Source organism: Pelophylax lessonae (assembly GCF_965119305.1).
Source record: "Pelophylax lessonae genome assembly, chromosome: 8".
Classification (NCBI taxonomy): Eukaryota; Metazoa; Chordata; class Amphibia; order Anura; family Ranidae; genus Pelophylax; species Pelophylax lessonae.
Window position 1 is genome coordinate 24306609 of NC_138775.1, and position 141000 is coordinate 24447608.

General features: G+C 45.3%; 1 protein-coding gene across 1 annotated transcript; it reads left to right on the plus strand.

Annotated features, from left to right (window-relative positions):
- The first annotated feature begins 74757 nt into the window (after positions 1–74757).
- Positions 74758–115377, plus strand: DALRD3 (DALR anticodon binding domain containing 3). Its single transcript, XM_082265891.1, has 13 exons — positions 74758–75036; positions 78341–78648; positions 81550–81839; positions 86790–86848; positions 88639–88755; positions 95931–96001; positions 98677–98735; positions 100048–100130; positions 103687–103810; positions 103965–104023; positions 105329–105442; positions 109650–109718; positions 115209–115377. The coding sequence occupies exons 1-13, from the start codon at positions 74839–74841 to the stop codon at positions 115326–115328; spliced, it is 1671 nt and encodes a 556-aa protein (XP_082122017.1). The 5' UTR covers positions 74758–74838; the 3' UTR covers positions 115329–115377.
- Positions 115378–141000: the final 25623 nt, after the last annotated feature.

Consider the following 141000-nt stretch of genomic DNA (forward strand, 5'->3'; position numbering starts at 1 on the left):
CTTTTTTTTTATATTTAATAGAGTTTAAAAAGTGCGGAAACTTTTTGAAGAACCCTCCTAGAAGGATATTGCCTCTGTGCATTGATAGCCATTAATAATTTTTTTTTATTCGAATTTTTAAGAGCGCCCAACTGTTGTTCCTTTTTTGTGCTTGCAACCAACATCCATTCACAGAAGGATTAGGGAAGCAGACGTGGGGGAATTCTAGCAAAGGGGCAGTTCACACTCTATGCACTAATTTGCTGCCTGATTATTGGCTAGCAGTGCAATAAATATGGCCATTGCTAGGAAAAAAATTGGTCGGGGGGGGGGGGGGTGTTTATAATGGAGGATGGCTGAGGGCAAGGAGTATTCAAAATGAATTTAGGAGATTTTGGTGGGGGAGTCCTTTAACATTAAAGGCTGCAGAAGCCCAAACGCCCCCCCCCAAAAAAAAAAAAAAAATTATATATATATATATATATATATATATATATATATATATATATATATAAATAAAAATCGAGAAGGTTGCAGAGCGATACCGATCGCTGCGGCTGTGGAATACTGCATGCAGGTGGAAGTCGGGACAGGAAGCAAGTCCTTCTAGCTGAAACAAAGGACAGGCAGGGACAATGCGGCACTGGTGCGACAGGTGAACAGATGCTCCTTATCTTCCAAGTGTGCAATGCTGGAATACAAGGGGCCAGCTGCTGTGTTAACAATTAACCCTTCCATGACACTATACACTTTTTCATGTGCTATTTTTGTGATTGCTTGTATAATGTTACTGCCAAAAACATGGGAACTCTTTGTTCTTAGATGGCTTAATAGTCGCACAGTTTGGAGGTTTCCTGGTTCACACCTATGCAATTTGCTTTCTGGAGTGCTTTTTTGTGGTGCGTTTTGCGTTTTTGCACACGTTTTGGAAACGTTTTTTACTCTTTTTTTTTAATGTGTTTTGCATTTTTATGCTTTTTTTTTTTTTTTTTGCCAATTTGTTGTTGGGCTAATTAAAAAAAATATTTGACTATCATTTGGCTTTAGCAGGTTGGGCAACAGCAGTTGCTTTAAAAAATAAAAAATATAAAGTTATAATAAAAAAAGTTACATTTTAAAGTTATAAATTTAGTTTTACACTTTGTTTTAGTTCACTTATTCACATCTTTTCCATTTTGAAAAGAAAGACAGTGACACTGTCTCGCTGGCTCCACGGCTACAGCAGAGGAGGACACTCATGTGAGAACTGGGGGCAGAGAAGGACAGTGCTGTGGGGGCTGAAGTGGAGGCAGAAAAGGACAGTGCTGTAGGGGCTAAAGGCAGGGGGCAGAGAAGGACAGTGCTCAGTGCTGTGGGGGCTAAAGGCAGGGGGCAGAGAAGAACAGTGCTGTGGGGGGCTGAAGTGGAGGCAGAGAAGGACAGTGCTGTGGGGGGCTAAAGGCAGGGGGCAGAGAAGGACAGTGCTGTAGGGGCTGAAGTGGGGGCAGAAAAAGACAGTGCTGTGGAGGCAGAGAAGGACAGTGCTGTGGGGGGCTAAAGGCAGGGGGCAGAGAAGGACAGTGTAGTGGGGGGGCTAAAGGCAGGGGGCAGAGAAGGACAGTGCTGTGGGGGCTGAAGTGGGGGCTGAAGTGGGGACAGAGAAGGACAATGCTGTGGGGGGCTAAAGGCAGGGGGCAGAGAAGGACAGTGCTGTGGGGGCTGAAGTGGGGGTAGAAAAGGACAGTGCTGTGGGGGCTGAAGGCAGGGGGCAGAGAAGGACAGTGCTGTGGGGGGCTAAAGGCAGGGGGCAGAGAAGGACAGTGCTGTGGGTGTAGAAAAGGACAGTGCTGTGGGGGCAGAAGTGGGGGCAGAAAAGGACAGTGCTCTGGGGGCTGAAGGGACAGAGTAGGACAGTGCTGTGGGGGCTGAAGGGGGCAGAGAAGGACAGTGCTGTGGGGGGCTAAAGGGAGCAGAGAAGGACAGTGCTGTGGGGGCTGAAGGGGCAGAGACGGACAGTGCTGTGGGGGCTGAAGGGGGCAGAGAAGGACAGTGCTGTGGAGGGCTAAAGGGAGCAGAGAAGAACAGTGCTGTGGGGGGCTAAAGAGGGCAGAGAAGGACAGTGCTGTGGGGGTTGAAGGCAGGGGGCAGAGAAGGACAGTGCTGTGTGGGCTGAAGGGGGCAGAGAAGGACAGTGCTGTAGAGGGTGTATGAAGGTGGGCAGAGGAGGACTCTGCTGTGGAAGAGTGATGTAAAGGGTGGCAGAGGTGGACACTGATGTGGAGGGTGAAGGGGGCAGATTAGGACACTACTGTTGGGGGGGGGGGAATGGGGGTGTCTGCAGCCTCTGACCACCTCCTGTACCATGTCCGCAGTCTCTGACCACCTCCGGTATCATGTCCGCAGCCTCTTACCACCTCCTGTATGATGTCCGCAGCATCTGACCACCTCCCGTATCATGTCCGCAGCCTCTAACCACCCTCAGGTAAATGACAGCACCGCCAGGCCAGTCTAAGGGGGGGGGGGGGGGGCGTCACTGATGAAAGGGCTGGGTGAACACAATAATGAAAGGGGGGACTGATATAAAGGTTTCCCCCTTATAGCAGGGAATCCCCCCCCCCCCCCACCTTAGTCTAATTAATCTGCGGAAGGTGGTCTTTGGTCACCAGTGTCCCCCCTCCCCACCACATCAGAGTTCCTGATATTCCTCTCTACATCAGAACATCAGAGTCTGCAGGATTCTCCCCTTACAGTGCAAGGGGGAACTCTGCGGACCCTGATGTAAAAGGGAACTCTGATGTAAAGGGAAATGCTGCGGACCCTGATGTAAGTGGGAACTCTTGATGTAAAGGGGAATGCAGTGGACTCTGATATAAGGTGGTTTCTGGTCACCAGAACACCCCCTTACATCAGAGTTCCCCCTTAAATCAAGATCTGCAGCATTCCTCTTTATATTAGAGTTAGGGCCCTTTCACACTGGCTTTCCGTATGTCCGCAAATCATCCTATTTTTTTGTGGATGATTTGCGGACATAATGTAAGTCTATGGCATTGCGGATGTCAGCGGAATACCATCCGCTGACATCCGATTTCCTTCCTTTCAGTTCTGTTCCGTTTTTTTCGAACGGAACAGAACCCTATTTTTCCTCCGTTCAAAAAACGGAAAGGAAGGGAAATCGGATGTCAGCGGTGTCATCCGCTGACATCCGCAATCCCCATAGACTTACATTAGGTCCGCATATCATCCGCAAACGGATGGGATTATATGCGGACCTACGGAGCGGATGACAGAAATGTCATCCGCTCCGTGAAAAAAAAAAGGACCGCAGCGGAGCTCTCACACGGAAAGCCCATGTGAAAGAGCCCTTACACTGTAAGGGGGAATCCTGCACACTCTGATATATAGGGGAACTCTGTGCTGGCTGGGTTATATTAATCTGACCATCATGTAAATGGAGAAATATGGTTTTTGACTTTTGTTTAACTTAAACACATTGCTAATAGCACTATCTACATGTTTATAGTTTAAGTATTGATATTTGCACGGTTTAGCACTGAAAACCGCCATTTTATGTACATTTTTGCAGTGCCAGTAAAAAATTGTAAATTTTGGCGTTCTACAAGTAAATTTCACAGATATAACCGGCGCTTTGAGGGCAACCATAATGCTGATGCGGCCCGCAATGAAATTGAGTTTGACACCCCTGCTTTAAGACTAAGGCTGGCCATAGATGGATCATTGAAAACAAACGGATTTCTTCAATTATGCAATCGAGGTAGATAGAGCAGATATATTCATCACCAGGGCTGCTGTTAGAACTCATGGGGCCCCATGCAGCCTTCCTAATTGGCCTCCACCCCCCCCCCCTGAGGTGCAGCAGAACAGCAGCACTGACTTTATCCACCTACACCCCAAAAAAAAAAGAAAAAAAAAAGTCCCTCCTCTGCTCCCAACTCCTGGGCCCCTCTATTGACGTGATGGGGCCCAGGGGAAATGTAATCTATGGCCTGGTAAGCAAAAAGGAGTGTGGGGGTGGTCTAGTAAAATCAATGTATTCATTAAGGCAGAAATGAACAAGCTGTCCCAGCCCCCCCCCCCCCCCCGTTTACCTGATGAGGCCTGGGCCCAGTACAACAGGACCAGTTATACTGCCTTATTAGCGGCCCTGATCATCGCTGAGACATTCTATTCTGACAGCAGGGAGTACACTGATCAGTGGCTGAAACCCACTGGCCAGTGCCATCTTAAGAGCATTAAAGGGCCCCGGGCAATGCAGTGCACTGGGGCCCCGCCTACACAATCACCCACGAGAATAAAAATGCAAATTATCGATAAGGCGATATTTATTGGTACAGCAGTGCCAGGCTAATAACAGCTTCCAAGTTCGGGGGCTGGGGCCGGTGAACACACACATGGATGGGAGTCAGACTTGACTGTCCTGTGTGTGCCTGTTCCCGTGGAGGCGGAAAGGCATTCCTGCAGTTGTGGGCTCCCCCTCCACCGCCTCAGTGGCCTGACAGCAGCGCAGGGCCGACAGGCGCTTGCCACCTGCTAAGTTAGACGGCGGGATGCACATGGGAATCGAGACTAATGCTTGGCTGGGGCTGGGTCACTGGGCAGGAGAGGCCCCCCCGGACAAGTGGGGCCCCTGGACAACTGTCCAGCTTGCCCATTCGGTAAGATGGACCTGCCGCTGGCCGCAGGCAGCAATCAAGAAAAATTTCCCAATAAGCCACTTAGACGGAAATTGATTATTATGTTGATCTCTGTCAAGTGGCCACACGTGGATCGAAAATTTGGTTGGTCCCAAATTTTAATCCATCCATGGCAGTGATTGTCAACTTATGAGCCAAAGTGCGGCCCCTGACACCAACCAAGGGCCGCAAAATATATGTGGTGCTGGAGAGGATTATCAGAGACTGCAGATCTAATAGAGGAAAGGAGGGTCAGAGAGTGAGGACAGGATACATTGTTGGCTGGGGAGATGCTGCAGAAGACAATAAGAAACTGGGAACGTTACATGAGGCTAGTAGAGATCAATTCTAGAATCTTATCAATGTTCCCACTATAGACTGCTGAGGTCCGAGGGCCGCACACTAGGGTTGCCCCCTCATCCCTTTAATCCAGGACGCACATTAATTACACAGGTTCTGGGGGTGACATAATGCACATAAGCGGGGGCGGGGCTGTGCGGCGCAGCCTCCTCTTGTCAGTCGACTCAGTGTGTACTAAGCTGCCGGGCTGGTACAGTGCGAGCAGGGCCAGCCAGTGGCTCCTCGCTCCAAGGGATTCCCTTGCTTTGGGGCCCCCCCTTCTCTGGCACCCTCAGACGGCCCCCTTGGCTGCCTTATGCTTGGCGCCGGCCCTGCACATAAGGCACCAAGGGAGTTTAATTACCACCTTAATCAGCCACAGAACCTGTTTAATTAATGTGTGTCCTGGTTTAAGCACAGGTTCACATATATGCGATGCGGGAACCCTGCAAATCCACTGCGGGTTCCCGCATCGCATTCAAATTGCAGGCCGTTCACACTGCCATATGCAAATCGCTGGGGGTGTCAATACAAAGGTAACAACACCCCCAGATCAGATCGCATATCGCAGTGCGAACTGTCAGTTCGGACATGAATCGGATCGCATAGTTGTGAACACCCATGGTGCGGACCCAAAAAAGGGTCCTGTGCATGTTGTGTCCAAATGCGATGCAAATTCAGCCATACAATCTGTATACAATCTGTACGGCTGAATTCGCATCGCTCAGACATCGCATGTGATTTGCAGAGTAGTTTGCTCCGAATCACATGCGATGTCTGTCATCGCACTAATGTGAATCGGGACTTAATGATTAAAACAGAGTTACACTCAAAAGTGGAACTTCCTTTAATCTGTCTCCTCCCCCCCTCTGGTCCCACTGAGATATGTGAACTAATCTTTATTGCGATTCAGCATTGTGTTACTTTAACGGACAATTGCGCGATCGTGCGACGCTGTACCCAAATAAAATTGATGTCCCTTTTTTTCCATAAATAGAGCTTTCTTTTGGTGATATTTGATCACCTCTGCGATTTTAACAAAAAAAGAGCGACAATTCTGAAAAAAAAAAAAAAAAACAATATTTTTCACTTTCTGCTATAAAACATTCCCCAAAAAAAAAAAAATATGTAAAAATCATTTTTTTTCATCCTTTTAGGCCAATCTGTATTCTGCCACATATTTTTGGTTAAAAAAAAATGTAAAAATCAAGATTTTTTAACATTTTAGGCAACTTTGTTTTCTGCTACATATTTTTGGTAAAAAAAAATCGCAATAAGCGTACTGCTCTGCAAATCACATGCAATGTCTGTGTGATGCGAATTCCGCCATACAGATTGTATACAGATTATATGGCTGAATTTGCATCGCCTTCGGACCAAAGTCGCACAGGACACTTTTTTGGGTCCGCGTCAGAATCAGATCGCATGTCGATATGCGAACTAATCTGGGGGGGAGGGGGTGTCGTTAACTTTGTATTGACACCCCCAGCCATTCTCATATGGCAGTGTGAACTGCCTGCGATTTGAATGCGAGTGGATTCGCAGGGTTCCCTTATCGCATATGTGTGTGAACCAAAACTTACAATAATCCCGCGGCGCACATCGGACGGTTAAACATCAGGAATGAAACAACCAACCCCCCTTTTTTTTTCCCAAACACCAGGCTGCTGTGGGAATGTGATCAGGTGTTTTCTTTGTTACCCCCCATTAAGCCGGACTAATTGAAGGGATCTGGTTTTCTTTGTGTTGGGAAGTTGGTGTAAGGTGAAACTCGGGCACACTTTGTGATCAATGGATGGGGCCAGGTGTTCCTTCCTAGAATGTCCCCGGCGCAGAATCCCTTTTTGGCTCGATGAGAAAACTCGTTACTATCATGGCTGGCAGAGCCATGTGCGCTGATGAGGAAGTGTGCCAGCTATCGCAGGGTGGGGCAGGCAAGACAATGGACCATGGTGTGTAGAAAACCAGCTCCACCGTTGGGCTTCAATTAAAGGGCCCCTGAGTCAAATTTTTAGGATCGTTCATGTAAAGGATTTTTTTATTTTCACATTCATATTCTTTCAGGATCTGATCATTTTTTAACCACTTAAGCCCCAGAAGATTTTACCCCCTTCCTGACCAGGGGGTATTTTGTGATTCGGCACTGCGTGACTTTAACGGACAATTGCTTGGACGTGCGACGCCATACCTAAACGAATTTGACGTCCTTTTTTTCCCACAAACAGAGCTTTCTTTTGGTGGTATTTGATCATCTGTGCGATTTTTTGATCATGCGCTATAAACAAAAAAAGAGGTCAATTTTGCAAAAATAACAATATTTTTCACATTTTTTTATATGAAATTCCCCCCAAAAAAAATGTAAAAATCAAAATTTTTTAACATTTTCGGCCAATTTGTTTTATGCTACATATGTTTGGTAAAAAAAATCGCAAAAAGCGTATTTTGATTGGTTTGCGCAAAAGTTATCGCGTTTACTAACAAAGGGAAAGATTTTTGTCATTTTTGTTGGGTTTTTTTAACGCGTAATGGCGGAGATCTGCAATTTTTTTTGCGGTACTGCGACATTGCGGCGGGCAGATTGGACCCTTGACTGACATTTTTGACACTTTTGGGGTTACCAGTGACATTTCTACAGTAATCAGTGCTATACATATGCACTGTTACTGTAAAAATACACTGGTAGTGAAGGGGTTAACTTTATTTGAGAGGGAGGGGCTGTGTGTGCCCCTAGGGGCGTGATTCTAACTGTGATTGGCTGTGGCTTGAGCTGTAGGAACAATGATCAACGGTCCTACATAGTAGAACCGTATGATTAGTGTTCCTACACAGGGGAGAATGACAGGCGGCTTGTTTACACTAGCCGCCTGACTTTCTCCCTCTGCAGCGACGATCGCCGAGTGACCGGCGGACATTGGGTCCGCCGGTCACACGCGCGGGGGGGTCCGTGACCGCGCGGGAGTGGGAGCGCGCCTCCGGCGGCGCGCGCTCGCTCCCCAGAGCCTCACAGGCTAGTGACGTTTATATAAGTCACTTTGCCTGTGAGGTGCTGACCGCTGCAGTATATCTACTTGCGGCGGTCGGCAAGTGGTTAACAGGTCCCTTCATATCTTTCAAGTTCTTTGCAGAGCAACACGGTATTCAGAGAGTTAAGCCTTGCACACACGGATTATCGGACAAATTTTCTTTAGGCCCCTTTCACACGGGCGATCCGATCCGATCCGCCTGTCAGTTCTTCAGGCGGACCTGATCGGATCCTCCATGCATCCCTTTGGGGCAGCGGGTGTCAGTGGAGACATCTCCGCTGACACCTGCTGCTATCCGATCCGATCCTGTATATAATCCGGACGGATGGTAACCCTATTTTTCATCCGTCTGGAGGATCGGATGGGATCAGATAAGAAAGGACAGACGGCCCGTTTTCCTCCGATCACCCCATATAGGACAGCGGGGATCAGACAGCTCCGTCTCTGCACACAGAGCGCAGACGGAGCTATCATTCGCCTGCTCAGTAGGGATCGGCGGATCGATTCCCTGCTGAGCAGAACGGACTCCGTCGGGCACACCGCCCGTGTGAAAGGGGCCTTCGTTTTTTTGTTGCATGCTAGTCTCATATGGAAAGTGAAGAGGTTACTTTCATACGAAAATTCCCGTACGACAGAATTCTACTTCAGAAGTGATGTCATGTGTTGAATTGTTTTGTAAGTGTTCTTTCGTTTCTGAGCATGCCCAGTCTGGCTCTTATGATTTTTTTTCAGACGAACACTGTACTAATTAAACGAAAATCGGACTTTGTGTTGACGCCACGTACGATAAAAATTTTATAGCCCGCACATCCAGTTTTTGTCGTAATCGGCTGTGGAAAGCACTATATTAACGATCTGAAAAATGGGCAGATCGTTCATCAGACGAAATTTTACTTCCGATTTTCTTACCATGTGTACGGGCCTTTAGCGTGCATTTGGGTTCACCAGTTCTTGACCGGAAGGATTTGCCCCCTTAATGACCAGGACATTTTTTGTGATTCGGCACTGCGTTACTTTAACGGACAATTGAGCGGTCGTGCGACGCTGTACCCATTTTTTCCCCACAAACAGAGCTTTCTTTTGGTGGTATTTGATCACCTGTGCGATTTTTTATTTTTTGTGCTAAAAAACAAAAAAAGAGCGACTGTTTTGAAAATAAAACAATATTTTTCACTTTCTGCTATATAACATTCTCAAGAAAAAACATTTTAAAATCAAATTTTTTAACATTTTAGGCCAATTTGTTTTCTGCTACATATTTTTGGTAAAAAAAAAATCGCAATAAGCGTATTTTGATTGGTTTGCGCAAAAGTTATCGCATCTACTAGCTACGGGAAAGATTTATGTCATTTTTATTGTTTTTTTTTTTTGCTAGTAATGGCGGCGATCTGCGATTTTTAGCGGGACTGCGACATTGCGGAGGACAGATTGGACCCCTAACTGACATTTTTGACACTTTTGGGGGGACCAGTGACATTACTACAGTAATCAGTGCTAAAAATATGCATGTTACTGTAATAATGACACTGGCAGGGAAGGGGTTAATACTGGGGGTGATCAAGGGGTTAAATGTGAGCCTAGGGGAGTGATTCTAACTGTATGGGGGCGGGGCTTATGGAATGACCATAGAGACCTGTGATCCTATATAGAAGGATCACAGGAGCTTTGTGATCATTCCAGAGAGAAGAACGGTCAACTGTGTTTACTGATTCCACGTGCTGTCGGGGGCCCCCTAAAGGGGGGCTGGAGGTCCCCCCCTATCAGTGACCCTGTATATATACATACCTCCCAACTTTTTGAAATGGGAATGAGGGACACCTATTAGTAAAAGCATGTAGGCATAGGACACACCCCTGCCATGCCCCCTTAAAGGAGAATTATACAAAAAAATGGTAAATCCACAAGTGTTTTTTTTACCACTACTATTCCTTTATATTCCTTTTTGACATTTTCAAAAGCAGCAATTTAAAAATTGGATGAAAGGTTTGGCACTGGGAAACTGACCACACCATACCCCCCCCCCCCCTCGGACCACACCAGCCCGTACACCCATCGCCAAATCACTCACCCCTCACCCTGGACATGTGGACAGGCAGCAGCGGCGGCTTCCCCCTCAGTCTTCTGCGTCTCCTTCCTCCTCCTCCTCCTTGGCCAATGGCATGGCTTCTCCTTTCGGCCAATCGGGAAACAGGTCTCAGGACCCGCTTCCTGATTGGCCAGGAGGAGGATCCATGTGACAATAGCGAATATTAATTTGCTATTGTCACACAACTGGGTGGGCTCAGGGCGCAGTGCTCTGCGCCCCGAGCTCACCATTTTTTGAAGCTTATTAGAGCCTAAAAAACCCCATTGCAATCCATGCGTCCGGCACCCTGCATGTAGATTAGGGGCATGGATGGGGGGGGGGCGGCGCCCCTGCTCCCCCAATGCACCAGCCACCACTGGATCAGACCAAAATAAGGGACAAATGAGGAGGAAAGATGGACAGAGGGACTTTGTGCCAAATCAAGGACAGTCCCTCGAAATCCGGGACAGTTGGGAGCTATGTGTATACATACGCACAGTATACATGCAAACATTTCGCCTTGCATTTCTATTTTAAACTGAATGGGTTGTTTTACAAGATGAGGGTTCACATATATAATACTCCCCCCCCCCCCCCTCTCCATCCAAAAGTAAGTTCGGTCTTTAAAATGAAAGTGTGGAATGACACCAAAACTTTTACTGGGTGTCATATTGCAAGATAGAGATGAGTGAAAACTAGACAAAAGCTGTTTGTATTTTTGGCAGCCACATATGACGGAAAGTCTGACAATGTGATCAAAGTGCTAAAAAAGGAAGATCCGCTAATAATAAGATTGCCATTTACTCTTCTATAAAAAATGCTGATTACTCCAGAGTACTGAATCCAGACAAATCAGCCTGTTGGGAAGGCAGGTAGCATCTTGAGAAGGTGATGGCAGTGTTTACCCTTTCGCTGCTAGAGATGTTTTTGCATTATTTTGCACACCTATTTAAAAAATCATTTTAGCCCTGAAGATTACACAAAAACCTCCCCAAAATGTTATATTTTCTGTAAACAGACATCCTACAGAAGGGGTCTTCAAACTATGGCCCTCCAGTTGTTCAGAAACTACAATTCCCATCATGCCTAGTCATGTCTGTGAATGTCAGAGTTTTACAATTCCTCATGGGATGAGTAGTTCCGCAACAGCTGGAGGGCCGCAGTTTGAGGATCCCTAGAGAATAAACTTAATGGTAGTTCCAATTTTTATGTCACACGATATTACCACAAAAGCAAAAAACACACTAGAGTAAATTTTAAGGCAAACAAAAGCAATAAATTACCCAAATGTTTGGTAAAATATAAAAGACGAGGTTGCATTGAGTAAATAGATACCCAACATGCCAAGCCTTAAATTTGTGTGGGCAATCGCGACTGCCGCCCCCGCAGATCACCTTCCCCTCTCTGGCGAATGGGAGCGCGTCCCCATGATCGCTCCCACGAAGCGACGTACGGGTACATAGTTTCGCGGGAACCTGCTGACCTACCGCCATATATCTGCGGCAAATTGTCAGCAAGTGGTTAAAGTGCACTCAAAACTTCCTGTCCAGCACTGGAGACCAACTAGAGAGCTTTGTTAGGACTTTCTGTACTGTATTTATCCAGAGATAAGCAATGTCCCAGGTACTGTGGAGGAAGATGTAGGATTGGGTGGGTTGGTAGAGAAGATGGGCTGGAGAGAAAACGCAAATGCCCATTAGTCACCTAACATGTCGTCCTGCGTTAGACCTAGCGATCCTGTAAATGATGGCAATTCACCAGCTACAGGATCACTGTCGGGGTTTCTCCAGAGATAAGCAATGTGCCAGGTACTGTGGAGGAAGATGTAGGATTGGGTGGGTGGGTAGAGAAGACGGGCTGGAGAGAAAACGCAAATGCCCATTAGTCACCTAACATGTCGTCCTGCGTTAGACCTAGTGATCCTGTAAATGATGGCAATTCACCAGCTACAGGATCACTGTGGGGGTTTCTCCAGAGATAAGCAATGTGCCAGGTACTGTGGAGGAAGATGTAGGATTGGGTGGGTGGGTAGAGAAGACGGGCTGGAGAGAAAACGCAAATGCCCATTAGTCACCTAACATGTCGTCCTGCGTTAGACCTAGTGATCCTGTAAATGATGGCAATTCACCAGCTACAGGATCACCGTGGGGGTTTCTCCAGAGATAAGCAATGTCCCAGGTATTGTGGGGGAAGATGTAGGATTGGGTGGGTGGGTGAGTAGAGAAGATGGGCTGGAGAGAAAACACAAATGCCCATTAGTCACCTAACGTCGTCCTGCGTTAGACCTAGTGATCCTGTAAATGATGGCAATTCACCAGCTACAGGATCACCGTGGGGGTTTCTCCAGAGATAAGCAATGTCTCAGGTATTGGGGGTAGATGGAGGGTTAGGATGGGTGGAAAGAGGAGATGTAGAGGAGATGAGATTAAGAGAAAAGAAAAATAAGTGTCCACTAGTCACCATGATATGAAACGTTTTACTATAGGACAGGTGGCAAAATGATACACCAAGCCTTTTCTGATCCTCACATTTCGTCCTGAGTTAGATCCAGCAATCCTTTAAATGATGGCAAGTTACGAACTACAGGATCAAAAAACAGAAAACTCGACTGATCCCACAGCGTTGATTGCTTGGCAAAACGTGCCCACCAAGATTTAATATGAGAAGAAATACAGAGCGGGTGTAAAGTTTGTATCTCATAGGGCTTTCTGTACTGTGTTCCTCCGTATGATAAGCAATGTCCCAGGTACTGGAGTTAGATGGAGGGTTGGGAGTTTGTATCTCATAGGGCTTTCTGTACTGTGTGCCTTCGTAGATAAGCAATGTCCCAGGTATTGGAGTTAGATGGAGGGTTGGGAGTTTGTATCTCATAGGGCTTTCTGTACTGTGTTCCTCCGTAGATAAGCAATGTCCCAGGTATTGGAGTTAGATGAAGGGTTGGGAGTTTGTATCTCATTGGGCTTTCTGTACTGTGTTCCTCCATATGATAAGCAATGTCCCAGGTACTGGAGTTAGATGGAGGGTTGGGAGTTTGTATCTCATAGGGCTTTCTGTACTGTGTGCCTTCGTAGATAAGCAATGCCCCAGGTACTGGAGTTAGATGGAGGGTTGGGAGTTTGTATCTCATAGGGCTTTCTGTACTGTGTTCCTCCGTAGATAAGCAATGTCCCAGGTATTGGAGTTAGATCGAGGGTTTGGATTTTGTATCTCATAGGGCTTTCTGTACTGTGTTCCGTCGTAGATAAGCAATGTCCCAGGTATTGGAGTTAGATCGAGGGTTGGGATTTTGTATCTCATAGGGCTTTCTGTACTGTGTTCCTCCGTAGATAAGCAATGTCCCAGGTATTGGAGTTAGATGGAGGGTTGGGAGTTTGTATCTCATAGGACTTTCTGTACTGTGTTCCTCCGTAGATAAGCAATATCCCAGGTATTGGAGTTAGATGGAGGGTTGGGAGTTTGTATCTCATAGGGCTTTCTGTACTGCATTTCTCGGTAGATAAGCAATGCCCCAGGTACTGGGGTTAGATGGAAGGTTGGGATGGGTGGGTATAGGAGATGGGATTGAGAGAAAAGAAAAGAAAATGCTTACTAGTCACCATGATATACAACTTTTTACTTTAGACAAGGTGTCTAAATTATACTCCAGGGCTTTTTGAATCCTAAACTCTTGTCCTGATTTAGATCCAACAATCCTGTAAATGACGGCAGTTCACCAGCTACAGGATCACTAAACAAAAGACTTGCCTGCTACCATGGCATTGCTTCCCTTTGGCGAATCTTGCCCGCCAAGATTTAATATAAGATGGAATACAGAGACCAACTAGAAGACGTAAGGTTTGTATCTCAGAGGGCTTTCTGTACTGTATTTTTCCAGAGATAAGCAATGTCCCAGGACTGTGGGGGAAGATGTAGGGTTGTGTGGGTGGGTAGAGGAGATGGGCTGGAGAGAAAATGTAAATGCCCATTAGTCATCTAACATCTCATCCTGCGTTAGACCTAGCGATCCTGTAAATTATGGCAATTCACCAGCTACAGGATCACTGTGGGGGTTTCTCCAGAGATAGGCAATGTCTCAAGTATTGGGGGTAGATGGAGGGTTAGGATGGGTGGAAAGAGGAGATGTTCATAAGGCTGTCTGTACTGCGTTTCTCCATAGATAAGCAATGTCCCAGGTACTGGGGTTAGATGGAGGGTTGGGATTGGTGGGTATAGGGGATGGGATTGAGAGAAAAGAAAAGGAAATGCTCGCTAGTCACCATGAAAACTTGCCTGCTCCCACAGCTTTGCTTCCTCATTGGTGAATCTTGCCCGCCATGATTTACTTAAGAAGGAATACAAAGGCCAACTAGCAGGCGTAAGGTCTGAATCTCATGAGTCTTTCTGTGCTGCCTTTCCCTAGGGATAAGCAATGCCCCATGAACTGGAGGTAGATAGAGGGTTGGGGTTCGTAGGAGGGATGAGATGGAGAGAAAAAGTAAAGGGAATGCCCAGTAGTCACCATGATATAAAACTTTTTACAATAAAGTGGTTGTACCTCAGACATGAAATATGAACAAAGCATAGCCCTCTATATTGTGTACGTGATTGATTTTGGAGCACTAATGGCGCTTTTCCACTGCATGGAACCGAACGGTTCGGCACGCTTTTTTTGTGCTTTTCCACTGCTGGTACCGCATGGTATAGTGTAGGAACGGTTCGGTACGTTACGGTACGGCGGCACTTTTCCACTGCATGGAACCGAACAGGACGGTACGGCTCTGAAAAAACACTACCTACTCGATTGTGGTTCCAACAGGTACCAAACTGGTACCATATCCCACAATCCTTTGCATGCAGTCACTACTAGCCACTGATTGGTCAGAGAATCCCACCCACCCCGTTGTTATCCCACCCACTTAACTTTAGTACTACTTTAGTGGAAAAGCAAACCATACCGTACCGTACCGTACCGAACCGTTCCAACACCGTACCATGCAGTACCAGCAGTGGAAAAGCAAACCGGGCCAAGCAGGGCCGAGTAGAGCCGAGCCGGTACTTGCAGTGGAAAAGTGCCATAAGTGTCATTTCTGTCTGCTACTTTGTTCCTCTGCTATCAGCATGAGTCACTTCTGACAAGCTTTCTGAACAACAAGAGATAAAAGGTGATGGGGAGGGAGCTCCAGAACACAGCCTGTAATTGACAGCCTCAGCTCTGTGTGCTATGTGCAGGGGGGTGTCCCTTCCTTCCAATCAGCAATCAGAGCTCTCCTCGCTGAGCTCTTCAGAGTGTAGCCTTAGCTCCCCACCCCCTGCTTTCTGAAAGCTCAGACAAGCTGTACTTTACATTGATGCAGAGAAGTGATGGCAGCAGATAAACCGGTACAACTTATGTAGGAGGATTTGTTTCATCTCTGTGTATCACCTAAGGCCAGTCACTTTGCTGGGTATATGTAAGGGAATACAACTACTTTAAGTCAGGCGCCAAAGTTGTAGACCAGGGCTTTTTGGAATCCTAACATCTCATCCTGAGTTAGACCTGGCAATCCTGTTGGTGATGGCAGTTTACCAAATAAAGGATCACAAAACAGAAAACTCGCCTGCTCCTGCAGAGTCGATTCCTCATTGGTGAATCTTGCCTGTCGAGATTTAATATAGGAAGGAATACAGGGTATTCATCAAACTAAAGGAAACAAGATCTTTATATTCCTTTTTTGCAGATGTGACGGTGACATTGTGTTATGCTTTTGAAGGTATGGTGTCAATGAAATCCCCCTCCCAGTAGACGTTATGGGGTTAATTTTATGTCGCTGGTTGAACACTCGAGTAGCTCTTGGTTAAACTTTCATCTCAAGAATTCTAAAAGGAATTTGAAAAGGTGAAGAGGTTTCGGAGAGGCATTGATCCTAAGTGTTTGTGCTGGGTCATTGTGTGTCGCCTGCTTGTTCAATGGGGGAAGGAAATGTCAGTGGCTGAGCTCCAAAACTGGGCCTGGATAATAAATATGGCTGGTTCAGCGACATCAGACTAAAGCTGGATACACACTATCCAACTTTTGATGGTAGATTTCCTTCAGATTTACCTTTTCTATGCAGTGCAAGGGCCTGCCAGATTGCATACAAATTGAAAGTGTTTAGGTTTGACCTCATATTATCTGGTTTTGGTAAGTCTAAAGGAAAAAGTCTTCAGAAAATCTTATAGTGTGTATGGCCCATTACTGTCATTGGGGGAAGATTTCCTCTCACTTCTCGGATATTCTGATCTTCCCCAATCTATCCAAAACATCAGGGGCCCATTTATACTATTGTGCTGCAATAACATGCAGTAGTACATGTGTTGCTGTATTGGGGTGCAATTTATTTTGAAAGGCATGCACGGTTGCTCAACCTGTGGCCTTCCAACTGTTGCGGAACTACATGTCCCATGAGGCATTGCAAGGCTGACAGTTAACAGGCATGACTTCCAAAGGCAGAGGCATGATGGGACTTGTAGTTCTGCAACAGCTGGAGGGCCACAAGTTGAGCACCAATGCAAGGTAATGCACATACAGAATTCACATGAGGAAAACAATGGGAAAATGGGACTATGCGACATCCAATGATGTAAAAAGAAAACAACAAAAACAAAATAGCAAAAAATATAATATAAAATTACATAAACTTTATTTGTGGCCATTGAACCAAGTCAAGTGAGTGAAATTATAACAATTACCAAAGTACGGTTGTAGCGTGCCAAAACCGCCATACGGGCAGGCCTGTAAAAAAAGAGGGCCCACCAAGATGGAATTTAGTAAAAAAGGGGAGTGGTGGGTGGGGTAACCTGCGATGTCAGCCCAGCGAGGAGGGCTGCCTGACCTCAAATAGGCCGGCTCCTCCCCTCCCACAACTGCAGGCTCCTCCTGCCCAATAATACAAATGGCCTAAATCGCGCAAACAGAATCGCGGGATGCATGATGCACAAAAAAAGCTCTTGTACCTTTTTTGGGCATCATCCGTCCCACGGTTCTGTTTGCGCAATGTTACCGTGATTAGGCAGGCGGAAATCGCGGCAACATCGCACAGCGTTTGGGGTGCTATTGCAATTCACAGGCATCGTACAGGTGTCCCGCGATTTGCAATGATTCCGGATTGCGGGCAGAATCGCAGTGATTCTGCCTGTGATCCTCTACGCCCACATGTAAACATATCCTAAAGGGGGCATGGCGGGGGAGTGTCCTATGCCTACATACTTTTGCTTATAGGTGTCCCTCCTTTCCATCTCAAAAAGTTGGGAGGCATGCATTAGCAGACCATTCATTTTAGGGCTCTTTCACACGGGCGGCCCGATCAGATCCGCCTGTCAGTTTTTTAGGCGGATCTGATCGGATCCTCCATGCAGCTCTATGGGGCAGCGGGTGTCAGCGGAGGTCACCTCCGCTGACACCCGCTGCCATCCGCATCCGATCCTGTGCTGAAATCTGGACGGATGGAAACCCTATTTTTCCATCCGTTCAGTAATCGGAGCGGAGCGGATCTGATGAGAGCGGACAAGCATTCCGCTCTCCTCCGATCCCCCATAGAGGGCAGCGGGTGCTGAGACACCTCCCTCTCCGCACTGCAAGCGGAGACGGAGCTGTCATCCGTCCGGCTCAGCGGGGATCGCGGATCGATCCCCGCTGAGCAACACGGATCCGCCTGCGGAGGCGGACCGTGTGAAAGAAGCCTTAGTGGGCTGTCTTAATGTTATGCATGTTGGCCTGCAAAAAACATGTACAACAAGTGTAGATGGGGGCGTAAAGCCCAACAGAACCCTCTTTGAGAAAGTTTTGCATCACTTCTATTCAAAAGAAGAACTCGGAATCCACTGTCTTACCTTTGGTTTTTCATTGTAACCTCACGGCACCTCCAGAAAGAGCCTGTCTGACACCGTACCCACCAACTGAAGATCAGGGGTCCAGCAAACTGAGCTGACACACCACCTGGGTGAAAAACAAATCTTGATGGAGAAAACTATGCTCCAGGCTCCCTCCAGTGCTGCCTACATGACTAAAAGCCTTGGTCTTTAGTCATATGATCTCTGCTGATGAGGAGAATCAACCAGTTTAAACTCGGATTCTCCCCTTCGTGGGAGATCAAATGACCCAATTCCTGGACGTCTAGATGTTGGATCAGCACTGCATGAAACCTTAGGCTAGGTTCACATCTTGGCGTTGCTATTACAGGCGTTTTTATGGGCATTTTTGCAGGCGTTTTACAGGCGTTTTTACAGGCCTTTTTTGTGCAGGCGTTTTTAGATTGAATAGAGACCAATGGAAAACGCCTGTAATCTGCCCAAAAAGAAGCTCATGTACTTTTTTGAGCGTTGGCCGTTTTGCTCATGGCGTCAAAACGCTCAGATGTGAACAGGGGCCATTGAAATGAATAGGATTTGTCTTGTTGGGCGTTTTGAGAGCTGATCCTAGAGCAGAAAAACGCCCCCAAAACGCCTACATGTGAACGGAGCCTACATGTGAACGTAGCCTTAAAGTAGAACTATAAGCTATAGGTCTTTTTTTTTATATATATATATAGTGGATAGTGTAAGGGAGGGTTATAGCCTCTGTCAGATATTTTGTCGTCATCTGTGTCCTATTGGGGAGATTTACATTTATTTCCTGTCCCATAGCCAAACAGGAAGTGAGAGAACTAGTGTCCCCATTGGAAGATTTCCTCTCTATTACTTTTCTGGATCAACCCAAAATTTGGGATTTTCTTTTACTTTTAATGATAACGGTACACAGGACAAATAGAGGGGGCAAATCTCTAAACGGGCGCAGAGACAGCAATAAAAACCTGGCAGGGGGTTCCTAATCCCTCTTCACTCTATCCAAAACTAAAAAAAAAATGTTTTGCCTTTAGTTATACTTTAAGCATAATTTTCACCAGAAATAGAAAGTATTTCTGCCCTGCTGTCATCTGCCCGGCCTGATCCTGATAACACACATTTACCAGCATGAGGTCAGACAGCTGTCAAACCTCACATGTCATCCCTCACCTGCAACCCTTCTGAGTCAGAAACATAAAGTAAAGTCTTTTTTAGTTAATACAATGCCAAGATTCCCATCCCATCTGTTTTTTTTTTTTATTCTTTCATCTGTCTGAGTGAAGTTTATTTGCAATGGTAATTGGGGAAATTATCTGTTCCGTGTTTTATAGGATTAATGCACAGACATAAGTAAACCCCTGGGGCTGCCTCTTTCTACATGGCTTGCAGACCCCAGGCAATCCAACGCCCACACCTATAAATCCACACCTATACACCCACACCTATACATATACATTTATGCATCCACACCTTTACATCCACATGTATGGATCCACACCTATACATCCACATGTATGGATCGATGCCTATACATCTACATGTATGGATCCACACCTATACATCTACATGTATGGATCCACACCTATACATCTACATGTATGGATCCACACCTATACATCTACATGTATGGATACACACCTATACATCTACATGTATAGATCCACACCTATACATCCACATGTATAGATCCACACCTATATATCCACACCTATACATCCACATGTATAGATCCACACCTATATATCCACACCTATACATCTACATGTATGGATCCACACCTATACATCTACATGTATGGATCCACACTTATACATCCACATGTATGGATCCACACCTATACATCTACATGTATGGATCCACACTTATACATCCACATGTATGGATCCACACCTATACATCTACATGTATAGATCCACACCTATATATCCACATTTATAGATCCACACCTATATATCCACATGTATAGATCCACACCTACACATCTACATGTATAGATCCACACCTATACATCCACATGTATGGATCCACACCTATACATCCACATGTATGGATCCACACCTATACATCCACATGTATGGATCCACAGCTATACATCCACATGTATGGATCCACACCTATATATCCACATGTATGGATCCACAGCTATACATCCACATGTATGGATCCACACCTATACATCCACATGTAAAGATCCACACCTAAACATCCACATGTAAAGATTCACACCTATACATCCACATGTATAGATCCACACCTATACATGTATAGATCCACACCTATACATCCACATGTATGGATCCACACCTATACATCCACGTGTTTGGATCCACACCTATACATGTATAGATCCACACCTATACATCCACATGTATAGATTCACACCTATACATCCACACCTATACATTCACATGTATGAATCCACACCAATACATCTATATGAATATATCTACACCTATACATTCACATGTATGGATCTACACCTATACATCCACATGTATGAATCCACACCTATACATTGACATGTATAGGTCCACACCTAAAGATTCACCCCTATACACCCACATGTATAGATCCACACCTTTCTGGGAGTAAATCCAGGCCTAAACATTTGCACCTATACATCCACAATAAAAGATCCCCACCTACACATCCACACTTAAAGAGGAAGTAAACCCTCCTCGGGAAGTTGTACCTATAGGTAAGCCTATGATAAGGCTTACCTATAGGTACTGTAAATATCTCCTAAACATGTACCGTTTAGGAGATATTTACCTTCGATGCATCCAGTGACGTCACCGGCGCATGCGCTATGAAGGAACGGCCGCTCGTGCCGTTCCTTCAGAGCCCCGTGCCGTGACTGTCGGCTCCCGTGCGCGTGCGCGGGAGTGACGTCACCGCGGCTCCGGCCAATCAGATGGCCGGATGCCGCGATCCCGGAAGACGGGCGACTAGACATGTCGCCCGTCATAGAGGTGAGCGGACGGCACGGCGGGGGCTCGTTCTAAGGTAAGTATTTCATAATGAGCTAGTATGCGATGCATACTAGCTCATTATGTATTTCTCTTTCAGGTTGTAGAAAAAAAAAAAATTTTTTTACCGAGTTTACAACCTCTTTAAGGAATCCACACCTATACATTCACTTTTAAAGATCCACACCTATAGATCCCCACCTAAAGAACCACAGCTATGAATACACACCTGGGCGCCACATCTATAGCTCCAAAGTTAAAGATCTACACCTTTACATCCACACTTAAAGTGGTTCTGAAGGCTCAAGTTTTTTTTTTTACCTTAACACATTCTATGCATTAAGGTAAAAAAACCTTCAGGGTGTAGCGTCCCCCATATTCCCCCTTTAACTTTACTGAGCCCCATCTCGATCCAGCGATGTGGATGAGTGCAGCAGCTCTCCCGGGTCTCATCTTTTCATTGGCTCACACAGCAGCAGGAGCCATTGGCTCCTACTGCTGTTAATCACAGCCAGTGATCCAATGAGGAGAGAGCAGGAGTGGGGTTGAGCAGAACTCTGTTTGTGAATAGAGACACAGAGCACAGCTCGGTAGTGAGCCTGCTCCAATGCCCCCCCAGTAGCAAGAGGCTTGCTATTGGGAGCACTCGGCAGGGGAGAGAAGCCCGGAGTGCCAGCAAGGGCTGCTCTGTGCAAAACTATTGTGCAGAGTATTATGACATGTTTGTTATTTAAAATATATGTATGTATGTATATATATATATATATATATATATTTTTTTTTTTTTTAATATATATATATATATATATATATTCCTGCTGCATCATTCCTCTGCTATCAGCATGAGTCACATCTAACAATTTTTTTTAACACCAAAAGGGAAAAATGGTGACAGGGGAGGGCACAGACTTTGATTGATAGCCTCAGCCTGGTTCATGTGAGCTGTGTGAAGGGGGAAATTTAATTTCCCTCCAATCAGCTCTCAGAGCTCTCCTCACTGAGTGTAACTTCAGCTCTCCACCCCCTACTTTTCAGAGCTGAGAGATCCTGTGTACATTATGCACTTTGAATGGATGTAGGGGAAAGACGTCTGAAGATAAAAAGGTACAACTTACGTAGGAGTATTTGTTTAATTTCTGTGTATCACCTGAGGCCAGTCACTTCACTGGGTATATGTAAGGGTTTACAACCACTTTTAAGATCCACATCTATAGATCCAAAAGTATACATCCACATTTGTAGATCCACACCTAAAGATCTATACCTTTAGATCTACACCCATAGATCTACACCTATATATCCACACCTACAGATCTACACCTATACATCAACACTTATACATCAACACCTATAGATCCATCTCAGATTAAAGATTAAATCCCAACAATGAACTTCTCTTAATTGCTACCTTTTGGTCTGTCAAGTATAATATAAACCATATACTAAGATTTGCTATCAGAATACATTGCCCCTGGGGAATGGGGTTGGGGGGGGGGGGGGGGGGGGCTGAGAGGTGTTGCTATTTCTCTATCCACATTTTTGTTGGATAATCCTGCTGGCTGAATGAGAAAAAAAGAAATATAACAGTATATGGCCAGCTTGATCCAATGTAAGTATATATATATATATATATATATATATATATATATATATATGCCATACCTGGCCAGAGCAAGAAGTGGGATGGCTCTTTACCTGTCTTGGCAAAAATGTTAACATAGCTTTAAAGCCCAACTATAAGGACCTAACAAAGTGTGCCTGCACTGCAAGGGTTAATTGCTTGTTTTAGTCTGGGGAAGTGTCTTCCAAACTGTGGCCCAAGGGTAGGAGGCAGCCCTTTGTTTGCTTTTATCCGTCCCTTGGGGCAATATTTTTATTCACTGATGCCAACAGTGGGCCATAATCCCCCTCATTGACACTAATGAAGGGTCAGAATTCCTCCCAATGACACCAACGATGAGGTGCTGTTCCTTCCAATGACGCCAACAATGGGGCCCAATGACACCAACAATGGAGCACAATTACTCCCAATGACGCCAATGATGGAGCACAGTTCCTCCCAATGACGCCAATGATGGAGCACAATTCCTCCCAATGACACCAATGATGGGGCACTATTCCTCCCAAAGACACCCAACAATGGGGCCCAATGACATCAACGATGAAGCCCAATTCCTCCCAATGACACCAATGATAGGGTACTATTCCTCCCAATGACACCAATAATAAGGCTCAATGACATCAATAATGGAGCACAATTCCTCCCAATGGAGGACACTAAAGATGGGGCACTACTCTTTCCACTGACACCAAAGATGGGGCATTGTTTATTCCCACTGACTTTGGACCTTTTCTACTCCCAATGGCCACAGTCTGGCCCCCTTGGAGTTTGGAGATCCTTTGTCTAGGGGAACAATAAAAGAAGATATACTTACTCGGCCCCCCTCGGAAATCTGCAACAAAGTTTGTTAAAATCCTTGCAATGTACAGAGATCACCCAGAGGGGAATGTTTTTTCTCAACAAAAGAGGAGTTACGTTTTAATGCATAGAATTAATTAAGGCAAAAAAATAAAAAATAAACCTTGAGCCTTTAGAACCACATGAAGCTCTGCAAGAGAACGAACATGATTGGGTGGTGGGTAGGTCTCGTTCACATGGGCGCTGAGGCCTGTATGCCAAAACAGGACATTTTTTTGCGGCGTGTCTAAAATGCAGGCGTTGTGTGCAGGCAGCCCACTTCACCCCATTAGGATGCAGCAGCTGCATGGAATGCATGGAGGTGATTGGGACTAATGGCATAGCTGGGATAATGAGATGAAGAGGAATTGGGCACACTGGTTGCACAATGCCGGCACAGGCAAGCAGGTGGATTCTGAAATTAAAGCAGCAGACTGTAAACATTTTTTGGAATTCCCCCTTCACAGCATTTGTGGTTTCGCACAGACTGTTCTGTGCAATGCCACCGTCTTCCTAGTAAACCGCCATACACAGTGTACCAAAGCAGGGTCTAAGAATCTGTTTTTTTTTTCTCTGTTTGTTTTTTGGTTTTGTTTTGTATTTTAGCAATGATCGGGCCATTTTTTGGTATTCAGCATTGCGCTATTTTACCTGGTAATTGCAATGCTGTACCCAAACAACATTTTTTGCAGTTTTTTACACACACATAGAGCTGTCTTTTGTTGGTATTTAATCATCACTGGGTTTTTTATTTGTTATTATATTTTTTTTAAAAATAATAAAAAAAATATAAAAATTATATTATATTTTTTATAAAAGATCGAAAATGTAAAAAATATATTTTCTCATTTCTGTTATAAAACATATCCAATAAAATCTAATTTCTTCATAGATTTAGGCCAAAATGAAATCTGCTACATGTCTTTGGTTAAAAAAAAAAATCCTAGAAATGTATATTAATTGGTTTGTGTGTCTACAAATGATGGTAACTATACTGGAATTTACACAGCTATAGACTCTATACTGTAACGGCGATATTCAGTGACTTATAGTGGGATTCTACAAGACTCTGGTCCGGCCACATCTGGAGTATTCCGTCCAGTTCTGGGCACCGGTCCTCAGGAAGGATGTGCTGGAACTGGAGAGAGTCCAGAGAAGGGCAACAAAAATAATTAGGGGAATGGAGGACATCAGCTATGAGGAAAGACTACAAGCACTGAACTTATTCTCTCTGGAGAAGAGAAGATTGAGGGGGGATATGATATCAATGTACAAATACTGTACTGGTGACCCTAGCATAAGGAACAAACTGTTCAGACTAAGGGAATACAATAAGACGCGTGGCCACTCACTAAAACTAGAGGAAAAACGTTTTAACCTTAAAATACGTAAGGGGTTCTTTACTGTCAGAGCAGTAAGGATGTGGAATTCTCTTCCACAAGCAGTCATATCAGCAGGGAGCATCGATAGTTTCAAAAAACTATTAGATGGGCACCTTAAAGACCACAACATACAGTGGTATACAATGTACGGTTAACAGCAAACACACACACACATCATAGGTTGAACTGGATGGACTGATGTCTTTTTTCAACCTCACTAACTATGTAACTGTGATAGGGTGGCGGGCAATGTGGCGCTACCAGACACTATCTGGGAGGGTCACTAACTGACGCTGACATCGCTAGTGAAACGAATACAGTGACCAATGATAATACTGTACACTGACACTGAACTAATGACACTGGCTGGGAAGGTGTTAACATCTAGGAGCAATCATCAAGGGGCTAACTGTGTGCCTAACAATGTGTAATGTGTGCTGCTTTTACTTTACTATCTGCCTGTTTTTTCTCCCTCCTTTTCAGGGAGAAGAAACAGCCAGATCGCTGTTCCTATGCACACCGACTTCTGTGTGTTTTTAAACACAGAACTGTGTGTGTGATTGGCTGAAATCTGCTGTCAAACTTGTGCTGTGTCCAAGCACGAGTCAGGCAGGGGGTACGAGAAAGCAGTGACATAGCATGAGGGGGAGGGGGGGGGCAGCTGGTGTGGCCGTCCCCGGCACAACATTGAGAGGGGCGCTGGATGGCAGAGAGCATGCTCATGCTGGATTGAGAGAGTAGGCTGACCACAAGAGAACTGCAGGGCGTTGTGTATTGCAGCCAGCAGCAGCCGCCTGTGCGCTCTCTCCAATAGCGGGGAAGGCAAGGGCGGCTCTAATGTCACTGCAGGGCTCTGTACAGAGAGAGTGTATCTCTCACAGCCCAGAGCCAGCACTGGCAGTCCACCCCCTGCCCTCTTATGGGTGGTAGAGGAGCGAGAGATCTGGTTCTGCTCTTCCGCCTGCCCTCTCCTCCTGTGTCTGCCCCAGCAGGGAAGTTTGAAGCCCAGCAGCCAGAAGAGGAAAGGTGCAGCCTGCCGATCCATCCATCCACTGTGAGTGAAGTTTCCCCCCCCTCCCTTCCTTCTCTCTCCTGCCTCCCAGTGAGTACTCTGATGTCAGAGGCGCTCTGTTGTAAGGGGAGCTCTGCAGACTTTCTTTCTTTCTTTTTCTCTTTCTTTTTTTCTTTCTTTCTTTCTTTATTTTTCTTTCTCTTTCTTTCTTTCTTTCTCTTTCTTTCTTTCTTTTTCTTCCTTTCTTTTTCTTTCTTTCTCTTTCTTTCTTTTTCTTTCTTTTTTTTCTTTCTTTCTTTCTTTTTCTTTCTTTTTTTTTCTTTCTTTTTTTTCTCTTTCTTTCTTTCTTTTTCTTTCTTTCTTTCTTTCTTTCTTTCTTTCTCTTTCTTTCTTTTTTTTTCTTTCTTTCTTTCTTTCTTTCTTTCTTTCTTTCTTTCTTTCTTTCTTTCTTTCTTTCTCTTTCTTTCTTTCTTTCTTTCTTTCTCTTTCTTTCTTTCTTTTTTCTTTCTTTCTTTCTTTCTTTCTTTCTTTCTTTCTTTCTTTTTCTTTCTTTCTTTTTTCTTTCTTTTTTTTTCTTTCTTTTTTTTCTTTCTTTCTTTTCTTTCTTTTCTTTCTTTCTTTCTTTCTTTCTTTCTTTCTTTCTTTCTTTCTTTCTTTCTTTCTTTCTTTCTTTCTTTCTTTCTTTCTTTCTTTCTTTCTTTTTCTTTCTTTCTTTTTTCTTTCTTTTTCTTTCTTTCTTTCTTTCTTTCTTTCTTTCTTTCTTTCTTTCTTTCTTTCTTTCTTTCTTTCTTTCTTTCTTTCTTTCTCGCTCTCTCTCCCTCTCAACTGGCGGCTCTGCTGTGACAGATTATTAAGGGCTCCAGTCCTCTCCATTCACAGTTCACAGGTTAGGAGGCACAAATTACTTAAAAATCAAAGAAGGGTAGCGTACAATATACTCACAAACGTAGCATATGAATTTATTTTCTCTACTGCTGGATAGCGTGATGGCGTCCTCAAAACCTGATGTGGCTTACGCGTTTCGAGGGAGGACCCTCTTCCTCAGAGTCAGTGGCGATTTTGGCTCTGAGGAAGAGGGTCCTCTCTCGAAAAGCGTAAGCCACATCAGGTTTTGAGGACGCCATCACGCTATCCAGCAGTAGAGAAGTGTCCTGGAAGCGAGCGGTGCCCATTTCCTATATGCTTGTTCATATGCTAAGTTTGTGAGTATATTGTACGCTACCCTTCTTTGATTTTAATAAACTTTTAGGTGGTAATGCACAAGGTCGGTGCACCCTTCTTTTGTTGTTTTCTTGTAGTGCCTTTTGGATACCCTTGGTCCTGAGGGGGGCAGCAAGACCACTTCATTTGTGTCATAAAACCGCCTAGAAGATTCTCCTTCCCGCATACCACTCAAGTGCAGGAGAGATATTGTTGTTTTTTGGCACAAATGACTTGCCTTGCCCTGGGCGCTGACAACCCATGAGCATGAGTGCCCCGAACCCGGACAAAAGTCCAGACCTACAGGGACGTAATTATGCCTATACCTGCCACCCGGCTCACACTATATTTAGTGTGAGCGGTCGGCGGCGGGTGGTTAAGCGACTCATAGCAAAATATGAAATCAGCCTATGAACGTTTTGTATCTTAGTGATGTCACAGCTGTGCTAAATTCAAAATTTTCAGTTCCTAAAACCTTCATCCAAAATATTTTGGCAAAATTTCACCTTTTTGATGAAATGAATTTGAGTGAATGGAAAAGGTGAAATTTTAGTGATTTTTATTTTAAAGGATCCATTGGGCTTTAAATGGCTCTTAATGATTATGGAATCTCCATTCAACTATCTAAATACCTCGCAGGGGTGTCCAAACTACAGCCCTCCAGCTGTTGCGGAACTACACTTCCCATGAGGCATTGTAATTCTCTGACATTCACAGACATAACTATGCATGATGGGAATTGTTGTTCCTTAACAGCTGGAGGGCCATAGTTTGGACACCCCCTGTTATAACGCATTTCACTCCATTTATTTCCAAGTACAGTTGGGAGATATACAGAGGGCGCCGCTGCTGTGTCCTGAAAATGCTAGTGGCTTGGCTGTGTTTGGCTTCAATGATGGTAAGGGGGCAGCATAAGACATTTGCAGAAACATCAAACCTATCTTTATACTTGTTCTGGGCCAGTTACTTGGCATTGAAGCTTCATCCTTGTTGCTATGGGCAACGCAGGCAGTTATAACATCTGATATGGATGAAAAAAGTCTATTTTTTACAGATGTAGCTACTCACCCACCTGTGGTGTCAGCAGCCAATGAGTTCATGAGCTGACAAGAAGCATGATGATAGGAGGAGAGAGCAGAGTGGCATAGATGAGCCCAACACTGTGCTGCTTCTCTTTTCACTGTCCAGTCACAGACACAGATGGGTTCAGGGTGTCTAGGGCTTAAAGAAAGTGGGTTGAATGTTGCTGTCTATCAGACTGGTGTCAGATAAAAGTACTCTAAACCTTTGTACTGAAGGTGAATATTGGAGTAAAAGCGGTTTTGGTATTTTGTCTCTAACTGGGTTATTCATTTTTATCTTGTTATTTTTGGCCGAAATTCTGCTTTAGCCATAACTTTAAAAGTGGATGGGTTCCTAATTAGAGCCATTAAAGTGAACCTGTCCCCAGTTAACCATTAAGGGAGCCGTGTTGTGGCTACCGATCTCCGCCATCATTAGGAGCTATAATATGACTATGGTAGGAACTCTGTGTCCAACTTCAGAAATAACAATCATTCCTGGTTTTCTAAAGCCTTTTTTTAAATATTTGAAACACCTTTCAGAATGACGGCCTTCACTTTATGAGGACAAAAAAAAGAAACTGTTACCTAGAGCAGCCTTTCACAAACTTTTTACCCCATGTGAATCTCTAAAACAATTTTCAGGTTTTGGGGAACCATTACTAAAACTAGCTCAACGGAGGACAATGGGACAAAAATGCTCCTTAAAACAGTGGCCTTTGGAAGAATGCATCCTTTACAGACAGCTAAAAAGATCATTGGTGTTATGCCATTGCTTTTGCCAAGTGGCATTGGCCCAGGAACTATGCAAGCATCTTCAAATGGGAGCTCAATCAACTACAGCTCAAGGAACCCCTAGCAACCTCTGGAGGGCTCAAGGAACAGGGCACTATTCCTCCCACTGACACCAATGATGGGGCACTATTCCTCCCACTGACACCAAAGATGGGGCACTATTCCTCCCACTGATACCAATGATGGGGAACTATTGCTTCCTCTGGCACCAAAGACGGGGCACTATTCCTCCCATTGACACCAATGATAGGGCACTATTCCTTCCACTGACACCAATGATGTGGCACTATTCCTTCCATTGACACCAATGACGGGGCACTATTCCTGCCCACTGACACCAATGATGGGGAACTATTGCTTCCTCTGACACCAAAGATGGGGCACTATTCCTCCAATTGACACCAATGATAGGGCACTATTCCTTCCATTGACACCAATGATGGGGCACTATTCCTTCCATTGACACCAATGATGGGGCACTATTTTCCTACTAACACCAGAGATGGGGCATTATCCCTCCCACTGCCACCAATGAAAAAACACTATTCCTTCCACTGACATTAATGATGGGGCACTATTCCTTCCACTGACATTAATGATGGGGCACTATTCCTCCCACTGACACCAGAGATGGGGCATTATTCCTCCCACTGCCACCAATGAAAAGACATGATTCCTTCCACTGACATTAATGATGGGGCACTATTTCTCCCACTGACACCAAAGATGGGGCACTATACCTCCCACTAATACCAATGATGGGGAACTATTGCTTCCTCTGACACCAAAGATGGGGCAGTATTCCTCCCACTGACACCAATGATAGGGCACTATTCCTTCCACTGACATCAATAAAGGGGCACTATTCCTTCCATTGACACCAATGATGGGGCACTATTCTTCCTACTAACACCAATGATGGGGCACTATTCCTCCTACTGACACCAATGATGGGGCACTATTCCTCCCACTGACACCAATGACGGGGCACTATTCTTCCCACTGACACCAATGATGGAGCACTGTTCATCCCACCGACACCAACAATGAGGGACAATATCTCCCACTGACACAAATGATGGAGCAATATTCCTCCCACTGAGACCAATAACAAAGGGCAATTCCTCCCATTGATACCATCAATCAGACACAATTCTACCAATGACACCAAAGATTGGGGCTCTATTCCTTCCACTGACACAAATTTTCTAATCCCACTGGTCACAGTCCAGCCCGCCTAAAGTCTGAGAGGCAATAAACTTGCCCTTTGTTTTGAAAGTTTGGAGACCCCTGATCTAGATTGTGGGCAACAGCTGTGGGTCACCTAAAGGGCCAGATTGAGTAGTAGGCAGAGGAGGCAGGCGCTTTGGGTGCTTCAACAAGGTGCAAAAGGGCAGGAACTGCACCCTTTGGAGCCAAAGTAGTTTACAGCTCATGGGGAAGGACTCTTTGTCTTTTTTTCATCTTGGGAATTAAGGGTCTAAATCCCACCTCTGGTGGCCTGTATCTGATCTGGCAAACTGTAGGCCACTGGCTGCTTGGGACTTACAAGTTCCGTCCCACTCAGCTGTTGCTGAGATAGTTCCTAAGACGTCGGAAGGCCTTAATGATGGTCATCCCCGTAAAATGATAATAGTCCAGAAAAGTAGAGACCTGCACTTTTCTCCCGTATATAATTTCACTCAGCAGGTGAGGAACAAAGAACAGAAATCTGGCCAGAGGATTTCACCTTCCTCAGCAGAATGTTGGGTGGTGTCTGGTTACCCCTCTTTATGCCAGCTTTGTTCTACATTTTCAAATCACTTCACTGAACCCATTGCAGGCTCTCAGAAGCTGGGATCCCGGGCCTCTAACATTAACCCCTTCTATCCTATCTAGCACATAAAGAACTTAGGCCGTCTTGAGCTTTACCTCAGCTAAAAAAAATTACAACCATCCCCATGATTCTAGCATAGGGGGAAAAAAAAGCTATTTAGTCTCAGATCCCTTAACCACTTGCCGACTGCTCACATTGAGCGTACTGCGGCAAAGTGGCTTGTTATCGTCCAGCGACGTAGACCTACGTTGCTGGACTCCTCCCCTTGTGGGCGGCGCGCGCGCGCCGCCGGAGGCTCGCTACCACTGTATTCAGACACAGCGGGAGTCGGGCCATGGGAGGAGAGGCTGTGATCACCGCCGCTCTTCCCCGATCGTCGGGGATCGAGTGAGGAAATCCACCCCCTTGTGTCTCCTATGTGACAGACAGTCACAGATTACAGGATTCAGCATAGCTGAACCTGCGATCTGTCCCTGTGTCACACAGTCCCCTCCCCCCACACACACGTTAGTAAGCACCAGGCATACATTAACCCCTTGATCACCAATAAAAGTTAACCCCTTCCCTGCCAGTGTCATTATTACAGTAACAGTGCATATTTATAGCACTGATTACTGTAGTACTGTCACTGGTACCCCCAAAAGGGTCAAAAATGTCAGTTAGGGGTCCTATCTGTCCGCCACAATGTCGCAGTCCCGCAAAAAAAAAAAACGCAGATCGCCGCCATTACTAGTTAAAAAAAAAACAATAAAAATAACATAAATTTCCCTTAGTTAGTAGCTGCTATAACTTTTGCGCAAACCAATCAAAATACGCTTATTGCGATTTTTTTTTTTTTACCAAAAATATGTAGCAGAAAACAAATTGGCCTAAAATGTTAAAAAATTTTGATTTTTACATTTTTTTTGGGGGAATTTCATATAAAAAAATTTGAAAAATATTGTTATTTTTTCAAAATTGTCGCTCTTTTTTTTGTTTATAGCGCAAAAAGTAAAAATCGCACAGGTGGTCAAATACCACCAAAAGAAAGCTCTATTTGTGGGGGAAAAATGACATCAATTTAATTTGGGTACAGTGTTGCACGACCGCCCAATTGTCCGTTAAGGTAACGCAGTGCCGAAACGCAAAATATGGCCTGGTCAGAAATGGGGTAAAATTTTCCAGTCTTAAAGCGGTTAAAAATATGCTCATTGAGAATTTTTTTGTCAAAGACATGTAGCTAAATACATTTTGGCCTAAATATATGACAAAAATTGAATATATTGGATATTTTTTAACTGTCAAATTAGAAAAATATTGTTGTTTTTTCAAAATTGTCGATTTTTTTATTAATAACGCAAAAAATGAAAAGTACAGAGGTGATCAAATACCACCAAAAGAAAGCTCTGTTTGTGGGAAAAAAAGGACGTAAATTTCGTTTGGGTACGGCGTTGCATGACCGCGCAATTGTCAGTTAAAATCGCACAGTGCCAAGTTGCAAAAAGTGGCCTGGACGTAAAGCAGGAAAATCCTCCGGTAGTAAAGTGGTTAAGAAGACACGTGGCCACTCAATGAAGTTAAATGAGAAGTGGTTTAACCTTAAGCTACGTAAGGGGTTCTTTACTGTTAGAATGGTAAGGATGTGAAACTCGCTTTCACAATTGGTAGTATCAGTGGAGATTGTAAATAATTAAAAAAAAAAACTCTTAGATGGGCATCTTAGCAAATGCAATATACAGGGATATGGGAAATAAATACATACACACTCATACTAGTGATCGACCAATATTCTTTTTTATTGCCGATACCGATATTTTGAACATCGCATATCGGTATCGGCTGATATTGACCGATATTTTCGTACATTTAAATTTTTTTTTTTTTTCTTGACAGGTACTCTTGTGGAGGGATCTGGGGGTCTAAAAGATCCCAAACCCCTCCTCTGCACTTAAAAGCATTAAAAACGCCAAGTTTGGCTGTTTTGAATGCTGTCATTTTCTTGAATTTGGCGCAGAGTACTGAGTACAGTACAGAGTAGTTTTTGCATGGAATTCGGCTTTAATCAGGTGTTCAGCGGCCGTGCAGGCTGGTTGCCCAGGTCTCCCGTTGGGAGGGGAGACCCGGACAAGCCGCGGAAGGCGGCGGCAGGGGGGGGACGTCCCCTCCCTCTCCTTGTAATGACAGCTGATCGGCTTCTCAGCAGCATCGTTTCATTACAAGACAGCCGACTGTCGGCTATGGACGCCGGTACCGGGGTGATGCCTCTAGCTGCAGGCATCACTCCGGTACAAGCACTTTCCCAAAATATATCTATTTACTAATGCTGGCAGCATGAGGATTAAAAATAATCAATGTTGAGTGGGAGAGTGAAGTTCTGCTTTAAGGTAAAAAAATGTTTAGGCATCTTTTTTGGCCCCTCATCCCCTTACTTCTAATTACCTGAGCCCTCATTAGATCCAGCACTGTGCACGTCTGCAGCTCTTCTCTCCCCTCACTTCCATTGGGAGCATTGATTTTGACCCCTCACCCCCCTACCTATACTTACCTGAGCCCTCATTTGATCCAGCACTGTGCACATCTGCAGCTCTTCTCTCCCCTCACTTCCATTGAGAACATCGATTTTGGCCCCTCACCCCCCTACTTATACTTACCTGAGCCCTCATTCAATCCAGCACTGTGCCCCTCTGCCTTACGTCTCTCCCCTCACTTCCATTGGAAACCATTGGCTCCCAGTGCTGTCAATCAAAGCCAGTGAAGAGGGAGCGGGGTGGAGGTACAAGTACCCCCATGGGAAGAGGCTTTCCGTGGGAGGCACTAAACAGAAAGGAGGAGCCAGGAGTGCCAGTGGGGGACCCGAGAAGAGGAGGTTCAGTGTCGTTCTGTGCAATTCCATTGCAAAGTGCAGGTAAGTATAGCAATGTTTGTTATTTAAAAAAAAAATTGCTTTTCAATCACTTTTACTGCAGCAGAGGAAAAATCATGTCTTCTGCCCTGCTAGGCAGGGAGGTCCTGTGTGGTAGAGCTGTGTAGGTCTCAGAACTGGATGGACAAAAATCGTATCTGTGTATTTAGATGTTTTCCCAGAGTTTGCTTTAAATATTTTTTACAGCAGATTACTCATATTTGATTTTATTGTATTTTTTTTCCTTTGTCTTCTTATTTAACATTTGTCGATGGTGTTTTGCAGGTCGCCCCATCTGCCTTTCTCTAACACGGTGAAGAAACGCTGGGGATCGGACAACGGAATCCCAAAAGCAGCTGTTAATTTACCACTTCAGCTGCTCTTGGGTCCCGTTTACTGATCGTTAGCAAGTTCAGCTCTTGATTTTGCACAAAATTCCTTCTGCAACCTTCCATACAAATCCTGCAATGTTGGAAAACTGTACAAAACTCCCAAACCTCCCCTGGATTCTGCCAGTTAATAATCTACTCTGTTTGGGGCACCGGAGGGCTCTTATCATTTGTTTGAGGAAGAAGAGAGCAGAAAGAAGAAGTTCTGGTCCTGGAAGGCAGAGTGGGAAGCGGGGAGAATTCCTGATATGGTACAAGGTACAGGAACAGCTTTAACAGAAACCGTAAGATACCACAGGAAAATATCCACCTACACGTGCAGGTGACTTCACAGTTACTGTGCATGCACTCCAAGCAAGCAGTGAGCACATAGAGCTCTTTATCAAAACCTGGACTTTGCCTAGTCCGGGGGGGTGGGGGGGTGGAGGCAACCATGGCACTCCAGCTGTTGAGGAACTACAAGTCATTGAAAGACTCTGGACAGTCAGAAGAATGACTCCTATTGGCATAGGCACAATGGGATTTGTATTGAGAGTCTCCAACTTGGAGCATATATAGCAGTGGATAACTTAAGGGCAGGTTTGCCTGGAGGAAGCCCACTCTTAAAACTCCAGATTTGGTGTGAAGGCATATTTGATGCCTTCAGCTGCCATTGTGCTCTTGTTGGGCATCCAATGTGTCCCTGTGCCTTTAAGGAGGAGTGGGCTCCCTCCAGGCAAACCTGTCCTTTATTTATCCTACTGCTATATGTGCTCCAACTTGGAGACTCTCAAAACTATAGAGTTAGGACCACAGTATACAGAGGAACCTTAACTTGGGCACTGGGTATTCCACATATATTTGCATATGCATGACACTGGGTATTACACATATATTTGCATATGCATGACACTGGGTATTACACATATATTTGCATGCAAGTTAGGATTGTAGAAGACAGAGGAACCATGACGTGGGCAATGGGGCCCCATACAGAAAAAGCTTGCCCTTAATTTATCCTACGGCTATATGTGCTCCAACTTGGAGACTCTCAAAACTATAGAGTTAGGACCACAGTATACAGAGGAACCTTGATGTGGGCACTGGGTATTTCACATATATTTGCATATGCATGCAAGTTAGGACGATAGAAGACAGAGGAACCATGATGTTGGCAATGAGGCTCCTTTCAGAAAAGCCTACCCTTAATTTATCCTACGGCTATATGTGCTCCAACTTGGAGACTCTCAAAACTGTAGAGTTGGTACCACAGTATACAGAGGAACCCTGACGTGGGCACTGGGAATTCCACATATATTTGCATATGCATGCAAGTTAGGACGGTAGAAGACAGAGGAACCATGACTTTGGCAATGGGGCTCCCTCCAGAAAAGCCTACCCTTAATTTATCCTACTGCTATATGTGCTCCAACTTGGAGACTCTCAAGACTATACAGTTAAGACCACAGTATACAGAGGAACCTTGATGTGGGCACTGGGTATTCCAGATATATTTGCATATGCATGCAAGTTAGGAATGTAGAAGACAGAGGAACCATGGTGTGGGCAATGGGGCTCCCTCCAGAAAAAAAAAACCTGCCTTTAATTTATCCTACTGCTATATGTGCTTCAATTGGAGACTCTCAAAACTATAGAGTTAGGACCACAGTATACAGAGGAACCTTAACTTGGGCACTGGGTATTACACATATATTTGCATATGCATGCAAGTTAGGATGGTAGAAGACAGAGGAACCATGACGTGGGCAATGGGGCGCCTTCCAGAAAAGCATACCCTTAATTTATCCTACTGCTATATGTGCTCCAACTTGGAGACTCTCAAAACTGTAGAGTTGGTACCACGGTATACAGAGGAACCCTGACATGGGCACTGGGTATTCCACATATATTTGCATATGCATGGCACTGGGTATTCCTCATATATTTGCATATGCATACAAGTTAGGACGGTAGAAGACATATTTGCATATGCATACAAGTTAGGACGGTAGAAGACAGAGGAACCATGATGTGGGCAATGAGGCTCCCTCCAGAAAAACCTGCCCTTAAATTATTCTACTGCATATATTTGCATATGCATACAAGTTAGGACGGTAGAAGACAGAGGAACCCTGATGTGGGCAATGAGGCTCCCTCCAGGAAAACCTGCCCTTAAATTATCCTACTGCTATATGTGCTCCAACTTGGAGACTCTCAAAACTATAGAGTTGGTACAATGGTATACAGAGGAACCCTGACATGGGCACTGGGTATTCCACATATATTTGCAAATGCATGGCACTGGGTATTCCACATAGATTTGCATATGCATGCAAGCTAGGACGGTAAAAGACAGAGGAACCATGACGTGGGCAATGGGGCTCCCTCCAAAAAAACCTACCCTTAATTTATCCTACTGCTATATGTGTTCCAACTTGGAGACTCTCACAAACTTTAGAGTTAGGACCATAGGTGTGCGCAGCCTATTGCATTAGGGTGTGCACCCCAAAGTTTAAATACACATGCATGTGTTTGCCTACATGTATATGGCCCCGGTACATTACTCTCCCTGCTGGCAAAGTGAAATAGAAGTGTGTGGCACTTCTCTTATGGCAGAGCAGGTCCGAGGGAGATCTTTCCCATCTCCTCACTGGCAAACAGAGCGATAATGCTAATGTGCACTAGGTGATTAGGGTGTGCCCAGGCACACCCGGCACACCCTGTGCGCACGCCTATGGTTAGGACCACAGTACACAGAGGAACCTTGACGTGGGCACTTGATCTTTTACATATTTTTACAAATGTGTGCAAGTTAGGACCACGGTATACCGAGGAACCTTGAAATGAGCACTGGGGCTTCCACATATACTTGCAAATGCATGCAAGTTTCAACGGTAGAATACAGAGGAACCATGACATGGGCACTGGGACTTACACATACTTTTGCAAATGTGTGCAAGTTAGGACCACACTATACAGAGGAACCTTGACATGGGCACTGGGGGTTTGAACGTTTGCAAATGTGTGTAACGAAACCCTCTGTCTTCATCGTGAATTGCTAGACAGGGTCAATTTGGTTTGTTTGCAGGCTAGCTGGTGAGTGTGCTGGGAAATATTTGTTTGTTTGTGATGATGGGAATTGTAGTTGCTCCACAGTTGGGGTGCCATGGTTGCCTATTCCTGTCCTAATCCATAGAGAGGTCCCAAGTGGAGTCCAGTCCTTCTAGTATAGGCAGACCAGCACAAAAATGTTCTGAAGTCAATTACCACAGTCTATGTCTCTTGCCAAAACTTTATTTTTACTTATTGGTTAGGGTATGGTTAAGTCCTATGTTAGGCTTTGTTGGCGCCTGGAATATGGCGGCGATCAACTCTGTTGAGATAAAAATGTCAACAGTACCAAGTACGAACAGGCAGGTTGGCCCGTGCAATGCCCTTGCACTTCTCACAGACTGCTGATGCCCTTCTGCAACTGAGCTCCTCTCCGCCACAGCAACCCACCTCTGCACTGACTATTAATGTAACAAGGCAATTGTCCACCATATTGATGCACCACCTGCTACAGACTGCTGCATTGTGAATAATGTGCTATACTTTACATTCTTCAGATGGCTCTCTCCATGTATTGCACTACATATGACCAAAAGTTTGTGGACCTGATCATCACACCTACTTCATGGTCTAAAGCAGTGGTCCTCAACTCCGGTCCTCAGGGCCCACTAACAGGCCAGATTTTAAGTATTACCTTGGGGAGATGCAGACTAGAGTACTGCAATCACTGAGCAGCAAATTATATCACCTGGGATGGATTTCAGTTATCTTGCAAACCTGGCCTGTTAGTGGGCCCTGAGGACCAGGGTTGAGGACCACTGGTCTAAAGTATGTGAACCCCAAAATCAGTAAGTTCTGGTGTTCCCAATGAAGGGTGATGATAATGGTACACCATAGAAAACATTTTAGACAATGACGAGCTTCCAACCTTAACAGTTTGGAGAAGGCTCTTTTCCGTTTTAGCATGACCCCCCCCCGCAAAGAAATCTCTACAAAGACATGATTTGATGAATCTGGTGTGAGGGAACTTGAGTGGCCCTAATCTCGACCCTACTAGACACCTTTTGGGATGAATTAAAATGCCGAGTACAGGCCAGGTCTTCTCATCTGACAACAGTACCCAACCTCACATAAAATCTTTTGGTTAAATGGGCACAATTCTCACAGACACACTACAAAATCTTGTGGAAAGTCTTCCTAGAAGAGGGAATGCTGATATAGCTACAAAAGGGGAGTGAGGGGGATTCTAGATTGATGGCCATGGTTCTAGAATGAAAATTTCAACAAGATATTACAGGTGTGAAGGTCAGTTTTCCACAAACTTTATGAATATATTCAAATATTTATAATTCTAGATTTTTTTTTCAACTAGGCCTCATGCACATGGGTAAAAAAAATGCTGCTTTTAGAAGCATTTCCCTCCTTTTTTTTTTTTTTTTTGCCTCTGAATGCAGCTCTATTTCAGCCAATAGGGGGGTTTATTTATATCAGAGCAGGCAGAATCTGGAGCAGATATGCATGGCAAACAGTCAGCTTCTATCTTCAGCTTGTTTAGTTAAGGCTGAACACTGGGCAAAAAAGTTTAGCAAAAAAACATTTAGCTTCTATCTTTTAGAACATTTCTTTGTTCACATCGGGCGGATTTGACATGTCAAATAGCATGCCAAATCGGAGCCTATTGCCGGCAATGGCACCGTCTGAATTGGTGCAATGCCGACTTTGATGGTGCCACATCGATTCCCAAAAGTAGTTTCTGCACTACTTTTGGTGACTTCGGTGGCAATTTCAAAAGACATCTGTGCATTAACCCGCACAGATGTCTCTGAAATCGCTCCCGAAGTAGGACTGAAATGCCGGTTTGAAATCGTGTGAGTTCAGCTGAACTCGCATGATTTCAAACCCGCATTCAATGTGAACCTAAGCTAATTTTCAAAGCTTAAAGCCCAACTCTGGGCAAAAAAAATAAAGTTTTCCCATGCTGTGACCTCACTGCACAGGTCAACTGCCCCTTTTTGTCTAGGGGATTGGAGAATGGAGATACACTTATCTAATCCCCTGATCCTTCCTGCACAAGACCCCTGTGGCTAGCAATCTTGTGCGGTTGACCATTCCTGATGTCATCACGTCCATAGACCTGCTCTGGAGATAAGGACGTCAGGAACAGTCCACCGCTGGATCATGGGGGGGGGGGGGGCGCCGTTTGAAGGTGGAGCAGAGGATTGGGTAAGTATAAGCTTTCTCTAGTCCTCTAGACCAGTGATCCTCAACTCCGGTCCTCGGGGCCCACTAACAGGCCAGATTTTAAGTATTACCTTGGGGAGAAGCAGACTAGAATACTGCAATCACTGAGCAGCAAATAACATCACCTGTGATTAATTTAGTTATCTTGCAAACCTGGCCTGTTAGTGGGCCCCGAGGACTAGAGTTGAGGACCATTGCTCTAGACCAGTGTTTCTCAAACTTATTTCAGTCAAGGCACCCTTTAAAACTATAGACGATCTCAAGGCACCCTCCAAAATTATGGACAGTTTTGAGGCACCCCATTCTAAAATGAAAAAACTATTCTGATCGTTATACATAATGCAGCAACATCATTACACGTAGGACACCCAACGTTTGAGGTGATTTCGTCTTCCAAAGCAAATACACTTTTGCAAACTGGTACTGACTAATATTCCAATTTTTTCCTTCTCCCTCAGTTTTCTCCATCACTTGGCTTTGGTGATGCCAAAGCTGATGGAGACAGGCAAGGGAGGGCCAAACAAGGATGATATGCAGGCAACTGACACCCTTATCAACTGATGATGTCATTAGTCGTTGGGAAGTTGGCAGTTAGAAGGTTATAATGGTGTACTGGAATAGAGCCGGCACACGAAAAGTCTTCTTCCAAGTAAAATACTTTATTCCAACATGGATAGTGGTGACAACATGACAAATGCTGACGCGTTTCTCATAGCATGCTGGAATAAAGTATTTTACTTGGAAGAAGACTTTTTGTGTGCCGGCTTTATTCACATAACATTTGGTTTGGACATTCAGCCTGAGCACCGACACTTAGCTCTTTATCTTCCCACAGTGCGGTGGAGCTAGGGTGAGTTACTGTTTATAATGGTGTACAATGAAAACCCATGGCTTTGTGTAACTAAAAGGCAGGTTTCATCCACCCACTGGCTTGTATACAATTTTGGGACAATTTTTAGGCCTTTTGCCAAGGCACCCCTGAAGAAACCTCAAGGCACCGTGGTTGAAAAAGGCTGCTCTAGACAAAAAAATGAGCAGTTGACCCGTGCAGTGCGGGCACAGCCCCACTGCATGGTAAAACTTTTTTTTATGCCCGAGTTGGGCTCTATGCTTTGAAAATGAAAAATAGAAGCTAAATGGGTGCCATGAACAAAAGTTCCAGATTCTGTCTGCCCTAGTTCTGATATCCCCCCCCAAAAAAAAAAGGTGTCCATGCACATTCTGGTGTTCATATTTTAACCGCTTGCCGACCGCCGCACGACTATTTACTGCGGCGGTCAGCCCCTCACAGGCTAAGAGACGTAGTACTAGCCTGTAAGGGTCTAGGGAGCGAGCATGCGCCGCCGGAGGCGCGCTCCCGCTCCCACGCGGTCACGGATCCCCCCGTGCGTGTGACCGGCGGACCCGATGTCCGTCGGTCACTCGCAATCGTTCGTTAGAGCAGGAGGAAGGCAGGCGGCTAATGTAAACAAGCCGCCTGTCATTCTCCCCTGTGTAGGAATAGTGATCATACGGTTCTACTATGTAGGACCGTTGATCACTGTTCCTACACCTCAAGCCACAGCCAATCACAGTTAGAATCACGCCCCTAGGGACACACATAACCCCTCCCTCTCAAAAAAAGTTAACCCCTTCACTGCCAGTGTCATTTTACAGTAACAGTGCATATGTATAGCACTGATTACTGTAGTAATGTCACTGGTAACCCCAAAAGTGTCAAAAATGTCAGTCAAGGGTCCGATCTGTCCGCCGCAATGTCGCATGTACCGCAAAAAAAATCGCAGATCGCCGCCATTACGCGTTAAAAAAAAACAACAAAAATGACAAAAATCTTTCCCTTTGTTAGTAAACACGATAACTTTTGCGCAAGCCAATCAAAATACGCTTTTTGCGATTTTTTTTTTTACCAAACATATGTAGCATAAAACAAATTGGCCGAAAATGTTAAAAAATTTTGATTTTTACTTTTTTTGGGGGGAATTTCATATAAAAAAATGTGAAAAATATTGTTATTTTTGCAAAATTGACGCTCTTTTTTTGTTTATAGCGCATGATCAAAAAATCGCACAGGTGATCAAATACCACCAAAAGAAAGCTCTGTTTGTGGGAAAAAAAGGACGTCAAATTCGTTTAGGTACAGCGTCGCACGACCGCGCAATTGTCCGTTAAAGTCACGCAGTGCCGAATAGCAAAATAGGCCCTGGTCAGGAAGGGGGTAAAATTTTTCGGGGCTTAAGTGGTTAAAGCAGTGTTCAGGAGAAATAGCTCAAATCTACACACCAAAGAGTAATTTTGTACACTGCATTATTATGAAAAATCCAGCGTAGGTAGAAGTATTTTTACTATACTCGTATGCATGAACCCTTATAGTAAGTCATGCTGTTCAACAATTCAACAAATGGGCTAGTATAACAAGTCAATGCAAAGATAAAATCTCTTTAGCTTTCTCTGTTCCAAAACCCTCCTCACAAAATTAGTTTGTACAAATATATTCTATGGCCACTGATTGAGACAACTCAGCCTGTTTATATTTTCAGGAAATGAAAGGAGAACTACTTCCAGTTTGTAACATCAGTTATTTTTTTTCAAAGTGCGCGGTGGTTTATCGAGTGGTCAGAGGCCTGCAGGCTTGTAACCCCCCCCCCCCCCCCCAATCTGTTAAAAGCAATGTTCCCCACGCCTAGTAACCACACGGTGCTATCATGCCTAACTTCTTCCTGTATCCCCCATCGGCTACCAATGTGCCCATGCGCTCTAACAGTTCCATTGATACATGCCAGCTCTGGGTTTTTGCTTTTCCTTTCAACGGCAGTTGTGGTTTTTTTAGACAGGAAATCAGTGGCTATCTTTAGAATTATCTTACACCAGAGCTGAAGGAAGACAAAATTATAGAAGACGTTTAATACATTTTCTTCTTTTAAAAATGTACATTCCTTTAATTTAGGAAAACTTTTTTCTTTTGCTCTAAAGGCCTCAGGTACTTGTCTTAGATGACACCCAGGCCTCACTTATTTATTGATCACCAGTGCAAAGCAAAAAGGGTGGGACTGAATTGAACACAATTTAAAAAAATATTTTAACCAAAAATAAGTTTTTGTAAAGCAACATGTTTAGTTAAAAAATTAAAATATAATTGCTACATTTTGGGGAAAAGCCTTTTAGGCTTTACCATCTCACAGCAGTGGTCTCCAAACTGCAGCCCAGGGGCCCTTTGCTTGCTTTTATTCAACCCCTTGGGCAATATTCCTCCCACTGATACCAGTGATGGGAAACTATTGCTCTGACTGATACCAATGATGGGGCACCATTCCTCCCACTGACACCAATGATGGGGCACCATTCCTCCCACTGACACTAATGAGGGGGCACCATTCCTCCCACTGACACCAATGATGGGGCACCATTCCTCCCACTGACACCAATGATGGGGCACCATTCCTCCCACTGACACCAATGATGGGGCATCATTCCCCCCCACTGACACCAATGATGGGGCATCATTCCCCCCCACTGACACCAACAATGGGGTACTGTTCCTCCCACTGATACCAATCATTGAGTATCATTACTCCCACTGACATTCCTTCCACTGATACCAATGATTGGGTCCCACTGACACCAAGAATAATGCACTATACCCCTACTGATAACAACAATAGGGCAATATTCCTCCCACTGATACCAATGATGGAAAATTATTGCTCTGACTGATACCAATGATGGGGCACCATTCCTCCCACTGACACCAATGATGGGGCATCATCCCCCCCGCTGACACCAACAATGGGGTACTGTTCCTCCCACTGATACCAATGATTGAGTATCATTACTCCCACTGACACCAAGAATAATGCCACTAACACCAACATGGGGCGCTATCCCCCACACTGGTACCAACATTGGAGCACAATTCTTCCATTGACATCCACATGGGGGCACTAATCCTCCCACTGATACCAATAATGGGGTACCATTACTCCCACTGACACCAACAATGGTGCGCTATTTTCCCACTGATACCAACAATTGGGCACTATTCCTCCCACTGACACCAACATGGGGGCGCTATTCCCCACACTGGTACCAACAATGGTGCACAACTCCTCCCAGTGATACCAACAATGGGGCACTATTCCCCCACTGATACCAACAATAGGGCACTATTCCACCCACTGACACCAACATGGGGGTGCTATTCCCCACACAGGTACCAACGATGGGGCACAATTCCTCCCAGTGATACCAACAATGGGGCACTATTCCCCCACTGATACCAACAATAAGGCACTATTCCTTACACTGACGCCAACATGGGGGCGCTATTCCCCACACTGGTACCAACAATGGGGCATAATTCCTCCCATTGATACCAACATTGGGGCAGTATTTTTCCAACTTAAACCGATGATGGGGCATTGTTTATTCTCATTGATGCAGGGGCATTTTCTACTCCCACTGTCCACACCCCAGCCCCTCCTAAAGACTGAAGGACAGTAAACTGGCCCTTTGTTTAGAAAATGTGGAAACCCCTGCTTTAGAGAATAGACCTCTATTTAAACTGTACAGCTTTAATGTAGAAGGTGAAGTGCAGTATCCAGGTATCACAGTTAGGGATGAGTGAAGTGATTTCGGCAAATCTGATTACCAATTTTTCCATCAGCAAAATTTTGCAAAGCAGAATGTCTTAATTTCTCTTATTAATACAATTTTTTAACAGAGTGTGTTTTTTTTTTGGGGGGGGGGGGGTGTAGTTACGGAAGTTTATTTAATTTAAGAGATTATTTATAATTTTTTTTTTTTTCACCCAAGATCCACATATCTTTTCTAATTAGATTCAATTAGTTTAATTGAAATAAATAGATGTTTTGTGTTTCTTTTTTGTGTATAAAATTATTATTTGTGTGCTGTAACTTCAAATGATATATTATAATTTTTTACTATCTGGTTTTGCATTTTTGTCAAAAAAACTAACTAAAAACAAACAAACATTGGGCCAATGGGGGGGGGGGGGTTGTTTTTTGGCACATGAACTGGTCCATGATAGTTTGAAGGTGCTTCTGTAAAGCACCTTGCACCCTTAAAATAAAACACACAAAATCACCTTATCTCTAAAGTTTGCCATAATTTTTCATCTTCCATTGGCTCCAACATGGCCACATTTTCCTGAAATCTTCTCATTATCAACACAATTTTTAGGTGAATTAAAGCAGTTTGTTTTTTTGGCGCAGAAACATGTCCATGATAGTTGGAAGCAGCTTCTGTAACCTCCGAGAGTCATGTAAAGTTCACTACACCCTTAAAAAAGTTTAATTGAATTCCTAAAATTTTCAACAAAATTTTAGATGAATTAAAAATGTCAATTTTGCAGATCTGTAATCAGGATCCATTGTTGACTGTCCTAAATTTTGTCAACTAAAATTTGATTTGTTTCCATGATTTTCTTCTCTTTAAACTTATTCTGCTATTTTGTTGAAGTAAATCTAGTGCAGACTTTTGTGCACCCTGGGTCCCGAGTATCTTTTAAATGTTTTCCCCTGGCAGGTTGTGCAGGGACCTAGTCTTAAACTTCTATACACTGGTGGCAGAAAGCATTCTCACCGGGCAAGGAATCACAGTTCTCAGTACCCTCTCATTGCATGAGGTATGGTGGCCAAGATCTAGTTTTGTGCACTGAGACATTGGGATACGGCTACAATTGTCATCTTTTCTGGGAAAGAAAAATGCCATTGTACAATGGTAATTTCAATGAACACCTGTAGCTAGCTGTTGCCAAGAGGGCTCATGGAGAATAGAGCATTGAGAGGATGCTTTTCCTGGAGCCACAGCTATAACATGAAAGCTCATATGGCAATATTTTATAACTGAAGCTGGACCTGAAGATATTTTTGCATGGATAGATCATGCCTGCAAGTCTCCTTGTCCTCTTTGACCTACCCATACTTACTTCCCATTCCCAGAGTGGTTAAAACTACTGTGTGCACCCCTTGTGATGGCACCTGACTCTGGTGATTGGCTGGTTAGGTACTAGGGATCGACCGATTATCGGCAACACCGATATATCGGGGGCCGATATGAACTTTCCCCGATATATCGGAATCGGCCCCTGAGGTTACTGATATTGCCGATATTTAGGGAAAGTGCGTGTACCGGGGTGATGCCTGCAGCTAGAGGCATCACCCCTGCACCGGCGTCCATAGCTGATAGTCGGATGACTTGTAATGACAACCGATGTGGCTGAAAAGCCGCTCGGCTGTCATTACAAGGAGCGGGGGGGGGGGGAGACATCCTCCCGCCGCCCTCGGCGGCTCGCCCGGGTCTCCCGTCCCATCGGGAGACCCGGGCATCCTACCTCCACCGCCGCCGAAGAGAAGACCCGGGTCCCCATGTAAAAAACCCGGAAGTGATGTCATGACATCACTTCCGGGTACTCAGCGCCAAATTAAAAAAACTGGCAGCATTCAAAACAGCCAAACTTGGCGGTTTGAATGCTTTTCAGTGCCAAGAAGGGGTTTGGGGTCTTTTAGACCCCCAGATCCCTCCACAAGGAGTACCTGTATAAAAAAAAAAAAATGACATATCCGATGACCAAAATATCGGTATCGGCATTAAAAAAACGATATCGGTCGATCACTATTAGGTACCTAGGCACTGCTTTGTAGGGGGAAAGAGAACATTCACATGTCCCATTTCTCCCAGTACTGGGATTTTCAACAAGGCATATGCTGTGGACAGGAGCATGATTGAGGGGTAGAAGCATCAGTAGGTACCTACTGTGCATAGGGGAATTATTTCAGAACAGGTGTGCTCTAAAGGCCAATTTAAAAATTGTTGCTTTCCTTTCCTTTAGATCCCCCACTAACTTTATTTATTTTTTTTTCATTTTTCTATACAAACTTTTATTTCAATTGGTGTGTGGCGAGTCCTCTTCCTTCACGGTAGTCACGAGATATCATATGTTCTCTTCCTCCATGACTACCTCTGGCAGTGGGTGGATTCTGAAAGCTGCATAAACATAATGATGTGGCCCTGTTAACTGTGGCATTTTCCTGTGAGTCTAGTGTGGCTTGATTACATATCCCCAAAGGGGCAGGCCTGTGACATCCTGGACTCAAATTAAATAGTTTGAATGGCACTGGGAATTGTTTAGGCTGGAACAGAACTGGTGCTTGACCGCGAGTGGTGTGTCTGCTGGAGGAAGTACTGGAGAGGAGGTGACTATTACTGCTTTTCTTTAATTAAACAAAGCCTAGGGTAATTATTCTTTAGGGTTTCACTTCTATTGTAAAAAAAATAAATAAATAAAATTCAGCAGGTGCAAATACTGTAGCTGCTGAATTTTAACAAACAGGTACATACCAGTCCATGGAGTCCAGTGCTTTCTTACCTGCAGACGGTTCTTTGCCTGGCTTCAGCTCTCTGGCACTGCCAAGTTTGATGAGGGAGCCGGCTGTGACTTTCAGATGTCCCACAGTGGGCTGCCCACTGCACATGCATGAGGGAGGGCAGTACAGTGAGTCCCGCAGCCTCCAGGGATGTGTGACGTGTCATCGGAGGCTGCGGGACTCACGTCATGCCTACCTAGACAAGAACTGAGGAAGTGGGAGAGGATAACCAGGGGCAGACTGGCAACTTTCAGCCCAGGGATCAAGTACAAACCAGAGGCCCATGGTGCAGCGACACTCCCTCCCTTCCACTCTCCCTCTTTCTGTCGTCCTCCTGACCCCCATTCCAGGCTGAAGCTCTGCTTCCGGTACTCTCTACTCACCAGTTGAATCCCAGTTGCACACTTGGCCAGCATGGGGCAGTTGGAGGGAGCTGGGACAGCTTGGTTGGGGCTGGCCAGGAGAGCAGAGTCTCGAGTGGGGCATTAAAACGGCCTCTACCCAGACACAGTTTACACCATCCATGTTGGGGGGGGGGGGGGCCTGCGCTCTGTCCTTGTCTTCAACCCACACTCAGTAGGTCAACAGCAGGGGCTTTTTACTTCTCTTAACCAGGAATCCTTTAGGCATGTCTGTAGCAGAAGCGGTGCAGCCTTTTTATGGGGCATCAGAGTGGCCCAGAGGGCAATTGCCCCCCTAGCCCAGTCCTCCCCTGAGGATAACTGACAAAAAAGGTTCCCGAGCCTGGAAAAAAAAAGTAATAATAAAAGAAAATAAAGCTGCAAACATGTTATAGGCTGGGGGGAGGAAGAGTATGAGCAGTATTTTCTATTTTGGGTGATGGTCACCTTTAATTTTCACTCAAAAGCAGAATTACGGTTTACATTTGCAGGGTTAGGTCTATCTACTGTGATATCAAAGAATCAATTTCTTGTAGGATAATTTAAGTCACTCGCAGTCTTTGGGGTTTTTTGCAGGCCAAACACAAAAAGCAAACAAACTATTCCCACACTGTGTGCACTGCTGACTTGGGTTTTTTTGAATGCTCTTGGATTTCGGGTACTTATTGACTTGCCATTGACTTCACCATTCACAGTGCCCCTGAGAGGATCTGCCTTGGAATGACACGATCACTCCCGTTGAGCCCAGCATCGCCTCGCCATCGGGAATATCGTGTCGCTCTAAAGCTCTCTCCCTTCCACCCCGCCAAAGATGTTCTCCATTATTATTGGAATATAACCTGCTCTACCAAATCTATATGTGTTGCATGTATTAAAACAGATGAATGTTTAATATTTTTGTGGCAATTACTATATCTAATAACTTAATGTGACCTTGTTTAATTGTTTAGTTCCACATAATAGAGAAAGCCATTTTGTTAGTTAAAGATAAACTCTAAGCAAATGGCTATATAAACAGGTGGGATGCATACACTTTATTACCAAAAGTATTGGGACACCAGCCTTTTACATGCACATGAATTTTAATGGTATTCCAGTCTTAGCCTGTGGGGTTCAATATTGAGTTGGGCCCACCCTTTGCAGCTATAGCAGCTTCAACTCTTCTGGGAAGGCTGTCCATAAGGTTTAGGAGTGTGTCTATGGGAGTGTTTGACCATTCTTCCAGAAGCGCATTTGTGAGGTCAGGCACTAATGTTGGACAAAAATCCTGGCTCACAGGGATCACACTGGGGCAACTTGTCAGGCGACTTAGCTGCCTGACAGGTCACGCTCCATTCTGTGCAATGGAACTGTTCTAATCGGAGCAACTCAAGTCGCTCCAACTTAGAAAAAGGTTCCTGCACTACTTTGGGGGAGACTTGCATTGACTTATATTAGAGAAGTCGTATGCAAGCCCCGCTGAAGTCTTGCTGCATGGGGCGGCTTCAGAGTCGGGCGACTTTGAAGCCGCCCCAGTGTGAACCCAAGCTAATTCATCCCAAAGGTGTTTTATCAGGTTGTTGGAACAGGAAGGGGTCATTCCCAAACTGTTCCCACAAAGTTGAGATCATGAAATTGTCCAAATGTCTTTGTATGCTGACGCTTTAAGATTTCCCTTCACTGGAACTAAGGGGCCATGCCCAAGCCCTGAAAAACAACCCCACACCATAATCCCCCCTCCACTGAATGATTTGGACCAGTGTACAAAGCAAGGTCCATAAAGACATGGATGAGAGAGTTTGGGGTGGAGAAACCTAACGGAGTCCTATCCTCAACCTGATACCGATATATCACCTTTGGAATGATTTAGAGCGGAGACTGCGACCCAGGCCTTCTCAACGAACATCAGTGCCTGACCTGACAAATGCACTTCTGAAAGAATGGTCAAACATTCCCATAGATACACTCCTAAACCTTGTGGACAGCCTTTCCAGAAGAGTTGATGCTGTTATAGCTGCAAAGGGTGGGCCAACTCAATATTGAACCCTACGGACTAAGACTGGGATGCCATTAAAGTTCATGTGTGTGTAAAGGCAGGCGTCCCAATACTTTTGACAATACAGTGTCAATGAGAGCTGTTTTACTAAAGAATTGGTATTTCTGTACATCCACTCTTGAGAAATGCACATCCAAGTCGGTGACCTGGCTTTTCTCTACTGCAGGTAACCGCTTAGTCACCTCCCTGCCCCCAGCCTTGGGGTGATTGGACAATAAAAGATCAGCAAAAACGGATGAATTAATTTGTCCGCTCACCCCTCCTATCAGCTCTTTGCCAGAGTGTATGCAGAACACATGATTGGCTCCCGGTGCTGCCACTCCCTCTCCCAGCCTGAGTGGTGCTGTACATGGCATTCTGGGAGGCCAATACCGATATGAACTAAGCTAGATAATATCAGTTGCATTATTAATAATGCAATTAGTATTAGTTGCATTAAATGTGATTATATAAATAGAATTATATACATGCATTAGAAATACATCACTGCATCCATTGTATATCCAACCTGGAGTTCATCTTTTAAGCAGTGGACTTTCATTTTAACTATTTTAAAGTGTATGTAAACCAAAACAATGACCTTCTTCTTTTATTTGGTCCGTTTAATCTGTTAAACATGCCATTGAAAGCTTTATGTTTTATCAGCCTGAGAAGTGCATTTGACCCTGCCAGAAATTCAGTAAATAAGCAACTTGTAGGGGCTATGGGAGGGGCAGCAGCATTATCCCAAGCAGTCTTATTAGCACTGCATAGGTTATCTCTGTGGACTACAGAACACCTCCCCTCTATGCTATTGGGAGCTACGTAGTTCTATCACACTTCCTGTGCTAAGGTGATAACAGTACATCTCCTTAGGTACAGTATAACGAGTGAGTGTTGTCACCCTAGGACAGGAAGGGTGTTACCAGCAGGACCACCAGGTTCAAATAAAAGGAAACTAAAAATAAAACTAATGCAGCCACCATATTTAAGTACTGGTAAGCTACAATAGGTTGTATTTCTGTTCTTGCATACACTAGATACACTTTAAAGCTGAATTCCAGTATGAGCAAATATTGTCCACATTCAAGTCACATGAGGGAGATATGCTAAAACTAGAGTGTGCAAAATCTGGCGCAACTCTGCATAGTAACCAATCAGCTTCCAGGTTTTATTGTCAAAGCTTAATTGAAAAAGCTGAAGTTAGGAGCTGATTGGCTACCATGCACAGCTGCACCAGATTCTGAGTGCACTAGTATTAGTAAATCTCCCCCGCATGTGTTATTCTTTGAATCTCGGTGTGCTTTGTGTATTTCTTCCAGATCTGTGCAGTAATCCAGTGTGAGACTTCCTGTAATACAGACCGCTCACTGCTGCTCTCTCTCCTTGTGCAGGGTACCTGGTCTTGTCTCCGCCTCCTCCTGTAGTTTTCAGTAGCCAACCTGCCTTCTGGGCCCCTCCCATAGCTCTGTTTTCTGCACAGGCTATGTATAGCACAGTCATGGTAATATCTGGGTTTGCAAAGACCTTTGGTGCACACAAATTGGATATATAGCCTTTGTGATTGTTGAGGAATATATTTAAATGAAGGCTGCCACCTTGGTGGAGATGTGTTCTAAACTGTAAATAAAATCTAATTTTTAATCATTGAAAATGTTTTACGTTTTGAGTTGAAAGTAGAAGAAAATCCATCTATGAAAAGCATTACACAAAGGCAACAAAAAGTTCCCATCTTTAACTTTGCCGTCCTTTTGCTGTAGACAGTCAGAAGTTGGTCTGGCGTAAACATGAATTCTCAGATCACCTCTTGGCTGTGCGCAGCACTCAGGAACCATAAGGGAAATGGTGGAACGTGATGAGATATTGATGAAGATTCCCTCCTCTGCAGTTATCCAATCTACCTTCATACACCGGGACTCTCAGGATATGCCTTTGAAACTCAGAATTTTTTTGGAGGGGTAAAAAATAAATAAAGACACTCTTTTTAGAAACCTTTCATTTAATAAGCCTTAAAAACTTTAAAAAAAACCTATGCATGGGACAGCACAGTGGCTTAGTGGTTAGCACTTCTGACTGGCAGCACTGAAACCCAACCATGCTACCTGTATGGAGTTTGCATGTTCTCCCCAGTCATGTTGGCTCCAGTCAAACAGAAAAACAAATGTTCCATGTATGCATGAATGTGAGATAGGTAACTTAGATTGTTAGCTCCTTGAGGGCAGGGACTGATGTGAATCTGTGATATGTGTGTCTATAAATATATATACACACATACACACTATATTACCAAAAGTATTGGGACGCCTGCCTTTACACGCACATGATCTTTAATGGCATCCCAGTCGTAGTCCATAGGGTTCAATATTGAGTTGGCCCACCCTTTGCAGCTATAACAGCTTCAACTCTTCTGGGAAGGCTGTCCACAAGGTTTAGGAGTGTGTCTATGGGAATGTTTGACCATTCTTTCAGAAGCGCATTTGTGAGGTTAGGCACTGATGTTGGGCAAGAAGGTCTGGCTCACAGTCTACGCTCTAATTCATCCCAAAGGTGTTCTATTGGGTTAAGGTGAGGACTCTGTGCAGGCCAGTGAGGCTCCTCCACCCCAAATTCACTCATCCATGTCTTTATGGACCTTGCTTTGTGCACTGGTCCAAATCATTTGGTGGAGGGGGGATTATGGTGTGGGGTTGTTTTTCAGGGGTTGGGCTTGGCACCTTAGTTCTATTGAAGGGAACTCTTAAGGCATCAGCATACCAAGACATTTTGGACAATTTCATGCTCCCAACTTTGTGGGAACAGTTTGGAGGATGGCCCCTTCCTGTTGCAACATGACTGCGTGCCAGTGCACAAAGCAAGGTCCATAAAGACATGGATAAGCGACTTTGGGGTGGAGGAACTGGACTGACATCAATGCACTTCAATGTATCTGGCCATTGCAGTGCGTTGTCTTATATAGTAACTGCCTCTACAACACACTACAGGAGCAGACAATATACCTGCATTGTAGTGCTTTGCATTATAAAAAAAAGTGTCAGATTCATATTTTTACACTAAATATTCTGGATGAACCCTCTGCACACTGCTATATACCCTTTCTAGCAGCAAAACAGGGATTTTTAGTTCACACATATTGCAATACATATTTAAGCTGGCCAACTGCGTTAAAGTATTCCCTCTTTGGCCAGTCCTACTCTGCTCTGCAAAATGAAAATGCTACTGCATAGCTCCTATTGTCCATGATTTCGAATGACTGTCCCCGATTTGGAACAAAGTCTCTCTGTCCCTCTTTCTTCCTCATTTGTCCCTCATTTTGGTCTGATCTATATAGTTGTATATAAAATGCACTTTTTATCTTTCAAAAAGTGTTTTATAGTGCTAAACCTTTCATCCAATTTCTAAATTGCTGCATTTCTACATTTCAAAAGCCAGTAGTAAAAAAAAAAACACTTGTGGGTTTAACTAAACATTTTTTTATAATTGTCCTTTAAGGGGGTGTGGTGGTGGTGGTAGGGGGGGCACCACACCCCCTTAAAGGACAATTATAAAAAAATGTTTAGTTAAACAGGCACCAGGAAAGGAAATATATACAAAGATAAGTATTCCATTTTCCTTTTTCCAGGTACCTTCAAGGCAGCATACACATGGTTGGTAGCTCCGACAACATCATATGTATGCTGCCATGAAGGAAAATTATGGAAGGGTAAGTATTCAGCTTTCTGTTTTTGTTTCATTGAAGGTCAGTGGCCAGACCTAAACCTTTGTAGCTTTCCCCCATTTTGTGTCTGTTTGCCCCATGTTGACATTGTGTCCACAGTAACATTTGCATTGGCAGAGCAGAGTAGGACTGGCCAAAGAGGCATTACTTTGATGAAGTTGGCCAGCTAAAACATTTTTTTACAATATGTATGAACTAAAATTCCCTGTTTGTTATTGCAAAGTTTAATAAAAAGGGTATATAGCAGTTCATCCATCCAGTATTTTAACATTAACACGTGGTCACACCCCTTTAGCACCTTATAGATTACATACATGTATAAGCTATTGGGATCTGAGCACAGATATTTCTTGCTTATTTTTTTGTATGCATATTTTTGTTCACTGCGGTGTGTTGGCAGCCCATTCATAATAAACAAGCCACCCTTACATTACACACATTCACACATTGCAACAGAACGCATAGGCCATGTTTGTGTAAGAGGTTAGAAAAACCTACAGAACTTAATATCATGTATGCTTTTTTTTTTTACTTTATCACAATAAGCATTCATCATAAGGTTACTGAACCACCACTTTGATTCAATAGCATCGGGTGCCAACATCGGCACCCTTGGCGCTTCAAATGGGTGATAGTAAAACAGTGGGAATCTGGTTTAAAAGCAACATGCAGCACTTGGGGTGCCTGCTCTTACATCGAAGTGGCAATTTGCAAACTTGATGATACACTTTATGGCAGCCTTTTTCAATCAGGTGCCTTCAGGATTCTTCAGGGGTGCCTTGGAAAAATGCAGGGGCATAACTACAGGGGTTGCAGGGGTTGCAGTTGCAACCGGGCCCCTTGTTTCAGGGGGCCTGTGCGGCTCCCCTGTACACCTAGATAGGAGGGGTGGCAGGGGCAGCATGTATAGATATTACTGCCCTCCTTTTTCCCCCTGTAGCTGCAGGAGGAAAATGGAGGCGATTGGTTCCTCTGTATGCTGCCCCCGCCACTCCTCCTATCCAGTCCACTTGTGTTCTGCTGTCTCTGGGCCCCTGTGTGCTCCCCCCCCCCCCCACTGTACGTTGGGATGTGTCACAATAGAGAACCAGGAAGGGGTCGGTAAATATGTCATTTACTAGCTCCTTCCTTTTCTGAATGGACAGAGTCATAGTCAGTGATATTGTATTATTTTTTATCATTTTATTTTTTTACAATTAAAATACCAAAAAATAAAAACTACTGACACCAGTGGGTGAACTTCCAGAAACGCAAAGCTCACACTTGCAACCGGTCCCTGGCATTTTACCACCATGGGGAGGCCCCAAGATGGCAGGAAGGGGGCCCACTGCAGAACTTGTGAAAGGGTTCCGCTGCGGGACCATAATAAAGGGCCCCATAATGAGAGTAAAGGCCCCCGGATCAGTGGGAAGAGCTCCAGGCTTGAAGGGAAGGACCCCGGCTAGGGGTGCGGGGGGCCCTTCATGGTTTCTTGCACCGGGGCCCTGAAGGTTCTAGTTACGCCTCTGGAAAAATGCCTAAAAGTTGCCCAAAAATTATATACCAGCCAGTGGGTGGATAAAGCCTGCTTTTTAGCCCTGGTTCACACCAGTGCAATTCGTCAGTTCAAAATCTCATGACAAGTTGCCCCCCATCCCCGGCAAATGAACCGTTCAAATCTATGGGACCTTAAGTTGCAGCGACTTTGATGAAGGTTCCTGTGCTACTTTTTTTGCGATTTAATTGCGACTTGCATTGACTTCTGTTAAATGAAGTCACAAGCCGCAATTAAATCGAAGATCCAAATCACACTGATCTGCAGCTTTGAAAAGATTTCAAAGCGGCACTGGTGTGAACCAGGGCTTAGTTTCACAAAGCCACAGATTTTTATTGTGCACCATTACTACTTTCTAGCTGCCGGTGTCCTAACAACCCATGATGCCATCGGTTGATAAGAAGGACTTTGGGCACTTGCACAGCATCCTTTGTGCCCCTCCCTTGCCCCTCTACGTCAGCACTGGGATCACATTAGCTGAGTGAGGGAGAGAAACTAGGGGAGAAGAGAAACATAGGAATACTAGTCAGTATCAGTGCGCAAAGGTGTATTTGCTCTAACATTGGGTGTCATACATTTGTGGATGTTACTACTTTATGTAAAACTATTAGTTTTGTTTTTACATTTTAGAATGGGCTGCCTAGAGATTGTGCAGAATATTAAAGGGTGCCTTGACTGAAAAAAGTCTGGGAAACACAGCTTTATGGTACCTATTGACGTCTCTTTCCACTCAGATTCTTCAGACCACGAGCTTTCCAATGAAGGGATCTCATTGTATGTGTTTATTATGTGCGTTGTGTAATTGTAACACTTGTAATACCTGCTCTGTACTGTGTATTTTTAATTGATAAAGCAATAAATAAAAATAAATCAAAATTGTATTTTTATTTGTTTACTACCTGCAGTCTGATAATATTGCCCAGCCATGCCGACAGCACTGTTGTACATATGTTAAAGAACCGTCAGTCAGTAAAATTACAGTGCCTTGAAAAAGTATTCATACCCCTTGAAATTCTCCACACTTTGTCATGTTACAACATAAATATTTTTTTTTCTGGATTTTATGTGATAGACAAAGTGGCACATAATTGTGAAGTGGAGGGAAAATAATAAATGGTTTTCAAAATTGTTTTACAAATAAATATCTGAAAAGTGTGGTGTGCATTTGTATTCACCCCCCTGAATCAATACTTTGTAGAACTGCCTTTCCCTGCAATTACAGCTGCAAGTCTTGTTGGGGATGTCTCTACCAGATTTGCACATCTAGAGAGGGACATTTTTGCCCATTCTTCTTTGCAAAATAGCTCAAGCTCTGTCAGATTGGACGGAGAGCCTCTGTGAACAGCAATTTTCAAGTCTTGCCACAGGTTCTCAATTGGATTTAGGTCTGGACTGTGACTGGGCCATTCTAACACATGAATATGCTTTGATGTAAACCATGGGTGTCCAACCTTTTGGCTTCTCTGGGCCATGTTGAGTGTAGAGAAATTTTCTTGGGCCGTATATAAAATATATACTATAGTTAAGGTATATAAGTAATAAAACACAGCCGCACCCCTTTCCGCGCTGCTGCCCCCTCCCCCCAGCACTAATTTAACACATTTAGTGGATGATCCCCTCCAAGGCAGCCTCTGCCTACAGTTAGTATGAAGCCTCTGTGGCCGTGCCCCCGACTCAAATTCCTTCCTCCCCAGCAAAAAAAGAAAATTGTCAGGGGGCAGTGGGCCGCAGGTTGGACATGCCTGATGTAAACCATTCCATTGTAGCTCTGGCTGTATGTTTAGGGCAGTGGTTCTTAACCTGGGTTCAATCGAACCCCAGGGGTTCGGTGAGTCAGTCTCCGGGGTTCGGCGGGGGGGGGGACAAAGGGGCAATTGCTCCCCCGAGAAAATATTACTGATTGTGAGGCCGAGCACACCCCGGGAAATCAGAGCTGCGGTCGGGACAACTCACAGCCATTACACATAGACACTTGACACTCCGCCCCCTGTACCTCTCCCAGCAGGTTTCCAGCCTATCTCCTGCAGGCTGCTTGCTGCGTGAGTGGGCGGGATGGGGATGTACCTGACCACGGAGATCGCGCCCGCCTGGAAGAGGGAAGTGTGAGAGCAGCTGAGCAGAGGGAGCCGAGTGAATGTTCCTGGAGGTAGGCTCAGCTAGCTGTACATGGTGGATTCGTTTACAAGGACCTCTATGCTACGTCTGCTGAGTTACTGCAGCTTAGCATAGAGGTGCTGTTAGCTGACAGATGGAAATGCATGTCCTTTTCATTTAGCTCAATAAAGCATTGTAAATACCCCCTGGTGTGTGCCCTCCTGATACCCCATGGAATGCTCTCCCAACACCTCCCCCCAATGTGTGCCCTCCTAACACCCCATGGTATGCCCTCCAAACACCTCCCCAAAGTGTGTTCCCTCTTGACACCCCATGCTATGTCCTCCCAACCCCCACAGTGTGTGCCCTCCTGATACCCCATGGTATGCCCTCCCAAACCCCCCCCCCCCAGTGTATGTCCTCCTGATACCCCATTGAATGCCCTCCCAACACCTCCCCCCAGTGTGTTCCCTCCTGACACCCCATGGTATGTCCTCCCAGCCCCCCCAGTGTGTGCCCTCCTGATACCCCATAGTATGCCCTCCCAACTCCTCCCCCCTCAGTGTGTTCTCTCCTGACACCCCATGGTATGCCCTAAGTGTGTGCCCTCCTGACACCCCATGTTTTAATGGGTTTGTTTGAGATACAGTCGCCAACACTTGCAGGGAGGCCCCAGCGAGATTTGAACTCGCGACCCCTGGTTTACAAGACCAGTGCTCTAACCCCTGAGCTATGGAGCCTTTTTTTTTTTTTTTTTTTTTTTTTTTTTTTGGTTATAAATATATACCTAAATATATACCTATGTTTTGAATTTGAAAAAATCATATTTTATTTTTTCAATTAAGAAGGGTTCGGTGAATGCGCATATGAAACTGGTGGGGTTCAGTACCTCCAACAAGGTTAAGAACCACTGGTTTAGGGTCATTGTCCTGCTGGAAGATGAACCTCTACCACAGTCTCAAGTCTTTTGCAGACTCTAACAGGTTTTCTTCCAAGATTGCCCTGTATTTGGCTCCATCCATTTTCCCATCAACTCTGACCAGTTTCCCTGTCCCAGCTAAAGAAAAGCATCCCCACAACATGATGCTGCCACCACCATGTTTCACAGTGGGGATGGTGTGTTCAGGGTGATGTGCAGTGATAGTTTTCCACCACACATAGAGTTTTGCTTTTAGGCCTAAAAGTTCAATTTTGGCCTCATATGACCAGAACCCCTTCTTCCGCATGTTTGCTGTGTCCCCCACATGGCTTCTCACAAACTGTAAACGGGACTTCTTATGGCTTCCTTTCAACAATGGCTTTCTTCTTGCCACTCTTCCATAATGGCCAGATTTTTGGAGCGCACGACTAATAGTTGTCCAGTGGACAGATTCTCCCACCTGAGCTGTGGATCTCTTTTAGACATTTGCAATTAGTTTCGGTACAAATTCAGACAAATTTTTGGTTATTCGGAGATTCCGATGTATTCGATCTTCGAATGAAATAGTAACAAATATTAAGGAATTGCGTTGAGATTCATTTAAAATTTGTTTTGTTTATTTGTTTTCTGCCGAATTCCAAATTTTCAGAATGATTAGAATTCAGATTTAAAGCAGGGTTAGGTTATAAAAAAATATCCCAAGCTTTAAACATCTCACGGAGCGCTGTTCAATCCATAATCCGAACATGGAAAGAGTATGGCACAACTGCAACCCTACCAAGACATGGCCGTCCACCTAAACTGACCGGCCGGGCAAGGAGAGCATTCATCAGAGAAGCAGCCAAGAGGCCCATGGTAACTCTGGAGGAGCCGCAGAGATTAGACATGAGCAGAACAGAAAAATTTGTTGAGTTTCGTTGCATATATATTTATGTTACTAATTTCGTTTAATTTGGGGATTCCTTAAATTTTGTTTTGTTTATTAATTTTCCAACGAATTCCAAATTTTTAGAACAGTTCAAATTCGGATTGCTCGAAAAATGATTTGAATTCTGTATGAAGAATAGCTGGTTGTAAAACAGCGGGCCGGGAAGCCGGCCACTGTGTCCTTAACAACGGATGAGTCATCAGCTGTCTGCTGGCTTCCCCTCTGACAGCTGAAATATAAACACAACAATGCCAGCAATAGAAAATTCAGAAGAAAAATGACAGCAGATCAGGAAAGGGGAGGGGCAGGGTGAGCGAGCGGCCAATGCAACCCCCCCCCCCCCCCCAATATTGAGGGCATATGGTCTAGTATGGTTCAGGAGGGATGCGCTACCCCCTCCCCCCTTCCTGACCTGCCGGGCTACATGCTCGGATAAGGGTCTGGTATGGATTTTTTTGGGGGGGGGGCTATGCCTTTTTTTTTTTATTTGGGCGTTTTTTTTTTCAGAATTTGCCTGACCTGCCGTCATTTTTTTTCAGATGTTTCTATTGCTGTCATTGTTGCGTTTACATTTCAGCTGTCAGTAGGGAAGCCAGCTGACAGCTGATGACGTGTCGGCCGGCTTCCCAGCCCGTTGCTTCACAACTAGCTATTCTTCCCACAGAATTCAAACCGATCCAGAATGATCGACCTCTCTGCCTCTGTTCAATCCATCCATCCACACAGTTAGTAAGCACATCTAGGGAACACATTTAACCCTTTGCTCAACCCTAGTGTTAACCTCTTCCCTGCCAGTGTCATTTATACAGTAACAGTGCATATTATTTAGCACTGATCACTGTATTAATGTCACTGGTCCCCAATAAGAGTCACTTAGTGTCAGATTTGGCCACCGCAATCCCAATAAAAATCGCAGATCGCCGCCATTAATAGTAAAAATAAATAAAAATGACATAAATCTTTCCCCTAGTTTGTAGACGCGATAACTTTTGTGCAAACCAATCAAAATACACTTGTTGGGATTTTTTTTTTTTTACCAAAAATACGTGGCAGAATACCGATTGGCCTAAAAGGATGAAAAAAAAAGATTTTTAAACTTTTTTTTTGGAATGTTATATAGCAGAAAGTGAAAAAAATATATATATATTTTTTTTTTTCAGAATTGTCGCTCTTTTTTGTTTATAGCACAAAAAATAAAAATCGCACAGGTGATCAAATACCACCAAAAGAAAGCTCTATTTGTGAGAAAAAAAAGGACATCAATTTTTTTGAGGTACAGGTTTTTAAGGTACAGAGACCGCGCAATTGTCCACTACAGTAATGCAGTGCCGAATCGCAAAAAATAGCCTGGTCATTAAGGGGGCAATTAACGTGATTAACGTGACTTGAAGCAATGCCTGTGTAATCTTGAGTTCTATGGACCTCAAGTCACATTAACCACTTAAGCCCCGGAAAATTTCACCCCCTTCCTGACCAGGGCCTATTTTGCGATTCGGCACTGCGTGACTTTAACGGACAATTGCGCGGTCGTGCGACGCTGTACCTAAATGACGCTGTCCTTTTTTTCCCACAAACAGAGCTTTCTTTTGGTGGTATTTGATCACCTGTGCAATTTTTACTTTTTTGCGCTATAAACAAAAAAAGAGCGACAATTTTGCAAAAATAACAATATGTTTCACATTTTTTTATATGAAATTCCCCAAAAGAAAATGTAAAAATCAAAATGTTTTAACATTTTAGGCCAATTTGTTTTTTGCTACATATGTTTGGTAAAAAAATTTTGATTGGTTTGCGCAAAAGTTATCGCGTTTACTAACTAAGGGAAAGATTTTTGTCATTTTTGTTGTTTTTTTTTTTAACGCGTAATGGTGGCGATCTGCGATTTTTTTTGCGGTACTGCGACATTGCGGCGGACAGATTGGACCCTTCACTGACATTTTTGTTGTTTTCTTTTTTAACGCGTAATGGCGGCGATCTGCGATTTTTTTTGCGGTACTGCGAAATTGCGGCGGACAGATTGGACCCTTGACTGACATTTTTGACACTTTTGGGGTTACCAGTGACATTTCTACAGTAATCAGTGCTATACATATGCAAAGGGTTAACTTTTTTTGAGAGGGAGGGGTTATGTGTGTCCCTAGGGGCGTGATTCTAACTGTGATTGGCTGTGGCTTGAGGTGTAGGAAGAGTGATCAACGGTCCTACATAGTAGAACTGTATGATCACTATTCCTACACAGGGGAGAATGACAGGCGGCTTTGTTTACATTAGCCGCCTGCCTTTCTCCCGCTCTAACGGACGATCGCGCTCGCTCCCTAGACCCACACAGGCTAGCGACGTAGCCCTACGTCGCTTTGCCTGTGAGGGGCTGACCGCCGCAGTAAATAGTCGTGCGGCGGTCAGCAAGCGGTTAAAGTCGGACCAAAGTAGTGCAGGGACTTCTTTGAAATCGCACAGATATGAACGGTACTCACTGAAATCATGGACCACCACTTGTCATGTGACTTTGCAGTCCCAAGTCGCAGGACAAGTCGCACAGGTGTGAAAGGAGCCTAAACGTTGATTGTGATGTGTTGGTACAGCAAATACAGGGATGAAACAGGCAATGAGGAGCCATTACATCATCATCCCTTCATCGCCTATCAAATTTCTCTGAAAAGTGATCTGCGTTCAGATCCCTTTTTCAGAGACGCAGGGGTTTGCACGCAAATTTAAGCTTAGGGATCAATCGTAACACAGACGGACAATATAGACAATATAGCTCCCTATGATGTATATATAGTAACATTTATGTAGAGTCAAAACTTTTTTTTTTGTTTATTTGTTTCAGATAGAGCGGGGAAGCATTACAACCTCTGTCAAGTTTTTATTGCTGTCTGTTTTCACAATGATTCACTCGCTCTATTTGTCCTGTTGACCAATGCTTTTGATGCAGAAAGTGATAGGAAATCCCAAATTTTAGACTGGTCACCGGAAGGGTTAAAGTGGTTGTAAAGGCACCAGGTTTTTTTTTACCTTAATACATTCTATTCATGTGTGCAGCAGCCCCCTCTAATACTTACCTGAGTCTCATCACAATCCAGCGATGTGCACGAGAGCGTCGGCTCTCCAGGGACTCTCCCATTAGCTCCTGCTGCTGTAAATCACAGCCAGTGTGCCAATGCGAAATAAAGAAGGGGCAGGGCCAAACCACAGCTCTGTGTGTGAATGGACACACAGAGCAGAGGCTCAGGAGTGAGCCTGCTCAGGTACCCCCACAGCAGCCTGTTTGCTCTGGGGGCACATTGCAGGAGGAAGAGGCTAGGAGCTTTGTGAGGGATCCCCAGAAGAGGAGGACCGGGCCTGCTCTATGCAAAACGACTACACAGAACAGGTAAATATAACATGTTTTTATATTATAAAAACAAAAACTTGCCTTTAACCCCTTGCCAACCAGCCGCCGCAGATATACTGCGGCAGTTCGGTAGGTTCCCGCAAAACGACGTACTCTTCCATCACTTTGCAGGAGCGATCGTGGGGGCGCGGCAGTGGGGAAGCTGATCTGCGGGGCCAGCGGCTGTAATTGCCTCCGGGCACCCACGATCACTCCCCATGGAGACAGAACGGAGGTCTGCCATTGTAAACCCGGCAGACCGCTGTTCTGTCAGCTCCTGTGTTCCTCTTTCCTATTTAGGAACACGGGTCACTGTGTTCATTCAGCAAGCTCATCCTACACACAGTTAGAAAACACTCCCTAGGGATATATTTAACCCTTTGATCGCCCCTGGTGTTATCCCCTTCCCAGCCAGTGTCATTAGTACAGTAACAGTGCATATTTTTAGCACTGATTACTGTAGTAATGTCACTGGTTCCCCCGAAAGTGTCAAAAATGTCAGTTAGGGGTCCGATCTGTCCACCGCAATGTTGCAGTCCTGGTAAAAATCGCAGATCGTCGTCAATGCTAGTAAAAAAAATAAAAAGTAATAACTAAAAATGACATTAATCTTTCTCCTAGTTTGTAGACGCAATCACTTTTGTGCAAATCAATCAATATTCACTTATTGCAATTTTTTTTTACCAAAAATATGTAGCAGAATACAAATCGGCCTAAAAGGGTGAAAAAATTAGATTTTTAATTTTTTTTTATTGGGAATGTTATATAGCAGAATGTGAAAAATGTTGATTTTTTTCATAATTGTTGCTCTTTTTTGTTTATAGCGCAAAAAATAAAAATCGCACAGGTGATCAAATAACACCAAAAGAAAGTTCTATTTGTGGGAAAAAAAGGACGTCAATTTCATTTGGGTACAGCGTCGCACGACTGCGCAATTGTCCGTTAAAGTCACGCAGTGCCGAATCGCAAAATAGGGCCTGGTCATTGAGCAGCCAAAATCCTCCAGGGCTAAAGTGGTTAAGGTACCATAGATTTGAACGGTTCCATTGCCGGGGATGGGGTGCAACTTGTCATGAGATTTCGAACTGACAAAACTGGTGTACACCAGGGCTAAAAAGCGACCGCACAACTGTCAGTTAACGCAGTGCCGAACTGCAAAAAATGGCCTGGTCATTAAGGGGGCAAATCCTTCCGGTCCAGAAGTGGTTAATATCACTTTACGGAGAAATCTTCCAATGGGGTCACAGTGCCAGTGCAGTAACAACCGTCTGAGAGGGGAATTCCCTTCCCTTTGTAAAGAATTCCTCCTATTTCCTGTGAATTAAAGTGAAGAGAAATCTCACCAATGGGGCACAGAAAGCAAAAAATAAACTCACAGGGGTTTCAACACTTCCCTACTCTATCCAAAACTAAAAGAAAAGTTTGTGCTATACATAAATTCTAACCACTTGTCTATATTCATAAACACCATGGTAGACAAGTGGATAAATCAAACTCACAGCTGCAGCAACTGTGAGCTTAATACCGGCTTTAAGAGCCAGTGAAGGGGAGCTAGAGTACTCTGAAACGCGTAGCCACGCTCCATGGCCGTTGGTCTTTCACTGGTGTGACGTCACTTCCACTCCTGTGCCCAATGGTGCGCTCCATGTTGGTTCCGCGACTTCCTGGCCCAGCTCTACAGCGTTCTCGTACACAGCTGACAGCAGCAGAAGAGATCCACCCAAGAAGTTTCCACCGCCAGGCAATCCCTGCATTGGAACACCCAGTTATAATGAGCACATTCAGTCTGCATTTATGTGAGTTGCCAGGTAGGCTGTATGGGGCCCCCGTGATATCTAACAGCAGCCCTGAATGGATTCCTCATGCTCTGGTAGGAGTCCATTGCTTGTGGTTGGGGAAGGCTCACATGATGACTGTCACTCCCTTTTTGCAAAGTGGCTCTGCGGTGTTTTGGAAGACCTAACCTGGACTCTTTTTCACTTAAATATGCACGTGTGTTTGTTCTATATTTTATATGTTATATTTCATTTTCATTGAGTCACCTTGTACATTATCACATTTTAGCGTGGCAATTTGCACAATTATCACTGTTACATAGTTTGACTATTTCTTTTTTTTTGCCAGCAGCTTTTTTTCTTTTTATTTGCCTGCCAATGCGTTTTCTTTTTTTTTTTTTTTTTAAAAGATTGTGTTTGTTTGCAGTAAAATACATTTTATCCCTGGCTAACACCAATACGGCTTTGAAATTGCGCTACTTCAGTACAATTTCAAAGCCGCAGATAACTGCAATTTGGACCTCCGATTTCATTGTGGCTTGCGACTTCAGAAGTCTATACAATTCGTAATGAAATCCCCAAAAAAGTAATGCAGGAACCTTTGTTCTTGGGTCGCAACAATTTGAACTTTTCCTTTGCCGCCAATGGGGTGCGACTTGCTGTGGGTCTTTGACCTGTCAAATCAGTGTGAATCGGGGCTAAGTGTATTTTTTTCCTGTGCGTTTGATAAAAACCTGGCAAGAATGTCACAAAATTGCACCACTCGCTTTTTGATTCTCCAGGCTCTCTGCTTTCAGAAAATGTAAACTTTTTTTTTGGAGGAGGGGTTACAGTAATTTCTAGCAAAAAAAAAAGAAAGATTTTGTGTGCAAAAAAAAGACAAAACTATCCTAGTAGACAAGTGGAGGAATGCACCACGCTCCAAATGTGTAAGTTAAAGCGGAGTTCCGGGCACAGAAGTCAATTTTCAATAAGCATACCCCCGGGACAGTCAGGGCTAGCACATTCCACAATGGCTAGCCTCTGATCTGTCCCGGTTCGCACTTACCTTTTAGAAGAAATACTTACTTATAAAATTTCTTCCACAGCGTTTCCATCTCTCTTGTGGGCAGCTGAAGCCGGCGCGGTCCTCTTCTGTGTCTTCTTCCGCGTCTTCTTGTCCCAGAATGCGCCTGCACCGGCCCCTCTCGTCACTTCCGGCGCGGCGCCGCATTCCTCCACAGCTTCTGGGCATGCCCAGAAGCTGTTTAGCAGGGGAATGCGGCGTCGCCTGGAACTGACGTCGGGGCCGGTGCCGTCGCATTGATTCCTGGGAGCTATGACGTTCAGCTCCCAGGAATCATAGCGAGACAGGAAGTGACGGGGTGAGCCGCGGCTCCGAGGGAGGAAGTACTCTGAGGTGAGTATTTACGATCTTCAATTAAAAGGTGAGTGAACAAAAAAAAAAAAAAAACTATCCAATTCCTTTTCAGGTCAGGTCTACCTAGCGGAGGGGCACAAAAAAAAAAATATCGTTTTTGTGCCCAGAACTCCGCTTTAATAGCTGATGCTTCTGTAGCCCACATCATACAGGACCAGGGCTTTTTTTTAGGCGGGAACCCGGGGGAACGCAGTTCCGGAACCTCCAGTCTGAACGTTTGCAATGGCAAAGGGGTGCTGGGGTCAGTGGGGTGAGCTGAAGGGCCTCTTGATGCTGGCTGCTGGGGGATCTATTGTTGCTGGGGTGAATCTATTGTTGCTGGAGGGCCTTTTGTTGTGGGTGGGGCTACTGTTGCAGTGGAGGATTTATTGTTGCTTGGGGGAGCTATTGTTGTTGGGAGGGTCTATTGTTGCAGGGGAGGATTTATTGGGGGGGGGGGGGGATTGTTGCAGGGGAGGATTTATTGTTGCTGGGGGGCTATTGTTGTTGGGGGTTTGTTGTTGCTGATTGCAGAGGATCTATTTTACTGTTTTTTCTATTGTTGCAGGGGAAGATTTATTGTTGCTGGGGGGGTCTAATGTAGCTGATTCCAGGGGGGTCTATTTTACTGCTTTTCTAGTTATCATTAACAAATTCCATACAAATTACCTAGAACCACAACATGATACTTGGTTCTGTATTCTCTAACGGGGGGGGGGGGGGTACTGGGAGGTGGGTAGAGGGTGGAACCAAAGGACAGCGCTCGGAGATGGGTAGGGGGTGGAGACAAGGGGTGACTCAGAAGAGGGGAGTACCTGCACCTATTCTCTGAGAAAAAAAGCCCTGTACAGGACAATACCCCATTTGCATATCATGCCACGCTCAATGATTAATAACTAGCAATCTTAGAGAGCTCCGAAAATCTCCCTTCTTGCAGAAATAATACTAATAATTAAACTTACACAAAAAAAGAAAGTTTTCTTCTAAAATTCAGTACAAAGCGAGGGCGTTTCCCAGCAAACCTCAAAACACGGGTCGGTCCCTGAAAAGCGCGGTCCTATTCTCAAGACCAATTTCACTAGTTCAGCTTTGTTGGAATAGAATATGTTGCAATACGTAATTATGTCATTTAGGAAGTAGCTTGTGACTAATATTTTCTGTGGCTCGCTGTTGCAACCTGCCCAAAATGCTCGTAAATAAAAAAAAAAAAACGAACAAACATTACAAAACCATCATTTCGCAGAGTCAAATTTCTGTCGATTTACTTTTCCCAGTCCTCTGTTTATTAGACAAATAGACGCACCGTTTGCCCTCATCGCACGAGGAGTCAGCCGACGCTGGGATCTCATCTGAGCAAACGAATATTAATTGTGGGAATTTGTTGGGTGACAGTAATCGGCATACAAGGGGGGGGGGGGAGACAATAACCTCAAGATAAAAACGGCTGGAAATGATTTACTGCGACGTGTCATTGCGGCTTTTCATTAACAGCAGATGATTATATCTGTATCAAAAATTTCTGTCTGCTTTTCTAGTATTTCTCGCAGTTGAAGAGACAAAGTATATATACAGTACTTGGGTTTTGTATATTCTTAGGTATGTTGACATTTTGACATCTTACATCAGGGGTCTTCAAACTTTCTAAACAAGGGGCCAGTTTACTGTCCTTAAGAATTTTTTGGGGGGGGGGGGGACTGTGGCCGGCCAGTGGAAGTAGAACATGCCCTGGTGTCAGTGGGAGTAAATAATGCCATCATCTTTAGTGGGGGGAATAGTGCGCCATCATTGATATCAGTGGGAGGAATAGTACCCCATTGTTGGTATCAGTGGGAGGAATAGTGCCCCATCATTGGGGTCAGTGGAAGGAATAGTGCCCCATTGTTGGTATCAGGGGAAGGAATAGTGCCCCATCATTGGGGTCAGTGAAAGGAATAGTACCCTGTTGTTGGTATCAGTGGGAGGAATAGTGCCCCATCATTGGTGTCAGTGGGAGGAATAGTGCCCCATCATTGGTGTCAGTGGGAGGAATAGTGCCCCATCATTGGGGTCAGTGGGAGGAATAGTGCCCCATGATTGGTGTCAGTGGGCGGAATAGTGCCCCATCATTGGTGTCAGTGGGAGGAATAGTGCCCCATCATTGGGGTCAGTGGGAGGAATAGTGCCCCATAATTGGGGTCAGTGGGAGGAATAGTGCCCCATGATTGGTGTCAGTGGGCGGAATAGTGCCCCATGATTGGTGTCAGTGGAAGGAATAGTGCCCCATCATTGGGGTCAGTGGGAGGAATAGTGCCCCATGATTGGTGTCAGTGGGAGGAATAGTGCCCCATGATTGGTGTCAGTGGAAGGAATAGTGCCCCATCATTGGTGTCAGTGGAAGGAATAGTGCCCCATCATTGGTGTCAGTTGGAGGAATAGTGTCCCATCATTGGTGTCAGTGGAAGGAATAGTGCCCCATCATTGGTGTCAGTTGGAGGAATAGTGCCTCAAGGGCCGGATAAAGGCAAGCAAAGGGCTACAATTTGAATACCACTGTCCTTCATGTAAAAAAACCATAATATGTTTGCTAAAAAACGACTCAGAACCCTCAAACATTATATATACATATATATATATATATATATATATATATATACATACACTGTATATATATATATATATATATATATATTTTTTTTTTTTTAAAGTGGACCTTCACCCTTCTGAGGAAGATCCCGCCTCTTCACCCCTCCTCCTTTCCTCTGGCAGAATAAGGCCATTTTTTTTCTTTTGTGTATGTGTTTTTTTTTTTCTATGGAAAGTCTGCCCCGCCTCCCCATGCAGGTCACTCGCCTTAGGCAATTGACACACAAACTGCCCGCGGTGCCTCCCAAGATATGTGAAGTACATATGGTATAGGCTTTCATTGAAAAACAGGAGGAGGGGGTGGGCCTATCGGAGCATCATCGAGAGGCCCCACCTGCTGAACCCGGAAGAGCCGGCCAGCCTCTCAATGACATCAGATAGAACATGTCGGTGCAGGACAGAGCTGTGGCTGTGCATGAGATGATCTCAGTGGGTCAACACTAGATCCACTGAATAGGTGAGTATCTGAAATGTGCAGATACCTCCATCAGGTAAGTGGGGGGGAAAAAAAATGGGGGAGGTCAGCAAGAGTTCCTCTTTAAGCAGCGGCCCTAGAGAATAAAATGGCGGGTGTTGCGTATTTTTATGTCACACAATATTTTCGCAGCTGTTTTTAAAATACAAATTTGGGAAAAAAATAGGTAAAGGAAAAACAAAATCTGTAAGGAGACCTTATACTGGACCCCTCCCTATCTCCCCCCCCCCCCACCCGCTGTACTGTAGTCCCGCAGTCCTGCTCTGTCAGGGACCAGAACACCGCTTTACTGCTCTGGGGATTAGATATTCCCCTGGCTTTCTCTCCTCGCATCGCTGACAGATTGGGCTAGATGGATTCTGATTGGTTAGCGCCGTCCATGCGCTGGTTCTATCCAATTAGAATGCCTCTTGTCTGTACATGCTGAACGGTACAGAAAGGAGATTAAAGCGTAACTCCACTTTTGTTTTGAACAAAAACATTCCCCTCTGGGTGATCTCTGTACATTGCAGGGATTATAACAAACTTTGTTGCAGATTCCTACCTTTTGTTATTCTGAAGAAATCATTGTTTGTTCCTCTGTGCTGAGTGGGTCTAATGGGAGTGGTTTCATAATTATCTATCAGCTGTGGCAGCTGCAGGGCTCTAATGAGGAAATCTGCTGGGCCTGCATCCCTTTAAAACGTGTTCCTATTGGGAGTATCTCACCAAAAATGACATTTTTGTTGCAGGAGATGCCAGAAATCTGACTTGTATCTTAGTGCAGACTTCTGGGAAAATTGGTGAGCCAATCACACAAGCAGGAAATGATGTTTCTGGGGGTGTGGTCAGTATACATTCTGTGTACAGAACAGCTCCAGGCGGCCATATTGCATTGCATTTTTAGAAAACTACAGCAGCTGCAGGTTAAAAAGGAAAGGACATTTTTAATAACATTCAATTACAATATGATTTGTGTCGCATCTGTATACGCTATATTGTTTTTTCTTTATTTGCTGATTTTTTTCGCCGTGAAAGTGGAGTTACCCTTTAGGCCATGGGTATTTCAAATCCCTGGACCGGTGAAGTGGCGTTCTGGTCCCTGACAAAGCAGAATCACGGGACTACAGTACAGCGGGACCAGGGGGGAAAGGGAGGGTCAGGGGGTTCAGTGTAAGGGCTCTTTCACACGGACGTTCCATATGTCCGTAAATCACCCCATCCGTTTGCGGGTGATATACGGACATAATTAATGTCTATGGGATTGCGGATGACCATCCGCTGACATCCGATTTTCGTCCTTTCAGTTCTGTTCCGTTTTTTGGAACGGAACAGAACCCTATTTTTGTTCCGTTTAAAAAACGGAAAGGACGCAAAATCGGATGTCAGCGGTGTCATCCACTGACATCCGCAATCCCATAGACATACATTATGTCCGTATATCATCCGCAAACGGATGGGATGATATGCGGACATACGGAGCGGATGACACAAGTGTCATCCGTGTCCGTGAAAAAAAAAAAAAAAGTGCCGGAGCGGACCAAAATAAGGTCCGCTCCGTGTGAAAGAGCCCTAACGTTGCCTTACAGATTTCCTATAAAGATGAACTTACACTTGTACAAAAACACAATATAATACCTGTTTTTTGGTAAAAAATAAAAGATGATGTAACCCTGAGTAAATAGACACTAAACATGTCACGCTTAAAAATTGTGAACACCTGTGGGACAGTTCCAAACTACAGTACCTAAAAATCGCCAAAGCCGACGCTTAAAAGCCTTTTCAGGTTACCAGTTTAGAGTTACACAGGAGGTCCGGAGTTACAATTATTGCTCTCATTGTAATATTTGCAGCCATATCTCACGTGTTGTGCAACCGCCATTTACATATGAGTGCGGGGCCAAGGTGTGCATTCACATTTATGCACGAGCCGGGGGGGGGGGGGGGGGGTTGGTTACATTTTTTTTTTTTGTTTTATTTATTTCAAAAAATGTTTACACTGACTCGTTAACCACTTAAGCCCTGGAAGATTTTACCCCTTTCCTGACCAGGGCCTATTTTGCGATTCGGCACTGCGTGACTTTTGCGCGGTCGTGCGATGCTGTACCTAAACTAATTTGACGTCCTTTTTTTCCCACAAACAGAGCTTTCTTTTGGTGGCATTTGATCACCTGTGCGATTTTTACTTTTTGCGCTATAAACAAAAAAACAGCGTCAATTTTGCAAAAATAACAATATCTTTCACATTTTTTTATATGAAATTCCCCCCAAAAAAAAGTAAAAATCTAAATTTTTTAACATTTTGGGCCAATTTTTTTTTTTACCATATGTTTGGTAAAAAAAAAATCGCAAAAAGCGAAATTTGATTGGTTTGCGCAAAAGTTATTGCGTTTACTAACAAAGGGAAAGATTTTTGTCATTTTTGTTGTTTTTTTTTTAACGCGTAATGGCGGCGATCTGCGATTTTTTTGCGGGACTGCGACATTGCGGCGGACAGATCGGACCCTTGACTAACATTTTTGACACTTTTGGGGGTACCAGTGACATTACTACAGTAATCAGTGCTATACATATGCACTGTTACTGTAAAAATGACACTGGCAGGGAAGGGGTTAACTGTATTGGAGAGGGAGGGGTTATGTGTGTCCTAGGGGCGTGTTTCTAACTGTGATGGGACATGGCTACTACTGTAAAAACAGAGATCAACGGTCCTACATAGTAGAACCATCTGATCTCCATTTTTACACAGGGGAGAATGACAGGCGGCTTGTTTACATTAGCCGCCTGCCTTTCTCCCTTCCCAGCGAACGATCGCGAGTGACCGGCGGACATCGGGTCCGCCGGTCACAAGCACTGACTTCTTAGGGAATGAGCCGGGGCGGGCGCGCAACCCAGCGGGCGCGCGCTCGCCCGCTATTGGCTCACAAGCCGGTGACAGGCTAGTGACGTACCGGTACGTCACTTTGCCTGGCCGGGGCTGACTGCCGAAGTATATGTACTTGCGGCGGTTGGAAAGTGGTTAAAGTGATTGTAAATTCTCGTGTTTTTTTTTTTTTTTAATAACAAACATGTTATACTTACCTCCTCTGTGTAGTTGGTTTTGCACAGAGCAGCTCAGATCTTCCTCTTCTCGGGTCCCTCTTAGGTGCTCCTGGCCCCTCCCTCCTGTCGAGTGCCCCCACAGCCTCCTGTTCCTGCGTGAACCGACGTAGCCCTACGTCAGTCGCGCGCCTGCAGCTAGGGGGCAAGCGCACGCCGCCCCCACTCGGCAGCGGGGACTCCGATGCTTGGGGCCGGCGGCTCTGATTGCCACCTGACACCCACGATCGCTAAAAAAACACAGCTGACCGTTCTTCTCTCTGGAATGATCACAGAGCTCCTGTGATCCTTATATAAGGGAACACAGGTTTCTGTGATCATTTCAAAAGCCCATCCCCCCCACAGTTAGAAAACACTCCCCTAGGCTTACATTTAACCCCTTGATCACCCACTGTGTTAACCCCTTCCCTTCCCAGTGTCATTATTACAGTAACAGTGCATATTTTTAGCACTGATTACTGTAGTAATGTCACTGGTCCCCCCAAAAGTGTCAAAAATGTCAGTTAGGGGTCCGATCTGTCCACCGCAATGTCACAGTCCCGCTAAAAATCGCAGATTGCCGCCATTACTAGTAAAAAAACAAAACAATATAAAATGACAGAAATCTTTCCCGTAGTTAGTAGACGCAATAACTTTTGCGCAAACCAATCTAAATACGCTTATTGCGATTTTTTTTTTACCAAAAATATGTAGCAGAAAACAAATTGGCCTAAAATATTAAAAAATGTGGATTTTAAATTTTTTTTTTGGGGGGGGGGGTGTGCTATAGCAGAATGTGAAAAATATTGTTTTTTTTTTTCAGAATTGTAGCTATTTTTTTGTTTATAGTGCAAAAAATAAAAATCGCAAAGGTAATCAAATACCACCGAAAGAAAGTTCTATTTGTGGGGGGAAAAAAGGACATCAATTTTTTTTGGGTACAGCATCGCACGACTGTGCAATTGTCTGTTAAAGTAACGCAGTGCCGAATCGCAAAAAATGGCCTGGTCGTTAAGGGGGGCAAATCCTTCCGGTCCAAAACTGGTTAATAAACACAAAAATAAGTGGAACTCCTCCGCTTTAAGAACAACAGCAACTGACAATACCACTGACCTAAAGAATGGAGGTGAATGGGGACATCAGCTGGTTTTTGACCTCTAGCTGAATAATGGTCTTTAATTAACAATTTTGCTGACTGAGTGGCTGCTAATTACTGCTGGATAATTATATGTGCAAACCACTGAATAAATCCTTAGCATATGGCCAGGGATATTTAAAGGAGACCTGTACTGGCTCCATAAGGTTCATTCTATTCATGCTAGAAAATAACTTTTAACTCCTAAAAGCCTGCCACTCCTGCCAGAATTTGCGGTGCGGGGAATTTTTGCTGCTCAAAGCATTGCGACCCTTCTACGGCTGCCTGTGCAGCTTAGGGGACAATAGAGAGGTGGTAAAAAAGTGTTTTTTTTTTTATCACCCCCCCCCCCCCCCCAACTGCAAGTGTGAACTAGGCCTTGGGGAGATTTGCTCTAATTGTCTTTAAAGCGGAGTTCCGGCCACAAAAACATTTTTTAACCACTTTACCACCGGAGGATTTTGCTGTCTTACGTCCAGGCCACTTTTTGCGATTCGGCGCTGAGCGACTTTAACTGACAATTGCGCGGCCGTGCGATGCCGTACCCAAACGAAATTTACGTCCTTTTTTTCCCACAAACAGAGCTTTCTTTTGGCGGTATGTGATCACCTGTGCGATTTTTACTTTTTGCGCTATAAACAAAAAAAGAGCGTTTATTTTGAAAAAATAACAATATTTTTAACATTTTTTTTATATGAAATTCCCTCCCCCCCCCCCCAAAAAAATTTAAAAATCAAATTTTTTTTAAATTTTTGGCCAATTTGTTTTCTGCTACCTATGTTTGGTAAAAAAAAATCACAATAAGCGTATTTTGATTGGTTTGCGCAAAAGTTATCGCGTTTACTAACAAAGGGAAAGATTTTTGCCATTTTTGGTGTTTTTTTTTTTAACGAGTAATGGCGGCGATCTGCGATTTTTTTTGCGGTACTGCGACATTGCGGCAGACAGATCGGACCCTTGACTGATATTTTTGACACTTTTGGGATTACCAGTGACATTACTGCAGTAATCAGCAGACTTGTATAAAGTACTCTAAATTTCTACTTGAGTAAAAGTACAAGTGCTCGATCAAAAAATTACTTGAGTAGAAGTGGAAGTGCTCGCAGAAAAAGTTACTTAAGTAGAAGTACTAAAGTATTCAACATTTTTTTTACTTAAGTATTGCAAGTAGTTTTTTCAAAAAATTTGCTACTTAAGTACTAAAAGTAAAAAGTACCAGTAGTTTTGAAAAAAAAATTCTACTCAAGTACTGAAAGTAGAAGTACAAGTACTGTGTTATGTAGTTATTAAAGAAAGAAGTCAAAAGTTTGAACATCATATGTTTTTTATTATTTCAAATGATTTATTCAAATGATTAACCTGTGTTTGTTAGTAGTTTCTTGATGCACTTTAAGCGCTGTAGCACCATTTATTTGTTTGTTTCATATTTTCTTTTTATTGGAAAGATTTGGTATAGCAGCTTTTATTATACACAGCCTTTATTTTCGTATGCGCTGATTTACAAATGACATTATACACATTTTTTTGAGCTTTATGCAACCTGCCATCTACTGTTCTGGCAGTGGTAATTTTTTTAAAAGTAACGAGTAACTATGCAGCACAAAAAAAAAATACTTGAGTAGAAGTATCAAAATCATCGAAAAAATGTAGTGAAGTAAAAGTAGAAGTAGGAGAAAAAAATTCTACTCTAGGAAAGTACAGATACCGCATTTCGGTACTTAAGTACAGTACTTAAGTAGTTCTACTTCGTTACTATACATCTCTGGTAATCAGTGCTATTCACTGTTACTGTAAAATTACATTGGCAGTGAAGGGGTTAATTTTATTGGAGAGGGAGGGGTTAATGTATGCCTGGTGCTTACTAACGTGTGTGGGGGGAGGTGACTGAGTGACACAGGGACAGATCGCATGTTCAGCTATGCTATGCTGCAATCTGTCACTCCCTGTCACTGAGGAGATCCGCCTGCTCTGTTTACACAGGCGGGCGGATCTCCAAACTAGATTCCCCGACGATCGGGGAAGAGCAGCGACAATCGCCGCCGCAGATAATTTTTTTGTCAAAGACGTGTAGCTAAATACATTTTGGCCTAAATATATGACAAAAATTGAATATATTGGATATTTTTTAAAGTAGAAAATGTCAATTTTTTCGCAAAATTTTCGCTATTTTTTTATTAATATCGCAAAAAATGAAAAGCGCAGAGGTGGTCAAATACCACCAAAAGAAAGCTCTGTTTGTGGGAAAAAAAGGACGCAAATTTCGTTCGGGTACAGCATTGCACGACCGCGCAATTGTCACTTAAAGTCACACAGTGCCAAGGTGCAAAAAGTGGCCCAGACGTAAAGCAGGAAAATCCTCCGGTGGTAAAGTGGTTAAAGGGATGAGGTGACAACCCTTGATACATAATGTTCCAATAGGGGACACCCTGGGATTCCCTCACTTTGGGGAGATTTCTTCTCACTTCCTGTTTTGGTTATGGGACCAGAAGTGAAGGGAAATTTCCCCAACGGGACACAGACTGCAACCCTCCCTTATTCTATCCAAAATGATCAAAAAAAGTTTAAATTTAGTTGTATTTTAGGAAAGGAGGATGATTCCACATTGTGCTGCCATTGTTGCCTGTCTGGCCTGTCCTCTGGTTTCACTATTTAGCAGGCAGTTGAAAAAAGCATGTGAAGCCACAATAGAAATGACACTCTCATTTCAGCTCAATGTTCCTCCAATCACAGGTTCACTTTAAAATGTGCCAGCTCTTCCCACAACAAATATGGCTGCCGAGCCAACCCCCCTCTGGAGTGACGTGTTCATTGTCGCAATGGGTCCGCGAGTTGTTTCCTGCGGCAGGAAAATGTAAACCCATTGCGAAGGTTCCGCCTCAGAACTACTATGGAGAGTGAGACCGGGGACAGCGGTCCGCCGTGGCGGCTGTGGGTGTCGGAGACTTTGCGGGCGCTCTCTGGCGTCCTGCGGGAGTGCGGGGCGCCCTCTGCCGTCTGGTTTAAAGAAAGCAGCCAGAAGAACCTGAGGAGCCGGGACTTCCTGGTGCCCCGAGGAGCGCTGAGGAATTCCTTCCCCGAGGGAGAGGTGCACATGGCATGGGGGGGGGGGGGGGGGGGCTGGGAAACTTGAGAACCCTAGTGTTATGTGTGGCACCACAAGTCCCAGCATGCACTGCCACCCTATCTGTGGCACCACAAGTCCCAGCAAGCACTGCCACCCTAGTGTTATCTGTGGCACCACAAGTCCCAGCAACCACTGCCACTCTAGTGTTATCTATGGCACCACAAGTCCCAGCATGCACTGCCACCCTAGTGTTATCTGTGGCACCACAAGTCCCAGCATGCACTGCCACCCTAGTGTTATCTGTGGCACCATAAGTCCCAGCAAGCACTGCCACCCTAATGTTATCGTTGGCACCACAAGTCCCAGCAAGCACTGACACCCTAGTGTTATCTGTGGCACCACAAGTCCCAGCAAGCACTGCCACCCTAATGTTATCTATGGCACCACAAGTCCCAGCGAGCACTGCCACCCTAGTGTTATCTGTGGCACCACAAGTTCCAGCAAGCACTGCCACCCTAGTGTTATCGTTGGCACCATAAGTCCCAGCAAGCACTGCCACCCTAATGTTATCGTTGGCACCACAAGTCCCAGCAAGCACTGCCACCCTAGTGTTATCTGTGGCACCACAAGTCCCAGCATGCACTTCCACCCTAGTGTTATCTATGGCACCACAAGTCCCAGCAAGCACTGCCTCCCTAGTGTTATCTGTGGCACCACAAGTCCCAGCATGCACAGCCACCCTAGTGTTATCGTTGGCATTATAAGTCCCAGCAAGCACTGCCACCCTAGTCTTATCTGTGCCACCACAAGTCCCAGCATGCACTGCCACCCTAGTGTTATCTGTGGCACCACAAGTCCCAGCATGCACTGCCACCCTAGTGTTATCTGTGGCACCACAAGTCCCAGCATGCACTGCCACCCTAATGTTATCTGTGGCACCACAAGTCACAGCAAGCACAGCCACCCTAGTGTTATCTGTGGCACTATAAGGGCCCAATATTGATTGTTACCTGACAGTACATTGTCCCAGCATGCACTGCCTTCCTATTGACATAAATGACACTACAAGTCCCAGCATGCACTGCCACCCTATGTCATTATGGCACTACGAAGACCGAGAATTTATTGCTACCTACCTGATAGTACTACATGTTCAAGCATGCATTGCCACCGATGGCACTACAAGACCCAGAATTCTTTGCCACCTTATTGATATCTATGGTGGCCCAGCATGCACTGCCACTCTAGTGATACATATGGTACTACAAGTCCCATCATGTACTGCCTACCTAGTGTCATCTATGGCACTACAAGTCTCGGCATACAGTGCCACATCAGCGACAGCTATGACACTTATAGGAAATGACACTTTGCTACAATGTAAAGTAGTGAGTGTACAGCTTGTATAACAGTGTAAATTTGCTGCCCCCTCAAAATAACTCAGCACACAGCCATTAATGTCTAAACCGCTGGCAACAAAAGTGAGTACACCCGTAAGTGAAAATGTCCAAATTGGGCCCAAAGTGTCAATATTTTGTGTGGCCACCATTATTTTCCACCACTGCCTTAACCCTCTTGGGCATGGAGTTCACCAGAGCTTCACAGCTTGCCAATGGAATCCTCTTCCACTCCTCCATGATGACATCACAGAGCTGGTGGATGTTGGAGACCTTTCACTCCTCCACCTTCCATTTGAGGATGCCCCACAGATGCTCAATAGGGTTTAGGTCTGCAGACATGCTTGGCCAGTCCATCACCTTTACCCTCAGCTTCTTTAGCAAGGCAGTTGTCGTCTTGGAGGTGTGTTTGGGGTCATTATGTTGGAATACTGCCCTGCGGCCCAGTCTCTGAAGGGAGGGGATCATGCTCTGCTTCAGTATGTCACAGTACATGTTGGCATTCATGGTTCCCTCAATGAACTGTAGCTCCCCAGTGCCGGCAGCACTCATGCAGCCCCAGACCATGACACTCCCACCACCATGCTTGACTGTAGACAAGACACACTTGTCTTTGTACTCCTCGTCTGGTTGCCACCACACACGCTTCACACCATCTGAACCAAATAAGTTTATCTTTGTCTCATCAGACCACAGGACATGGTTCCAGCAATCCATGTCCTTAGTCTGCTTGTCTTCAGCAAACTGTTTGCGGGCTTTCTTGTGCATCATCTTTAGAAGAGATTTCCTTCTGGGATGACAGCCATGCAGACCAATTTGATGCAGTGTGCGGCGTATGGTCTGAGCACTGACAGGCTGACCCCCCCCACTTCCCTTCAACCTCTGCAGCAATGCTGTAAGCACTCATACCTCTATTTCCCAAAGACAACCCCTGGATATGACGCTGAGCACGACCCCATGAAGAGGCCTGTTCTGAGTGGAACCTGTCCTGTTAAACCGCTGTATGGTCTTGGCCACCGTGCTGCAGCTCAGTTTCAGGGTCTTGGCAATCTTCTTATAGCCTAGGCCATCTTTATGTAGAGAAACAATTCTTTTTTTTTTTCAGATCCTCAGAGAGTTCTTTGCCGTGAGGTGCCATGTTGAACTACCAGTGACCAGTATGAGAGAGTGAGAGCGATAACAACGAATTTAACACACCTGCTCCTTATTCACACCTGAGACCTTGTAACACTAATGAGAAGAAAAGGTTATTCGGGTTTAGTGCTTTGTCATGGAAATTGCCATCATCCCTCTGGAGTATAAAAGAAAAAATTCCCCATGGAGTGGGACTTTTCAGGCAAAAACCAGGCGTTGACTATGTGTAGTTACTACACATACTCAAGTCCTGGTTTTTGCCTGAAAAGTCCCACTCCAAGGGGAATTTTTTCTTTTATTGTAACACTAATGAGTCACATCACACTGGGGAGGGAAAATGGCTAATTGGGCCCAATGTGGACATTTTCACTTAGGGGTGTACTCACTTTTGTTGCCAGCAGTTTAGACATTAATTGCTGTGTGTTGAGTTATTTTGAGGGGACAGCAAATTTACACTGTTATACAAGCTGTACACTCACTACTTTACATTGTAGCAAAGTCTCATTTCTTCAGTGTTGTCACATGAAAAGATAGAATAAAATTTTTACAAAAATGTGAGGGGTGTACTCACTTTTGTGAGATATTGATATCACTGAAATACTGCTCTAAGCCAATACTAATGATAAAGCCTCATTAAAAAAAAAGAAATAGCGTAAAACACATTGAAGGTTTTAAATGATGAAACAAAGTATCATCCTTGTGACTTCTAGAATAGAGAGGGATCTCGTAGGAGATTGTTACATTGTAGATTGTAGTGGAATCTTCCAGAGAACTAACGTGGTTCTGTTTTGTAGGTTCCGGCAGAGCTGATCCAGAAGCTGACGACGTTAGAAGTCCTGGAAACTCTCCCTATTAAAAGATGTCTGCAGACAGAAGCCGGACTCGTCATCCAGCTAGACAGGCCTGAAACTTTCCATCGAATTCTGAGAGACTTTACACCGTATCTGAAGCCCGTCCCGTCCTCCTTGGATGGTGTGCAGACCGCATTCATCCTGAACTGCGTCCCCCTGCATGCCTGCACCAGTCTGGATGCCTTCAAGCTCAGTCACCTTAGAGCTGTATTAGTAGCAGATCACCTGGCAGAGGTGCTCAGACTCAGAGGGTTAGTAGAATTATAAAGAGAAGGGTTCGGTTACAGTATATCCAGGGCAGCCATCAGAAATATTGGGGTCCCTTACACAGCTTTAGGCCTGGGCCCCTCCGGGCCTGACCACCAACATTCCGCAGGGCCCGCCCTCTGGCTGCCCCACCGAATCCGCCCACTGGCCATCCCACTCAGTCCTTCAGTGCACCCACTTCTATTTTAACACTCTTACAACTTAAAGCGGAGTTCTGCCCCCCCCTCCAAAAATCAAAAGTCAACAGCTACAGATACTGTAGCTGCTGACTTTTAATATTAGGACACTTACCTGTCCTGGAGTCCAGCAATGTCGGCACTGCAACCGATGTTTCCATCGGCTGTCGGGTGCTGCCGCTGCCATTGCCAGTAAGGGAACCTTGCGGCTTCAGGGGCGGGTCCCTACTGCACTTGCATGAAGCGCGCTGCACATTCGGATTGGCTCAGTGGCGGAGGAAGGAGAAGGGGGCCAAACTTCAGAGTAACAGAGCCGCTGCGCCATTTCCTGGAAGTGGGGAAGGGTACCTGTCAAAAACAGGTACCCATTCCCCCCTTCCCCCTGAAAGGTGGCATCGGAGGGGGGGGGGGGAAGCAAATGAGCGGAAGTTCCATTTTTGGGTGGAACTCCGATTTGATAAATGAAAATGAATCCAATCCATCAAAGAGAAGTCCTCATATATTCAGTAAAGAGACGGCCTCATATATTCAGCAAAGAGATATCCCGATCCACCAAAGAGACATCCCTTCAGCTGCATCGGTTTACTCTGCAGCTGCCATGCTTTAGCAATTGCAAGTTACTACAGCAGCAACAACTCGGTCTAGTTGGTTGGGGCCTGGGCGGCCGGACCCCTCAGAACATTTGGGTCCCCTACATGTGTATGAGCTGGTCCCCCGCCCCCCCTGATGGCTGCCCTGAGTATATCTAACCCCTAAAATAAAAATGTATTTTATTGTGGCATGCCAGTCTATAGATATGGGGTTGACTAAACATAATTATGAGCAGGCAGCCGCTCCTGGGCAAACCGACGAAGTACTATGTCGCTCGCCCAGGAGCCTGTAGGGGGCGAGCGCGTGCTGCCGGAGGCGCGCTCCCGCCCCCGCTCGTTCACGGGCATCCCCGCGCGTGTGACAGGTGGCTCCGATGTCCGCCGGCCACTCGCGATTTCCCGCTGGAGAGGGAGAAAGGCAGACGGCTGATGTAAACACAGCCGTCTATCATTCTCCCTGATGTGAAGGCAGAGACTATACGATCCTGCTATGTAGGATCGTATGTCTCTATGGTTACATCACTAGCCACACCCCCACAGTTAGAAACACACCCCTAGGGATACATTTAACCTACTGATCACCAATAAAGTTAACCCCTTCCCTGCCATTGTCATTATTACAGTAACAGTGCATATTTTTAGCACTGATTACTGTAGTGATGTCACTGGTACCCCCCCCCCCCTATCCATGCGTCTGGCCCCCTAATCTACATGCAGGGTGCCAGACGCATGGATTCCAATGGGGTTTTTTTTTTTGAAGCACGTGATTAGAGCCAGAGGCTCTATTAGGCTTCAAAAAGGGTGGGTCCGGGGCGCAGAGCACTGCACCCTGAGCCCACCCAGTTGTGTGACAATAGCGAATGAATATTCGCTATTATCACACTGATTCTCCTCCCAGCCAATCTGGAAGCGGGTCCTGAGACCCGTTTCCCAATTGGCCAAAAGGAGAGGCCATGCTATTGGCCAAGGGGGAGGAGGGAGGAGACGCAGCGGAAGCCGCCGTCGCCGCTGCCTGCCTTCCACGTCAGTCCAGGTGAGTGAGCCGGCGGGAAGGGGGGTGGTATGTTGTGCGAGCTGGTGTGGTCAAGGGGGGGGGGTTATGGTGTGGTCAGCCCCTGAGGCCAACCATCACTGGATCCCTGCGCTTCTTTATGCAATGCAGGCAGATCATGGCTTTTGGGAGGGGCCAGTAGGGTGCTGTAGCTAGATGAGGCTGGGTGACCTCCAGTCACAACAGGGCTTTATATGACTTGCTGCAGCTTCTGATGCACACTATGAGAAGCTCAAAGGGTGCAGTGTAATCAGAGTAAGCAACTTTTGTTCAGAAGAGAGGCCTGTACAACTGTGCAACACTGAAAGTGGTTCTAAAGCCAGGACATTTTTTATTTCTTAATTCATTCCCTGCATCGAGGTTAAAAGTGTCCCAGTATTTGTATCGCGCCCCCCCCCCCCCCACATACTCACCTTGATCTAGCACTGTGCCTTTCTCTAGCAGCTCTCTCTTCTCTCCCACCATGCACAGAAGAGAGAGGCAGCAGCTGGAGCTATTGGATCAGCTCCTGCTGCTGTCAATCAAATCCTGTGAGCTGGGGAGGGCCATGCTGTGTGCGTCTACGCACACAGCCAGGCTCGGGAGTGAGCTTGCACATGTGCCCCATAGGGAGCTGAGAGCGCTGGTGGGGTACCCCAGAAGAGGAGGTTTCGGGACCAGTGGGGGCCTATCCATTGGGGACGCAGGGGCGCCGCCCCCTATCCATTTTTTTTTAAGCACGTGAGGCTCTAATAGGCTTTAAAAAAGGGTGGGCTCGGGGGCGCAGAGCACTGCGCCCTGAGCCCACCCAGTTGTGTGACAATAGTGAATGAATATTCGCTATTATCACACTGATTCTCCTCCCAGCCAATCAGGAACCGAGTCGTGAGACCCATTTCCCAATTGGCCGAAAGGAGAAGCCATGCCATTGGCCGAGGAGGAGCGAGGAGATGCAGTTTATGAAGATGGTGCAGTAGATGTAGAGTTCTCCTTTATAAATTCAATTTGAACTAGTACCACGCCAAGATATTTAAAGTGATTTTTTATTTTATATTTTAGAGCTCTCCCTTAAGTTAATTTTTTTCCCAGGGAACAAGTCCATCTGATCCCTCCAATCAGGAACAAGGAGGTTGGCGACTTTTTGAAGCAGCTTGGGATCACTTGGCCTTCTGATGTTAAATCTTTGGACTTGGATCAGACCATTTATAGATACAAGAATCGCTTGAAGGAAGAACTTGGCTGCAGCAGTGTCAGCGCCTACTCTCCCCCGCCAGCAGAGTCTTCTGTGTCTGTCCTTTTCAGTGTACATCTGAAATCCTGCGCTCAGGAGCATGGCCTCTCTCTGGAGGGATATGACCCAAATATCGACCATTTCCTGGGTATGTCAGATTTGTTACATTTCATTCATAGTTTTTGAATAACAAGTAAACATTATACAGTATCTCACAAAAGTGCGTACACCCCTCACATTTTTGTAAGTAATTTTATTATATCTTTTCATGTGACAACAATGAAGAAATGACACTTTGCTACGATGTAAAGTAGTGAGTGTACAGCTTGTATAACAGTGTAAATTTGCTGTTCCCTCAAAATAACTCAACACACAGCCATTAATGTCTAAACCATTGGCAACAAAAGTGAGTACACCCCTAAGTGAAAATTTCCAAATTGGGCCCAAAGTGTCAATATTTTGTGTGGCCACCATTATTTTCCAACACTGCCTTAACCCTTTTCGGCATGGAGTTCACCAGAGCTTCACAAGTTGCCACTGGAGTCCATTTACATGACAACATCGCGGAGCTGGTGGATGTTAGAGACCTTGCGCTCCTCCACCTTCCGTTTGAAGATGCCCCACAGATGCTTAATAGAGTTTAGGTCTAAAGAAATGCCTGGCCAGTCCATCACCTTTACCCTCAGCTTCTTTAGCAAGGCAGTGGTCATCTTGGAGGTGTGTTTGGGGTCGTTGTTATGTTGGAATCCTTCCCTGCGGCCCAGTCTCTGAAGGAAGGGGATCATGCTCTGCTTCAGTATGTCACAGTACATGTTGGCATTCATGGTTCCCTCAATGAACTGTAGCTCCCCAGTGCCGGCAGCACTCATGCAGCCCCAGACCATGACACTCCCACCACCATGCTTGACTGTAGGCAAGACAAATTTGTCTTTGTACTCCTCACCTGGTTACCATTACACACGCTTGACACCATCTGAACCAATAAGTTCATCTTAGTTTCATCAGACCACAGGACATGGTTCCAGTAATCCATGTCCTTAGTCTGCTTGTCTTCAGCAAACTGTTTGTGGGCTTTCTTGTGCATCATCTTTAGAAAAGGGATTCCTTCTGGGATGACAGCCATGCAGACCAATTTGATGCAGTGTGCGGGGCATGGTCTGAGCACTGACAGACTGACCCCCCACCCCTTCAACCTCTGCAGCAATGCTGGCAGCACTCATACGTCTATTTTTCAAAGAAAACCTCTGAGCATGTGCACTTAACATCTTTAGTCGACCGTGGCAAGGTCATTTCTGAGTGGAACCTGTCCTGTTAAACCGCTGTATGGTCTTGGCCACCATGCTGCAGCTCAGTTTCAGGGTCTTGGCCTTATACTCCTTATAGCCTAGGCCATCTTTATGTAGAGCAACAATTTTTTTTTTCAGATCCCCAGAGAGTTCTTTGCCATGAGGTGCCATGTTGAACTTCCAGTGACCAGTATGAGAGAGTGAGAGCAATAACACCAAATTTAACACACCTTCTCCCCATTCACACCAGAGACCTTGTAACACTAACGAGTCACATGACACCGGGGAGGACATTTTCACTTAGGGGTGTACTCACTTTTGTTGCCAGCGGTTTAGACATTAATGGCTGTGTGTTGAGTTATTTTGAGGGGACAGCAAATTTACACTGTATATTTGTTACATTGTATATTGTATATTGTATACTCTTTATACAAGCTGTACACTCACTAGTTTACATTGCAGCAAAGTGTCATTTCTTCAGTGTTGTCACATGAAAAGATAGAATAAAATATTTACAAAAATGTGAGGAGTGTTTTGTGAGATACTGTATATTATATTTTGCTTTCTTTGGTGTGTGTTATAATGACATTTTAATGACATTTTTAAATTAAATCGTTCTATTGTCATTACATACCCTATTTTAGACCCAGTTGTGTTGCGTATGGTGGAGCATGTAACTAATAATTATTCCTGTTCGTGTGACTATGCTAGTGATTGGCCTGGCACTGTTCTTTGGAGGTGAGTAGAGAGGCTTGAGCTCTGTGTGAGCTCCGACTAGAGCAGAAGTTGCATGCCAACATAACACATGTCCTGACTGCCTATTAGGAAATCTGTTATGAGGTCCGCATTGCTGAATTCTCCTGTAAATGCTGTTGGCCTGGCTGTCATTCTGATACTATACATGCAGACTAGGATTTTACTTTACTTTTTTTTCAAGGTCAGTGACCAAAAAGGTACATTGTCAGTGCTGTGGAGGACTGGGAACTTTTGGCCTGGGGGGAATGACAACCAACTGGCCCTTTCATGGAAGAAATTGTTTACTCTAAGCCAGGAGTCTCCAAACTTTCTAAACAAAGGGCAAGTTTTTGGTCCTTGGTACTTCAGGTGGGCCGGACTGTGGCCATTGGGAGTATAAAATTCCCCAGGTTGGTGGTCAGTGGAAGTCAAGAAATTACAAAGCAGCTGTGGTCAGTAGGAGGAAATGTGCGCCATCATTGGTGTCAGTGGGAGGAATAGTGCCCCATTATTGGTGTCAGTGGGAAGAATAGTGCTCCATCATTGGTGTCAGTGGGAGGAATAGTGCCCCATCATTGGTGTCAGTGGGAGGAATAGTGCCCCATCACTGGTGTCAGTGGGAGGAATAGTCCCCATCACTGGTGTCAGTGGGAGGAATAGTGCCCCATCATTGTTGTCAATAGGAAGAATAGTGCTCCATCATTGGTGTCAGTGGGAGGAATAGTGCCCCATCATTGGTGTCAGTGGGAGGAATAGTGCCCCATCATTGGTGTCAGTGGGAGGAATAGTCCCCATCACTGGTGTCAGTGGGAGGAATAGTGCCCCATCATTGTTGTCAATAGGAAGAATAATGCCCCATCATTGGTATCAGTGGGAGGGATGGTGCCCCATCTTTGGTATCAGTGGGAGGGATGGTGCCCCATCTTTGGTATCAGTGGGAGGGATAGTGCCCCATCATTGGTATCAGTGGGAGGGATAGTGCCCCATCATTGGTATCAGTGGGAAGGATAGTGCATCATCGTTTTTTGTCAGTGGAAGGAATAGTGCCTCATTTTTGGTGTCAATAGGAGGAATAGTGCCCCATTTTTTATAAAGATAGCAACGTATACAATAAGGATTAGCCTTATAGTGTCCCATCCTTGGTATTCGTGGGAGGAATAGTGTTCCATTGTTTATATCATCGGAAGGAAGTATTCCTCATTGTTGGCGTCAGTGGATGGAATTGGACCCCGCCGTTGGTGTCATTGTCAGGGGTCAGTCTCTGAGGTCAGTAGCTATACCAGTAGGGAGGCTCCCATCGACCAACAAGATCGAAATACAAGCAGGTCACCCTGACGGATGACGCAGGCTCTCCTGAGGTGCAGAGTCTAAGCACTAACCAGTGTTTACCAGAGCTCCTGGTGGTGGAGATGGGTTTTTCTGTGTGTTAGTACCAGGTTGTGGTTCTCAGAATCGCCCTACCAGAAGGCGAGAAAGCCGGGGTCCAGTAGAAGAAATAGCAGGTTGAGATTGAGCAGAAGCCCGGTCTGTAAACAAGCCAAAGGTAGGTAACAAGTGGTTGCAGGTTGGGATCAAGTGGAAGCATAGTCGAGGAACAAGCCAAAGGTCAGTAACAAGTGGTAGTGGAGATACAGATGTCCGCAGGAGAGACAAGAGCGAAATATTGGCTGGAGAAAGCCTGTTCACCCCGTTCCTGAGCAGACCAATTTTCATCTTTTAGTACTATCGCACTTTGAATGACAATTGCGCGATTATGCAGCACTGTACTGATGCAACATTTTAATGATTTTTTGAGACAGATAGAGATTTCTTTTGGTGTGATTTAATCACCACCTTTTTTTTTTTGCTAAACAAAGACCAAACATTTTTTTAAATAAAGTTTGTGTTATAAACTTTTGCAAATAATTTTTCTTCTTCACTGATGGCCACTAATGAGGCTGCACTGATGTGTGCTGACAGGCTGCACTGCTGAGGCGACACTGATGGGCATTGATAGGCTGCACTGATGGCCACTGGTGAGGCGGCATTGATATGCACTGGTATACTACACTGATGTGCACTGGTATACTGCACTGATGGGCACTAGTATGCTGTACTGGTATGGGGCACTGATGGGCAATGATGAGGCCTCACTAATGGGCACTGATATGCTGCACTGAGGGACACTGGCACTGATGGGGCTGCACAGATAATCAGAGCACTGATGATCCCTGCCCTGATTATCAGAGTAAATGTCCCCTGTCACAGGATTGCCGGTTATCACCTTTCCTTTCCTCACACAGTGACAGAGCTGAAGAAAGGAAATGCTGATAACTGGAATTTGTTTACATGTGATGAGCATTGATTGGACACAGCTTAATACATAGTAAATAGCTGCTGTGATTGGCCCTTCAGTCAATCACAGAGCATGCCCCGGGGGCACACAGAGGGGCGGGGTTCTGGGAGTTTGTCAATAGATGCCCTCCCAGAATTGGATGACTGTGCTGTAGCCATCTTCTGGACATAGCACAGTCAGCAAGTGGTTAAATAAGAAGTTAATGAAATGGTTCATGAAAAACAAGACACAAGGTTGTCTAAGGAATTAGGCAGGGAGCTGTCCAGCATCTCAGTTGGCTCGGCAAGAAGAGATACTGCCAGACACAGCAGAGGTTGCAGGTTCAGTTTTGGGTCCTGAAAGTTTTGACAGTTGGTATCAGAGGAGAATAATGCATCAATAGGAGGAATAGTGCCCCAAGGGCCTGGTAAAGACAGCAAATGGCCATATCCAGCCCATGGACCGCAGATTTGAGACCACTGCTCTAAGCTAATAAAAACTTCAACAAGAAGTGTGTGACAGTGCTGCAGTGATTGATGGGCATAGTGACAGGTTCAATTCTAAGTGGAAATCCACTGAAAATGAGGTAGTATAGAAGTTGCTCACAGTTGGATGTACAGGATTACAGGTGTAGAAGTCAAGCAAGCAAAACCCCTGCGGCAGACACCATACCCATTGACAGGCAGCTTAATTTGTACCAGCTTGCCGCCTGATTCTGTCTGTCTTTACTTACTAAATCTCATCTCTGTGTTTTGTCATTTAGTCAACGAGGAACACCTGAACCATGTGGCACGGCTTGAGAGTTCTGTCCAGGTGTCTATGGTGAGTACCTCAGAGGTTATGACAAAGTGTGCAGCGCTCAATATATAAACCAAACAAAAGGTTAGTCAAACTGTATGCACTATGTGATAATATACACATAGGATCCCATAATTAAATGAACACCACCTAAAATATATTAAAAAAAAGTCCATAAAAATGAACCCCTCAGGAAGAAAGTCCCATTTACAGTGTGCTGGTTGAATATCAGAGAAGCCTCCACCAATCACCCAGCTTACTAGAATGTGTAGATCCCCCATGACAGGGATCCACACCAGCTCCAATGATAGTTATCCCCAGGGCACAACGATCAACTGCATAGATGTTGTCTCCTATCCTCAGACCAGCTCAAACTCCAGGGATACTTTTCCAAAATAAGTCAGTTTATACCCTCATAGGTGGTCTCACCAGGGCAGATAACGTTTTGGGTTTAACAAGGATAAAGAAAGAGAAACTCCTCATGGTGAAGTACGCAGAGACAATCAGTTTAATTAATTAAAAGATTTAACTCACATGTAATAATAGCATGATCAGCATAACCAATGTCCTGCAGAGGTGTTCCCTTTAAGTGATAAGCAAGCCGTGGATAGCTGATACTTCAGACCCAAGCCAATACACCGGGGAGATGCACGAAATGCCGGTTCCCCTACCGGTTTCGTCAGAAGGTGACGTCTTCAGGGGGCGTGGACCTCAGAGGTTAACTTCATGTTATGAGAACAGCCACTTTGCAGCTTGCTAAATGGCGGCTTCCACTTCCTACAATCACACATTCACTTCAGAGATCATTCTTTATTGAGGTCTAAATGGTGGAAGAAGAGCAGCACAGTGGTTTGGGCTATCACTTCTGCCTTACAGCATGGGGCCCTCAGTTTGACTCCCAACCAGCACACTATCTGCATTGAGTTTGTATGTTTTCTCTGGGCCTGTGTGGGTTTCCTCTGGGTACTTTGGTTTCCTCCCACATTCCAAACACATGGTGGTACGTTAATTGTCTCCTATCTGTATGGCCCCAGTATGTGTGTGTGAATGAGGGACCTTAGGCTCAGTTCACACCTATGCAGTTGGCTTTTGATCCATTTCTGCAGTGCTTTTTGCGGTGCACTTTACGTTTTTGCACACACGTTTTCGAAGATTTTTTTTGTTTGGCCAATTTGTTGTTGGGTGGATTAAAAAACGCAAATTGCAGCAAAAACGCACTACATGCTTTTCTTCAGCTTATCAATTGAAGTCTAATAAACCAAAAATGCACCATTTTGCTTTTAAAAAAAGTCCCTGACCCTTTTCCAAAAACGCTGAAAAAAAAGCATAGATGTGAATGTGTTCTATAGGAAACCATGTTAAATGCACTGTAGTGTGTTTCTGCAAAAAGCATTAAAAACAGATAGGTGTGAGCCGGGCCTTAGATTGTAAGCTGCATGAGGTCAGGGACTGATGTGAATACATGTAAAATGCTGTGTAATAGGCCACATTCACACATGTGAATGTGCCTGACCAAGTTTTCATGCGAGAACCCCAGCAGGGGTTACTGGTGATTAACTATGGGAGACTATAGCTATTACATGAGAGCGGCCGTGGTTAGCTGCGGGAGACAGCAACCTGCCATTGCTTTTAATGGGGCCGTCTTCCGCAGCTAACCACCAGGAATCTCCGCTGGGGATCGTGCATGTAAATGCTGTCGGGCACATTCGCAAGTGTGAATGTAGCCTTTGTCAGGGTAATATATAAATACCTGTAATAATAAATAATATATGTGTAATACTTTTGATTTTATATTTATTTATCTCTGCAACCAGAAGGGGGCGGTACCCTGTGCAGTTCTTCACATTGTGAGCCGCGAGGAGGAGTTCCACCAGCAGAAGCTGGACCTTCTCTGGAGGTTGCTGGAGCCTGGAGCAGCAGCCGTCACTCAGGTAATGAGCGCAGTCGCCCAATACACAGACCTATTGAAAAACTCAGTACATGGAGTAGTGGAGATACGAAAAAGGATTCTTGATGTATTATTTAACCACTTCTGGACCGGAAGATTTTCCCCCTTAATGACCAGGCCATATTTTGCGATTCAGCACTGCGTTAATTTAACGGACAATTGCGAGGTCGTGCGACGCTGTACTTAAATAAAAAACAAAACAATATTTTTCACATTCTGCTATATAACATTCTCAAAAAAAAAAAAAAAATTAACATTTTAGGCCAATTTGTTTTCTGCTACATATTTTTGGTAAAAAAAAATGGCAATAAGCGTATTTTGATTGGTTTGCACAAAAGTTATCGCGTCTACTAACTACGGGAAAGATTTATTATGCCATTTTTATTTTTATTTTTTTTACTAGTAATGGTGGCGATCTGCGATTTTTAGTGGGACTGCGACATTGCGGCGGACAGATCGGACCCCTAACTGACATTTTTGACACTTTTGGGGGGACCAGTGACATTACTACAGTAATCAGTGATAAAGAATATACACTGTTACTGTAAAAATGACACGGGCAGGGAAGGGGTTAACAATGTGGGTGATCGAGGGGTTAAATGTGAGCCTTGGGGAGTGATTCCAACTGTGGGGGGGACGTGGCTTCTGAAATGACCATAGAGACCTGTGTTCCTATATAGAAGGATAACAGGGGCTCTATGATCATTCCAGGGAAAAGAACGGTCAGCTGTGTTTACAACAGCTGACGGTTCTTTTCTCTCAGCGGGGAACGATCGCAGCTGTCAGGTGGCAATCGGAGCCGCCTGACCCGTGCATTTGCTTCCCCGCTGTTGAGTGGGGGCGGGAGCACGCCGTCGGAGGCGTGCGCTCGCCCCCTACCTCCCTGCTTGCGACCGACGTAGCCCTACGTCGGTTTGCGCAGGAGAGCCCCATTGCCGCAGTATATAAAGTGTGTCTCTTGTCAGAACTTTTTTTAATTTTAGGTGACGTATCAGGAAGTAAGAGGAAATTCTTATTCTTCTGTTTTGGATAGAGTAGGGAATGGTTAGAAACTCTGTCTTTTTTATTTTTATTTAAACTACTTAGACAGGTTTTAATAAAACAAATGTATCTATTGGAAGATTTCCGCTCACTTGCTGTTCCAGTGACAACTGAAAGGTTTTTGAGTGAACATTGTAACCAGTACAAATGGAAAGAGTGATTTTGTTCACCAGTGAGTGTTATTATGACATAAGCAAGAAGGAGAGGATTTTGGTGTCACACTTCCAGCCAATCCTAAAAGACTTTTTAAAAAATGGTTTGGCCAAAGCTTGCATTGATTGGCTTTCAGCAGGGCTGCATGTATTATTTTTTTAATTAACTAAGCTAAACCTTCTCCCACCCCCATGCTAAGCCTATTCTGTCTATCCTGTAAAAGGAAAGATCTGTATACTTACCTATTCTGAAGTCGCTCCGATCCAGTCACATGATCTCCCCAGCGGTGGCTTCAGCATAGAGGACAGTGCACCGACAACGGCTGCAAAGCCTGGGTGATGACATCATCCATAGGCTTACTATACGGCATCCAGTGTGGCCCGTTATTACACTGAAACTAGCACTGGAACTTCATCATGTGACCGCACCGGAGCAATTTCAATATAGGTAAGTATAGGCATCTTAACTTTTTATAGAGTAGAAGGGTGTAGTAGAGGGTGGGAGAACATTTTAGCTTAGTTAGGTTTTAAAGAGGTTGTAAACCCAATAACATTTTTTTTTTCTTCAACCTGAAAGAGAAACACATAATGAGCTAGTATGCAACGCATACTAGCTCATTATGAAATACTTACCTTAGAACGAGCCCGCGCCGCTAGCTTACCTGTATGACAGGCGACATGTCCAGTCGCCTGTCTTCCGGGATCGCGGCATCTGGCCATCTGAATGGCCGGAGGCGCGGTGACGTCACTCCCGCGCACATGCGTGGGGAGCCGACAGTCACGGCACGGGGCTCTGAAGGAACGGCACCAGTGGCCGTTCCTTCAGAGCGCATGCGCCAATGATGTCACTGGCTGCATGTAAGCTGAATATCTCCTAAACGGTACATGTTTAGGAGATATTTACAGTACCTATAGGTAAGCCTTATCATAGACTTACCTATAGGTACAAGTTACAGAGGAGGGTTTACTTCCTCTTTAACTGGAATTATACTTTAATACTGGCCTTCTGTAATCCTCAGTACAGCAACACTCACAGTAGGAGAGGAAGAGTTAACAGTCTGAGACAATCAGAACTTTTCTTTTTTATATAAATCAGTCCTGTGAACAAGCCTGCAGGAGAGGTGAGCACGGGGATGACATTGTCAGTATCCTACTCCTTCATTGTCCAATCACAGCCTGGCATGGGTCCTGTATTGAGCTATAAAATATGTGGATGAGCCTAATCCCAACTACACAAAACTTAAGATGTAAACTGCTGCCCCTTTAAATGTGATAAACACATACATGAATAAGTGAAAAGGTAAAGAAGTGCTCCGTAGTCATTCTTTACCTTTTCACTTATTCCTGTATTGAGCTGTATTGGGGAATTGCAGCGTAGTCTGCAGTGAGGTCCAGGTGATGTCTGCCAGGAGCACCTAGATCACAAGACTGGCTAAACAGAATTCTAAATCCTTTGGCAGGTAAATATTTTACATATATGTAGCAGTATTTCCAGGTTTTATGCCTGATGTGGGTCTGCCATTGTTACCGGTGACACTTCCAACACATTTGAGTTGTGACCCCAGGTGTGAGAACTGAGACAATGACCATTCCGGCATCTTTGGTTTGTTTTTGTTTTATTGTATTTAGGGGATGGGAGAAGGGAATGAGTGGGAATACTCGTAAATATATATTCGCCAGCACACCAAGGATCTTGCAAAAGCAGTCCAAAAAACGTTATTCAAGATACGATCACATCAAAAAATAGTGCAACGTTTCAGAGCCACACAGGACCCCTTCGTCAGGCATGTGAAGGGGTCCTGTGCGGCTCCGAAACGTTGCACTATTTTTTGATGTGATCTTATCTTGAATAAAGTGTTTTGGACTGCTTTTGCAAGGTCCTTGGTGTGCTGGCGAATATGTATTTACTTGTAACTAATCCAGTTGCCAACTGGCGATCGCTTCAGCACCCAGTACACACGAGCCTACAAACCAGGAAGGTGTGCGATAGGAATATGAACTATAATTAGTGGGATACTCCTCTGGCTCAACTAGGTTTGATTGGGACACTATACAGGAAAAATGCCCACTGGCGCTGTCTTGACGCCAGCTGAATGCCGACCAGCGCTTCCTGACAATTTAAGATACTGCGATTCTGAAATTGTGCTGGAACCTCGACTTTAACTTGACTGTTAACTCAGAAGATCCAGGACTGTAGAATACTTGACTCCTGACACTTCTTTAGCTCAAAAGTCACTGAACAGCTCCCTCCAGCCCTTCACTGACTGAGGTAGCTCCTTGTAAATACTTGTGCTGCTGCAACTCTTAACACTGTACACTGACTCTTCAGGGCCCAAACTGCAGGTACCCCCTCTAATACTTCAGGGTCCTCTGACTAGGTACCCCCTCTAATACTTCAGGGTGCTCTGACTAGGTACCCCCTCTAATACTTCAGGGTCCTCTGACTAGGTACCCCCTCTAATACTTCAGGGTCCTCTGACTAGGTACCCCCTCTAACACTTCAGGGTCCTCTGACTAGGTAACCCCTCTAACACTTCAGGGTCCTCTGACTAGGTAACCCCTCTAACACTTCAGGGTCCTCTGACTAGGTAACCCCTCTAACACTTCAGGGTCCTCTGACTAGGTACCCCCTCTAATACTTCAGGGTCCTCTGACCAGGCACCCCATTTACAGCTAGCTGGTCCCCTCTGACACTAGGCAGACCCCCAGGGGCAGTCCACAGTACTCACGACCTTTGTAGGCTTTCCTGGAACTGGACCCCTCTCTCTCTCTCCGCAGGCTCTCGGCACACCGGATCTCCTCAGCTCAACTCAGCACACTCTCTGGATTCTCAGGCAGCCACCTGAGACACCCGTTTCCTCTGACAGGAGGAGAGACAGCCGTACTCTCCCTCCCGGGACTCTGCTTCCCGCCAAAGACACTGCGTCATGCGCTCCCCTCAAACTTATACCCACTCCCAGAATCCTCTGTGGCAGAATCTGCCTTCTGGGGTAGCTACAAACCTGAATGAGTCTCTGATTGGGTTTCCTCCACTGCCCAATGAGAATCATCTCATGGAGCCAGTGGGGAGACTCCCCTCTCAGCAGACACACCTGGAAGACATGACAGCCCAGCTAAAATCATGGCCCTGCTGTTAGGCAGCCAAGGCCCATTATACTTTACCTAGCACCTACCTTGTAGGGTGCTACATCTAGTTCTTTTAGTTGTATAGTTAGTCATCTGCCTGGAGTTCTTAAAAAAAAAAAATATTTGGATTGGGTATTTACGAGGTTTCAGATTTTACAAAAAATAAAAATTGCAGTTTGTTTTTTTTATATATTCTGCACAGGCATCACTGAGCTAGGTAAGTCTTTAACATACAAGAGCTGTATTGAATAAACAGCTTTTGATTTGCTGAGATTGCCATGCGGTGCACGCAGGGTTAATAGCAAGCAATGGAGGGAGACTTCCTGCCGTTACTGATTCCACTCTGATACTGTCGTGTTTTCCTGTTCATGAAGATCATCAAGGCTTTGACTGCCTAACTGATATTTTAAATGTGTCTTAGGTTACAATTTTGGGTGATTGATATACTATTTAAAGAGTATCTAAATTCAAAGGGCAAACATGTTCTGTATTGCAGCTCACCAGTCCTTAGATGTGGTGGCTGCATTTGTTTTTTTCGTTTTTTTTTTGTTTTAGTTTTTTTTTTTTTTTTGGGCTAACAACATTTTCAGTAAGTACATAAAATACTTGTTGACCTTGCCAGAAATCCAGTTTTTTTGTCTAATTCTGTGTACTGAACTGAATTCTCAAACAATGGTACTGGTCTTCCCAGCTTTCTTCTGTGAACCACAGGAAACCTACCTTCGATGTGATTGGGAAAGGGGGTATTTGTAGTTCAAATCTTGAGAGCAGCCTGGGGTGACAACAATGCCCCTCCATAGATGCAGTAAATTTAGTGAGGGTTGTCACCCTAGGACAGGAAGTGTGTTACTTGCAAGATCGCTTGGTGGAAATAAAGAGAAAAAAATGTGAGATATTAAACTAATGCAGCCACAACACCCAAGGAGTACTAAGATGAAATATGTAACATTTTTGTTTTTTAGTTTATATACACCGCCGATCGCTCGGTTCTGACAGCTCCCCGAGCAGAGAGCTGCTGACTGTCAGTCAGCAGCTCTCCGCTCTGCCCCCTCCTCACTTATTGGAGCACTGGGATGTGGAGGGGCGGGGAGCGGCCAGCTCAGGCTCTCGGCGGCTCGTTGAGAGTCTGAGCCGGGTGTCGGTCCAGGCACCTGGCAGGTCCCGACTCTGATGACTGGGTGCCTGGACCAACATCTGTGACGTCAGCAGAGAGAGGACTTCAGACCGCTCTCTGCTAAAAATGGGTCTCAGGAGTGCAGAACAAACTGCACTCCTGTGATCCATAGAAGATGTACAGTCAAAAAAGCTTTGGCTTTAAGTCCAACTAGGGGCATGCCACCTCCTGGACATAATTCTTTTATTTACATCTGACAGTTTTGTGGGGCTCCAGAAGGATAGCTATCGCTACATTTCCAGAGCTCCAACACTGGACCTCTTCTAGTCTCAGCTCCTTCAGCTGCAGAGTCACAAGCAGCTGCTGTGCCCACCCCTCTCCCCCTCTGTAGCTGCTGTGCCCACCCCTCTCCTCCTCTGTAGCTGCTGTGCCCACCCCTCTCCTCCTCTGTAGCTGCTGTGCCCACCCCTCTCCTTCTCTGTAGCTGCTGTGCCCACCCCGCTCCTCCTCTGTAGCTGCTGTGCCAACCCCTCGCCACCTCTATAGCTGCTGTGCCCACCCCTCTCCCCCTCTGCGGCTGCTTTGCCCACGCCTCTCCTCCTCTGTAGCTGCTGTGCCCACCCCTTGCCTCCTCTGCAGCTGCTGTGCCCACCCCTTGCCTCCTCTGCAGCTGCTGCGCCCACCCCTCGCCACCTCCTGCCCAATCACAGAGTACTTTGTAATATGTGAACTCCTTCACAAAGGCTCCTGTGAATGGGCTGCAGAAAGCAGGGGAAGGCAGAGCTTCTGTGTAGCAATAGCTATCCTCCCAGAGCTCCATAAAACTGTTAAATGTACTGTAAATAAAAGAGATGAGTCCAGAAGGTGACATGCACCTCCTCGGACTTATCTCATAGTATGCCTGCATGGTTTACAAAGTGGCTGAATTCTTTGAGTTCAGCCTTAAATGTGTTCTTCTGGTACCAGTACACCATAAAGAGAAGTATAGCTAAAGCTTCTTTGATCATACTTCTCTAGTGGGTCACAAGAGTATACTTACTTTTGCTCTCCTGTGACCCAGAATCGGCCAATAGTTGGCTAAAGCCCACTGTCAGCTGACCTCACAGACTGACTCGAGGCTCTGGAAGGATCCCGACCAAATTGGCAGGAACCACACAGTGTCTGACAGCTGGCTCCAGCTCTCAGCACGTGACCGAGAGTCAAAGCCAGCTGTGCCCGCCCCTCTCCAGCCTGGCGCTCCAATGAGTGCTGAAAGGGCAGAGTGGAGAGCAGAAGACCTGAGCGATCAGCGGTCATGTGATCGCTCAGTTCTTGGGCATAGAGCTGACTAGAGACAGCTGTAGCATCAGATTTACGCTGCAGCACAGAAGTGAGTGTGTTTTTTTTTTTTTTATAAACCCCATAGATCTCCTTTAACTAATCATCATATTCGTTTTAAAAAAAAAATCTAAAAGCCCCTTTTCTTACCTAAATCCGTAGTCATGTAAAACACGGGTCCCAAGTCTACTATCTTCTGGACTGCAGAGAAGGTAGGACGATCTTCAGGGGTCCTTGTCTTGGTGACGTGGACACGTCCCATTGACTTTTCAGTGGTGGGGCCCTTAGGCTCCAGACCTGTAGGGGTTGTGATGGAGTCCTGACAGTGAATGAAGCCAGAACTGGCACAGACTGCATGTATATTTACCTATAAGGCTGAGTTTGTAAAATGTTTTATTTTCTATCCAGAAGCATCTTATTTGTGGACCAGTGACCGTCCTCAGTCCGCAGTCCCCGGTCAGCTGTGCTCAGTACTTTCAGTAAGTTATTTTTTCAGAGCTAAGTGCGTGTTGTCTGTCATTGGTGCATTGTACATATAAAGTCAGTTCTCTGCTATGATGAGGTCTATTATAGCCTCGGATTATACATAGCTCTGGGATTTTTAACAAATATTTCAGTCAATTATGGCTGGAGTTTAGGTTAAATATTTCAAGAGACCCTGTCACCAACATAAAAAAAATATTCAGGTAAGAGCACAGAAAAATCAAGTATTTTAAATGCCTGTCTGCAGCAGGTTTTCTTTCTATAAACAATTTTTAATGATTTACATTGTGCCTCCTTAACCACTTAAGCCCCGGAGGATTTGGCTGCTCAAAGACCAGGCCCTATTTTACGATTCGGCACTGTGTGACTTTAACGGACAATTGCGCGGTCGTGCGACGCTGTACCCAAATTAAATTGACGTCCTTTTTTTCCCACAAATAGAGCTTTCTTTTGGTGGTATTTGATCACCTGTGCGATTTTTATTTTTTGCACTATAAACAAAAAAAGAGCAACAATTTTGAAAAAAATAACAATATTTTTCAATTTTTTTTATATGTAAATTCTCAAAAAAAAGAATGTTAAAATCAAATTTTTTGAACATTTTAGGCCAATTTGTTTTCTGCTACATATTTTTGGTAAAAAAAATCGCAATAAGCGTATTTTGATTTGATTTAATTAGTAATGTCAGCGATCTGCGATTTTTTTTTTGCAGGACTGCAACATTGTGGTGACAGATCGGACCCCTGACTGACATTTTTGACACTTTTGGGAGTACCAGTGACATTACTACAGTAATCAGTGCTATAAATATGCACTGTTACTGTAAAAATGACACTGGCAGGGAAGGGGTTAACTTTATTGATGATCAAGGGGTTAAGTGTGTCCCTAGGGGCGTGATTATAACTGTCAGAGGGCGTGGCTTGTTAGATTATCACAGAGACATACGATCCTACATAGCAGGATCGCATAGCCTCTGTCATGATCTAAGGGAGAATGACAGACGGCTGTTTACATCAGCCGTCTGTCTTTCTCCCTCTCCTGAGGGAGATCGCAAGTGGCCAGCGGACATCGGAGCCGCCGGTCACACGTGCGGGGATGTTAGTGAACGAGCGGGGGCGGGAGCGACGTGGGCCAGCGACGTACCCCTACGTCACTTTGCCTGGAGGGGGCTGACTGCCGCAGTATAGAGTCGTGCGGCGGTTGGCAAGTGGTTAAAGAGGTTGTAAACCCCCCCCAAAAAAAAAAAAACCCGTAGGACAAAGGCATAATTAGCTAGTATGCATCGCATACTAGCTCATTATGAAATACTTACTTTAGAACGAAGCCCCTGCAGTGCCGCCTCCTCAGCGGTGACACGACCGATATGTTCGGCCGTACTGCTTCCTGGTTCGCGTCCTCCGGCCATCTGATTGGCCAGGGGCGCAATGACATCACTTCCGCGCTTGCACGTGGGAGCCGTTGTTCACGGCAGAGGGCTCTGAAGAAACGGCACGAGTGGAAGTTCCTTCAGTGCACATGCGCCGATGACGTCATCGGCTGCATTAAAAGTAAACATCTCCTAAACAGTGCAAGCTTAGGAGATATTTACAGTACATATAGATAAGCCTTATTATAGGCTTACCTATGGGTACAAGTTATAAGAGAGGGTTTACAACCTCTTTAATGCTCGGAAATAGACTACTATAGAAAATATAGCACAGCCCCTCCTTGCACATCATCTCCCCTCTTCTGGACGTATCTGATTACTCTCACCTCCCTGCATAACCTTTTATATAACTGCTGAGGAAGGAGTGAAGTGGAATACTATAGGGTGCTGGCAACCAACCTATAGCCCGAGGGCCGCGGGTGTCACTTTGGTATATGATGGGCGGCCCTCGGACAGTCTGTAGTAGGAACATTGACTAGGGTGATAGCATTGATCTCTACTAGCCTCATGTAAGGTGTTCCCAGTTTTGTATGGTCTTCTGCAGCATATCCCCAGCCAACAATGTATCCTGTCCTCACTCTCTGACCCTCATTAGTTTCCTCTGTTAGTTTCTGACAATCCTCTCCAGCATTACATATATTGAACATTATGTGCGGCCCTTTGGTGATGTCAGGGGCCACATTTGAGGCCCCCTTTAGCAACCACTGCTATAGGGTGTGACTTGAGTTGACAGCGCTGTATTTGCTTGTGCTTCTGACATCACATCCAAGATGGTGGCACCTAGCACCAGTCTCAGGTCTTCTATTTGAATTTAACTTGATTTTTAAGGTTTTTTTTAAAGTTCTCCTAGTCCTCTGTTCAGAAAGACTCAGACTGGGAAAACAAGGGATGGGTACTGGGGCTAATCCGTGGTCCTGCTTTCACATATACTTACAGGAAGATCGAGCAAAGAGATGGCCTTATCAGTATTGTGCTGCTCCTTCGCTGTCAAATCACAGGCTTGGGGGGCTGGGGCTTGTCTAGCTGTGTTGTTTACCAGCAGCAGAGAAATATCAGGTCTCCAGGCTGGTTGTACTGTGTGGCAGGAGTATGTAAATCTTAGCCCTGAATGGACAGAAATACAAATTCTTTGCTGCATAAGACGGCTCCATTATATGTATTTAATCTGTGTAATTAGCTGTTCCTTGGAGTTCAGCTTGAACATATCAGGCCTGGCAAACATAACTTATTTTACTTTTTCCACAGCTTGCGGAAGTCCCAGATGCATAAAGCTTCCGTCATGAAGTACGGGGACTGTGTACAAGGTTATACTACTTTTCTGTTATTTAATACAAAGTCATGTCATGGCATGTTGAGAATTGTAGTTATAAAAGCTAAATAATTGTTGTCTCATATGAAACTCCAGTCTAGTGTTTTTTACTAGGTAAAAGATATGCAGTACAGCCCCGATGTTTAGCATTGTTTTGTCTTCATTTCCCAATGGGATGTCAGTTTTACAACCTCTGATCTGGTAGTTGGCCTGTTCGTAAAGAAGCCAATGGAGTTGATTTACTAAAACTAGAGAGTGCTAAATCTGGTGCAGTTCTGCAAAGAAACCAATCAGCTTCCAGGTTTTATTGTCAAAGCTTAATTGAACAACCTGAAGTTAGAAGCTGATTGGCTACCATGCACAGCTGTACCAGATTCTAAGTGCTCCAGTTTTAGTAAATCTTCACCAATGACATCACTAAAGAAAGCCATAGACCCAAGCATGGGTTGCAGAAATGAATATTGCTTGATTCCCTATAGGGTAGGGGGATATAGGGGGATCCCTCCCACAGAAGTATTGTGTTCTGCTCACTGCTAGCCGCTATAGCTGCTGGCAGTAATTGCATGCAAAAAATCTGACGAGCTGGTAGTACTAAAGTCAATTGATGGATCAGCTTCAGTACAACCAGCCTGTCCATTGATGGATCAAATCTCTATCTATGGCTGGCTTTAGAAACTGTTTTGGCTTCTGGTGCCTAATTGGTTTGTCCTGTATACATATTGGCTGCTGATGTCTGATAATTGGTCTATTCTGTATTAGGGATGCACCGATCCGATATTCAAATCGGATATCGGCGCCGATACTGCCACAATAGCTGGATCGGGATCGGTAAAATTAACCGATCCACGGGCCGATGCGGTTTTGCTGACTCCCGGCTCAGCCATCCCTTACTTGGTGTAGTAGTAGTATGGGATGGGAGCCGCTACTTCCTGTATTGTCCGGGCTCACAGGCGGAGTGATATCTGATGCACTCCACCTGTGAATGGAGGAGCCATACACATGAAGCAGCGGCTTTGCTCTGTACTGCAGCCGCATGCTTTATGTGTGTAGTTCCGGATCGGTACCGGTATCGGCAGATACACAATGCCAGATATCGGTATCGGGACAAAAAAAGTCGGATCGGTGCACCCCTATTCTTTATACATATTGGCTGTCGGTACCTAATTGATCTCTTCTGTATACCGATTGGCTGTCACTGTCTGATGATTGGCCTGTTCTCTATACATATTGGCTGCTGATATCTGATGATTTGTCTGTTCTGTTTACATATTGGCTGCTGGTGTGTCATTAATCTGTCCTGTATACAGGTGACAGCTGGGATGAAATTATTAACTCTCTTACCTCAGCTGCAATCAAATTTGAATTGATGGCAACACCTCATCATACACAGGTATAAAAAAAAGTCAGCTCGCCGTGAGATTTACTCATGCTTTTTTATTATTTTTTTTGGGGGGTTTTACAATGTATATAGAATACAAATTTCATGGATGAGTATTACAAAGGTTGGTCATAAAGAATGAAAAGTAGAAAACAGGTAGGTAAGATATAGGTCGATCAAAATGACATTCACTGCAGCATACAAATAATATGTAATGATTGCCTAAAGTAACATTAAAGTCAAAATAAATAAAAAATTAGGTAATCATTACCTGCTCTGTGCAATGGTATTGCACAGAAATGTCACTTTCCTCCTCTTCTTGCAGTCCCAGGTTGTGCTGTAGGCTCTCCCCTCCTTCGGGTACCTCCGAAAGGAAGCCAGGTGCTAAGGAGGTGTCTATGCATGCACACTCCTTTTGGGTCCCACGCCTCCTCACAGGAGTTTCACTGATCACAGCAGAAGCCTATGGCCGCTGCCCTCAACTTCTCATGTGAAACCAGGAAGTGGGGGGAGCGATGCTAGAGATGATGCATAGTGTCAGGTAAGTGTTTCGGGGTGAAGGGAGAATGGTAAGACAGGCAGTGGGGTTGTTTTTTTTTTACCTTAATGCAGAGAATGCATTAAAAGAAAACATTTAGACTTTAGTACTGCTTAAAAGATTGTTGGTAACAAGCTAATGTAGCATAATATAGACCTCGTTGTTATTGACCCGGTCTTGTGAAGAGACAGAGAAGTCATGTAAGTGAGATAGAAGAGAGGGGAGGGATGAGGAGTAGAGTAAAGAGTAGAAAGATCGTGGGAGAGTAGGTAAGCAAGAGGAGAAAGGGATGGAAAGGGGGGGGGGTGTTGATTTTTGGGTACCCATAGTCCATTTGGAGTTTTGGAAGATGCAAGTCAAAGGTAGCTGGGAAGATATGCTTAAACCAAGGGGTCTCGGATTGGCCATCCATATTATTGTGAGAAGGGATTAAACGCAGGGGTGGGCAAACTGTGGCCCTCCAGTTCTTGAGGAACTACCAAGTCCCATCATGTCTCTGCCTCTGGGAGCCATGCTTGTGGCTATCAATCTTGCAATGCCTAATGGGACATGTAGTTCACCAACAGCTAGAGGGCTGCATTTAGACCACCCCTGAACTAAAGGAATCAAAAAGTTATCAGTGCATGGCATAGTAAAGACCTCTTAGTTCTTTCTCACCATATTCTGTATGGTTATGCTGTCTAGTTGGTCCCAAACCCTACTCTATAGAAACCAGGGTTCCTATACGCTGCACTGATGATGGCCAAAAAGTCTGAAACAGCTGCATCGCTTCTCGGCCTTTTGGCTGAGATCAAGTGTAGTATCTGTTCTTATCAGTGACCAGTATGGGTGTTATGCTGTAGTTTCAACTTGGATGTGGCTAGCTATATAGCATCCCTGCTGGAGTGATGGGGTCTCTGAAAGCTAGTACTGGCTGGAACAGAAACCGGGGCGCCCGCAGACAGTTGGGGTACTAAAATATTTCCCCCGTGAAAACTGGATGGGCCCAGTTCCTCCTGATTTGTGTGAATCTGCCTTTTCTGGCCATGGGCTGGGAAGGCAGAGAGTCAGTGTTGTCTGTGCCCCAAAACCAAATTGCGATGCTGTAGCACCTTACTCCTGCGCTCAGAACCAGAGCCTCCTGTTCACTCATTCCACAGAACTCATACTTGGCATCCCAAATGGCTGAAGTCTTGCTGCCCTAAAAGACCAGGGTAATCTGAAGGTACTGCAAACAAATAAAAAACAGGGCGCACTGAAGAAGGGTCTAAGCCTTGAAACGCGTCAGGCATCATCCGTTGAGGACAGTGGATACTGACACAGATTGTTCCTGATGTTTGGATTAGATATGCTGTTTTACAACCATTGTTTGTGAGTAGATACTTTTTTCAATTTAATAAAGCCAATATTGAGGATAATGGGCTAGGCCGGTGCGCCCTTTGTTTTTTGTTTGCAGTGGTGTCTGTGCCCCCTGGGATTGGTCGCCCTAGGGGTTCTTTTAGTAACACTTGGTTGTGGGACCCCACAGTGTGAACCGGCATATGGTCACAGCTCCAAACACTTTTTCTGCGCTGGGCCTTTTGACTAAGTCCGGGGAAATTGTTTTCTTCTAGGCCTCAGGGCCCGGCCAGTGCACATTTCATGGCCACTTATTTATTTATTTATTTTTTCTGTGCTGTTTGTCACTATTTCACTTTTGTGTGTGTGTGTGTGTTTTTTTTTTTCCTCACACTAGGATGGAGGGTGTGAGTCCTCGAGCTTGCCCTGACGTCTAGGGGGAGGATGTGTGGCGCTCAGGCTCCTTCCTCCTCTGACCCTGGTATGGGGTCTCTCTTCGGGAGAGTCCCTCAACCTAGTATTCGATGGTCAGCTTTGGCTGATCTAGAAGAACGAGATCGGTCAGGCCTTCTGGCTAGGCGGACCAGTCGTTATGTCCCTTTCAGGAGCCTTGTGCCCCGGGGGATCAGGGAGAGGCCCAACCCTTTCCAGGAGTGGAGTAAAGCACACCCATAAGTGCACGTTTTCGTGTGTGTGTTTCACATGCACGTTTTTTGTTAACTTAATGGTTTTTCCATTTTAGGTGCGAGTCCTCTGACTTACCCTGACGTCTAGGGGGAGGATGTGTGGCCCTCAGGCTCCTTCCTCCTCTGACCCTGGTAGGGGTCTCTCTTTGGGATAGTCCCCCGACCTAGTATTCGATGGTCAGCTTTGGCTGATCTAGAAGAACGAGGTCGGCCAGGTCTTCCATCTAGGCGGACCAGTCGTTATGTCCCTTTCAGGAGCCTTGTGCCCCGGGGGATCAGGGAGAGGTCCTACCCCTTCCGGGAGTAAAGCACACCCTTAAGTTCACTTTTTAGTGTGTGTGTTTCACATGCAAGTTTTTTGTTAACTTAATGGTTTTTCCATTTTAGGTGTGAGTCCTCGGGCTTACAATGACGTCTAGGGGGAGGATGTGTGGCCCTCAGGCTCCTTCCTCCTCTGACCCTGGTAGGGGGTCTCTCTTCGGGAGAGTCCCTCGATCTAGTATTCGATGGTCTGCTTTGGCTGATCTAGAAAACAAGGTCTGCCAGGCCTTCTGGCTAGGCGGACCAGTGGTACCCTATGTTCCTTTCAGGAGCCTTGTGCCCCGGGGGATCAGGGAGAGGTGCTACCCCTGAAGTGCACTTGTAGTGTGTGTTTCACATGCACATGTTTTGCTCATCTAATGGTTTTTCTGTTTTAGGTTTTTGCTCCACCATGGATTCAAAAAAACCCGCTGTATTCAGTTTGGAATAAATTGCTCTGTAATAGGTTATATTTGCATTATACATCAGCAGTTCTTGATGTGCATCCAGCCAATGGCATGTAAAGTAATGATTTACATGGCCTCTCCCACTATCCTGAAATGAGGAATAATCCTCTAATTTTTGGTAGATGTGATGGAATAAGGCATGGGATGGGAATACCTTCTTTTCTAAGAAGGCGTTACTGTGCTACACACATGTCATGTTATAAAGCCTGATCTTATCGTCTGTTCCAATTAAAAATCTTTTTGTTTTAATATACATCCAGGTAAACCTGAATTTGGAGGAAGCAAACATTACAACAAAAGGAACAAAAAGTGGGGCATTTGTGATGTATAACTGTGCCCGGCTCTCCACGCTGTTTGACAGCTACAACAATGCCGTGAGCCAAGGTACAGAGTCCAGGGGGTTACATGCGGACAGATGGGTCAGCAGTAAAAGGGTGGGAGATTGTGTGGGAGTGGCAAGGGGTGGGGTAATGTAGGAGTACTAGGGGGCAGAGGGTAACGTGGGAGTGGTCACTTCATCGTCTCCTCCCTTTTTCAGGACTGTATCCAAAATTTCCTCCAGCTGCTGATTTCAACTATTCCAGCCTGAGCGAGGAGGTAAGGATGTGGAGATTTCATCCCTGGCAAGGCTTTAAAAGCCATTGTTAATGTAAATGTTTTTTTTCCTAAAATAAAAAAACATGATATACTTACAGTGCATTGCGAAAGTATTCGGCCCCCTTGAACTTTTCGACCTTTTGCCACATTTCAGGCTTCAAACATAAAGATATAAAGCTGTAATTTTTTGTGAAGAATCAACAACAAGTGGGACACAATCATGAAGTGGAACGAAATTTATGGGATATTTCAAACTTTTTTAACAAATAAAAAACTGAAAAAATTGGGCGTGCAAAATTATTCAGCCCCTTTACTTTCAGTGCAGCAAACTCTCTCCAGAAGTTCGGTGAGGATCTCTGAATGATCCAATGTTGACCTAAATGACTAATGATGATAATTAGAATCCCCCTGTGTGTAATCAAGTCTCCGTATAAATGCACCTGCACTGTGATAGTCTCAGAGGTCCGTTTAAAGCGCAGAGAGCATCATGAAGAACAAGGAACACACCAGGCAGGTCCGAGATACTGTTGTGGAGAAGTTTAAAGCCGGATTTGGATACAAAAAGATTTCCCAAGCTTTAAACATCCCAAGGAGCACTGTGCAAGCGATAATATTGAAATGGAAGAAGTAGAAGTCCACCCGAACACTAAATCGCGGGTTCCTGGCGGCAATCGCGGCCGCCTGTCCCGTGGATCGGCATGCCCACTGCCTAGTGGGGGGCGAGCCCCCCCAGCACCGATCCCGCGAATGGACATACCCATACGTCGATTCACGCAGCCGAGCCAGCCTGCCGTAGTATGTGCGGTTTAAGGTCAGCAAGCGGTTAAAGTAGAAGTCCACCCGTACACTAAAATCTCTACATTTACAGGCATCCAAGATCTAAGTCTAACCTATCTAGCCCTGTAAAGAAGAAATCGCTATATATACCTTTTTTTAAGCCGCTCCCGTCCGGTCTCCAGCGACGAAAGCACTGCAGAGGACACGGCCGAAAACGGACCCGGCGGAGCAGCTTCAAAAAAGGTATATATAGCGATTTCTTACAGGGCTAGATAGGTTAGTCTTAGATCGTGGATGCAAGTAGATTTAGAGATTTTAGTGTTAGGGTGAACTTCTACTTTAATTTACAATACTGTATAGTGCAGTGGCTTTGCCATGCTTTGAATGTGGCTGCCTCTATCACCATCTAGTGGCTTTACTTAGAAACTGCATGAACAGTCTCTATATATAGCTACCACTTTCTTTATTTGATGGTCCCTTATTAAGGAGAACACATATGTCGTTCACGTCTTCTGTTTTGTCACACAGGGAGAATGGCTCCTGCTCTTTAATTACATCCTAATGTTCCCAGAGGTCCTAAACGAGGCGGCACAGATCTCACTGACGTCCCCAGGCATCCGGGTCACAGCCAGCACCGAAGCGGTAAGAGATCTCAGGGGAAGGGTTCATTGTGTGCAGGTGAGAGGGAGGATCCCGTGTCCTGATACCTCTGCAGGTCATGACCTCATTCTCCCCTGAACTCTCCACGCAGACATAACGGAGACTGGATAGATTTGCACGTTCTTCACATTTTATCTTACAAAGGTAGATAAAGTAAGCAATGATAAATTCTTAAAAGCTGAACCAACCATCAAAAATGTAATATATTGCAGCTTATCAATCATTAGATGTGGTGGCTGCATTAGTTTTCCTTTTTTTAGGATTTGTTTCCTCTGTTTTCACCTGGTGATCTGGCCAGTAACACTGTGTGTGAAGGAGCACAGAGGGCACCTTTGGACAGCAGCATGGTCAGTCTGGGGGAATGTTTAGATATAGCAGATTTAGATACACTAACATACTGAAGCTAAACTCCAGCTCATACTTTATAATCAGTTACAGCAGCGTTTTTTTTCTTTTTGGGATAAAGGTTTTACCTAAATTAAAGCTGATCATTGTACGCACCCCTGGTCAGTAGGAAATGGTTTGTCTGAACCCTTTGTTTACTACATCTGCAGGAGAGCTTGTTGTTCTGTTGAAAAACAACAGACTAAAGCCCCGTACACACGTACCGATCGTCGGCCGAACGATCGGCCGTCTTTTGTCCAGGGGTGTCGTGTCTGTTGAAAACTGCAAAAGACTGCACACGAATTTTGTCGGCCAACAACAGCCGACTGCAGAAGTGATGTCATGTGATGGTTAACTTTCCTTGTCTTTTTTCTTTTCTGAGCATGCCCAGTCTTGCAAATCTGCTGTCTGTCGGCCGAAATCTGTACTGATTGGCGAACAATCGGCCGTTCTGGTGTTGGCCAACAAAAATTTTAATGCTTGCACGACAGATTCTGTTTGGCCGAAAATGCGCTGTCGGCTGTCGGAAACATCATACTAACAAGCCAACAATCGGCCGATCGGTCGTCAGCCGAATATTTACGGCCGACAATCAGTACGTGTGTACGGGGCTTTAGACTCCATTCACACTACCGCGACTTGTCAGCCTGACAAGTCGCGGTCCGTCGCTGTCCATTGACTGCTACAGGACCCGTTCTAATAGGAGCGACACAAGTCGCTCCGACTTAGAAAAAGGGTCCTGTACTACTTTGGGGGGACCTTGGAGTGACTTGCATAGACGTTCATTATATGAAGTCTGTGCAAGTCGCGCTGAAGTCGCGGTGCACAGCGGTGCACACGACTTCACAGGTCGCCCCCGAAGTCATGCCGCTTCAATGTGAACCAACACTTACTGGCAAGATCTGCAGGTGAAAATAAAAGAAAGAAAGCTAAAGCAGTGACCACATCTAAGAATTGGTAAGCTGCAATTTGATGAATGTTTGCTTTTGGTTTTAATATCGCTTTAAAAGGCAGTGGATGGAGTAGCAAAACCCAGAAAAATATAATTATTATGGGCTGCTTGTTTTAAAACCCATGCTATTCAAGATTTGCTCAGATGGGGGCATACTTTTTGAACTGCATTGTTAGATGTTGATATTTTCCTTTTCACTGTTTATTTAAATGTATGCTTTTTTGTTTGGTTGACCCCCTAACTTTTGTGTTTTCTGAGTAACTGATCAAGTATGTAATCAGGAGCTGAGTTTAACCAATTAGTTGGTATATATATTTATACCCTTAACCACTTACTGACCGCCCGCCTTTGATTTACGTCGGTACTTTGGTGTTAAATACCGGGGTTATGGCAGCAGATAGCTGCCATAACCCTGGTATTTTTCGAAACGGTGGGCGGTCCTCTTTCAGATAAGGGTGGTCCCAGCAGTGGATTCGCCACGGGATCACCTCTACGGTGCGGCAGAAGAGGTGCCCCCCCCCTCCCGCCGCTTCCTGGTCGTTTTCCCTGCTTACCTGACCCGCGCTCCTCACAGAAAAAGATCCGGTCCGCGCTCCTCACAGACAGGAAGTCAAGTGAGGGCAAGATGGCCGCCACTCGACTCCATGGTCTTTCAGAACCAGAGCGACGTCAAACGCCGTCTCCTAGCAACCGGTTTAAAGAGCCAATTTTTTTTTCAGCATGAAAAAAAAATGACTCTTTTTTTTTTTTGTCTTTGTTAGTGTAGATGTGAGATGTGAGGTATTTTTGACCCCAGATCTCACAATGAAGAGGTCCTGTCATGCTTATTTCTACTACAAAGGATGTTTACATTCCTTGTAATAGGAATAAAAATGATCAAAAATGTCTTTTTTTTTTTTTTAAACTGTGTAAAAATAATAAATAGGAAGAAAAAAATGAAAGCGCCCTGTCCCCGTTAGCTTGCGCGCAGAAGAGAACGCATACGCAAGTCCTGCCCACATATGTTCAAACCACACATGTGAGGTATTGCCACGATTGTTAGAGCGAGAGAAATAATAATTTGAGCCCTAGACCTCCTCTGTAACTCTAAGCTGGTAACCTGTAGAAATTTTTAAAATGTCGCCTATGGGGATTTTTAAGTACAAATGTTTGTCGCCATTCCACGAGCGTGCGCAATTTTGAAGCATGACATGTTGGGTATCTATTTACTTAGTGTAACATTATCTTTCACATTATAGAAAAAAATGGGGCTAACTTTACAGTTTTCTTATTTTTTAATTTAAAAAATTAATTTTTTCCAAAAAATTGCGTTTGGAAGACCGCTGCGCAAATACGGTGTGATAAAAAATATTGCAACGATCTCTAGGGTCTCTGCTAAAAAAAATATATAATGTTTGGGGGTTCTAAGTAGTTTTCTAGCAAACAAAAACTGATTTTAGCTTGTAAACAACAAGTGTCAGATATAGGCCCGGTCCTTAAAGCGGAGTTCCACCCAGTGAACCTTTTTTTTAATAAAAATACACCCGGGACAGTCAGGGCTAGTGCATTCCACAATGGCTAGCCTCTGAGCTGTCCCGGGTTGCACTTACCTTTTAGAAGAAATACTTACCTTGAAAATGTATTCTCCAGCGCTGCCATCTCAGGTGTGGGCAGCTTGAAGCCAGCGAGATCCTCTTCTGTGTCCTCTTCCTTCTTCTTCGGTCCCACGATGCACTGCACCGGCCCCGCCGTCACTTCTGGTGTCGCAGCGTCATCCCTGCACAGCTTCTGGGCATGCCCAGAAGCGGTTTTGCAAGGTATGATGGCGCCTGCACCGGAACTGACGTCGGGGCCGGTGCAGGCACATTGATTCCTGGGAGCGATGACGTTCAGCTCCCAGGAATCATTGCATGCCAGGAAGTGACGATTCGCCATGGCCGCCGAGGGGAGGAAGAAGGAAGTAAGGTAAGTGTATTTTCTTCTATACGAGGTAAGTAAAAAAAAAAAAAATTACGATTATCCATTTGTTTTTCAGGTGACCCGGAGCGAGAAGATGGAGGTAAGTATAAATTTAGGGTGGAACTCCACTTTAAGTGTAGTATGAATGAAGTATATAATTTACAAATGTTTAAGGTTTTTGTTCACATTACTTAGGGTGGATCTGGGTGGATAACCATGGTTTCTACCCTGAGATACACCCCCTAATTTAATCACTAACGCATAAATTGAGCACCGGTTTTTAAGGTAGTAGGTGGGCGGGGCTTGTTGTAAAAGCCCCCCCCCCATTTTTTTGGGGGGGGGGTGGGGGTATGTGGAGAGATTGGGTGGAAAAGGGAAAAAGGAAGAAAAAGAAAGGAGAAACGGAAAGAAAAATAGTTGAAGGGTAATATATATGCTGGAGACACCAAAATGTTATGGTCTTGTATAAATTGATGCTTTTGTTTTGTAATGTCATATTTTTATTTGTTATGTACGTAAAGAAATTTAATTAAAAAAATATTAAAACTTGAGTATGTAATCAGGAGTTAGAACTTCACTTTGACTGTATACACAACCCAGGTCAGTGACTCGTATCGTACTGAAGCCGGCGGGTCAGTATAAGACAGTCACTCGTAGTTTCAACCAGAGGCAAGTGTGACAGAGTGACAACGTAAAAGCACAATTAAAAGAGAGTTGTCACCCCTTAACAGGAAATGCCTGAACAAGGACCCTCCTGGAAGGATCATTCTTTAATAAAATATTTAAAATATTGAAAACAATGTTTGAAATTACATTAACATGTTAAAGCTTCTATGATATTTTTGTGGTGGGGCTTAGACCTGATTTAAATTGGACCAGGTTTCTTCTCTAATATGAATATTTGTTTGGTTCTAGATATGCAAATTCCTTGTCAATCTCAGTATGGACTTCAGCTGCTACTATAACAGAGTGCATATCCTGGGGGTAAGTGGCGCTCAATAAGTGAATCTCTTTAAGGATATCTAAACCCGAAAACAAAAATGTAAGATAATGCAGCTAACTGGTTCTTAGATGTGGTTGGCTGTATTTGTTTTTTTGCTTTTGAAGCTAAGAACACTTTCAGCAAGTACAGAAAATAACCTGTTGATCCCGACAGAATTCTTGTGTAGCTATAACTTCCTGTGCACCAAACTAATCTATAAAAAAAAAAATGTTTCCTGATTTTCCTAGCTAGCTTCTGTGAACTACTAAAGAACAATCTCAATCTGTAATCAAGATGAGAAGTGGAGAGGAAGTTTAGTAATGCTTATCAGGAGATGAGCCTAGGATGACAACTCCAATTTATCTATTGGTGTGAGTGGGTGAGCGTTGTCACTCTAGAACAGAAATTATGTTAATGGCAGGATCACCAAGTGAAAATGTTTTAAAAACTTGAAAAATGAAATCGAATGCAGCCACCACATCTAAGGACTGGTAAATTGCATTATATTCAATTTTTGGTTTAAACATGATTCAAATCATTTAAAAATTACCTTCCAGTGCCCCACCCCACCCCAATATTCCTCCCACTGACGATGGGGCACTATTCCTCCCACTGACACCAATGATGGGGCACTATTCCTCCCACTGACACCAATGATGGGGCACTATTCCTCCTACTGACACCAATGATGGGGCACTATTCCTCCCACTGACACCAACAATGGGGCAATAATTTGTGCCCTGACACTATTCCCCCCCACTGATACCAATGAGGGTACACTATTCCTCCCACTGATTCCAGTGATGGGGCACTATTCCTCCCACTGATACCAATGATGGGGCACTATTCCTCCCACTGATTCCAGTGATGGGGCACTATTCCCCCCACTGATACCAATGATGGGGAACTATTCCCCCCACTGATACCAATGATGGGGCACTATTCCCCCCATGGATACCAATGATGGGGCACTATTCCCCCCACTGATACCAATGATGGGGAACTATTCCCCCCACTGATACCAATGATGGGGCACTATTCCCCCCACTGATACCAATGATGGGGCACTATTCCCCCCCACGGATACCAATGATGGGGCAATATTCCCCCCACAGATACCAATGATGGGGCACTATTCCTCCCACTTATACCAACAATGATGGGGAACTATTCTCCCCACTGATACCAATGATGGGGCACTATTCCCCCCACTGATACCAATGATGGGGCACTATTCCTCTCACTGATACCAACAATGATGGGGCACTATTCCTCCCGCGGATACCAATGATGGGGCACTATTCCCCCCACTGATACCAATTATGGGGCACTATTCCCCCCCACGGATACCAATGATGGGGCACTATTCCCCCCACGGATACCAATGATGGGGCACTATTCCTCCCACTGATACTAACAATGATGGGGAACTATTCCCCCCACTGATACCAATGATGGGCACTATTCCTCTCACTGATACCAACAATGATGGGGCACTATTCCTCCCACTGATACAAACAATGATGGGGAACTATTCCTCCCACTGACACCACCAATGAGGCAATAATTTGTGCCCTGACACTAACAATGGGGCACTATTTTTCCCACTGACACCAATGAGGGGGAACTATTCCTCCCACTAACACCAAAGATGAGAAACTATTCCTCCCGCTGACACCAACGATAGGGCACAGATAATTCCCCTAATACCAAAGATAGGACATTGTTTACTCCCACTGATGCCAGGACATTTCCTACTCCCACTGGCCATGGTCTGGCCCCCCTAAAAACTGAAGGACAGTAAGCTGGCCCTTTGTTTATAAAGTTTGGAGACCCCTGGTCTAGGATATCATTAAAAAGCACATATACCTGTACCTTATCCCTCACTCTTGCAGGCTTCCTTCTCTCCATGTGCCCAGTCCTTCAAAGCCTCTTTTCTTTTGGCGCTCCGTTCAGACGTAGTGTGATGCTGTCATGTACAATGCAGGACCAGCAGTCCTTCATTGTAAGTGAGGATGCCAAGGGCCTGCTCATAACCCAGGAGTGACAGAGGGAAGAGGAGAGGAGTGGCTGCCAGAGGAGCGAGTGATAAGGCAAGTAAAACTGCTTTTCTTTTTCGTTCATTGATGGGCACAGCTCTTCAGGATTCTTGAACCATTGGGTTATACTGCCCCCTACAGGAGTAGGACACTAGGCAGAAAAAAGAACTTGACTATGCCTATGGGCAGTCCCTGGTGGTATACTCCCCCTCTCTGCTATAGGTCCTCGGTTTTTTTCTGCCAAGGCAGGAGTAAGGACCTTGTTTCTTGCTGGGATCTCTGGTCCTGGCAATTTTTTTATTTTTAAATGGCTTTTTTCCTCCTGGTTTTTTCCTGCAAAGTCTACAGTCAACTGGCGGACTGTTCAACAGGCTGGATAATCTAGATCCAGTGGTCACCCCAGTCTGGCCAGCGAGCATGTGCAGACCACAGCTCTGTGCTAGGTCGGCTGCGACATAGCCTCACTGGACGGGGGCTAGCCTGCGAGTTTATCGCCTTGCGAGGTTGCATATGACCGGGTCTTGGTCTGAGTCACAGCTTTCCTCCTGACCAACAGCCCCCTCATTTCGATGGCGAGGAGGCTCTGTCTGGAGCAGTGCCTGTCTGGTTTCTGGTACAGTGAGTAACTGTCCCCCTTCTCCCCCTGGAGGGTTTTGGAGCAGTTGGACCCTTGGGTTCCCATCAGACCCCCCTGCATTCTGGTGGTCCCTGTGGGTTATCTAGTCCCCCCACCTCTACTCCATTTGGGGTAACATGGTGGTCTTGGATGGGGCTGGGGTATGGTACTGTATGGTGGGGGGAGGGGGGGGGGTGTGCTGCCAGTGACCAGCCTATGGGCTGGGGGATCCTACCTGCTGTGGGGGCCCCGAATCTGTTGGCATCCCGGCTCCATAGAAAAGCTCTGAGGTTTGTGGCAAGGTCTCGGGATCCTCTGGCGGACGCCAAAGATGCTCTGGTGGCCCCTCAGGGCCAATATTGTCTGATCAACGCTTTCCTTCCTCTCAAGCTTCTGCCAAGGATCTTGCGCAGAATAGAGGCAGAAGGAATTCCGGTCATTCTAGTGGCCCCGGTGCTGAAAGCTAGGAAGTCTACCTCCTAGGAAGATTTACCCAGGTATGTGGAAAGCGTACATTTCGTGGTGTGTTTGACCTTTCTTCAACGAAGGGTTGAACAGAAATTGGTCAAGTGTCCGGTATCGGCCTTGGCTGTCTTCTTTCAGCGACGCACTCCCTGGTGCCTACCTTTTATTCAAGGGGTTTGACATCTGACTCCACCGCTGCGGTCTCCTCTGCTGCCTTGGGATCTGAATTTGGTGCTTTCAGTTTTCCAGAAGCCTCCCTTTGAAAATATTCGGGAGATTTACCTGCTTACAATGTGTCAGAAGGTGGCTTTTTTTGGTTGCTATCACTTTTGCTCGCAGGGTGTCGGAACTGGTGGCATTATCTTGCCATCATACTCCTTACTTGGTGGTCCACAAAGATAGGGTGGTTCTTCGCCCATGTCCGTCGTTCCTTCCTAAAGTAGTCTCTGATTTTTATTTGAAGGAAGAGAGTGTTGCCTTCCCTGTGGCCCATATATCCTAAGGAAGTTACGTTACGTTACATGCCCTGGATGTGGTTCGAGTGATTCGGGTGTATCTTGCAGCTACAAAGTCTTTTCGTAGGTCAGACTCACTGTTTGTGCTCAGGGGTGGGCCAAGAAAAGGGATGTCCGCTTCTTCTGTGACCATTTCAAGATGGATCAGACAGACGGTAACTCAGGCCTATTCAATCAAGGGTCAGATTCCTCCTTTGCCTGTCACGGCACACTCTGCTTAGTGCCTCCTGGACCTTCCGTCATCAGGCGTCAGTGGCGCAGGTTTTCAAGGCGGCCACTTCGTCAATGGTGCACATTTTCACAAAATTCTACAAAGTGGATGTGTTGGTATCTGCGGATGCTTCCTTTAGCCGCAAAGTTTTGCAGGCTGCTGTTTAGAGGGTCTGTTTCCTCTTTGGGGGTATATTGTTCAGGTGGGCTCTAGTCGTTTTTTGTTTTTTTTTGAGCTCCTGTTACCTGGTTGGCTATTGTTTAGGTTTGGGATTTTTTGTTGTCCCACCCTTCATGTTTGGGACGTCCCAATGGTTCAAGAATCCTGAAGAGCTGTGTCCGCCAATAAACGAAAGAGAAAACAGGATTTGTGACTTGCCCTAAAATCCATTTCTTTGCGTTCATTGACGGGCACCGTACCCACCCCTCTGTGGAGTTGTGATACTTCTGACACGGCTTGTTACAAAACTGAGGACCTATAGTAGAGAGGGGGGGTATACCACCAGGGACTGCCCATAGGCATAGTCAAGCTCTTTTTTTTTGCCTAGTCTCCTACTCCTGTAGGGGGCAGTATAACCCAAAGATTCAAGAATCCCAAAGAGCTGTGTCTTTCAATGAATGTAGAGAAATGGTTTTTATGTTTTTTTTAAGTTTTTTTTAAGATTAGAACACCTGTCAGTTTTTATTGCTGTCTGTGCCCCTATTAGGGAGAGTTCCCCTCTCTATGTGTCCTATTTACCATTATCATTGAAAGTGAAATTAAAAGAAAATGCCAAACTTTTGGTTGTCCCCAGAAAAGTAATAGAGGGATAATCTTCCACGGGGACCCTAGTTACATAGTAGTTGAGGTTGAATAAAGACAACAGTCCATCCAGGTCAACCTGTACAGGTGTGTTTGTGTCAGTGGCTTGATCATTTACCATAACCCTGAATGTTGTGATCTGTGAGATGCACATCCAAGAGTCTTTTAAAAGTAGCCATACTCCCTACAGCTACCACCAATTGTGGAAGAGAGTTCCACATTCTCACCCCCCTTACAGTGAAGAACCCCTTACACAACTTAAGGTTAAACCGCCTCTTCTCTAATCTCAATGTGTGACCATGTGTCCTCATGCACTCCTTGAGATTAAATTTTTTTTTTCCTATGCTAGGATCACCGTTGAGGTATTTGTAAATCGCTATCATGTCCCCTCTCAGGCGTCTCCTCTCCAAGGAGAATAAATGAAGCGCTTGTAATCGCTTCTTGTAATTAAGGTCCTCCAATCCTTTAATTAGTTTATTTTCCCTTCTATGGACTCTCTCCAGTTCCAGCACGTCCCTTCTGAGGATTGGCGATCAGAACTGGACAGAATACTCCAGGTGTGGCCGGATTAGGGTTTTAAAAAGTGGTAGTTCTGGTGACCTGGGAGTCCCCAAAATATTCCTTTTAATTTGCAGGGATTTCCTCTCACTTCCTGTTTGGCTGTGAGACAGGAAGTGAAGGGAAATCTCCACAATGGGAAAAAACAGGGGTTATAACCCTCCCGTACTCTATCCAAAATGAAAAAAATGTTTTGCTTATAGTTCTACTTTAAGTACCATTGTGATTTTTTTTTTTCTCCCCCACCAAAATGACGCTGTGTTCTTGGGCTTTTGTTCCTCTTCCAGGAGCCGTTGCCTCACCTGTTCGGTTTGATGTTTGCTCGCCTGCAGCTGATGAACGCCATTAGAAGTTTGCTGTATTCTGCTTTGTCTACATTCCATATACAACCTCCAGCCCAGATATAAGTGTTGTGAGAACAAAAGTCCATATCTGGCATGGTAAAGACATTTCTAAAAGGGGAGCTGAGAGGTTGTCTGAGCTGCTGCAGAAAATGCACAATAAGTTACAAATAACCATACACTGCATTGGGTGTTAAGAGGATTTTATGCACTGAGATATCGGAGTGGCGTGTCGAGGGAAACCAAAGAAGAAACTGGAAGAAATGAGCGTGTTTGTGGATAACCAGAGGCAGAAGCTTAGGCTGCCATTGCTTAAAGGATAAGTTCACCTTTTGGAACATGTTACACGTTCCACCCCTATTTAGGGTGAAACATGTAACATGTTCTAGCGCCTTGTCATCATGTAAAAGCTTAAAGCGCTACTCAAAGCCAAGGCTCTAGTGTCTCCCTGGGGGTACTCATGGAACCGGTGTTTGCAAAATGTGTGGCCTCAGCCAGCACTACTCCAAGCCATGCTTAAACGCATTTCACCCTGCCCATCGGGGCCTGACCAAGCCCCAATGGGTGGGGCAAAACGCATCAGAGGCATGGCCATAGGCCACACATTTTGCAAGCACTGGGTCGGTCTGAGCGGCATCTTATGCATGATTTTCCAGCTCAAGCCATCTGTTCCACCAATCTCTTTCAGTGTGACAGCAGGCGGGGCATCTTCTCCCTGCACACTGTCTTTTAGCCACTGTCACTTTTTTGAAAAGAGCGTGGCCACGCAGGGCTCCACCCACACGATTGCATCATTTATTTGCAGTTTAAATGTGAATGAATGAACTACAAGTACTATCTGGTTGCCGGTGAATTATCTGCAACGGCACTGACGAGCACTCTCATAGTTCATTCACAAGCCCCTTGGTTTGCTTGTTCGAGGTCAGTTGTATGAAGCATATTGAGGCAGCGACAGCTAGGTAGGTAGCATTTTCAGAAAGAAGTCAGCAGTGGCAGCCTCTGTGTTTCTTAGTACTAGTTTCCTTTAAACTGACCTGAACTACAGTATCTCACAAAAGTGAGTACACCCTTCACATTTTTGTAAATATTTTATTCTATCTTTTCATGTGACAACACTGAAGAAATGACACTTTGCTACAATGTAAAGTAGTGAGTGTACAGCTTATATAACAGTGTATATTTGCTGTCCCCTCAAAATAACTCAACACACAGCCATTAATGTCTAAACCATTGGCAACAAAAGTGAGTACACCCATAAGTGGAAATGTCCAAATTGGGCCCAAAGTGTCAATATTTTGTGTGGCCACCATTATTTTCCAGCACTGCCTTAACTCTCTTGTGCATGGAGTTCACCAGAGCTTCACAGGTTGCCACTGGCATCCTCTTCTACTCCTCCATGACGACATCACAGAGCTGGTTGGTGTTAGAGACCTTGCGCTCCTCCACCTTCCGTTTGAGGATGCCCCAAAGATGCTCAATAGGGTTTAGGCCTGGAGACATGCTTGGCCAGTCCATCACCTTTACCCTCAGCTTCTTTAGCAAGACAGTGGTCGTCTTGGAGGTTTGTTTGGGGTTGTTATCATGTTGGAATACTGCTCTGCGGCACAGTCTCCGAAGGGAGGGGATCATGCTCTGCTTCAGTATGTCACCGTACATGTTGGCATTGATGATTCCCTTAATGAACTGTAGCTCCCCAGTGCTGCAGACCATGACACTCCCACCACTACACCACTATGCTTGACTGTGGGCAAGACACACTTGTCTTTGTACTCCTCACCTGGTTGCTGCCACACATGCTTGACACCATCTTAACCAAAAATGTTTATCTTGGTCTCATCAGACCACAGGACATAGTTCAAGTAATCCATGTCCTTAGTCTGCTTGTCTTTAGCAAACTGCTTGTGGGCTTTCTTGTGCATCATCTTTAGAAAAGGCTTCCTTCTGGGATGACAGACATGCAGACCAATTTAATGCAGTGTGTGGCGTATGGTCTGAGCACTGACAGGCTGACCCCCCCCCCCCCCCACACACACACACACACACACACACCCCTTCAACCTCTGAAGCAATGCTGGCAGCAGTCGTATGTCTATTTCCCAAAAACAACCTCTGGATATGACGTTGAGCACGTGCACTCAACTTCTTTGGTCAACCATGGTGAGGCCTGTTCTGAGTGGAACCTGTCCTGTTAAACCACTGTATGGTCTTGGCCACCGTGCTGCAGCTCAGTTTCAGGGTCTTGTCAATCTTCTTATAGCCTAAGCCGTCTTTATGTAGAGCAATAATTCTTTTTTTTCAGATCCTCAGAGAGTTCTTTGCCATGAGTTGCCATTTTGAACTTCCAGTGACCAATATGAGAGAGTGAGAGCGATAACACCAAATTTAACACACCTGCTCCCCATTCACACCTGAGACCTTGTAACACTAACAAGTCACATGACACCGGGGAGGGAAAATGGCTAATTGGGCCCAATTTGGACATTTTCACTTAGGGGGTGTACTACATTTTTGTTGCCAGCGGTTTAGACATTAATGGCTGTGTGTTGATTTATTTTGAAGGGACAGCAAATTTACATTGTTATACAAGCTGTACACTCACAACTTTACTGTAGCAAAGTATAATTTATTCAGTGTGGTCACATGAAAAGATATAATAAAATATTTACAAAAATGTGAGGGGTGTACTCACTTTTGTGAGATACTGTATGTTCAGCCTTATCAGTTCATGAGGATCAGGCAGTGTTTTGGAGGTAAGAAGCACAGAGCACCCCCTGTCCATTGGGGCACTGATCCTCATGAGTATACAAGCTGTGTTCCTCTTGGCTAGTGCAGTCTTGGACTGACCACCTTTGTGTGTCAGCCATAGATTCACCTTATTTCCAGTCTAAGAATAAATTCTTTCATTTTGAAGTTGTTATTTATGAACATGTTTTGTTATTTTTGTCATTAAAGTTTTAACAAAATAAATTGTATAAAGAAATAAATGTCCTTAATTTATTAAAGTATGTCCTTCCTATACAATTTCAGCAAATGTTAACTTGCAAGGGAGGACAGTGAGATAACCAAGTTATATACATATTATTGATTATATATCGTGTTCAGGTGACATATTCCATGTGTCCAAGGCAAGCAATGGCAAGAGGAATGCAGAGGCGGACAGGTCCCCCTCCCTCTGTAGTCCTCTTGCCATTTCTTGTTTTGGGAAGGTGGTCACGGCTAAAACAAGCAGCAGTTATGAATCGGCCGTCTCCTTCATAGCTGTTGTCAGATTGACACAGCAAGAATGGTGGGGGCTTCATATCTAGGATTAAAAAAAAAAGCAGTTAAAAACATGGGATAAAGTACTACACACACTTCGTCCCATAGGGGGCAGAACTGGTAATTAAAAATTATAATGATAGATCCTCTTTAAAGCCTAATTCCAGCTTTCTGTCACTTTAAAATAGTGTGTTTGGAACAAGCCATTCCATACCAACTTTTACTTTCACTAACCGATGTGCCAGCTATGAGCGCTGTATGAACTGTATGTAGCCTCAGTATACAACACTGTGTTCAGCCATTCAGAGGGGGCTTTGTATTTTATGAATGACTACAAGGCTTCCTCTGATTGGATGAGGTGGAGATCATAATGTCATCCACCTGCCACTCCACCTCAGTGATTCAAAGAAGGCCTTGTATTTATTGTAATGTTCAGCCAGACTCAATTCTGTTGTAGGAACGAGGCGGGAAGTCCCCATACTGCTGCCAGAACAAAGCACTGTATACTGTGTGCAGCTGATGCTATATACAGTTTATACATCTCTGACAAGGGGCACATCCATTAGTGATGGAAATAGTTAATTTTGACCAGCTTGGTCCAAATAAACTATTTTAAAGTGACAAAAAACTGAAGTTAGGCTTTAAAGTGATTCAATTTTTTTTTCTTTAAATAATAAACATAATATACTTACCCTGCTCTGTGTAATGGTTTTGCACAGCGCACCTCCTGCCTGTCGAGTACCCCCCAGCAAGCCGCTTGCTTAGGGGTACTCATGCGGACTCGCTCCGGAGCTCTGCTGCCTGCGTCCATAGACAAAGATAGTGGGGCTTTGCCCTGCCCCCTGCTCCCTTGTCATTAAATTTGGTTGACAGAAGCAGGAGCCAGTGGCTGCCACTGCTATCAATCTGCCCTGCGAGGAGGGAGATAGCAGGGAGGGCCGCTGCTCTTGTGCAGAGCACTGGTTCGAGATCGGGCTTGGGTAAGTATAAGGAGGGGGGGGGGGGGAGAGAGAATCCAGGACACAGAAGGTTTTTTACCTTAATGCAGAGAATGCATTAAACAAAAAAAAAATCCTTAAAGGAGTTGTAAAGTCAGAAGGTTTTTTATCTTATTGCATTCTTTGCATTAGGATATAAAAAGCCTTCTGTGTGCAACAGCCCCCTTCATCCCCCCTAATACTTACCTGAGTTCCCTCTCTATCCAGCGACGTCCATGAGTCCCTCAGCTGTCCGGGACTCTACTTCCTGATTGGCTGAGAAACGGCAGTGGTGCCGTTGGCTCCCACTGCTGTCAAAGTCAGTTAGCCAATCAGGAGAGAGAGAGGGGAGGGGCCGAATGGCTGCTCCATGTCTGAATTGGTACACAGAGCTGCAGCTTAGCTCGGGTGCCCCCATAGCAAGCTGCTTGCTGTGGGGGCACTTGGCAGGAGGGAGGGGCTAGGAGCAGCGAAGAGGGACCCGAGAAGAGGAGGAACCCGGGCTGCTCTGTGCAAAACCCACTGCTCAGAGGGGGGAAGTATAACATGTTTGTTATTTAACCAGTTCTGGACCAGAAGGATTTGCCCTCTTAATGACCAGGCCATTTTTTGCAATTCAGGACTGCGTTACTTTAACGGAAAATTGCGCGGTCATGCGACGCTGTACCAAAATAAAATTGATGTCCTTTTTTTCCCACAAGAGCTTTCTTTTGGTGGTATTTGATCACCTGTGCAAATTTTTTTTTTTTTTGTTTGCGCTATAAACAAAAAATGAGCTACAATTCAGGAGAAAAAAAACAATATTTTTTCACATTCTGCTATATAACATTTCCATAAAAAAAAAAATCAAATTTTTTCATCCTTTTAGGTCAATTTGTATTCTGCTACATATTTTTGGTAAAAAAGAAAAAATCGCAATAAGCGTATTTAGAATGGTTTGCGAAAACGTTATCGCGTCTACAAACTAGGGAAAATATGTCATTTTTATTTATTTTTTACTAGTAATGGTGGCGATTTGCGATTTTTAGCGGGACTGCAACATAGCGGCGGACAGATCGGACCCCTAACTGACATTTTTGACACTTTTGGGAGACCCGTGACATTACTACTATCAGTGTTAAAAATATACACTGTTACTGTAATAATGACACTGGCAGGGAAGGGGTTAACCTAGTGGGTGATCAAGGGGTTAAATGTAAGCCTAGGGGAGTGATTACTAACTGTGGGGGGAGGGACTTGTGAAATGATCATAGAGACCTGTGTTCCTATTAGAGATGATCTTGGGCGTGTTCGAGTTCGTACGTGCCCGATCCAGGAAGTTGACACTGCACTCCGCTAATCACAGGCAGTGAGACATTTCCCGATCTGTGCCGCTGCGGATCGAGAAATTTCTCACTGCCTGTTATTAGCAGAGTGCAGTGTCAGCTTCCTGGCGGGATCGGCACGTACGAACTCGAACACACCCAAGCTCATCTCTGGTTCCTATATAGAAGGATCACAGGTGCTCTGTGATCATTTCAGAGAGAAGAATGGTCAGCTGTGTTTACAACAGCAGACCGTCCTCCTCTCTCAGCGGGGGAGCGATCGCGTGCATCAGCATCACCGCTGCCTAGTGGGGGCAAGAGCGCACCACCAGCAGCACGTGCTCTCAGAGGGTGAGGCTTTTACACACGGTGTCATGTCACCATAGGCAGTCGGCTCAGGTTTGAGCTTTCCTCTCTTCTGTGTCTTCTACCCCAGGTGAGAGAAGTCTGTGCTCTTGTGGATGATTCCGGTTTTTGCAGCTGGAAAAAATAATAATATTTACTGCAGCGAAGGGGGCTGACATTTTACACATAGAAATGGTAGTAATTGTACATGAATACAGCAGATATTTGGTACTACAACTAAAGATGGACACACACTAGAAGATACAAGGTGAAGCTCTATCATACAAAGAAGAAGTCATATATGAACATGATCCAGAAACGCCTCCATCTTCTCTGGGCTAAAGCTAATTTAAAATGGTCTGTTGCAAAGTGAAAAACTGTTTTGTTGTCAGATGAATCAAAACTTGACATTCTTTCTGGCATGGGCGCCGCGTCCTCAGTACTGAAGAGGAGAGAAACCTTCCGGCTTGTTTTCAGCTCTCTGATGGCATGGGGGGGGGGCATTAGTGTGTATGGAATGGGGCAGGTTGTACATCTGGAAAGGAACCAAGGAACCATCAATGCTGAAAGATAGATCCAGGTTTTAGAGCAACATATACTCCCATCCAGACGGCGTCTTTTTCAGGGAAGGCCTCACATACTTCAGCAGGACAGCAATGACTTCATGTATCTGCCACGACAGGTTTGCTTTAATCTGAGACCCCTTTACCTGCCTAGATTTGATCTTTATACTTACAGTCCAATGAGAGCACCAAACAAACGTCGAAGAATTCAAGGTTTTTAATAGTAAAATTTGTTCATACCAGGAAAACCAATGCGTTTCAAGGCCAAAAACACTCCCCCCTTCATCAGGAATTTTGACTGTGTTTAACCACTTGCCGACCGTCCCACGCAGATTTACTGTGGCAGGGTGGCTCGGCTGCACATAATCACATAAATCTACGTGATTATGTGCAGGTGGGCTCGGCGGCGCGTGCGCACCTTCAGAGCTGGGGGCTCGACCGCTGCCGGCCTCCCGTGATCTTCGGGGAAATTGACAGCAGATGTAAACAAAGCAGGCCGCTCTCCTGTCAGACAGGCACAGTGAGATTGTTTGTTTCAGCCACGCTGAAATACCGCTCTCTGTGTGCCTTTCACAGAGCCCCCCACCCCACAGTTAGTAAGCACAATTAGACTCACACTTAACCCCATGATCACCCCCAGTATTAACCCCCTTCCCTGCCAGTGTCATTCATACAGTAACAGTGCATATTATTTCGCACTGATTACTGTATTAATGTCACTGGTCCCCAAAAAGTGTCACTTAGTGTGAGATTTATCCACCGCAATGTCGCAGTCCCGCTAAAAATCGCTGATCGCCGCCATTACTAATAAAAACAAAAAAAATAAAATAAAAAGTCCAAAAATCTATCCCGTAGTTTGTAAACGCTATAACTTTTGCACAAACCAATTAAAATACACTTTTTTTTTGGGGGGGGGGGGTTTATTATTATTATTATTATACAGGATTTATATAGCGCCAACAGTTTGCGCAGCGCTTAACAAAATGAGGGCAGACATTACAGTTACACTACAATTTGGAACAAAAGGAATCAGAGGGCCCTGCTCGTTAGAGCTTACAATCTAAAAAACAAAAATATGCAGCAGAATACAAATTGGCCTAAACTGAGAAAAAAATTAGATTTTTAAAATGTTTTTATTGGGAATGTAATATAGCAGAAAGTAAAAAATATTTTTTTTTCAAAACTGTCGCTCTTTTTTTGTTTATAGCGCAAAATCTAAAAACCGCAGAGGTGATCAAATATCACCAAAAGAAAGCTCTTTTCGTGGGGAAAAAAGGACAGCAATTGTATTTGGGTACAGCGCCACACGACCGCGCAATTGTCAGTTAAAATAACGCAGTGCCGAATCGCAAAAAATGGCCTGGTCATTAAGGGGTAAAACCTTCCCGGAGCTGAAGTGGTTAAACAGAATCAGGCAATCAGATACTAAAAAGATCTGCACTGTGACTTACTTGGTTGGACAGATTTAGGAGGGGGGCGGGTTGGACAGTTTCAGGAGGGGGGTGGGTTGGACAGTTTCCGGAGGGCGGGTTGGACAGTTTCCGGAGGGCGGGTTGGACAGTTTCCGGAGGGCGGGTTGGACAGTTTCCGGAGGGTGGGTTAAGCCAGTGTTAATGAATCCAATCACGTTGCAGATCTATATGGTATCTATGTAAGCACAGACAAGATTCATAAGCCCTGATGAAGGAGTGGCACCCCCCGAAACGTATGAGGTTTATTTTTTTTTCTATGAATCAATTTTGCCCCAAAACATAGTTGCATATTTAAGTTGGTTGGCCTTGTTTCCGTGTCCTATGCAGGAAAACGGTAGGAACTGGGGTTCAGAAAAATGGCAGCAGGTGCTCTGGACCAGTGGGTCAAAATGTGAAATGTTTGGCTGTAGCAGGAGGCAGTTTGTTGGTGAAGGGCTGGAGAGCGGTACAATAATGAGTGGCTGAAGGCAACTGTGAAGCATGGTGGAGGCTCCTTGCAAGTTTGGGGCTGCATTTCTGCAAATGGAGTTGCATATTTGGTCAGGATCAATGGTGTCCTCAGTGCTGAGAAATACAGGCAGATACTTATCCACCATGCCATACCATCAGAGAGGCATGTGATTGGCCCCAAATGTATTCTGTAGCAGTGTAGGCTATGATTAAATCATAGCCCACAAGGACAACGACACCAAACAGACAATATCATTAAGAACTATCTTCAGTGTAAAGAACAAGGAGTCCTGGAAGTGATGGTTTGGCCCCCACAGAGCCCTGATCTCACCATTATGAAGTCTGTCTGGGCTGACATGAAGAAACAGAAGAGTTTGAGGCAGCCGCCATCCACAGAAGATCTCTGCTTATTTATCCAAGATGTTTGGAACAACCTACCTGCCGAGTTCCTTCAAAACCTGTGTGTGAGTCTACCTAGAAGACTTGATGTTGGTTTGAAGGCAAAGGGCAGTCACGTCTGACTTCTGTTTATTTACTTTCCATTGTGCTAATTGATAAAAAATAAACTATGAACACTTTTATTTCGGAAAGTATTGCTTTATTTACAGCATTTTGTCACACCTGCCTAAAGCTTTCAGAACTGTATTTGTGAGGTCAGGCACTGATGTTGAATGAGAAGGCCTGGCTCACAATCTCCACTCTAATGCATCCCAAAGGTGTTCTATCTGGTTGAGGTCAGGACTCTGTGCAGGCCAGTCAAGTTCCTTCACCCCAAACTCACTCATTCATGTCTTCTTGCTTTGTGCACTGGTCCAAATCATTTGGTGAAGGGGGGATTATGATGTGAGGTTGTGTTTCAGGGGTTGGGCTTGGCCCCTAATTCCAGTGAAGGAAACTTAAAGCGTCAGCATACCAAGACATTTTGGACAATTTCATGCTCCCAACTTTGTGGGAACAGTTTGGGGATGGCCTCTTCCTGTTCCAACATGAGTGCACACCAGTGCACAAAGCAAGGTCCATAAAGACATGGATGAGCGAGTTTGGGTTGGAGGAACTTGACTGGCCTGCACCCGATAGAACACCTTTGGGATGAATTAGAGTGGAGACTGCGAGCCAGGCTTTCTCTCCAACATCAGTGTCTGACCTCACAAATACAGTTCTGGAAGAATGGTTCAACATTCCCATAAATACTCCTAAACTTTGTGGACGGCCTTCGCAGAAGAGTTGAAGCTGTTATAGCTGCAAAGGGTGGGCCAACTCAATATTGAACCCTACAGATTTATGGACCATGCACACCACAATACAATTGTCTTTAGATTTTTTCCTTTAGATTTACTAAAACCATATAATATAAGGTCAAATCTAAACACTTTCAATTTGTATGCAATCAGTCAGGCCCTTGCTCTGCATAGGAAGATGGAGTGGATTTCTGCGCTAAAAAATAAATCTAAAATAAATGTGAAAATAGGTGACTGTGAAAACTCTGAATAGATACCGTATTTATCGGCGTATAACACGCACCTAAATTTTAGGAGAGAAATTTCAGGAAAAAAGCTGAAATTTAAAATAAACAGCTTTGAACTCAGAACATTTTTTTTAATCAAATGCAGTCTCACCAGTGCCCACGAATGCAGCCTTGCCAGCGTAGTGTTCATCATTGCAGCCTCGCCAGCGTAGTGTTCATCATTGCAGCCTCGCCAGCGCAGTGTCCATCATTGCAGCCTCCCCAGCACAGTGCCCATACATGCAGCCTCACCAGCGCAATACCCATAATTACAGCCTCGCCAGCGCAGTGCCCATACATGCAGCCTCGCCAACGCAATACTCATAATTACAGCCTCGCCAGCGCAGTGCCCATACATGCAGCCTCACCAGCGCAGTATACATAATTGTAGCCTCGCCAGCGCAGTGCCCATAAATGCAGCCTTGCCAGCGCAGTGCCCATAGTTGCAGCCTCGCCAGCGCAGTGCCAGTAATTGCAGCTTCGCCAGCGCAGTGCCAGTAATTGCAGCCTCGCCAGTGCAGTGCCAGTAATTGCAGCTTCGCCAGCGCAGTGCCAGTAATTGCAGCCTCGCCAGCGCAGTGCCAGTAATTGCAGCCTTGCCAGTGCAGTGCCAGTAATTGCAGCCTCGCCAGCGCAGTGCCCATAATTGCAGCCTCGCCAGTGCAGTGCCCATAGTTGCAGCCTCGCCAGCGCAGTGCCAGTAATTGCAACCTCGCCACCGAAGTGCCAGTAGTTGCAGCCTCGCCAGCGCAGTGCCAGTAGTTGCAGCCTCGCCAGCGCAGTGCCAGTAATTGCAGCCTCGCCAGCGCCATTGATTCTATCTGGATCACTTTTTTAAAAGTCCAGGAAGCAGCGCCGAGAGGTAGAATGGGGCGGGTGGGGCAGAGGAGAAGGAAGGACACACGAGCTGTCATCGGAAATCCCGGCGCCTATGATAGACGTCGGCATAGGAGGCGGGACTTCCGATGACAGCGCGTCCTTCCTTCTCCTCTGCCCCGCCCGCCCCCTTCTACCTCTCGGCGCTGCTTCCTGGACTTTTTCTTTTTCATATCGGCGTATAACACGCACTGCTGCTTTTTCCTCCATTTTTAGGAGGAAAAGTGCGTGTTATAAGCAGATAAATACGGTAACCTATGTGATATAGGAGGGAAGCTGCACACATGGACCTATAGAGAATCCCAGACTGTAGTACAAACAATATGTTGCGCTAAACCCATATAAAATCAGATATCAAAAATTCTATCATTTCAAAAACAGTGATGACGATTAAATTGGTAATAGCCACCAATAGAATTATACTATTGCACTACATAGTTGAAGGTAAATCTAAAGGAAATCTAACAACAAAAGTTGTATAGTGTGTATCCAGCTTAAAGCCTCGTACACACAATCAGATTATCGAACGATCTGTTGTCCGTTTTTTGTTGCATGCTAGTCTCATGTCAAAAGTAAAGAGGTTACTTTCATACGAAAATTCCCGTACGACAGAATTCAACTTCAGAAGTGATGTCATGTGTTGGATTATTTTGTATGTGTTCTTTTGTTTCTGAGCATGCCTAGTCTTGCTCTTACAATTCTTTTCGGACGAAAACTGTACCAATTAAACGAAAATCGGACATGGTGTTGACGTATGATAACAATTTTATAGCCTGCACATCAAGCTTTGGTCATCCGAAAATTTGTAATCGGCTGTTGAAAGCACTATACTAACAATCCGAAAATCGGCAGATCGTACGTCGGATAACATTTTCCTTCCGATTTTCGGATCATGTGTACATGCCTTAACCGGTTGCCGACTGGTCACAGTATATTTACTGCGGCAGTCAGCCCCGGCCAGGCAGAGTGACGTAGGTCTACGTCGCTCGCCTGTCACTCCTTTTAGAGCCAATAGCGGGCGCGCGCCGCCTCGGCTCGTTCACAAAGGAGTGTGGGCGTGTGACCGGCGGACCCGATGTCCGCCGGTCACACTACGATCACCGGTACAGCGGGAGAAAGACAGAGCGGCTTATGTAAACAAGCCGCCTGTCATTCTCCCCTGTGTAAAAATGAAGATCAGACGGTTCTGCTATATAGAACCGTTGATCTTTGTTTTTACACTAGGAGACCTGTCCCCCTACAGTTAGAATCACGCCCCTAGGACACCCTCCCTGTCCAATACAGTTAACCCCTACCCTGCCAGTGTCATTTTTGCAGTAACAGTGCATATATATATAGCACTGATTACTGCAGTAATGTCACTGGTACCCCCAAAAGTGTCAAAAATGTCAGTCAAGGATCCGATCTGTCCGCCGCAATGTCGCAGTACCGCAAAATAAATCGCAGATCGCCGCCATTACTCGTTAAAAAAAAAAACACCAAAAATGACAAAAATCTTTCCCTTTGTTAGTAAACGCGATAACTTTTGCGCAAACCAATCAAAATACGCTTTTTGCGATTTTTTTTACCAAACATATGTAGCGTAAAACAATTTGGCCGAAAATGTTAAAAAATTTTGATTTTTACATTTTTTTGGGGGGGAATTTCATATAAAAAAAAAGTGAAAAATATTGTTATTTTTGCAAAATTTACGCTCTTTTTTTGTTTATAGCGCATGATCAAAAAATCGCACAGGTGATCAAATACCACCAAAAGAAAGCTCTGTTTGTGGAAAAAAAAAGGACGTGAAATTCGTTTAGGTACAGCGTCGCACGACCGCGCAATTGTCCGTCAAAGTCACGCAGTAAAAAATCGCAAAAAACCCCCTGGTCAGGAAGGGGGTAAAATCTTCCGGGGCTTAAGTGGTTAAGACTGGATACACACTGTAAAATTTTCTTTAGATTTATCAAAACTTTATAATATGAGGTCAAACCTATACACTTTGAATTTGTATGCAATCAGACCGGCCCTTGCACTGCATAGTTGAAGGTAAATCTAAAGGAAATCTAACAACAAAAGTTGTATAGTGTGTATCCAGCTTAAGACTGGGATGCCATTAAAGCAGAGTTCTGGGCTAAAAAAGTTTTTTAGATAAAAATACCCCCGGCACAGTCAGGGCTAGTGCATTTAAGCAACGATAGCCTCTGAACTGTCCCCTGTTTCCTGTAAGAAGAAATACTTACCTTGAAAATGTCTTGTCCAGCCCTGCCATCTCAGGTGTGGGCAGCTGAAGCCGGAGCGTTCTCTTCTGCGTCCTCTTCTCCCAGAATGCCCTGCTCGTCACTTCCGGTGCAGGCGCGTCATCCCTGAACAGCTTTAGGGCATGCCCAGAATCTGTTCAGCAGGGAATGATGCGCCTGCACTGGAAGTGACGAGTGACACCGGTGCTGGCGCATTGACTCCTTGGAGATGAGCGTCATTGATCCCAGGAGTCAATGCGCCTGCACCGGTGTCACTCGTCACTTCCAGTGCAGGTGCATCATTCCCTGCTGAACAGATTCTGGGCATGCCCAAATTCTTTTTCAGGTTCATCTAAGCTAGTGGACGGTGCAAAGATTTTTAGGGTGGAACTCCGCTTTAAAGTTCATGTGTGTGTAAAGACAGGCGTCCCAATACTTTTGACAATTGAGTGTGTGTATATAAATATATCATTTACTTTGGTTTTATACCATTTTCTAAGCCTTGGAATCATGGATGTTTGTTTGGCTTTCTCCTTGAGCTGTATGTATGTGGATTCTCAACTCTGTTTTTTTTTTCCTGATTCTAAGAGGAGTCCCCATTTTGTGGAGTGCTGCTGAACCGTTCCCAGTGTGCCCATTGACCATTTCAGTGACCATTATAAAATTGGAACCCTGGGGTTAGTTCTAGTTTTCGGTATATTTGATCAGTGTCAGTGAATTACAAGTCAGCCTGAACACCTTATGTGAACCCGGGCATGGCAGACGGTGTTTGTTCAATGGACTCGTTGGGGTCTCTGATTTGATACGAGCAGACTAAAGTGGCATCAGGTGGCACTGGCTTTCCTTTGTTGTTTGCTGGCGTTGGGTGTTGCCTATTCACCTGTAATCAGAGAGCAGACGCAGGTAACGCCTGTGATATGTAATCCAAGGACCCCTGAGCAACACCACGAGATGAGTATGTGACAAGGGCGAACGCGTGCCAAGTTCTGTAAAAACAAAGCTTTGTGATTCAACGGACCTTTTCATCGCCTCCCCTTAGCGTTCATGGCTGTTGGAACTTCCAAAGCTTTCTACACATGGCAGGTGGGAGATTAGAATCCTTGGCACAGGCTCAAGAAGCTGCACATTGTCAGGGCATCTGGAACAACGCTTCGGAGGGCGGTGCCCCCTATTGCCACTATAAGCAATGTGTCGCCCGTGGTTCACTGGAGACAGAAAGACGCAGCAGACATCTGCACTCCGCTCAGGTCATGCCATCTCCCTGCGGACATATCGCATAGACGGGCGACAGAGGAAGAGACGGCCGGGTAGCCCAGATGTTGCCAACACAATACCATACATGCTGCCTGAGTCCCTTCTCTCCTGATTAGAGGCAGAGTTGGTTGCACTTCTTTTTGAGGTTGGCCGATCGGATCTTGGGAATTCCTGGTGCTGGTGTCTGCCTGAAACAAAACAATTAAAGGGTAACTCCACTTTCGTGGGGAAAAAATAGCAAATAAAGAACAAACAATATAGAGTACACAATTGCGATACAAATCATAATTGAATTGTGATTGAATGTTATTAAAAACGACCTTTCCTTTTCAATCTGCAGCTGTTGTCATTTTCTGAAAATGCAATACAATATGGCCGCCTGGAGCTGTTCTGTACACAGAATGTATACTGACCACACCCCAGAAACATCATTTGCTGCTTGTGTGATTGGCTCACCAATTTTCCCAGAAGTCTGTGCTAAGATACAAGTCAGATTTCTGGCATCCCCTGCAACACAAATTCATTTTTGGTGAGATACTCCCAATAGGAACACGTCTAAAGGAATGCAGGCCCAGCAGCTTTCCTCATTAGTGCTCTGCAGCTGCCACAGCTGATAGATAATTATAAATACTCCCATTAGACCCACTCAGCACAGAGGAACAAACAATGATTTCTTCAGAATAACAAAAGGTAGAAATCTGCAACAAAGTTTATTAACCACTTGCCGACCGCCGCACGACTACATACTGCGGCGGTCAGCCCCTCCTGGGCAAAGTGACGTATGGTTAAGTCACTCGCTCACGAGCCTGTAGGGGGCGAGCGCGTGCCGGCGGCGGCGCGCTCCCGCCCCCGCTCGTTCACTAACATCCCTGCGCGTGTGACCGGCGGCTCCGATGTCCGCCGGCCACTTGCGATCTCCCTCAGGAGAGGGAGAAAGGCAGACGGTGATGTAAACACAGCCGTCTGTCATTCTCCCTTAGATCATGACAGAGGCTATGCGATCCTACTATATAGGATCATATGTCTCTGTTATGATCTAACAAGCCACGCCCCTTGACAGTTAGAATCACGCCCCTAGGGACACATTTAACCCCTTGATCACCAATAAAGTTAACCCCTTCCCTGCCAGTGTAATTTTTACAGTAACAGTGCATATTTACCACTGATACTGTTAAAAAAAAATCACAGATCGCCGCCATTACTAGTTAAAAAAAAAAACAATAAAAATTACATAAATCTATCCTGTAGTTAATAAACGCAATAACTTTTGAGCAAACCAATCAAAATATGCTTATTGCGATTTTTTTTACCAAAAATATGTAGTAGAAAACAAAATGGCCTACAATGTTAAAAAATTTTGATTTTTAAATTTTTTTGGGGAATTTCATATAAAAAAATGTTGTTATTCTTTCAAAATTGTCGCTTTTTTTTGTTTAAAGCGCAAAAAGTAAAAATCGCACAGGTGATCAATTACCACCAAAAGAAAGTTCTGTTTGTGGGGAAAAAAGGACGTCAAATTCATTTGGGTACAGCGTCGCACGACCGCGCAATTGTCCGTTAAAGTCATGCAGTGCCGAAACGCAACATAGGGCCTGGTCTTTGGGCAGCCAAATCCTCTGGGGCTTAAGTGGTTAAAATCCCTGCAATGTACAGAGATCACCCAGAGGGGAATGTTTTTTTTCTCAACAAAAGTGGAGTTACTCTTTAAATGAATAAAATAATACGATTCCTATTTCCAGAAAAGCAATGAAAAAAAGTGGGACATTTCCAAAAGTTCAACTCTTGAAGGGACCACAAATGTCAGCAAAACTTAAATCTGATCTCCAGGTAGATATACAGTAAACCCCCCTCCATTGCGGGGGTTACGTTCCGGACCCAGCCGCGAAAAGTGAAATTCTGCGAAATAGAAAAACCCTATTAAAATGCATTGTAGGCATGTTTTTTTTACTGTCACTGTACGTGTAAAAGCATTTTAAGGTCTTTAAACACACTTTTAAAACAATAGAAACTCATTTAAACACATAAAAGATACTGAGAGACAGAGCAAGAGCTATGGAAAACACAAAAATATTTCATTTTTAAGGATTTATATAGTAAAATAACATTACAAAAAAATGCGAATTACCGGGACCGCAAAAACTGAACCGCGATGGAGCGGGGGATTACTGTACATTTAAAAAAAAAAATGAAAAATACACAGGAATGCAGTTCTGTATTCATTAACTAGTTCTGGACTGGAAGGATTTGCCCTATTAACCACTTCCATACAGGGCAGTTACACCCCCTTCCTGCACAGGCCAATTTTCAGCTTTTAGCACTGTTGCATTTTGAATGACAATGACAAAGAATGACAAAGGGTTAAGTGTGAGCCTAGGGGGTGTTTTTTAACTGTGAGGGGGATGGGCTTATGGAATCAACACAGAGACCTGGATTCCTAAATAGGAGGAGCCCTGTGCTGATTCCAGAGAGAACAACGTTCTGCTGTGTTTACAACCACAGACCGCCGTTCTCCACGGGGAGCGATCGCACCCGCCGTCCCTGTGAGTCAGCTTCCCCGCTGGCTGATGTAGGGGTGAGCGCCGCCCCCAGGTTCACTCCTGCGGATTGCTGTACGGGTACAGCAATTGGCACAGCCGAGTCAGGCTGCTGCAGTTTATCTGCGCCGAGCGATAAGCAAGTGGTTCAGGCTCCATTCACACCTGAGCGTATCGTTTTCAGGCATTTTTCAGGTGTTTTTTGCAGGTGTTTGCAAGCAGGCATTGACATCTAACAAAAACACTTGTAATCTGCCACAAAAGAAGCTCATGTACTTTTTTGAGCTTCAGGCGACAAAACGCTCATATGGGAACAGAGGCCATTGAAATGAATGGAATTTTGCTTGTTGGGCGTTTTACAAGCTGAAAAACGCTCAGGTGTGAACAGGGCCCTAATACATCATTGATTGTATTTTTAAATACAAGCAATATAAGTACCTGAATCTGACTTCAGCCTCTTGCAGTCCAAAGCACAGCAGAGCTCAAAGTGCAAAAGGAAGAAGCAGCGCAACAGCTAATCAGAAGTGCTGCTTCTCCTTTCACTTTCCCTTCCAATCAGGGCTGCTGTTAGAAATCATGGGGCCCCGTACAGTCTACATTGCAGCCCCCCCCCCCCCCGAATATGTCAAGACAATATTTCTACTAAAAATACACTAAAAATCATAATTGGTGGACACAAACATAGAGAACATTGTTTTTTATATTTAAATAATCGGGTACGTACCAAATAATTGGATTTTTGTTACCCGAACACGGACCCGAAAACTTTACTGTATGTTCGGGTTTAAAATCCGTGTTCGGTAATTTTATTTCCTGTTTTGTATGTAATGGCGCGCTTTTAATGGCGGGCTTTCAACAGCCAATCAGCAAGCGTTTAACTGGTGTGCCTTAAGCTATCCCAGCCATGCCTACTAATGTATTAGTAGCTGTGATTGGCCATCTGAAGCATGTGACCCATGTCTTTATAAGTTCGAGACCCAGCGCGGTGCGTCATTCTGCTGTAGTTTAGGGAGCACACATCATACGTGCTGGCTGCTGATTAGGGACAGACAGTGAAAAATTGTGCCCGAAAAGAATGCAGGGACAGGTCGGAGTGTAGGCAGGGAAAGTTATTTGAGCATTTTAGGGACAGGCTGGAGAGATTAGGCAGGGACAGTCTACATCGATTTTGCTGTGTGGGGGGTGGTGCAGTGAACGATCTTTTTGAGCATTTTAGGACAGGCTGGAGAGATTAGGCAGGGACAGTCTACATCGATTTTGCTGTGTGGGGGGTGGTGCAGTGAACGATCTTTTTGAGCATTTTAGGGACAGGCTGGAGAGATTAGGCAGGGACAGTCTACATCGATTTTGCTGTGTGGGGGGTGGTACAGTGAACAATCTTTTTGAGCATTTTAGGGACAGGCTGGAGAGATTAGGCAGGGACAGTCTACATCGAATTTGCTGTGTGGGGGGTGGTGCAGTGAACAATCTTTTTGCCCTCACTTGAGCCCACTGAGGAGGAGGAGGGAGAAAAAAATCAATTTTTATCAGTCTGTTGTGTGCAGCGTTCAGCTATATTTTACTACAGATTGCTGTTCTAATCTGCTATTTAAAAATTAAGTTAAAGGGCAATTTCTCTTACGTCCTTCGACAGTCGCCGCCATCTTCATATTCGTCACAATGGGGTATTAGACTTTGCTCCGTAGGAGTAGCTAGGCAACAGAATATGTCAATATTAAAGCTTTTAACATATCCCCACCCCAGGGGGTGGTCCCCTCAGTCTATACCCTCCTGCTTCCCGTTTCCTGCTTCAGTTTCAATGTCTAGCTTGTCAGGAGTAGCTGGATGTCTCTATGCTGGGGCATTTTGTCTCAGCCTTCTCTCTTTTTTGATTTTATTTGAGTTTTTTCTCTCTTTCTTTATTTAGCTGTTATTTTTACCAGCAATAGTTAGATCTTCGGATGAAGAGGATAATGCGGGCTGCGTCTCGGGCTGACTCCCCTGGTCGCAGGTTGTGGGTCAGTGGCTTCTCAGCCCGCCATCGAGCGTTCAGTCAGGTACCGCTCCTGAGTTTTCTGAACGACCCATCCCTGTTCCGTGCAGGGATGCTAGGGTGAGGTGGCTACCTCACTGGACGCTGTGCGGTTTCTCAACCCACCTTCTGCTGCGTCCTGGATGCGACTCTCCCTGTCTCATGTACAGCGGCTTGTTCGCCTGTGCGGGTCCCCCACGCCATGTAAGAGGTAAGTGTATTCATGTGGGGACCTGTCTGTCTGGGGGGTGTCAGTCTGGAACTGTGTTACCTTGCCCTGTGTTCACACTATTGATGTTTCCCTATCTCTCACACTGCATGCTGTGAGCTGCAAGGAGGGGGGGCTGTGCTGCACTTCTGTGTCAGTCTGAGTGTGTGAACGGCTGTGTGCTGTGGAACTTGATGCTATCATGTTTGGGGCACATTACAGCGCCGCTGCGGCGGTCCACCATGTTCTTTATTACTATGTGGTGTATTTTTATTCCACCTTCATGAGGTGGGGGAGCGGCGGTTTCGGCGCCAAACGGCGCCATTTTGGCTGTACTCGCTCCGGCCGCATGGTACACATGCATGGCGGCCATTTTCTTGTAGCCTCCCATAGGCTTTAATGGAGCGCCCTGAATATCAGCAATTCCTTTTCTACAGGAGCACCGATCTGGCCAGCAGCAGCAGCGGTCTCTCCAGGTTTTTTCCCTCTATTCTCTGCATCCTTGCCTGAGTATAACTTCTCCCTGTGTGGGTCCCTGGTGTGGGAGTGCTTGTGTGGCGGTGGGCTACGTTCGCAGCGCCTTATTTAAAGGGGCGGTCACCCATTTTATTTTACTCATTTTGGGGCATGGATTCTCAGGAAAGCAAATTTCCTGTCACATTGGTGGGAAGCCAGGGGACTGCGGTTTTCCCCCTCGGGGGGGGGGGGGATTTGGCTGCGATTGTGGCTAGCCTTGCGACTCAGGTGCAATTGCTGATGGCTGCTCAATCCTCAAAAAGGCCCAGAGTTTTCAATTTCCTCTGATTCAGAGGGTGTTGGTGATGGGGCTGCTGTTGCTGGGGTCTCCTTGTCGGGGTCCCGTTCCTCCCTGGACCTTGTAGGGTCAGAAATGGAGGCTGAGGTTGAGGGGGTTGATATTTCTCCCCCTGGCTCGTCTGAAGAGCTTGCACTCATGGATGAATTGGTTGCTTCTATCAAGCAAACACTGCGTTTACAGGATGAACCTTGTCCTCCTGCTGCCTTGGCGGCTTATGGGACGCAGAAAAGACGCAAAACATCGCAGGTATTTCCCTGCACTGATGATTTTCAATGCGCTGTAAAGGAACATTGGCGCAATATACGCAAGCCTTTTGCTATACAAAGTAGGTTTAAGCTGCGCTATCCTTTTACGCCCGCTACTGATGGGCGTTGGTGTGTCCCACCTCCGGTGGATCACGCGATAGCGGTTCTGAATAAGCCCACTGCGATTCCTGCTGAGGATATCCCGGTGTTCCGGGATGCCACGGACAAACGGACGGAGTCCCTTGCCCGTCATGCCTATTCTATTATGGGTTCTATGCTGAAAGCTTTATTTGCTTCACTCATGGCGGCCCAGGCTGTCGCGAGCTGGACGCAGGTGCTTAATCGCGTCCTGGTGGCTGATTCTGCCCTCCAGGCGACTTTGGATATGGTGGATCAAATCCACCAGGGTGTCATGTATTTGTGTGATGTGGACCTGGATATGGTTCCGTTGGCTGCACGTGTACATGGTGTGGCGGTATTGTCTCGCCGTTTTGGTTTGGTTGAAGTGTTGGTCGGTGGACCAATCTTCGCGTAAGACCTTGGCTAATCTGCCCTATGATGGTTCTCGCCTTTTTTGGTGAGTCCCTAGATACTTTAATTAGGGGGATCACGGGTGGTAAGAGCACGCTCTTACCCTAATCCCACAAGGCTAAGACGGCTCCTGGTAAGAAGCCGTGGACTGGTAAGCAAAAGTCCGGCCAGTCCGGTTCAGCGGCCCACAACAGTGCGGCCTGAAGGGGCGCCCTCACCCGACTCTGGGGTGGGGGGACGCTTGCTCGGTTTCCTTCAGCCATGGCTGTCCCGGGTTCGGGACAGGTGGGTTCAGGAAATCGTTCGATCTGGCTACGAGATCGAGTTTCTCTATAGGCCGGAGCGCAGATTTTTTCCCTCAAATCTTCTACTGTCCCCGGAGCGTTTGCGGGATCTGCATCTAGCGGTGCAGGACCTGAGGGCTCAGGGAGTGGTGGTCCCGGTGCCTCATCGGGACAGGTTTCGGGGGTTCTATTCCAATCTGTTCACTGTGCCCGGGAAGGAGGGCAAGGTACGTCCGATTCTGGACTTAAAGGCGCTGAACCGCTTTGTGCGGGTGCGCAAGTTCCGCATGGAATCTCTGCAGTCGGTGGTGGCTGCCCTGGTTCCGGGGGAGTTCATGGCTTCCATCGACTTGAAGGATGCGTATCTTCACATCCCGAATTTCGAGGGTCACCAGAGGTACCTTCGATTCGCCATAGCGGAGGATCACTACCAATTTGTGGCGTTGCCCTTTGGTCTCGCCTCGGCTCCACGGGTGTTCACCAAGGTGCGGGCACCGGTTTTGGCTTTGTTGAGAGCCCAGGGCGTCTCTGTCCTAGGGTATCTGGATGATATTCTGGTTCGGTCTGCGACCAGCCAGGGTCTGGAGAAGGCTCTGTCCGTTACGATGCAGTCTCTGCAGGAGTTTGGTTGGACGATAACTTTTCCAAAGTCAGCACTGTGCCCATCGGTTCGTCTCCCTTACCTGGGAATGGTTCTGGACTCTGTCCAGGCGAAGGTCTTCCTACCGGACGACAAACTCAGGACTCTTCAGGAAGGAAGTCAGGTCCCAGATGTCTGGGATTGATGGTCTCGGCTTTCGAGGCGATTCCCTTCGCCCAGTTTCACACGCGGGGTCTCCAAGCGGAGATCCTGTCCAGGTGGGACGGGCGACCGCGATCTCTGGATCCGGATTTCGTTGGGCCATCGCACCAGAAGGGTTCTTCTGTGGTGGCTCCTGTCCCCGCCGGTGTCAGGGGGCAAGTCTTTTTGTCCTCTCTCATGGACGGTGGTCACCACGGATGCCAGCCTGTCGGGCTGGGGTGGTGTTCTGGGCGTTCTGTCCGCCCAGGGAACTTGGTGGGAGTGGGAATCCTCCCTTCCGGTCAGCATTCTGGAATTGCGTGCGATGATTCTCTGCCTTCAACGTTGGCCGGACAGGCTGCAGGGCTGTCCGGTTCGGGTGCAGACGGACATTGCCACGGCGGTGGCTTACGTCATTCGCCAAGGGGACATCAAGAGGGCCCGGGTGGCTCGGGAAGTGGCCGACATTCTGTCTTGGGCCGAGACGCATGTCCCGGCGATATCGGCGGTTCACATTCCAGGGGTTGGAGAACTGGCCGGCGGATTATCTGATGCCGCCAGTCCCTGGACCAGGGGGAATGGCCCCTCCGTCCGGGTGTTCTCCAGATGTTGTGCGCGACGTGGGGTCTTCCGGAGGTGGACCTGTTCGCGTCTCGTCTGTACAGCAAGGTGTACAGGTTCGTGGCAAGGCCACGCGATCCTCGGGCAGACGCGTCAGACGCGTTGGTAGCTCCGTGGCATCAGTACCGACTGATGTATGCGTTTTCACCATTTCAATTGCTGCCCAGGTTCCTTCGCAGGTTGGTCTCGGAACCAAAACACGGTGATTCTTGTGACACCGGACTGGCCTCGCCGGTTCTGGTACGCAGACCTTGTGCATTTGGCAGTCGACGCCCCGTGGCGTCTGCCTCTTCGGGAAGATCTCCGGTCTCAAGGGCTGATATTTCATCCTGCCTTGCAGTCGCTGGCTTTGCCGGCCTGGCTGTTGAAACCGAGGCCCTGAGGGATCGGGGTCTCTCCCCTGAGGTCATTCACACTTTGATCGACGCGAGGAATTTTTTCCTTGGGGTAGGTCTTTTACCGTATTTCGGAGGCCTATTTTGCCTGGTGTGAGTTCAGGGGGTCTTCACCTCACCCGTGGTCGGTGTCTGGGGTGTTGTCCTTCCTTCGAAAGGGTGTTGACAGCGTTTGGCGCTGGCTATGATCAAGGGTCAGGTGTCTGCGATGGCCGTTCTTTTTTCAACATCCTATGGCATCTATCTCCTTGATTGGCACTTTTGTTCAGGGGCATCTGGTCCCTCCTAGGAGGGTGCCTCTGCCTCCTTGGGACTGGAATCTTGTTCTGTCCGTGTTACAACATGGTTCTTTTTTGAACGGATCGGGTAGATCTCGTTGTCTATGTTGTCCTAGAAGGTCACCTTTTTTGGTGGCGATCAATTCGGCTCACAGAGTGTCAGAGCTGGCAGCCTGTCCTACCATTGTCCGTATCTGGTCAATCACTTGGTTAAGGTGGTCTTGCGACCTAACCCTTCTTTTTTTCCGAAGAGGGTTTCGGAATTTCACCTCAATGAGGACATTGTCTTGCCTTCGCCTTGCGCGAAGTCTAAACATTCGGAGGAGGTGGTGTTGCACTCCTTGGATGCTGTTCATGGCGATTAGGGTTTACCTAAAATCGTCTGAATCTTTTCACAAGTCGGATTCTTTGTCTGTCCTTCCGGGGGTCCTCGGAAGGGCGTGGCGGCGTCGGCTTCTGCCGTCGCCAATTGGTTCAGACAGGCCGTTGAACAGGCCTATGCTTTGCGGGGAAAAGGTTCCCTTATGCCTGTGAGGGCGCACTCTACCAGATCTCTGAGTACGTCTTGGGCCTGTCGTCATGGGGCTTCTGTGGCCCAGGTGTGTAGGGCGGCGACTTGGTCGACCGTGCACACCTTCACTCTGTTCCACAGAGTGGATGTTCAAGCATCGGCAGATGCTTCCTTTGGCCGCAAGGTTCTTAGTGCGGCGGTCCCTTAGGGTCCCTGGTTTTGGTCCTTTGGGCTGTTTGGGATTTCTTTGTATCCCTGGGTTATTTGTTTTTTTTCCTGGGTTATTGCTCCCGTTGAGCAAATTTTTTCTCGTGTTGCCCAGCTGGTTTCCTTCCTTTGGTAAGGTTACTTTCTTGATGTGGAGACTGCGTTGCCTTTAGGCGCGGCTGCGTTTCCCACCCCTCATGTTTGCACTGCTTTGGGACGTCCCCATTGTGACGAATATGAAGATGGCGGCGACTGTCGGAGGACGTAAGAGAAAACGGAATTTTTGTAAAATCTTACCTGTAAAAATTCCTTTCTCTGAGTCCTCCGACAGTCGCCGCCCCCGCCCCTCTTTTGGGGTTTAGGTACTCTACTGCTATTCCACTGAAACTGAAGCAGGAAACAGGAAGCAGGAGGGTATAGACTGAGGGGATATGTTAAAAGCTTTAATATTGACATATTCTGTTGCCTAGCTACTCCTACGGAGCAAAGTCTAATACCCCATTGTGACGAATATGAAGATGGCGGTGACTGTCGGAGGACTCAGAGAAAGGAATTTTACAGGTAAGATTTTACAAAAATTCCGTTTTTTTTTTTTTTCCCCTTCATAGCCTGCTTGCTGCTGAGCTGACCGTGACATAAGACACTGCTGTGTTCACATGTGCTATTGAGTGATTTTCAATTTTATATACTTTTTTTTTCTATTCCACTATTCAATATACACCCTTTTGGGTTAAAAAAAATTAAATTGTGGCATAGTCTGTACTAATCTGCTATTTAAAAATTACAAAGTTAAAGGGGAATTTTTTTTTTCCCTTCATAGTCTGCTGCAGAGCTGACCGTGACATAAAACATAAGACACTGCTGTGTTCACATGTGCTATTGAAAAATCACCAATTTTATATCATATTTTCTATTCCGCTATTCATTCTACACCCTTTGTGGTAAAAAGAATTAAATTGCGGCATAGTCTGTATCAGTACGTGTGAGATACACCTTCCAAATTTTTGGGGCGCATCTTCCAATGCCGAGGATTGCAGGGTGCTTCAGTTTGCCTCCTGCCTGTTCCGAACTCCTCCTACTCCTCATCCTCATCCGGCCTTTAGGGTACAAAAAATTGTAATCGGGGCCTAGTCTGGGTCTGTACGTGTGAGATACACCTTTTTATATCATATTTTCTATTCCGCTATTCAATCTACACCCTTTTGGGGTAAAAATAATTAAATTGCGGCATAGTCTGTATCGGTACGTGTGAGATACACCTTCCACATTTTTGGGGCGCATCTTCCACCGCCGAGGTTTGCAGGATGCTTCAGTTTGCCTCCTGCCTGTTCCGAACTCCTCCTACTCCTCATCCTGCCTTTAGGGTACAAAAAATTGTAATCGGGGCCTAGTCTGGGTCTGTATGTGTGAGATACAACTTTTGATATCATATTTTCTATTCCGCTATTCAATCTACACCCTTTGGGGTAAAAAAAATTAAATTTCGGCATAGTCTGTATCAGTACGTGTGAGATACACCTTTCCTATTTTTTGGGCGCATCTTACACAGCCAAGGATTGCAGGGTGCTTCAGTTTGCCTCCTGCCTGTTCCGAACTCCTCCTACTCCTCATCCTGCCTTTAGGGTACAAAAAATTGTAATCGGGGCCTAGTCTGGGTTTGTACGTGTGAGATACACCTTTTTATATCATATTTTCTATTCCGCTATTCAATCTACACCCTTTGGGGTAAAAAGAATTAAATTGCGGCATAGTCTGTATCGGTACGTGTGAGATACACCTTCCAAATTTTTGGGGCGCATCTTCCACCGCCGAGGATTGCAAGGTGCTTCAGTTTGCCTCCTGTTTCGAACTCCTCCTACTCCTCATCGTGCCTTTAGGGTACAAAAAATTGTAATCGGGGCCTAGTCTGTGTTTGTACATGTGAGATATACTTTTTTATATCATATTTTCTATTCCGCTATTCAATCTACACCCTTTGGGGTAAAAAGAATTAAATTGCGGCATAGTCTGTATCGGTATGTGTGAGATACACCTTCCAAATTTTTGGGGCGCATCTTCCACCGCCGAGGATTGCAGGGTGCTTCAGTTTGCCT

Excerpts from the sequence above, each read along its gene's own strand:
- DALRD3 (XM_082265891.1), top strand. The coding sequence starts at position 74,839 with ATGGAGAGTGAGACCGGGGACAGCGGTCCGCCGTGGCGGCTGTGGGTG. Across the intron at positions 88,756-95,930 it reads GAGCAGCAGCCGTCACTCAG|AAGCATCTTATTTGTGGACC; the intron begins GTAATGAGCGCA and ends TTTTCTATCCAG. Across the intron at positions 109,719-115,208 it reads ACAGAGTGCATATCCTGGGG|GAGCCGTTGCCTCACCTGTT; the intron begins GTAAGTGGCGCT and ends TTCCTCTTCCAG.